Source organism: Pempheris klunzingeri, chromosome 16 (assembly GCF_042242105.1).
Source record: "Pempheris klunzingeri isolate RE-2024b chromosome 16, fPemKlu1.hap1, whole genome shotgun sequence".
Classification (NCBI taxonomy): Eukaryota; Metazoa; Chordata; class Actinopteri; order Acropomatiformes; family Pempheridae; genus Pempheris; species Pempheris klunzingeri.
This window is the reverse complement of record NC_092027.1, coordinates 22298913-22443091: the sequence shown is the minus strand read 5'-3', so window position 1 is coordinate 22443091 and position 144179 is coordinate 22298913. Positions and strand designations below refer to the sequence as shown.

The following is a 144179-nucleotide window of genomic DNA, read 5'->3' as shown; positions in this document are numbered from 1 at the left end:
TCTCTACAGAAACACAGAGATTTATAGCCTTGGGAACAATGTCCACAGACTGTGTCACTTATTAACCAGCCTTACAGGTTTTACAATGTATGAATGAACAAAATGATGTTTCAAATTTTCCATGTTCCAATGATACTTGGTAATGAGTTCATTAATGTTTCTTCCAACAGTTTTGCAAATGCAAACACCAGAGCTAACAAGGATTTGGTGAGTATTTTAAATGATTTGGCATGATATACTGATATATATACGCTCACCGGCCATTTCATTAGATACACCTTGCTAGTACCGGGTTGGACCCCCTTTTGCCTTCAGAACTGCCTTAATTCTTCGTGGCATAGATTCAACAAGGTGCTGGAAACATTCCTCACAGATTTTGGTCCATATTGACATGATGGCATCACTCAGTTGCTGCAGATTTGTTGGCTGCACATCCATGATGTGAATCTCCTGTTAGCTGACAGGAGTGGTCTTCTGCTGCTGTAGCCCATCTGCTTCAAGGTTCGACGTGTTGTGTGTTCAGAGAAGCTCTTCTGCATACTTTGGTTGTAACGAGTGGTTATTTGAGTTACTGTTGCCTTCCTATCAGCTCGAACCAGTCTGGCCGTTCTCCTCTGACCTCTGGCATCAACAAGGCATTTTTGCCCAGAGAACTGCCGCTCACTGGATATTTTCTCTTTTTAGAACCATCCTCTGTAAACCCTAGAGATGGTTGTTTGGGAAAATCCCAGTAGATCAGCAGTTTCTGAAATACTCAGACCAGCCCGTCTGGCACCAACAACCATGCCACGTTCAAAGTCACTTAAACCACCTTTCTTACCCATTCTGATGCTCAGGTTCAACTTCAGCAGGTCGTCTTGACCACGTCTACATGTCTAAGTGAATTTCCCCACTGTGGGATAAATAAAGGCTTCTCTAATCTTATCTAATCTAAATACATTGAGTTGCTGCCATGTGATTGGCTGATTAGATATTTGCATTAATGAGCAGTTGAACAGGTGTACCCAATAAAGTGGCCGGTGAGTGTATATATATATATATATGTGTGTGTGTACAGGAGCACTCAAAATGATTCAACCAACCCCCACTGCAAACTAGGTGTATTTGCAAAATGTACAAACTTCCAGCTGTGATCAATGAACAGCTCAAACAAGAACAACTGAAATAGCTCAACACAACTAATATTGCAGGTGGTTTCTCCAAATGTATCACAATATGACACTTTTAATGACTACTGCAGTCTCAAACTGATTCAACCCCTCCTTGACGAGCATCTTTAGTTCTTAGTAGAGCACCCTTTAGCTGTTATGACCTGCTGCAAACATGATGCACGGCCAGACAGCAGGTTCTGACAGTGTTCCTCAGGAATCTAACTATGAGACTGCAGTAGTCATTAAAAGTGGCATTTTGTATGCATGAATTTGGAGAAACCACCTGCAACATTAGATGTGCTGAGCTATCTATATTGTTCTTGTCTGAGTCGGTCGTCGAACACAGCTGAAAGTTTGTAGGTTTTGCCAGTACAGCTAATTTGCACTTGGGGTTGAATAATTTTCAGTGTAACTAAAGATATCTGACAAGCCATCCAGTAATACATTGTATTGTATCATGCATTCACTGCAGAAAGAAATAGTTTATGAATATAACTCTGATTCATGACAGGTTATGATCCTCAATCCAGCTTTCATGAAATATGTTCATGAAATCTGGCTGGGAAAGAACGGAAGGTATCCATCCACTGGCTTTCTGACTTTTGCTCTCAGCTTGCAGATTTGTGATGAGGTAGGTGTATGTTGCACATTCTGCCGACACTTTCATGCTATTCCTCTGACTGTTGGCGGCATTAAAGGTGCTATCGATAACATTCAGCTATTAGATGTCAAAGCATCAAGCAGTACAAAGGTAGGAAGTGAGACACAGGCAATTTTCAAAATAAAACATCCTGTGCAGACGTCAACCGATCAAACGTGTTTTTTTTAAAACCTTGGTCACACACAGATAAACCGAACATTCATGTTGGACCTGTCAAAATATTCAAAATGATTCATTTACATTCTTAATATTAGTTCATTTAGAAAAAGGGATTATTCTGCACCTTCCTAAAAGCTCTGTGGATGTATTTGTTTTTAGTTATTCGTCCACATAAAATTGCTCTCAATGAGATCTTTACGCACCAAGACATGATGATGCACCAGCAAAGGCAAAGTTTGGTTAAGTTTATGGAATTAAAACTACTGGGTTAAGGTAGGGAGAAGATTGTTCTCATGTACAGGATGGCATGGCACAGTCCAGAGTGTTACAATCAGACATTAAGTACATCCAAACATCCAACAGGTGCCTTTTCCCATAATCTAACACCTTTGCTGTTTCTGCTGTTGCTTCTGAGACAGAACAGTCATTGTTCACATGCTGGCAGGAGGCTGCCTGTCAGATAAAATGTAAACAGATCATTGTAAAAATAGGAGTATACACACACATCCGAACTGTATCAGGTATATATTTATATATACATCTATGGCATCCTGCATTATCACTTTAGCACGTATGTAATTAAAGCTTTATTTATGTAGGACTTTTTAAAATTCATTTACAAAGTGCTTTCACACAAATGAATAAGTGCAATAAGGTTTTTAGAAGCGGATGCAACCGTTCTGATAGACTGAGGAAGATGACTGCAGAGGTTTGGGGCTTAAACAGCAAAGATGCGATCACCTTTTGTTTTGCAGTTGGAGCGAGGAATGAATGAAAAGGTGAGATTTGAGGATCGGAGTGGTCGAGAGGTAGAATGAGGAGATCAGAAATGTAACTGGGGACAGGGTCAGGCAGAGGCTTATACGTAACCAACAGGATCTTGAAGTTTCTGAATTTTACAGGGAGTCAGTGGAGGGATGTAAGAACGGGAGCACTGTGGGACCAGCCGCTAGTAAGTAGTCCAACAGCTGGCTATGAACAGTCTAGACCTGAGACACATGTGGAGAGAATTACAATAATTTAGATGGGAGAAAATGAGAGTCGGCTAATAGTTCAAAATCAGTGGAAGATGAGATACATCTGATTTTTGTGAGAATTTTCAGCTGAAGAAAGCAGGAGTGGACGAGCTCCGTAACATCACGATCAAAAGTCCACTCCTAGAAATGATGATGACAGGTGTACAAAGTGCAGGCCTGTCCAGAGTCCACGTCCACACTCAGGCCTGTGGTTGAGTTTTGACCTTTGTTACGGTGGCCGGGAGGTGCAAAACAAATTTACAATACAGGAAACACTTTTACAAAGCTGGAGACAAATTTACATTTTAGAAAACATTTTTACAAATCAGAAAACAAAATTACATTGCCATAACACATTTACAAGTCCTGAGACAAATTTACATTTGAGAAAACAAATTTACAAGACGTGAAACACTTTTACAAACGCCGAGACAAATTTACAAGTGACGAAACACTTTTACAAGTGGCCGAAACAAATTTACAAGTAACTTTTTCAACCGGAAAGGGAATGTACCGAGTTAATCGGCTTATATGTTCGCCACAAAACGGGCAAAAGACCGCTTGACTGCCGTCCATCGTGGGTACATTCCCTTTCCGGTTGAAAAAGTTACTTGCGGCCGAAACAAATTTACAAGTAACTTTTTCAACCGGAAAGAGAATGTACCAACTGTCGAGTAGAACCGGAAGTGATAAGGAGTTCATGGCGACCCACGATGGACGGCAGTCAAGCGGTCTTTTGCCCGTTTTGTGGCGAACATATGAGCCGATTAACACGGTACATTCCCTTTCCGGTTGAAAAAGTTACTTGTAAATTTGTTTCGGCCGCTTGTAAAAGTGTTTCACGTCTTGTAAATTTGTTTTCTCAAATGTAAATTTGTCTCAGGACTTGTAAATGTGTTATGGCAATGTAATTTTGTTTTCTGATTTGTAAAAATGTTTTCTAAAATGTAAATTTGTCTCCAGCTTTGTAAAAGTGTTTCTCGTATTGTAAAATTGTTTTGCACCTCCCGGCCACCGTACTTTGTTTAAGGTTAGGCAAAGTACAGGGAACCAGTGAAATATGTTGTTAGCAAACATTTTACTACTAAGTTAAGTATCAAAATAGGTTAATTACCAACATCTCCACATTATGTTATTAGAAAACATAACTGGCATTACATTTCCTTCAGTACGTATTTGCTGTTGTAAATCAGCTGTATATAAACATAACTTCTAGGAAACAGGACTGCAAAAGCCATATACCAGTTATCAAGATTCTCAGCTGTAGATTTGATATTTGTGTGAAATAGAACAATAAACTGATCGCCAACACACGCCCAGCCAGACTGGTGTGCAGTACAGAACGGCAGCCTCATGAATAATCGATGTTTTTTGTGTCATGTTTGACGGCCAATCACAGAGAGAATTTTTTTGTGGGAGCGCTATTACAAGATCTGGTGGAGGGACGTTTGTGAGAACCTAACTATCTAGTGGAAGTAAAAGTCGCAACAAGGTTTCCTTAGGTGACGCTTCAGAAAGATCATTACCCTACACAGTCGTTAATATTAGTGAAGTAAGGAGGGCAGTTTGCCAGATCAGAGGAGTAGCTGGTAGCTGCTCATTAAAGATGCCAGAGTAGATTGGTCATTATAGTGGGGAGTAAGGATGCATCAAAGGTAATACATCTTATTAATACAATCTTATTAAGGGAATGAAGAGACATGTCCAGAGTAAAAACTAAGCCGATGCCTGCGGGTATGTGTGGGGCCAGAGACGCTCTGCACGAGGTGGAAAGATTTGGAAATATATAAAAAAAAAAAAAATCATCTGTAGTAAAAATTACAAATGTTGTCAATATGAATGTTGAAGCCACCAACTATAATGGTCCTATCAAATGCAAGCAGAACATTGACTGAAAGTCAGAGAATTCAATGAGAAAATCCATATTCGAAGTCGGTGGATAAATTATTATACAGCTAAACTTTAGTCTGATGAGGAGCAGTGGAGCTCGAAACGTCACCTCGGTGCAGTTAGTAAGCGGACAGTGGAGCTCTGCTGTGCCCCAGCTGTTCATTGTTTACCACAGATAATTTGAACACCACCCAGCCTTCACTGGAACGTGTCCAGACAATTGCTCACTAGAAATAAAAAATTCTGTCCTGACAACAAAAAGTTCAAAAGGCAAATCATGCTATACGGCGCAGAAATATAACACTAAACGACACAAAGAAATGTAACTTAGAATATGCAGAAGTATATGTAGAAATTAGGAAAAAAACTGAAAAATGTTATGGTGCATTTATTCAATACAGATGAGATTAATGACGTGAAGTTTTGCTTTCCCAGGTCAATGTTTTTGGGTTTGGAGCAGACAGAGATGGAAACTGGAACCATTACTTTGAAGTCCTCAAAAACAAAAACCTGAGAACTGGAGTTCACGCTGGAACGCATGAATACGACCTTATTGTGAAGCTGCACGAGAACCAGAAAATCACGTTTTTCAAAGGATTGTAATCTTTGCTTCTCTGTTTTTGTTCTCTTTGAGTCTTATGCGGGCAATGGGAAAAAAAAAAAAGCGGATTTGGCCTGTTATTAGTCATTTTTATAGTTATTTATTGAGGATTGTTACTTTTGTGGGGGGTGAGGTTGTACTCCTGTCACTGGTGTGGAAGCGGTGTGCCTGCGTCTGTGTGTGCGTGCGTGCGTCAGCCACGGGGGGTGTGTTTCATTAATCAATATCACCTGTTGTTGCTTGTAGTCCAGGGTCTTTTGTGTTTGCGACGGAGAGGGGTGAGTAGGGTGGCGCTATTCTCCGTTGACCGCAACAAGTGTCTCATTTTCAATCACCTCAAGTAAGTCAATCTGTGCATGTGTGTGTGTCAATAAACCGCACAAAGAAGTTATGGAGTGATGATTCTTTTGACGAAGCGTGTCGGACGGACCATCCTATCTTAGCCCTCAGCAGCTAATCATTGTTTGGTTTGCTGCGCCACAACTTTTTAGTGAGTCATGTTGTGAACTTCAGATTTGGACCGCAGAGAATAAACTCCTGCTGTAGCAGAAAAAACGCCCAGGTTTGGCTCTGAGATGCTTCTGACATGACCGGTTTGGTCACCACCTGTTATAGAAAACACAAGTGCTGGCAAACTAAAGTTGTGACTCCTCAGTTTGTATGTAAAGTGTTTTATAAAAACGATGTTTATTTATTTGTGCATGTAGTTGGTCGGGGTGAAAGTTGGAAATATAAGGAGAGTGCTGGTCACATTATTAATAACAGTAGCACTGTAGACTCTCAGCAGCAAGTAAGAAGATGAAACAAAAATCACTTCATCATTTGAGACTGAAAAATTAGAGAATTATAACAACATGTCTGCATGTAATAGTCTCCCTCTATTTAATAATGGCCAAGAGGGTAGTAGATGCAGCTAAGTGAAATAAAGCTCGACAAAGAGGTCCTTAAAATTCCCTTCATGGTGAAACTGTGATATTGTCTCTGCCAAACCTGCTCTCAACGTGGCATTAATCAACCTGGAACTAAATGTTTAATCAAACCCATCCTTAAATCGTCAAAAGCCGACCGACTAGTTCCGTTAAAATCCACAGTTAAAAGCTTTTTTATATCTTCAGTCTGGAAGAAATTAAAGAATGTTTAAATATAGAACCATTTTACTTTCTGCTGTGAATATTACCAGAGGATGTTGAAGATAACAGTCAGATAGGACTATTAAAAATCCTCCTTCTCATGGCTAAGAAGATGATCACAATCTCCTCACAGGCTGTAGCCCCCCCCCCACTGTAACACAATGAGGGTTAACAATGTTTATTACATGGAAAAGTGTTCACAACTTAGTGTGTGTGTATGTAAATATTACTATATATTACTACTTAATCCCTGTTCATAGGAACTATATATTGAGACATTGAGAGCATACTAAAATTCTTGGACTGCCCCCAAAGACATTCCTGCCTGTGTTGTGTCTCTGAACATGTGACTGCACTCGACATTAGCATTGTTAAGAGGAGGAAGTTCAGAAGACATAGAGTCTCTAATTCTATTTTTTTTTGGCTTGGTTGCTGTTATTAGTGGTCATAATAAAGGTTGAATGTTCAGTGCACTGGTTCAGTAGATGACTGATTGAACCTGGGATACAGTGATCCTCACAATGAAAATGAATGTGTGTCTGGGGTGTAATACCTAACCCAACCTGCCTTCATGCTTATCTCCCCTACACACCTGTTAAGTTTTGTGATTGCGTGTTGTAAATCTGTGAAGGTGTAGCGCAGACAAAGTCTGTCCACAGACAGTCGTATAAACATGTGGCAAAGGACCACAACCGCACATCACCATGAGAACACACACACACACACACAAACTCACATGGTGACGCCATCGTGACTGGTAATAAATGTTCCTTAAACTTTGATCACCTTCACCGGCTTCATCTCCTGCTAAATGTGCCTCCTCCTCTCATGAGTGCACCAGCCCGTCAGATGGAGCGCTGCTGATGGCCTCAGCGGTTATGCACGGCTGGTTTTAGTGATTTGGAGGCTGCGTGCAGAGACCAGTGTGAGGCCATTCTCCATTTTGCTAAAAGTCATATTTAGTAAATAAAAGCTATTTGCACTCAACACAGCCACAGAACTGTAGTTCTTTCAAGATACAAGTCAAGAACTGCTATTCTCTAGGGGTAAAAGACCACAACTGTGTGTGTGTGTGAGAGAGAGAGAGAGAGAGAGAGAGAGAGAGACCTTCTGATTGCTTGACTGGTGATCTGTGTCAGCCTGAGTCAGAAGAGATCTGGAGCTTAGTAACAGGAGGAATTTTCCCCGTACTTACAATAATCAAACCCACACACACACACACACACACTGCTCTTATCTCTGCTAGAACTATTGCACTCATCAGTGTTCACTGACTTTGGTCCTCAGAGGCGGAAAATGAAGGGGGTGGTGAGGATTTAAAGACAGGGTGGAGGGATGCTACAGTGAGTACTCACCAGGTCACAGCGGGTCAGCGGGGAGGCTGGGGGGTCACGGAGGTCTGGATGCCGACTGGAAGGGGGAGACAAAGAGAAAAAGTGGGGGTGGGAGAGGGGCATCAAGTGGGAAATATCTCAATGAATAATTACAAACATTTGAAGCCCTGTTCTGTGGCTCTAGTCCTACTATTCTCTGCTTCGCTTTTCTGTGGTTCTGCTTTTCTGCTCTGTTCTGTTCCTCTTTACTGCCCACAGTCACCCGTTGGGGTTGATGTGTGGTCTGCACTACTCTCCTCCTCTGCTCTGTTTTGTTCTGATCTACAACGCTCATGAGAACTGCTCTGAGAAGGAAGAACGTTACTCTTAAACTAAAAAAAAAGTAAAAAGAAACACAAATTCATGAGGCCCTTTGGCGGAATGAAGTCTCAAGTAATGACGTATGTCTGGTAAAACTGACGATGTAGCTATGCTTCGCTCGTGAACGACACTGTGCTCTATGGCCCTGACACTAATATTAAAACATATCTCTCTTTCTGTGTGAGACTGTGGCCATATAATTTGAGTTGCATGCACCGTGTCTTATTTGTTTTCGTCCACATGGGTATGATTTACAGCTAAAGCATGTTTCTTTTGCTCTTGCATGCGTTTTGTTTTGTGCATGCAGCAAGTTTGTTTGGCTGTCTCAGCCACAGCATCAAACAAGATGAGCCACACCTGTGGCTATGAAGGGAAGCTGGCAAAAAGACAGCCCATACAAGGAGAGCAGGAACAGCTGCTGAAAACATGAGGTGGTTTGCTCTGGGAGTTTGGAGGGGAACTATAGAGACTTTGGATTGGACAGTGGTTTTAGCTCCCAGGCTATTTTAAGACATTTTATTAAATCTTTTATTTTCTCATTTTGATTTTATTCTACATTTCAGAAAATTTATCAGGATTTTTGAATTGTATTTAGTCCATGTGTCTCAATTATTGGGTAATGTCTACTCAGTTTATACATCCTGACAATACTTTACAGCATTTCCCTTCGTGCTACATATAATACAGATAATGAAATTTACAACAGAACAAGATCAAATAGAAAAAGTTCTTCACACACACACACACACACACACGTACACAGGCTCTGCTGCTTGTGGCCCCCGTCAGAGGGGCCACCACTGTTTGCATTACAAACTACCAAGAAGAAACAGGATCTGCTGTTTATATTGGCAACTGTGACATGTGACAGCAGAGGTTAGTCACTGAGGTGTCTCTGAGATCAGACCGCCACTATCCGGGAGAAAAGTGTCTGTTTGCTCAGCTCATAAGCCTGCAGCTGTTTGGCCACGTTGACATGACTCTATTGAGGCTTTGTGAGAGTGTATGATATACAATAGGAGCTTTAGGAGCAATAGGATGATTGTGTTCACATTACCCTGCAATAATCTTTGAATGAGTTGTGGTTTTAACCCGTTTTCGCCTCGGGAATAACTTCTTAGGTCAAACAGAAGTACAAGTCTGACATCTAGTGGAGAAAACACGGTAGTTGCAGCAGTTAGACTGAGCGTGTTAAATATCAAGTCTGAAGCTTGTTATATCTTGTTATATATATATATAAAGTGAGCAAAAACCAATGATAATTTCATGATACAAGAAACTTATCATGAAATTAGGAATCATGTGTAGGAATGTGTCAACCATTAGATCTCTTGTGGGGATGCTGTATCTTGAGGTTTTGGTGTATACAGTTTTATAGAAACTTTATGAATTCACTTTTATTAATTGCTTATTGGTACATTAAAAGTCTGAGATCTTTGAGGGAAAAAAAATGAACCATAGAATCAAACAGTTGTGATATTACATGTCTGTTTTATTTCAGCATTGTCCAAGTTACATACATATGTGCAGAACGTGATACCTTAAATCTGCTTTCACAGTTAAAAGTGTACAAACCTTCAGGGAATCAAATCAGTGAACACCCCATCAATAATTAACATTCAGACATTCCCAAGGCTATAGGTATGGCTACTTGGCTGCTGCGGCACGAGTTGCCACAACACTGACTAAAGCTTAACCCAGTCAACAATTAAAGGAGTGCACTGGAGTAACACACACACACACACACACACACACACACACACACACACACTGTTCTAAAAAATAAACTCTTTTACTAACCTACCTACTGTTGCTGATTAATGGATGAATCCAGAAATTAGACTGCTCCGTTAGGCCCTAGCACGGTCTCTATTTATAGAACTCTATTTAAGAGGTCAACATGAAAGCAGGAAGAGGAAATCTGTTGGAGCTGAACAGCAGCTCATCCACTGGAACAAACCTTGTAAAGACCTTTTTCAGCTTTGTAGTGTAGTAACATGGGCCGTCACGTTTTAAAAACTCTTTCCATGCCTTCCACACATTTACATCTTATTTTAGGTTACTCCATGCCCAACCATTTGTGCTGCATTGGCAGGAATGCTGTGTTCATACAAGACATCGTCTATCAGACAAATAAAAGGCATCCCAGTGTTTACGTCACAGCCTAATTTTTATGCTAGCGCACAAATTCAGTGCATTGCACAATGGGACAACTCACCTTAACATAACAGCCTGTCAAACGCCAAGAAAACAAGGTAATTAGCATACTTGTCATATTTATATTCATTTTTTCATTATCATTAAAGTGTTAGCTAATGATTATTTTCAGTATTAATTACGTAATTAAAACCATTCATCTTTCAGCATTGAATGTCAAACAAAGACAAGTTCTCAAAGCTCAAGATAAATGATGAGAATAACAGTGCAAAGAGCCAAACTCTCACTAAACAGTGGTATGCAATGAAGGAAAGTACACAAAGTCTCAGGTTGACAGGAACAAATCTTTGGTATTTTAATTAAATCACATCTCAAAGGTTTTTTTTTAATTGTTAGAGTAGTTGACCTGATATATCTGTGATGAATGACCTTGGCCTGAATGCCGTTCTCTCAGCTCACAGCGTGTCACTTCCAGCCAGTTCAAGTAAACAACCTTCTCTCAGCCTCTGCTGCCACTGATTACAGCTGAGTGTAGGATGTTTACATGAACTGTGTCTGAACCACTCGTATGAGGATATACGCCACCAAAACACAGTGTTGTGCCTCCAATGGGACCCACAGAGCCTCATTGCTAAGATTTTGGTATTACAACCTTCCCGGGTAATTGTGAAGATCCAAAGTTTGGATTTGAAAGAAGCGGGTCGGATAAACGGACACAGCACGGTTACCTGGCTCTCCTGTTTCCGTGGAGCTGGAGGTAGTCGGCGGCAGCAAACATCAGACTGAAAGCTCCGCAGACAGACAGCTTCCAGTCGGGGATGTTTACAGCCCCAAACTACCTTGAGCATGTGTAACCTCAGTTGTAATGTGCACAGCCGAAGACGAGGGACAACAAAGTTGAAGACCTTCCCTCATCTTTGATTTTTTTTTTTTTCTTCAAGCATGCCAAGAACTGAGCGGGTGTCTGCCTGCAGGTGTAACTCTGTCAGGGCAGGAAACAGTATGGAAAATGGCCATCTGACCAGGATAAGGCACTGACTGCCACTGCATGATGCCTTTAGTGAATCCAGAATCCATTGTCGAGGGTATTATTAAAAGTGGTCTCATATTTTCCTACAAAAAAAAAAAAAAAAAACTGCAGGAGAAGAAAAGTTAGCCTGACCTCATTTCCATTACACTGTGTAAGTGTAACTGGGTGATCACACTGATGCTGAGGACGACTTTCAATGACAACGCACAAAGACATTCAACTGCAATCTCACTGCACGGCACCTGTTAAGTGCAACGATTTAGGAGCAAATGTGGTGTGTTTCTATGAATTATGAGCCAGTTTAAACAAAGACTTTCTTTATCTGGACTCAGTGCACTGCTCTGTAAAGATTACCAGGCTAACTTAGCCTGCTATGCCACACTAACTCGCAGCACAGGTTAATGACATTAGCTAGAACGCCACGGTTACATACACAGTTATTAGACAGTGTTGCAGTATAACGGCACTGTAATGTCAGTGAAGTTAGTTTCACTGCTGGAGACATTCAGTGCTGCAAGGCCAGCTACTGTGTCCTACCCTGACTGACTGCAACACTGAAAAAGCTAACTTAAATAGCGAGGTGGCCTTTATTAACAAGCGTCAACTGCGGTGAGTAAATTACTATCGCTAGCGAACCGCCTAAAGAAACTTTCCTGTCCGGCAGCCGGCCAAAGCAAACAATGTAATGTGGTGACTGTTAGCACCAGCTAACTGTTAGCCAACGACCTAGGCTAGCACGGCTAGCTCGCTGACATAGCTAGCTTCTGTTAGCTTGTCTGTGACCCTAACCTTCTGCTGTCTGACGTTTCCTTACCGGCGAATAAAACGACGGTTCCCTGACAACGTTGGGTCGACACCCGCTGCGGTGAATTAGTGTGTGTTTGAGTCGATTTGGTCTTGTTCTGCCCCATTCTGGGCAGCCTGGTAAGTTTCCTTCCGTTTTCATTCACTTGTCTTTATTTTGACCTTTGGTTACTCGACACCAACATTGACGTCATTGTCATGGCAACAGAGTCCCGCCTACCGCGAGCCCGGACACACAGAATAATCACATTTCCATTTTCCACCTGACATTTAGCCTGCACAGCCCCGGACTGTGCGACTTAGATGCTTAACACGAAGCTGCTCTGCCTCTCTGCGTTTAGCACGTAGGATCAACATGAACTTAGTAAGTAGGAGAAGAGTAAAAGTAGGAGTGCAACCATGCAAAAGAGCCTGATGATGATCCCACTGAGGGTGTTGTCTGAAGTATTGTCAGCACACAATGAGGATCAACAATAAGATAGTATCAATATATTGTACTGTTGTAATACTGGATCAGTATTTCTGATGCATTAACACAACCGGCAAGTTCATTTAATGAATTCATTAGTCGGCTGATTTAAAGTTAGTCAGTTGAGGTGGAGCTAATTTTACACCGTTCATCTGTTTAGTCCATATCACTGCATCCTGTGTAATATTTACTTTATTATTTTGGTTATTATCCATGACAGCATATGGGGAATACAATCTTTAGAAATGTAGCTCTCTTGAATATCTTGTAGAATTCATTATGTTAGATTAGATTAGATTAAATTAGATTATGGCACGTTAAGGTTGATTCCATTTTTGGTTTATGGGTCTCTTTGCAATTATTTGTGCTGTTTTCCTTGTCTTAATGTTTATGTCATTGGTCTTTTTGGCACTTAAAGGTCTATTTTTTTGTCTATTTTATTTATAACTTTTTCGTATCGTCAGTATTCATTGAATTTTGTGTAATTAGATGATTCAGTATTTATATTGTAATCTACATGTTGATTTGATTCTGTACTGCACTAAAGGCTCACCAAGACAAATTCAAATGAACTCCAAGCTAAAATATTTACTATGTACTAACTGAATCTCTTTTGGCTTTTCTGACCGTCATACCAAAGACGCAATTTGAAGACATCACTTTGGGGCCCGGCCAGCTGGCTCTTGTTGTGATGTTTTACATCATTAAACAGACCATTCAATTATAGAAGAGCCTTAATTCAGATCTCATCATTATGTGAGAAACAGCGCCAGCAGAATCATAGTCTATTAACAGGCACACATGATGTGAATTTGTCCAGATTGCTGGCGTCTTACTGCTGTATCTTACTTAACTAACACTAAGTCCACTAATCACGTCTTGAGGGAGACGTCCAGTCCAAATGAGTTACGGGGTCTGTCAATAACTAGCTGGCAATCACTAGAAATTAACATCACTGAAGTGTCACCTGGGTTAGGTTTGGAAAATACCTCACGTTCAGCAGCTGATGTGTCTGCGCTTACGGCTGTCTCCTTCGTGTTTTAACGTATGGAATCGTGTTAGACGATGACAGGTGGGATGACATGTTTGATAAGTAGTGCATTCATTAGCCTAATTAATGACTCCTAACACTGGTTGATGCATCAGATAGATCACTCCAGACAGTTTGACTCTCCGCTTCACCTTTGCCTGTGTCCATACGCATAATGCACATGTCCTCACAGTAGGGGGCAATGATCTTGAGTTTCTCAGAGGTTAACATCCATGGAGGGGTTGGGTGCCTTGCTCAAGGACACACTGACAAAAGGGTAGAGACTGAGGGCTGTGGGGAAATGTAACCGTCTGACATTATCAGAGAAATAAGCAATCTACCAAACCCTTCCATGGACTGTGTTGTGGTCTCTATCAAGTGCTCTGTACAGTATCCGCCACATGAGGTCAGACTTGATCCATCTACACCCCAGCTCCTCATTATACGGCGGAATCAGGTTAACTGTGAACCCCCGTAATGGATCACAGGATATTTATTCACTATTTAATATTCAGTGCACACAAATGTGTTGCAAGATATCTCTAAGTACCCAATTTTTGGTCTGAAATGTAAAGCAAGATCAGCAAATGCAAATTTCTAAAATTCCCCCTGACTGTATAATAATAACAATATTCATTAGCTTTCAGGAAAGTGGTGTAGCCCTCAGTATGTAACACTGCTGAGGATTTCTTAATAATTTATATAACATATCTCAGTTATTTCTTATGAAAAGACCAGGCGAAGAAAATCCATCTATAACCTAACCAGGAAAATTGATTCCCTTGTCATTCTGTGTGGTCTGAAATTGCCCAGAGCTATTATGAGAGAGACTGATTTTCTCTGTGCAGTGGAGTGGAACGTTTTCTCCTTGTAGAGCTTTTTGTGAGATGTGAACAGATTCATAAGCAACAGCGCTGCTAAAGAGGTATGTTGTCATGTGCGCTCAGCCAGTTATCCTAAACACCTTAAACTCTACAGAGTAATTTGAGCAGTCGTTGTCTCCGATCAATTATTTTATTTATTTTCATTTGCGATTTGGATTCCAAATGGTTCACAGAGCTCTGCCCAAATGATGCACGATTTGTTTCAGATTTCCTCTAAAATGATAGAAATCAATACAATGGAATTAACTCTTTTTGGTTTATGTGGAAAGTATTTCTTAGTTAACATTTCCATAATATTTTTGATCTTAAAGGACACTAAAATGAGCAGTTTTCACTGAAAAACCCTATGGAACACTCGTGTAAGTTGAATAAAAGGTTGATTGACCTTTTTAAGGAAATGTACTTATACAAAGAGTTTTTATCCAAAGCAAGTGATCTAGAAAAAAAAAACAGAAAAAAGGAAAACAGTACTAAAGAAATGTGTACATTCGGGAATATATAAATTAACCATCACAGTATAAGATTAAGATATTATATCAAAATTAAGTATTTGCTCTCTACTGCTTATAGTTCTATTTTCATAAAAGATGATAATCTATCTATCTATCTATCTATCTATCTATCACTACTGTGAAAAAGTGTATTAGGAAACTCCACCCAGGTCCCTGATATTATGTGTTTTGTTAAGCAAAGTATGTGGTGATTTCACCAACAAATGTTCCTGCAGTATGTGGTCAAAGAGTCAGTGTTTGTGATGAATACAACGATCAATACAGGCTCGGAGTGATTTCAAGGTTCCTGCGAAATGTGCGTCTGGATGGTTTCACTGTGGAGGCTGGAAATGACTGAGGCTATCAGGGCTTAAAAACATGTTGTTGTTCTTTTTTTTGGGTGGGGGGAGGGTGCTTGACGGACAACGGCTCTCCAGCTTGGTTTGCAAGGCCGTTACTCGCTCGCTTTACCTCCCGTTGACCACGCTGCAATCAAACTGTGCATCCATATACTCGTAACTGAAACTAATGGGGTCATCGAAGGGTTGCAAACGTTTGGTTTCGGAGAGTGTATCACAAATGTTGTGATGGGTGGGCAAGTCATCAGATCTGTGCTGCTAAATGGAATATCACATTTTCATTTGAAGATAAAAGCTTTTATTGTATGTAAATGCTTCACACCGGTTATTCTCAGCCCGATCTGTGCGACACAACAAAGACATTTCACTTTGGAACAAGTCAGAAATTAGACACGATATGCATAATACAACAGTTGGTTGTTCTAAGTTATTCTAGCATATTAGTCTTACTTTCCTGTCAGAATGAAAAGTTGGTGCCATAAATTTGTCTTTAGAATAAACCAGCCCATTAGCCCCGGGGGGCTTTCCTGTTTTTCACTTACTCCTTAACAAAATGACCAAAACACCAGGTGAAGCAAACAGAGCAGTGCAGAGCGAACAGAGATATTCTACAGGAACAGGAAGTGTTAGCACGGCCACCATTAGCCGTTAGCTTGCCAGCTACAGCAGTCCACGTATTAGCACTGCAAGTGTTAAAGTGTTAAAGTTAAATTAGAATATTAAGAAACAAAATCAGAATTTATTGCTGAAGTGGAGGTTTTCACATTGCAAGGAATTTGCCTTGGTAAATTAGTGCATTACCAAGGACCATACATATGAAAAATATGTATTTATAGTACAGAATATTAAAAAAAATGACTTGATTAACCCTAGAACACTAACGCTGAGTGATTTTCACCCACACAATTGTGGTCACGTGATTTTCATTGTGTGTCTTTTTTCTAATTTTTCACTAATTTTAGAGCCTTTTCATAGCGTCCCCCCCCCATGATACCCTTTTTCCATTTTATGAGACGTATAGGGGAAAATAAAAGAAGAGGACTTCAATTTGCCATGTATTGTTGTACTTTAATATATTTAGATGAGAAGTATTTTTTTATCGGGTAAAATATACCCGGCGTTAGCGATGGTGTTACTGACTGTTAGGTTAGTGTTCTAGGGTTAAAAATGCCTCTACTGAAAGAGCTCGGCACTTCATCATTATTAGTCTTCACCTTCAAAGGCAGAGACTTTGCTCCTGTAAAGGCAGAAGGGTTTACTTGGAGGAAACTGTGGACACTTATAAATAGTCTTAATCAGCATTTACACATCCTGATTAAATAGATGGTTGTGAGAGGTTTTGGTGTTTTGCACTCGTTGATTGTCTCTTGTCTTGTCCTCCAAAAGACAGCCAATAATTATAAATCTCCAGAAACTCTACCAGTTTTGTCTTAAGTGCTCCAACTCCTCCAGTGTTTTCCGTGTATTCATAGTTAGAATGCTATTCAACGATGTCTGAAAATTGAATAAACTGTTCAACCACCCACCATATCCTGTTCAGTGTGTCAGGGGTCGGAGCCTATTGCAGCATGCACTGGGCACAAAGCTAATGGGCAAAGCACCAGTTTATCAGGTACATGAAGAGTCAGCCATGATGGACTGTTAAAAGTCAGGTGACGTGCATGTCTATGGACTTTTAGAGGAAACTAGAGCACTCATGCATGTGCAGAGCCCAAACCCAAAATCAACAGTAGCACAGTGCTAAATGGTCATGTTTTTAGATACTCCATGGAGTTCTACAATCACACCCAAAGGATTATGGGAGCTTTTTATACAATGGGTTGTTCCAGCCTTTAAATTTGATTGGCTACCATACATACCAGGCGTGATGTTCATTCCCTTAGCTTTGTGTCCTCTTCACTCTCCTTCAAAGAAAGTGGGTTACTCGGGGGCTGGGTGTGGGGGGGGGGGTGTGGGGGTGGGATGGGGTAGGCGACATTCAGGGAACAGAGAGCTACAGTTGATATTCACTCCCTATATAAGCAGAGAAAATCTCTTGCAGACCCAGCAGATGCAGGCCTCACGTAGCTGTTCAGTGAAGCGCTGTGGGCTGCCGGTCGTTCTGGCAAAAAAAATTTTTCTCTTCTGCATGTTTTTTAAGTTTGGTGCGGACTGTTTCCAGGAAACGGCACAGCCTCGCACCAGAAGCACAATTTGGCCTCACATGCTGGTGATGTCAGCTCCTGTACTTATGTGCTTGCAATTTGTCCCTGAACGCAGAAGTATACAGAGGATACCTCTTGGGGGGCTTTTTGGTTTGTTCATGCACTGGTGTCAGACAGTGGACTGATGTCATGTTGGCCTGTGAATATTATTCCTGGCTGACTCCACTGCTGCTGCTTGGTAGGTAGTTAAACAAAGGGTGGTGCATGTTAGTGCTAGTAATTAGCCTGCTAATTTAAATACAGTATTATATAGTAGAAAGTTTGGGTAGAAAAATAAAAGTAAAGTAAAAATCAACATAATTATCAGTTTATAAAATGCTTCTATAGTTTAATTAGTCTGATAAAGCACAGATTACTTCTGCATAGGCTGTCAGTGAGCCTGCCATCTGGACACCCAACACTGGAAAACTCAAAACCTCCATACATTTAAATGTGCGGACATCGCGTCAGCACCTACCAAAGCAACATAAGAAGGTTTATTTAGCATTAAGCGTAGGTGTAGGCGTCCTTAACTAAAATGGTGCCTGACAGCCATGATTAACATGATGGTGGTGGTGATGAACACAATGAAACTCTACAGCCCAATCAGACAGCTACTGCTGGGATAGCAGGCTGGGACTTGGCTGTGCTGTAAAGCTGCAACGATTAACTGATTAGTTATCAACTATTAAATTGATTGCCAAATATTTTGATATTTGATTTATCGGTTTGAGGGATTCTTTCAGAAAAAACAGTAAAAATTCTCTGATTCCAGCCTCTTAAATGTGAATATTTCCTGGTATCTTTGCTCCTCTATGACAGTAAACTGAAAAACTTGGACATTTTATAGGCCAAACAACTGATTACATGAGATATATCGACAGTGAAAATAATTGTTAGTTGCAGCCCTATTGTCCTGTATGATGGCATGAAGTCAGTATCCATGTACGTATACACCTCATCTGTGTCTGCAGCCAGTGATGGGCAATATTTCAGTTACACGTATTTAACTGGAAAATACGTATTTTGTCATTTGTATTTTGCTTTAAGAGCTTTTATTTGTGTATTTAAGATACTGTAATTATTTAATATGTAATTTCTGTGTCAAGTAATGGCCAGGTTTAAACTGTAGGAAGCAACGATTAGTCTAATTAGTCACACAGATTAGTCACAGCCTAAATGCAATTGAATCACGTGAGCTGTCCTGCGGCTACATTTTCACGTTTTATAGTGGTCATTCGTAAAAGTTGTCAGGCACAAGGCCCCAAATTACCGTCCACCATTCGCTAAAGTTACAAAAAAAAAAAAAAGATAAGATAAATAAGGTCAGCTGTCATTAGCAGGCTGCTGAAACTGCTTCATTACAAACCTTGGTCACTACAACACATAGTGCCTCTGCTGGTAGCACTTTGCCATCCGAAATCACGTGATGCTAAAGAAAGAAAGCATCCACTGCTGCTGCTGCTGCTGCTGCGTGTTTGTTACTCTGATCTTAAAGCACAATTACAGATCTGGAGACTTCTGCTTTTAGGTTATTTTATTTCATTTTCATCTCACCTCTGTGGCAGCGTGCACAAAGCACAGCCTTTAAGTGACTGTGAGAAACTTTTATGGCTGAATTAAGTCACTTAAAGTAGCAGTCTGAAGGATCTCGGTTTTCTTCTCTTAAGCTGCAGCTATGGCTAAAAGCGGTAACAGCAGGTGTGTGTTTGCTGACAGTTGTCATATCAAATTTGTCTTTTTCTTTTCTGTGTCATCGTTTGTAGTCATCATGTTCTTTGTAAAATGTCACAATACTGGTTTGTGTAGAAGGTAATTTTGTCAAATTACTTTTATTTCAATTAAATAAATTTTTTTCACAGCAGTATTTTGTTTTGAAGTATCCGTAATTTGTAACAAGGTACGTTTTAATGCATTTGTGCTTATCTCTGGCTGCAGCCAGCTGTGGAGAGAGAGAAAGTGAAAGTGATAGATCAACAAGGAGGTCTGTCTTTCTTTCCTCTGAAAGCAAAGTTTAAAGTAGATCCGTCTTATAAGTCGTGTTACAGCGCACCAAAGCCTGTCAAATCCCAAAGTTCAAAGAGAGCCTAGACGTTGTGTATGTAGCTCTGCGACAGCTCTTACGAAGGATCAAGTAGATTATGCCCCGACGTAAAGTGAAGTCTTTGTGGAGTGAATGACTGGGCGATGCTTCTACCTGCGCTATGAAAATGTGTGTGGGAGGTGTCAGGTGGTCTTGCGCTCAGGTCTCATAAAGGGGCCTTCCCTAAGTGTCATGTGGACACAGAGTAAAGCACCCAGCTATATAATGTGCCATTTCCATTTTCCTTTTTCTCTATCCATTTTTTCCTTTTTCCTATCTATCCATTTGGTAAAATAGAAGATTGATGATTTTTACAAGGTCTGGTGGGTTATTCTCACAGCTCTCTGCGCTCCCTGCCCTCTCCCTTCCACACTTCGCTAAAAGTGGTTTCCCACTTTCGATTGTTAAGAAAGCAAAAGTCCAAATTGAAATCTCCTAAAAAAAAAACAGTACTGTATTTATTCAACACTTGACTTTATTTATTATGGTGAAAATCAAGAAGTTAAAAAACGAAAAAAAGTTAAAACGCTGCTCGCGGCATCAGAGCATGAATTAGATGAATCCGCTGCACTGTACTTCACTAAAAAGCCACCGCCCACACCGCTCCTCCTCAGTGGCCTTGGAGGATTTATGTTTTGTGTTAAGTAAGGCTGAAGCTACTCATGTTATCTCACTCCATCAATAGCAAATACATTAACAATATCTAGTCGCTGCAAGCACACTATTAATTTACCACGACCTGTCCCTACAGGGGCAGAATGATTGTTGAAGGCAACGAGGTGTATCTGCTTTCCCTTCCCTGGGACACGGTGTCGCTGCAGGGGGATCAATGCCCATCGAGTTCGGAGGAAGAGGGGCAGGCAGGCAGCCAAGCAGCCGGCTGGAGGAAGCCCTCGACCTCAGCTCGAGTGACGCTGTCACCCAAGAGGTCCCAGCAGGCCCTGCAGAGACAGAGAGGGATGTGCCTCTTGATGCTGGAGCCATGTCCTTTCACACAGGAACATGGGCCATCATTCCTCTAAGGTTGAAGAGGACAGAGGTAATGGATATCGTGAGCTCCGGTTCATGACAGGAACAATCCAGACTGCCACCGACAGTTAATTGTCATGACATTATGACATTCAGCACTTGGACAAGTGCAGTAACTCTCAATTAAAGCAAGACTGAGTAGCATTTGAAAGAAGAAATATCACATTCATCCTACTACAAATAAAAAGTTGAATTCATAAGTAATAAAAATGCACTGTGCACAGTTCACAGATTTTAGTGTGGGGCAGTAACACTTTACTAGTGACGCTTCCTCAGTTTTGATGAAGTGGGATGATAACATGTTGGCTTGAGAGGCTAAAGGGTAATGTAGTCTGTAATCAGAGTTGGGTTATGTGGGAGCCAGTGAGGTCTGAGCTCCTATGAAAGCAGTAAAATCATAAATCTGTTCGGTTTGCTAACACATTACCAACCACTGTTATTTTGATCACAAATAATGGATTTTAGTGGTGGGCTGCTGCTCTCATGGAAGCACACCTGCTGCTAATATTAGATGTCTTAGAGATGCCCACAAAGCTCAGATTATTGCTAAAACCTGATCTACAACAGCAATATAACTCTGCATATGGAGGAGAAGGGGTGGGTGGTTGTCTGCTTTGGCTTTGGTCCAGGAGGTTTGTGCCCTGTAGCTACGTGACTAACGTTCTTATCTTAACCCAGACGCATCTTTTTCTCTTTTCTTTTTTTCTTAAGCTATGAGAAAAGACCATCCTCTCTCGTTTTATCCTGCTCCATCTTTCAATAAATGTGTGTGAAAATGCTCGTGCCGCTGTCAGTCAAAATCAATCAATACCAGCTGTCTGTGACCCCATTTCAGGCTTCGAAGCTGTACATTTTGCCTTGTTTTGTGATGTTTTGCATTGTCTTTGGCAGCTTAGTGTGAACTAGGCGTTAGCATGTCGCTCGGCTAAAGTGGCTCCCCTTCGGAGTCAGCAGAGGAGGATGTGGAGGAGGACGGGGGGGTCTTAGAGAGGCAGGAGCTGACACTGAGCGTTCAGAGAGAGGCTGAAATGAGCACTATGGACAGTATAAGAAAAATAAAACCAAAATGATTTTCAAAACGTTACAGCATGTACACATATTCCAGCTTGAACCCACGTAAAAGGATTAACCTGAAAATGAGCTTGATGAGCATGAGCAACAAGTTCCCACTGACAAAGTAATAACATGAAATAAAAAGCCACGGTTCAGTTTGAAAGAGGAAAGTCAGACTTACAAAGAGTAAACTCATAAGCCTCAGCTATAACCTCTCCTATTCAAAAAATAGCCCAGTGCAAGTTTTCCACCCTGCTGCTCTATAAAAAGAGAGCTGATAGCCCTCGGAGAAAAGCTACTGCATCAGCGTGTTCCTCACTCTCTTGACTGTTGCCCTCAGTGGGGGTTAAAGGTCAATGATAGAGCAATCGCAAGCAGAACATGTAACACTAGGGTTTGAGGTGGTGCCTGGGTTGGAATTCACTCTGTGGAAGTGTGTAAATACAGGATGGAGTGTGATACAAAGCCCGGAAACGAAGACACCAGGATTGACAGAGCCCGGTCCTCCGCAGCAAACATCAGCGTGGGCACATAGTTATTCCAGTGGGTGGTCAGCCTGCAAGAGCGTTGAAACAAACCATCCCAGCAAATAGTTTTGACATTGAAACATCAGACAAGCAGAAAATTGAGTCTTTGATCTGATCCATCATGTGGGATCACTTGGTCATATGAAAATCATGGCTCAAAGGATGTGCTATGGATGCGAGAGCACATCATGAATCAAAGGAGTGGTGCTTGCGCTGTGCTGATAGGAGCAGTCAAATTCAATGTGATTTTACGGTAATAAATCCTGATTCTTTCATCTTTTTCCCATTTAGCTGTTTCACAGCAAAACAGTCTCGCACGTTCTCTCCGAAAAGTACAATTCCCTGCGTGTGACGCTCTCAGCTGCCAGTTCTGCAAATGCTCTTGCGAGGCCTCACTTGATGTGCCTTTGTCTTCTCGGTTGCTCTGGAGGGGATTGAAATTCCTTGTGTGAAATGATATTTGAAGTGATTAAAGAGAGTCATTCAGTGGAGCTGACAGTTCTAATGGAGAGCAGAAACCGCTCGTCCAGCCCTAATAGCCAGACAGGCCTCCTGACAGCCGCTGGAGGAGCTCAGAAGCACTCTGCTGTGGGACAAAGTGCCAGACGGATATTTTCTCTGATTTAATTTACAAAGACGTTGTTTGTTACATCGGTTATGCTCCAAGAGACGGACTGATAGAGACAGAATACTGGAAACACAGTAAATAAGGAGCTTTTAAGTCTTATTTGGCTCCACGAGCTTTAGAAATCTTGACGGTCTACCAACAAACTACTGGTGGTCGCGCACTTCAGAGTTACTTTGGACTGAAACTTAACTCAGAAATGAAATGCAGTCTTCCTTCCTGCACTTTTCAAAGATCCAATCATCTAGTTTTTATCTGTGGCGCTTGATCGATCACCATTTACCCAAAAAACCAACACCTGTGGGATTTATTAACATAAAGACATCCTAAACAACCAAGACACTAAATCAAGAGCACTCGACAGAATCCCAGGGTAAGGCTATGTGCTATGACGCATACCCGGGGTACCTTGTCATTACCTGACATCACTAAGCCCCACATGATGGTGGCTATCCACTCATTAACCCTTCAGAGTCTGGGGTAAAACGGCGTTTTTTACTACTTTTCATTTTACCTTTGTGTTTCCCATTAAAACTGCTTAGCTTGCCTTTCTTTGTGTCTTTCTTTTCAGCACAACCTCACCTATGTGATTCTACAAGTATTTATTTATTTTGACATAATATATGGACACACTGTATGTAAAAGTGCAAAAGAAACACAAAATCCGAGCAGGAACTAGTTGGATCTTTGGAGGAGCGGGGGTCTGCGCGGACACCTCCTCTCGTTCGTCTTCACGTGCAGCATCCACTTCATCCTCTGAAAGGAGTCTTCCTCAGAATCAGAACGTTCTTCTCCAGATTCAGCATCTTCTAACTCCTAGAAGAGCTGTAGTGCGCGACTTCGGCTCTTCAGAAATTTAGTCTTGATAGGCCGATCGACAAAATTCACACACTTGTAAAAAGTTTGAAGTGTCCGCTTTCCAACAGTCTTTGAACTGAGCACCTGCGTGCGACATGTGACTTTGACGCCGTGTGGCGGTCCTAGACTCCGAAGGGTTAAGTCAGCTAAGGGTTTCCCAAACAAGTTATGAGCGTGTTCACATGGAGGGGGCCGTCTTTACAGCATATACCCATAATTGTACTGACGGGAATGTGGTATATTGTACAAACAAAGAGCAAACTATTATATTAGACAAAGTTAAACACATAATCCAGGCTGAAAGCAATACAGGCTGCCAAAGGCTGCAAGGACAGCTGGCTTTAAAAAAAAAAATGGTGTGTGAGTGAGTGTGAGTTAATAGGCTTATAATATCACCACCCCATCATTACGGCACCGCTACATCTGACTGTGTAATTATTTTTGTGTATTCCATTACATCAGTGTGGTGTTTAGATGTATTCTTATGGCGTGTATGATCATTTTAACCTTATTCTTTTGGCTGCAACGTCAGCGGAGTCAAACAGATTTGGGAGTGGATAAAAGATAGATAGAAAAACTTCATTCAAAGCAGCAAGTGGGCTCACTTTCAAGTCCTAGGCTCTTCAATCAGTCTCCTTTGTAGGATGGTGTCGGTTTACAAAAGCACAATGACACTGCATCTCTCCATTAAGAGAGACGCTGCGCATGTAGACGTGATTATTATTAAAATCTCGGGATTTAATGAAATCAATGAGAAGACTGTCGATTAATTGAACTGATCAATTCTTAGAGGACTGATAGGTCACCAGGCAGTGCTTCTATAGCACCGATCTCTTATCTGCTGCAGAGCAGGCTAGGTGTGCAGCATAAGTTAGCATGGTGATGTGCCCCAGTAAGAAGTGAACCGTTGTCGTAGCCCTAAAACCCCCGAGGTTAAACCTGAGGTTAAACCTGAGGTTACCTCGCTAACCCCAAATCCTGCGTCGAGATACAGCCCTCAGCAGTCCACAAGCCTGCAGCCTCTCCCAGGAACAGGAGCCTGGAGCGTTTAACCAGTCCCTTCCCCAGGCCCGGTGCACCTCACGGGGGACTGATGAGGTGTGAAAGGCCTGGGCGGAGCTGGAGAGACAGGAAAGGAAAAGGGACAAACAGCATCAGGAACACACACTGACGTCACTTTTACTTCACTTATTATCTCATCCTTTGCTTCTTCTTCTTCTCTGAGGTCGCAGTGCAAACGAAACAAAGAGGGAGTGTATCTCTACAGTCAGCATCTACATTACAAAAAGGAAGTGTTTTTTTAAAATATATACTTAACTGCTCTTTTTTTTTTTTGTCATGCCAGTACTCCATATAAAGGACTAAAGGGTTTATATTGTACTTTTGAAAGGGATGATGAGCAACGCAGTTTCTGAAGGCACAACAGACAGCCGTGCAAAAATGTGGAATTTTATTTCTTTTTTTTTTTAACTTTCTTCACCTACTCTCCAACTAAGAACCTACAACTGGCATTTGGACCATCACAGCCTCACCCAAACTGGAGCCCAGTTAGCAATGAGAAACATCCAACTTTCAGAATATCCTCTTTGTTATCTCCTTCAATCACTTGACAGTGGGTCAGTAGTCAGGTTTCCATCCAGATAGCACACATTTGGTTGGAATTTACAAAAAAAAATTGGCAATATGGCTGCAAATGCAACATGTCTTACAAGTTACACCCGAATAACTAATATATCCAATATTAACACAATGATTTTATAGAGCTTTGCACTGTTTGTATCTGGTTTCATTTGGCAACAAACTGCTATCAAATGTGTAACTTCCTACAAACATGCCATTATGTATGAACACTCCCACTTTGGAATAATAATAATGTTTTTCCTGTGCTTCCCATTCTGCAGCAGAAATGTTGGGCTTCAATTATGATCACACAGTTAATGGTTTTGTGGTTCAGGGCCCGGCTCTTTGTTTACTGCTGTTTAGATTTAAAACCCAAGATGACTGATTCTTAGTTTACTGTGGAGATTCCAGATGTTTCCTCAAGCCAAGGCTCTGAAAAAAAAAACAAAAACTAATTAGAATCGCTAAAAGAAGAATTTGTTCTCTGTTTATAACAAATGATGAAAATAAATGTTCCTACGCTGAAGATGTAGAGAGCACACGCCTGGAAACATGCACAGCATGACACTGAATTGCACGCTGCGCGTGGTGGAAAGAAGGGGACATATTACCAATTATAATTTCGTACAATTTGTACTATCTACCAGTGGTCAGAGTACTTAACCTCTCTGTATTAGAGGAAATTAAACAACATTACTATTTGTAGCTGTGAATAGCTCTTCTCTTCTTCTTTGAGCAATGCATTGTGGTAATCAGAAGTTTTCAGTAAATAATGACCAGCTTGGAATAACATCTGCTGTTAGAAAGGCCTAAAGCCTGTACGAACTTTGTGTGCTTATTGGAATATTTTCAACACTTGTTAAACACACACTTTATGCATTTTTTGATACTGTCTTTTTTTTTTATCATTCTCCACAGTTTCGTATCATTTTCTGTTGCATTCGACTCATTTCTACGCTGCTGACAAAGGTATCGCCACAAGGATGTGGGTTTGAGAGCTCTTTAAGAACTTGTTGTCCACATTGACTTAAAGATTGAATGTTAAATGTTCAATTTTTTTTTTTTTTTAAATCAACCTGTTTCATTCCTATGTTTTATTTTTATTTTGTTTTTGTGGCACCTTCCTGTAAAGCACCTGATAATCTGGCTTTCACAGTAGTCCGTAAACAATCTTATCTTTATGGTAATAATGGAGATTCTTGTTGAAATGTGATGAGTAATTTAACCCTAGAACACTAAGCTGACAGTCAGTAACACCATCACTAACGTTGGGTATATTTTACCATATATATAATATAATATATAATATACCCCATAAAAAAAATACTTCTCATCAAAATATATTAAAGTACAACAATACATGCAAATTGAAGTACTCTTCTTTTATTTTCCCCCATACAACGTCTCATAAAACGAAAAAAAATGAGGGCTAAAATTAGTGAAAAATTAGGGAATCGTTAACAAAAAATTCCTTAAAAAAAGTCTGAACAAATATACAGTACACTGGTTTCTTAGCAAAACTGAATTTTGATTTCACTTTAGCTTTACTCGCCCTATGAGAATCAGCATTTGTCCGTTCTGATTGTTACTGAATATCACAGTTCTTATGTATAAAATCTATATCCACCTTCCCAGCGTGCGTCTTCCACACTGACTGAACGCTGTGTCTAAACTGTCGAGCAGCACCGCCATCAGCCCGGGGCCTCGGCGCCCGTTTCCACTGTTCCCACTGTAAGAGATTATTATCATCGCTCACAATCTCTACCTTTGTACCTGCCACTCACCGCTGCTCTCTGTGTAATAAGCTGCTCTCATCCTCGTGCTGACAAGGATGTTTCCCAGCACCAGCAGACCGCTTCGTAATAACATACTGGCTGCTGGCTGAGTTGGGGGGAAAGTCGGAGCCAATTACCCCCCTAACACTTCCACTTCCTTTCCCTCGCTAGTTAACAAGAGCTAATGGAGGTTTCCTGTGGTGGAGACGGCTGAGACCTTTGCACATGTTACTGTGCTGCTTTTTTTTTTTCTTCTCCAATTCCTCAACAGATTTGGTTAAATCAGTGTCTGTAATGTATGGATCATCATAGCTACAGTATCCAGCTCAGTCTAGAATCTGTGCTATCTATGTTACGTTTTACTATTTTTGCTAATTAATTTCCCATCAGAAATTGCTCCTCTTTCCAGATATCGAACAGCTACATGTCCTTTCTCACTTCATGGACTGTATCCTCGCAGCTTTTCCACATGAAAGCTCTTCTCTGCCATCTGTAAGTGCCCCTGGACATGAAACATATTCATTCCTTGAGAAAAGACATTGAACTATGAAAAAGAGAAGCCTTCTGTGCTCTGTGTGATATTCCCTCCTATTAACGGCGCTCGGGGATATTTCATTTTCAATGGTTATTCTACAAATTGTTCTCCTTTCTTTTCACAGTCTAGGACTGTAAAACTGTTTGATCTCATGTTCAGAAACACCCCCCACCCCATCCCTTTGTGTTTGACATTATAATTCCTGAGGCCCAATGGATGGAGCCGCTCTGCGTATGTAGCATGTATTGTCCAACATGTACAGATGCTTGTTTACACCACATATACTCGACGATCATTCAAGTCACGCTTGTACAGTAAATATCAGCTGTTCCTTATTCACCTCACATTCACGTTCTCAATCAACTCAATCATCCAGGATGTGGAGGTAGTGAGGACAATAAAAGTCGAGCTGCAGTTGTTAAGTCGATGATTACATTGTGGCTGAGAATAACTCCTGGATGATTAAAAAAAAACACAACCACATTTGGAGGCACTAGTGTTGGCAATGCTAAGAAAAGACAATATCCCAAATTCTAAGTTAGTTTTAAAGACTTAAAGGTGTGAAAACATCATAACGTAACTCTGATTGATGTCTCTTTTCTTTGGCATTGTTTGACGAAGAATAATCAACCAAGCATCGATCACTATGCACGAGCCTCGAGCGAGAATAACATCAGTATCAGTGTAACTGTCAGAAGTGCACTACCCCCTTTCAAACATCTGTTACTGACAGATATACTCACAAACAGAGATAAAACTAACACGTGCACACAGTAATAATGTATATCTGATACCAGAACATCAGTTCAGTCCAATTTAGTCGTGTAGAATTGAGGCACTGTTTAAACTTTCAACCTTTCAAAGATACCAGATGTGAATAAATATGTGTGATATGTTGATGTGATTGTTCAGCCATAACAAACTTCTCACTGTGTCTTCACTTGTCATGCAAATAGCTTCCCCGTGATGGAGCGAGCAGCATGGACTTAACACGATTTTGGAATATTCTTTTAAACATGTAATTATCATCTCATAATGCCGCTGTTTTAGTTCGGCCTCGTCACTGTCATCAGCCCTCCCAGTAGCAGGCAGCTGTTTTCAGCAGAAAAGTTAAATGTAGCCTACACGACCCTCACGACACCGTACAACAAACTAAATGTTAGCAACTATAGCTGGTGAAAATAGGACTTTACTAATAGGCAAGGCGGGGGCCCTTATGTTTATGAAGCCTATTTATTACGATGATGTAGATCTTTAACTCACAAAATGACCTCAAAGTGTTCCTTTCTATAATTTCAACGTGCCACCTCCCCTCCTCACGACAGATTATTGGATTATTCCATCGCCGGGCAGGAGCCCCCCCCCCCGCGGCTGAGCAGCACTCACTTGTTGTTTCAGATGCTGAAACCTCGAGGTAACGCTCGTTCTGCACAGCATGAAAGGGTAAACAGAGTTAGAACGGTGGATATTCTAAAAGAACAAACAAGAGAGAAAGTAAAGCTTTTGTTGCTGAGGTCCCAAGGTAAAACTAACCTCCTTTTTTGTGTTGCCCCCCCGAAGCCACTAACGGGGCCGGAGTTTTCAACTCACTTTTTTTTTTTCCCCGCCTTAACCCGCATGAAAACTGATGACTATAATAACAATAACAGAGAAAACTGCGTTTAAAGAGAGAGGAACAAAGAGGTAAATGCAAATCCAATGAGAAAAGAAAACCCGCTTTGCAGCTACGGCTGGTGAAAAGTCATCAAATACATTTACTCATGTATTATTCTGCAGTTAAGAGTTGCATGTGTTTTAATTTCCACTACACATTATTCATTTTGTGTCGGTTCCACTTCTAACATATGATGCTTTATAATCACTATCCAGCAGTGAATAAAGCAGATAAAATGAAATCCACCTTGAAAAGTATTCATGTAAATTTAAATACATGATAATAATGATAATACATCTTTTATCTCAGCAATGTTTGCTTTAATAAAATATCACAGTGTGTCTCGTACAGCTGCCAGTACCAGCAGTCTCACGTAGACAAAAGGATAAAGATAAAGCCTGATGGAGGCCCCCCCCCCCCTCCCATGCCTGAGTTTGCCTGGGGCCCCCAAACCACCGAATCTTCACCTGAATGCATCAAATGACTTTGTGTAATGTGAGACTCGTCCTGCTCGTGGTGACTTTGCAGGGATCCTCAGCTCTGTGGAGCGATGGAGTGGTTTTCGGCTCACTGTTTGGGTTGCTTGGACTTAACTGCTTTTTTCGTTCACTCTCGCCGCGCTCTTTATCAGTTATCGCTCCTTCTCTCGGTGTGTAAATGTTTAAAAAAAAAAAAATCAGAAATTACAAGCGGCCGGTTTTGCTTCGACGTGCGATGCATACACGTGGATTCTCCCCATTTGGGAAAGCTGAAACCCGGTGATAAAAAAAACCGACTGAATGCAAGACATTGTGCGTATTTTTAGTGGATGCTCTGTAACCGGAGACACTTAAACATATGAATTCCTCTTACTTTAGTGCTGCTGAATAATGAATTATGTGTAATGATTTTCCTTCCCCTGAAATGAATATATTGCATTACAGATAAAGCTCTTCAAGTGTTATCGTCTTTACCTTTGCAGGACATTTCAACTGTAACTGACTCTCCTGTCCAGACGTGCTTACAGTGAGCGAACAGCTGGGCATTTGATGGATATTGACATTCATGGAGATCGAACTTGCGACCTTCCTGTCACCTCTCTGTTACAGGACGAACTCTTGAACCACTAGGTTGCCCTGCCACTTAGAGAAACCTTAGTGGCGAATAACGCAATCCATATTTTGTCCCCAGTGATGCTTCTTCTGCCTTTTCAGTTTGTGTTTTTTTTTTTCCATATAACTTATTTCCCAGGGGATTTTCCCCCAGAGAAGAGGGGGTGCAGAGATCTCTCTGCTGCAGCAATCTTTGTTTTTCAATTTCCTCTTCAGAATTCAAAAGTGGGCAAACTTGTATTGTTTGTAAAATCTCGTCCTCGGAATGAAAATATGCCCCTTTCTTGCTTATCCGAGGTTGATGAGGCAGCGCTGGGGCGGCGTACAGGATTTGGCTAACAGCAGTCCTCTTCATCCCCACAGATCAGTTGTCTAGACGGGGTGGGCAAATCTCTTCTCAGCCCCTTCCTCTCGCTGCTTTCAGCACCATCTTTCATCCGCTGTCACTGGTTCAAACCACCAGGAATGTGACTAGTTCAGCTTTGGACTTTTCCACCTTCCTTTAAGTTGTTTTGGACAATCCTTTGTTCCATTAAACACAAAAAACAATGCTGGTTTCATTCTGCAACTCTCACACTTGTTGCTTGTACTATAAATGATCAACATCTGGATTTTCTCTCCATCTTGCCTGTAAAAGTGGAGTTCACTATTTAAATCTGCTCCTCGGATCCTCTTAGGCAGGTCATCCCTCAATTTAGGATGTCACAGGCCCGCACTTCTCCATTAACAGCCGACTTGATTTCTGAAGATATGGCGGCCTTTCAGATAAATAAATCTCAATTAAAGTCAAAGTGTGAGATCCTCTTTCTTTATTTTGTCTCTGTCTTTGGTGCAAAGCGTTGTCACGGCCCATGGATTAACAATCAATCTATCAAACAATGGGTCAAAAGGAATTTTATTTAAAGTGGAAGCCTCTATTCATGTGTCAAAATGAGCAATATGTTTCAAATGAGAGCATTCATGTTGCAAATTTGGTGAAAAAAACAAGACTGTGTGCTGAGACTTGGTTGTCAGGCTGCTATTTCCAAGGTCGATAATGAACCTTAAGGCTGAGTCTCTCTGCCGTCTATTTTCTCTTTTGCCTTTCCTCGGCAGACACCCTTCACTTTTGAATGTGCCAGACAACTTTAGAGGAAAAAAAGCAGAAATTCATCAATTTCAGTGTATTCACTATGTTGAATTCAAAGGTTAATGATCACACTCAGCTGTGGACAAAAGATATCAAACATAATTGTGTAGGAAAACAATGAAAGAAATTAGAATCAGAAACCAAAGCCAGACTTCACCTGTTTTTAATGAGCTGTTTTTTTTTATTAGTAACATATCAATCAATAACAAATTGAAAACCAACACTGCACCACAACAAAACAAATAACGTGACCAAATAGATTATACAAAGCCAGTAGCCTGCAGTAAATGTCTCATAAATAAATATGGAAAATATCATATTTAAAGCTGCTGGAAACAATAGTTTGAATTAGCAATAGAAAAATTGTATTATATAACTGGTGAAGAGTTTTAGCGCCTTTCAGCCGACTGTTTTGCTTTTATGGCCTGTTATTTCCATCAGGAAACACTTCTGGAGACCAAAACAGAGCCTGAAGAAGCCTGAACATTGGACGTCCATTCATCAGGTGGTCAGAGATTTGAGTGTATATAAATGGAAATGCTACCCTTTGACTAATGGATGTGTGAATTGGTACCTTTTTGCGAACACGTCAGCCATGAAAGGTGCTTAAAGGTGCTGCATCGTGTCGTGTATATCATGCTGTGGCTAAATCAATTCATAGAGAACTAAAGATTTGTGTCTGTGACTCAGTTATAGTGAGGCAACAGAATCTGTCTTTTTTTCTTCTTCCTCTTATTTTTTAACTTTGGTCCTAATTTTTCAACATCGTACTGTTTTCAGCCTCATTTTTCACCGCTGCGTCACAATAACTATAATTGATGAGATTTCATCTAACCACGATGATCTTTTGCTAATTAAGGCTAGCACACAAAGGCTTAAAGATTCAGGCTACCTGAGGACAACAGGAGGGTTAACTCATGCAAAGCGACATTTGGAGAATATTGAAGAATGTTGAGAAGAGCCCGGGGGCCGTGTGGTGGTTGCTGATGCTATCGCAGCATCATTGTTCTTGGGCTTAATCGCTGTAGCTAATGACAGGAAATGAAATCATCCACTGAAGAGCAACGCTCTTCCCGCAGAATAATTACCGCTGTTGACCTTGTGCTTCTCTGTGGTGTCTAAGTGCACTATATGATAACGCTCACCACGCACTACGTATCACGGCGCTTCAGGCTGCTCTATGGAGCTCTAACTTTGGCATCTTGTGCAAAGAAAAAAATATACAAACGGAGCTGACTTCTATGTGTGTTTGTAGCATCAGAGAGAAATGAAAGCATGCGTCTGATAAAATCCTGCCGACGTCAGGCACATCAGGTTTGTTACACTGATTACCATTATCTGTTACCATGGTCTGTTCTGTGATGTTCACATACTTTTATAGATTAAAACCACAATATCTGTGCAGACAGTGCGAGTCTGCCACTAAACAAAGCCTAATGGAACATGTCACCACATGTGTATTAACATTTCTGAACTCATTACTCACTTATTGATTGTGCATTCATATTACTTGTCATCATTTTCATTGTTACTGTGTTTAGGCTACACTGCAACTTACAACTTTTTTTCTTTTATCTTTAAATGTAATTGCCTCTTTTATTTTGTTTGTTTATTTGTTCCATTAGCTGTGCCCTAAAGCACAGCCAGTCTTCCAGGGGTTCACATTTAAAAACATGCATACATCATAACCTATAATAAAAAGTACAATCCACACAAATGGCAAATATACATATATATATATATATATATATATATATATACCGTTTTAGAGAACAATATTAATATGTATGAATACAACCTACACTGTATGTGCATGTGTATATGTGTGAGTATACGTGTGTGTATGTGTATGTATGAATAAAAAGCCACAATGATGACTCACCCGACAGAGTTAAAAGTGAAAAATATCAAGAGAAAAGTCCTTTTGACTGAAATGTTGACTCTCTTTCAAACAAATCAATGCAGAGGTGAAAAGTGTCTCTGCGGAAATTGACTTTTTCCTGTGAAATGTTTTTTTGGGGGGAATTTTGATTCCCTGCGAAAAAGCAATGGTAAGCAAATGCTATGCATATTGTCTTCTTCTTAACTCACCCAACAGAGTCTCCTGCAAAAACCAAAAAAATCCCCCCTATGCTTTTCATCCCACAAATATGATGTTCCGAGGTGTTTCCTTATTTGCTTTGTAAACACTGATTTCTGTGTTAACGGTGGTAAGGAGCTCCGTGTTTTCATTTGTCTTTAAACTACTGTGTATTTCAGGAAATTGGTGTCTGCCTTCTGTTGCCTGTCTGATGGCACACAGAATACATCTACACTGTGTTTTAATTGACTGCACTAATACCATGGGGTTTTGGATTGTAAAGGTTGAAAGCAGAAGCGCAGCGATCGTCGAGTCTTCAACTTTTAGCCAGTTAAAACAGAAGTGCATTATTTTGTTGTTACTTCCTTGTGGACACTGTAGAGCAAGGTGTGCCATCTGGTTTTGTTCTAGCTGGAGCTGTGGCATTTGCCCATATTATGTGGCTCATCATGTGGTCATCAAGCTGCCAAAGAATAAGAGTGCTGAGTACAAGTTAAGTTAAATTAGGTGAAAAGTAGTTTCTGCATCACCTCAAAACCACTAATGCCATGGCCGCTCTATGGACGATATTGTCGATATGTTTTGAGCAGGAGTTTTTGTTGTCAAGGTTGATGCCCAGCAGCTTAGTTTCCTTTGACTGCTGCATGAGTGTTTTAGAATTTAAGCTCTGGCTCTCACCTTAGTGAATGCTTTGAGCCGCATACCATGCTTTTTGTTTGGGCATTAAGAATCATGTTTTCAAGGATGCATTTTCCGATAATATCTAGCAACCTGTTGAAAACGGCTGTCCGATCAGCAGGTGCTGTTGATGATGCATTTACTGTAAAGTCATCTGTGTGCATGGTGTGTGGTATTTTTTAGCACAAGAGGTAAATGGGATACATAAGTGGGCCTAGGCAGCTCCCTTGAGGAATTCCACTTTCCGCAGACACCACGCTGTCTAAGTAACCTCCTTTATAGAAGACTCTCTGCAATCTTTTTCATGAGTTTACAACTAACCTATTGTAACCCATTAGCCATGCACTGAAACTAACAGCCATTAGTTTTTGTTTGAATGTGCTGTATAATTTTTTTCTGTTATCGAATAATAACCATACCATACCAGGGGTGTCCAAACTACGGCCCGGAAATTCTAAAAATGTATTGTAATACGGCCCACACAGGGAACCTGTGCTGGAGTGTGTTGTACTTCTTAGTCTCACCGCTAGGGGGAGTAACGGTCTTGAACAAGGCAGCTTCTCTATAAAATGAGTAATAGAAGAAGAAATGTGCTACAGGTGACCCAAAATGGCAGAATTAAGGAAATGTAAGAGAGGAAGTGAGTGTAGAAAGTTTCAGACGTGGTGTGCGATGAGAGCACAGCTAATAACTAATGAAGATCATGGAGGAGCTGCTTGATGTTAGCAGTCTAAAGAGCACCACGACGGGGGAGGATGTTTTTGAAGCAGTAGCAGATGCAGTTGGCATGATGTGGAAGTACGGCGGATGGGGCTCCAGCTGGGACAGGCGAGCGCAAAGGAATGGCCTCTGCGGTGTCCGCCGAGGGGCAATAAAGTGAAGGTAAGGCTGTTGATTCGAGCACCAGGGCTCTAGCACAGACTATTTCAAGCTTCCCTCTCTGATGCTGATGCTGATGCTGGGGGGGTGGCTAAGTCGTGGCTCTGTGCTGCAGCGGTTTTATTCCCTGAGATCAGAAATCGACTAGCTTTGAAGAGAGAAGGACCTCTTCATGAGCTCAGTGACCCTCTCTGGTTGGCATGTTTAGTGGATCTCACTGATCACCTGAACACACTGAACAAGAGCCTACAAGGCAAAGACCAGCTTGTACCACAACTAATAAGTGAAAGCCCACTAATGGAAAGGCTGTTTTTTTTTCTTGAATCATATTCAGTTATCAAGCAGAATTGACCTACATTTGATTGATTCACCTCTAGTGGATTAAAGTTAGCAATATAGCTCACTTCTAGTGAGTGGCCCAGCACTTTGTATGTTTTTCTGTATGTGGCCCTCAGTGAAAAAGGTTTGGACACCCCTGATTTATACAGTCAACAATAAACGATACATTTTTTTCATTCTTTTCTGTGAATCTTCAACCTTTTTCCTTGCTGATGACCCAGGACAATTTAAACAAATAGACATGAATGCCATTCAAATAAGTGACGACAGTCTTAGTCGGCTGTATGCCTACCATGAATTATTGAATTTGAACAACTGAATTTAAGGCATTTCCAAATACAGCATTATTCCTTCACTACCATATATTATTGGCCCAGGAAAAAAACACAGAACAACTATCTTGGAGCCGAACAGTCTATGATTCAAAAACAACAGTTTTTGCAGACCAATTAGTTCCTCTCAGAGGTAGGAAATGAACACAGACAAACCAGTGTAAGCAGCATGCTCGTTATCATTCTATCAGTCTTTAGACTGTCTTCTCCTTCTAAGATATTCTTCCTGCTCGACAATCTTGCCGTGTGATGCTTTTGCTCTTGTCTCTCTGAGTGACGGAAAAAGGGGAAAAAACGCTTTACATGCCAAGTGCTTCTACTGCATACAAGAATCAACCACATACAGATAGACTGCATGTTGTGGCATTTAAACAAAAGGTTTGACATTTTGGGAAAAAGGCTTGCTAGCTTTCCTTACCGGAGTTTGATGTGAAGATTGATACCGCTCCCACCTCTTTAAGTATCAAGCTGCCGCCTGCTGCTGGTTAGCTTAGCTTAGCACAAAGACTGAGTCAAAGGTCACACAATTGGCCTACCAGCTCCTCCAGAGCTCACTAATGAATATGTTTTATCTTAGTTTTTTTGTATACATTAAGGAAACAAAAAATAAAGTGCAAAAATGTCCTGGCCAAACCTAGACAAGAAATAGTCCCCTGCTATTTCCTGAGCTGTAGAGGAGCTGGTAGATGGCCTTTCTTTTGGCTGTAGACAGAACCAGGCCTGTTTCACAGATTTAGCTAAGCTAAGCAAAGCTCCTGGCTGTAGCTTTATATACAACACACAGACATGAATGTGGTATCAATCTTGCTATCTAAATCCCTGCAAGAAACAGAATGAGCGTATTTCCCAAAATGTAAAAAGGTCAAGGTAAAACAATGATCACCAGTGTAAAATATTCCCTTTTGAACCCTCTTTATCTGCTAAAAGACAGATCGTGACAGCGCCCTTTACTCTGTAGGAGCTTTGGTGGCGGCTTCAGCTCCAGGTTTGTTAAGTTGTGTGTGTGTGTGTGTGTGTGTCTGAGGCTCGACCTTGGGAGCACTGCTGGGTGCCATTGATTTGTTTACCTGTGCGCTGCTGACAGTTTCAAATTAGGTTTCTTTTGCACAACACATCCAGGAGAGGAGACGAGGGTCTGCACTTCACAGCTGACGATGCATGATCAATGCACCTGATAGATTGGCACTGGCAACATAATTCTGTTGAATGGCCGTTTAATGGGTGTGAGCGCTCCATTTAGTAGCCACAATAAGGTGCTTTTTGTGACTGAAGCGGCATTGTGGGGCCGCATGAGGAAGAAAACAATATCCTGGGAAAAAAAAAAGACTTTACTCTGGAAGACGCTGCGGGGAAAAATACGTTTTATTCTCCCGTTATTGGAGAGTATTGAAAGTATTAGAGAATATGCAATGTAGCATCGTAAAGACTTTTTGGCATTATTCTTTCGGATAGCGCGCGTGCAGTGTGCTGAAAGTACTAGTAAACAGAGGATAAATAAAGAAAAAAGGGCAACACAGTGACATAAAAACAATTTCCTCTCTACTTATGGACCTCCTATGACTCTGTTCTCATTTTCTTGTGACCCATTAAAACCATTTTCTCCAAATGCCTCCAATTTCAGATTGAAGCACATGAGTGTTGGATCTCTGTAATGTCGCTTTTACTAACGGAGCCGCACAGCACACTGTACATCGGGGCGGCAGATTAATTAAACAGACTGCACCATTTACAGCAAAGCTTTATGACAGTTTGCTTGCCTCTAACGCTCAGGCTGCTACAGTGCTATATTTCCAACCCCCCCTCTTTTCCAATAGGATTCCACATGTGGAAAACCCTTTTTCTCACTCCTCATGTCTTCTTAAATAATTTGACATGGTCACAAGGAGGCAGTGTTGCCACTCTCCTAGCACTCCCTCTGCCACCACCAACATGTGGCGATGGAGGGAATCCACTTATTTAAGGTGTTAACAGTGCTCCTGCTCTGCCACTGTAATCCTGTCCATTTCACAGGGTCAAAACACAGCGGAAGTGTGGCGTGGCCTCCTCGCTTTAAGTTTCCAGATCCCAGAGGCCTCTCTGTCACACAAAGTGACACGGCAATCAGCTTGCAGGCGCATTAAGGTCTAATTACTCCTCAGGTGACAAAACCCCAATGACACCCTCTCGCAGAAATGGGATTTTATGAAGATTGAAAGCCGACAAGACAAGTGTTTCCATTTAAATCAGTTTGGATTTACATCAAGTCACTAGGAGGAGGAAGACCACGGCGTCAGTTAGATCCCTGCCTGTTGTTAAGAGTCTGAATGCAGAAGCGCACAGACATAATAGCATGGGTGTATATAGCACATACAGTATGACGCCCGGGGGGTGCTGCACAGGCTGTCTACTTCTAGGTGCAGTCTACATCATATTTAGTGGGCAGGGACAGGCTGAGGGCGAAAAAGGGGGCAGCTGTTCTCTAATGATCAAAATAACACTCTGTCAATGTAATAGCACTGTTCTCCATTCTTTACTCTCACCTGACAGAACATTTCTCATAGCTGTGTTTACACCGTCGCCGTTGCCCTCATGGTCAGCTGTGACACATATAAAAATGCCGCCCCGTAAACCGTCGTTATTTTCATTGCAATTGATGTATTGCGATCACTTAGCGAGCTCCCTTTCGGCAGCGGGCGTCTTGAGGAAGACGTATAGGCCTGCAGTTTTGATTCAAACATCAGGGACAATGTGAGGCTTTGTTTATGAAGATGGGGAGCAACAGATGGCAAGCATATCTATAAATAAGTCGCTCTTCTGAATAGGAGATTAGTGCATTTGAGCCGGTTTTTAATGGTCTCTGGGAGAGATTAAAAAGTAAGCTGATTCATAATGCGAGAATTCTCTTTGCGGTGAATCACTCATAAGCAAGAGTCTTGAAAGCACAAAAAAATAAATAAAATAAATAAAATCCCCCAACATGCTTGAGATGGGAAGTTATTTGAATAAGCGGAAGTCAAACATGACACATGTCTAACTCTGCATGGCTGAGAGTTCATGATTTCTCACAATGCAACCAGGCACCGTCTCCGACTCGCATCTAGCTGACTGAGGACCTTTCAACCCTGCTGACCTCACCGAGCAACATGTGCATATTTCCCTGCATATATTTTCCATGTGCACTATCTATAAATATATATAAAACAAATAAGTCTTCATTAAAGCCCACAGCGGTTATTCCGGAGCACAAATCAAGCCACAAAAGTAAAATAACCTATAGCACATTCCAAAGTTCACGGAGGACATAATGTTGATAAATATACATAAACCCATCTTGGTTTTCGCCTCTGGGTCATATTTTCCACAAGTTATTGAAATAGAATGGAGAGAAAAACAAATCTCAATTATATAACCAGTGCTGATCAGCCTACAGATAGCCGCCCACCTGAGGCTACCTCGACATCCTCCACAAATATTGACAGAATTCTTATCTTTTTTCCACATTTTCAAACAAATATGAAACGTGTATACAAAACCTGTTCTCCCCGAGCCGTTAGACACCCCAAATTCCTTACAAAGGCACTTTTGCATTTATTGTACGCTTCCGGGAACTGTAATGCTCAGATAAAGTGGATTTGTAGCTGTATCTTTGGATATCTGCTGTCTGGATAAACTCTTTTAGTGCCACCAGTGCCACAGCGTGTTCTCTGTCACAAAACCGGAGACTCGCCAGGTTTTGGCTCTAATAGTGACCGGGGCTTTATGTGGCTGTGGTTTCTAAACAAGAGGGTTACTCTTATTTAATGAATTCATAAGCACGGCCAGGAGAAAAGCATGCTTGACCTATGAGAAGGTGAATGGATTTCCTGAGAACTATTGACAGGTTGTCCTAACAAGTAAAGGCAACCTATGGTGTCATGCAGCCCTAATCAATTGCTTAAATGAGTAACGAGGACAATTATGTGGCCTCCTGAGATGTTCCTGCAACTGTAGAGACCCACGTGAAATACGACGGCGGTTCATCTGCACCGACATTAACATACATCATCTGAACATGTAAGCCCTTCAAACTCACCGCATATAAAGCTGTAGTTGTATGCTGAAGGTCAGTCACCCAGGTCACCCCAACACACACACACACACACACACACACTGCATGTCACAGTCACCTGCATCAAGATAAGCAGTATGGATCTTCTGTTTGGACGGAGCAGCCATTCTCAGAGGCCTTTTTCGTGCCGTCACCATGTAGTTCTACATCCAATGTAATTATATGTGAGAAAAAAAAAAGAAAGAATACATGTAGGATTGGTGTCACACAGCCAGACCTACCTCTGTCACAGTGTGTCTCTGGATAAAGGTCAGGCTGAGCCCATTATCATTCTGGTCTAGAGGGAAAATGCTCTGGCATGTTTGTATTTCTGTGAACCAATCACAATCGTCTGAAGTGGTATTAAACCCAGGATGCAGCGACGGCGTCCTTGCAACTTGCTCTGGTGGAGGCAAGCCGTAACATTACAAAAGGCTAAATCCTCGCCAGAGAAAACGCCACCTAAGACGATAAAAAGACGTTTGGCAACTATGTGATGTGATTTTTTACGATTTTAATATAAATACTTGTAGCTCGGAAGTTGCTGTTATTTCATGTAGCGACAGGGACTTTGAAAACAGTCCGGGGTAAATGGTGGAAGGGGAGGAGAATTTTGACTGAAGCGGCTCATACCCACTGCCTCCCTCCTGTGATTCAGACTGATGTGGAATAGGGTTTCCCTGAAACAATCTGTCCAGTGACTCATTGTCTGTCTGCTTTGCTCGTCAAGAAGTTTACAGACACCACAGTTAATAGTATTTTTCATCTCCTATGGTTGTGCATATAAAAGCCCATAGTATTCCTGAAGCTTTCCCATCATAGTGGTGTCTGCATTATGTCTTTTTTTAAATTCTATCTGTAAGGAATGTTAATTTAAATCTGTTCTTATTGTTGCCAGTGTATGAGTATGGTTGGTCACTGGGCTGCCAGTGTTGGAAGGAGTATTCAGATCCTTTACTTTGGTAAAAGTACCACACAAATCCTCACGTTTGACTGGAAACATAATTTCTTGACATGAAAAATGGGTGATATGATCAAAATAGTTGCCTAGTAATAAACCAATTGATTAATGCTAATGATTCAAGCTGTTCTTGTAAATATTGTTGGGTAGTTTCATTCATTCACTCACAGTACAACGCACAAGTATCTCCCTCTGAGATGTAGCAGAGTAGAAGTAGAAACCGGCATGAAAAGGAAAGACAAGTACCTGAAAACTGTACCAACGTACCAAAGCCTATTTGAGGAGATGTACTTAATTACATGGCACCATTTTTTTACCCCGGCTCAAATCTGTGTTGGAATTGGCAGTTGGGTCAGTTTGTCCTCAGATCTGCTCTAACGATCAGCTGTGGAGGTCTCGGTGAATAACATTATAAGTGAAATCCTTCCAAATGGGCTCCAGCTTTTTATCCACTCCACTCTTATTGCAGTGTGCATTTTCAAAAAGACACGATTTTGTGCAGTGAAGGAATGTAACTTGCTCAAGTACTGCATTCAAGTGCAAATCTGAGGTACTTGCCCCTTACTTCAGTATTTGCCTTTTCTGTTACTTTACTGTATACCTCTGCTCCACAAGGCAAAGCACTTACTTTCTACTCCACCGCATTTATCTGTCAGCTGTAGTTGTTTGCTGCTTTGCAGAATAACAACACAAAATATAATCAAGAAACAAATTAGCATATTATCACAACAATAAGGCATTACTGGTCCTAAGGGGGGGGGGGAATTCACAAGATGCCCAGCACCATGTAAAGCAACGTGTTAAATTATGCAGAAATAAATTAAAACTTGAAACATTAAAGCAATGAATGCATCAATGATTATAATCCAGTAATATGCATTGTTTCACCACTCTGCATAATTTGCACTCTTTCTGTATATTCTGACAACTTTTACTCAACAGTGGCACAGAGTATTCCTACAGCGTGGTACTACTTCTTCTTCATGTGTGAAAGAGCTGAGAACTTCCCCCACCACTGATTAATTAACATTAAATAGGATCGAGCAGGCCTGGTGGTTTGACTGGTGTGTGCTGAGGGGTGCAGGCCCTGAGCCCTGAGGCCTGAGCCCTCCGCCCTGGCACCTCTACGATAATGATATGGTAACGGCGGCCTCAGCACCGCGGACAGCTCCGCCGTATCGCTCCGCCCCCTTCCACCGGCTGGGTGTCGCGCGCGGCGGCGGACCAATCGGCGGCGCCGCGTCAGTCCGGCTGTGGATACAACAGAGAGAGGCTCCGACAGCCTCAGAGGACGGAAGCTCAGTCCGGCTGTGGTGGTAGCGGGGCTCTGCTGGCTGAACAGCACTTGGATGGGATAAAAGCTCCCGGTGACACTGTGTGTGTTTGTGTGTGTTGTGTGTGCGCCGCGAGGACTGAGACATGCTCTTGTAGCGCGAGCGCGAACGACGTTATCGCCCGCGTTTCCCCCCCGCACACAGGTATCTGGAGCTAACTTGGAGCCGCTTGGACCTTGAGCAAGTTTTGTTTTTTGTTATATATATTTATATATATATATTTACTTGAATTGCGTGGAGCCCAGTAAAGCCCCAGGACGAGATGGAGAGCGAAAAGTACTTGCCGGAGCTTATGGCAGAGAAGGACACGCTGGATCCGTCTTTTCAGCACTCCCTGCGGCTACTGGATCAAGGTAAATGTCCGTGGTTAAATACTGGAGTAAACACTTTAACTGCGTGAAAACACTTTGAGTCGGCACCACACTGTTGAGGTTTAACGCTTGGTGATGGGCTGCAGGCTACATGACTCCACCAGCCCGCCTACTTCGAGTTATAAATAAGAGGTTTTGTGGGTCTACTTACAATTTCCTGTTTGGTCACACTGAAATAGCGAGGTCCTTTTAGCATCCTGGCTGTTTTGCCAAGTTGTTACGCAGCTAAGGCGGCACAGCCAGGCTTCTGTAGTGTACAAATGAGCAAACTGGGGCTGAGGACTGCGCCTGCTTCATTACTCAGCCCAGGGGTTTGCAAACTTTTCATTGGAATTGGACAAGCACTGACACATAAGGCCACACACGGTGAATTTCTTACCTTTGCCACCTCCGAATGAGGCTTTTGGTGCAGGTTTTGATCTGACACAAAGCTTGGGGAAATGTCCATGAAGGTAACTGATGCCAAAGTGAGTGTTCTTTAGATGGGATAACATGAATTCTTAACCAGCAGTTTGTGGATGGAGGCAGCAGTGAAACACTAAAACCCCTTGACATCCCACTTTGCAGGCTGCAGTCATCTCTATCCCATGCAGACATGTGTAAGCTGCGGTGCAAGTGGTGGAATAATCGCACACTTATTCAAATGTACATGTGTTTGCTCCTTTGAAGAAGTGGACGTGACTGAAATTGAATTTTGAACGGATGGAGCAGCAGCGCCAGCGCTCGCAGACGCTTTAATTAATCCGTTGCACAGCCTTCTGCTTTGAAGCTGTCGGAATTTTTGCAAACACTTCTTCAGACGCAGCCCCGTGGAGCTCCTCATGTGGGCAGTGCACTGTTACAGCATCCAAGTGCCTCCTTCAAGTACCACTCATGGGCTTTGTCTGGAGTCTAGCAGACTGGTGTTGGCTTTAGAGGCAACAGAGTCCTGCTTTGCCATAACTAAATCGTTTTTATTACATGTCCCTTCTAGCTCCTGCTCCCACATTGTGGCACCTCAAGGGGTCCTTAAAAGGGGCCCCAAAGGTGCCCCTGCAAAGAGAGCCATGATTTCGGTGCTGTTTATGTGCTGGAGTTTACCAAAATGACACAGTGCCTTTTCTAGATACACTCCTTCTCCTTCTGAACCAGTTTTATGAATACACAGTTACTTTAGGGCTGCAATTAATTAGCAGTCGTTTTCACTATTGATTAATCTGCTTATTTTCTCACCTACTTGACTGAAGTCTTGTCAGAAAATATCCCCGACAGCTTCCTGACGCCCAATGTGACGTCTCCAGAGGGCTTGTTCTGTCCGACCAACAGAGTTATTCCGTTTACAGGCGGGTAAAAGACAGAAAAGCAGCAAATCCCCAAGATTTTTAAACTCACACTGGGAAATATTTGGCATTCCTGCTTTAAAAATGATGCACATTGACTCAGCATAACTGAGTTATGAAAATAGTGGCTGATGAACTGACTCAGACAAACTGAGTCTCCAAGTTATCACAAATGCTCCCATCTGATCAGATTTATTCCTATTAAATTTGATGGTGAACTGAATTGCACTTTCATACGGATCAATATATATATATATATAAATATAAATAAATGTACTGTGCTGGGGTAAAGCAATGTGGCACATGTAGTGTAAAGACTGGAATTTGTAAGGGCCAGTGCTTCCAGTGTTAACCTGTAATATACACACAGTATATGATGGCCTTTTATTGTGGTGATGTGTAATTTGAAATACCTCGATACTTAAAGAATCACTGTCGTTCAGTGTATGTAGGAGCTGCGGATGTCGCGGCTTCACTTTATCAGTTGCAGATGTAAGAATTGTTTGAGAGAACAGACTTGGGTAAATGCGTCTTTGTGCGAGCTGATTCATGTACAGTAAGGTAAATTCATTCCAGTCGGAGAGGAAGATAAGGCTGCGTTGTACTCAGCACTTTTAGTTATCAGCTGCTTTCGTTACTCAGATCTGGGTTAGCCTTTTTTTCCATTCCCTTCCTGAATAAGGGGCACTGAATACTTAATGCCAGTTGAAAGACATTTGCTTGACAGAGTCTCCCTTAAAGTCCTTTATCCACACTGCATGTCGTAGGCAGGGTTCTAGCAAATATTGGCCATTACCCAGAATCACATGAGAATGATAGAATACGTAGACTGTGAGGCAGGACAAGCCAAAAAAGAAAATTATTTCAGAGTTCATGTTCCCCCCTCTGTGTTTCACATTTAAATAGTTTTAGCTAACACAAGTTCTTGATGTAAGAGTTCCAATCAAGTTAGTTTGTGATATTTCTGGTGGGGGCAAAGATTGCAGTTGGACACCATCGCATGCGGCAGAATTAATCCGTGACATTTCATGAAGTAAGCAGAACTCTGCGGTGCACAAAATTTGGCCGAAACAGTCTGCCACAACTCCAAAACTGTAAATACTGTTATCTCTCTCTTACACAACAGATGGAACACGATGCAGCTTAATAGAGCACTTCTTCTGCCATCTTGCTGATGAGTTCTGGACTTGATTATGCAATTGGCAGGGGATGCAGGGAACAGAGCTAAAGTAACTAGAGTTACTGCGTGCAAAACGCGAATATGAGATTACTCCAGGTCTGGGGAGACTTCCATTCAGGAGAAATTAGGGGAGTATTGTGTTCTAAGCTCGGGGGCAGGACGGGCTGCTTTGATAAGTTTGGGCCATTCGCAGAGCTCTTCTCCCAAAAGGACCATATCTCTCCCCCAGTGACAAGCCTCATACAGTCAGCGGCAGACACTTGGAGCTGGAGAAATATCTTAAGCCAAAATAAGAGACAAGCAGGACCAGCAGCCTACACGGAGTGAAAAATCCTCAGCAGCATACTAACGACAAGCTTCTAGGTATGGAAACACCTCGGGTGGCATGGAGTGCACCTTTTATTTACATCCAATCTAGTACTTCCCTCCAGTACATGGGTGCACAAGGGCTAGAAGCAACACTTATTTCCAATTGTTATTTATCTGTTATTTTCTTTGACTGACCTTGGAAACAGTAGTTTGGAAAAAAAATATCTTAACTCTAGGGCTACCATGCTGTTTTTTGTCAGTCTAATTACCATTCTGAAATGGGAGAAAAATGAAATATTCAATCTGACCTATTGCCTGTCCTGCTGTCCTCAGTAAACTGGGATATTGTTGTTTTTGATGAATGAATTTCAAAATGGAGAAAAAGAAAGTCACCAAAGAATCAGAGATGTAAAATGTGTGGGAAAAGGCTTTTTGCTCAGTTTGTAAAATGCCTCACAGTAACGTTAGCTTGTTGTTGAAGTTAAGTGAAGAACGTTAGTTCTACAGCATATTAGAATAAATATTGTATTTGTTTGAATTCCTCTGAACTTTGCCTCAAAATGTGACGGCCCCTGTCCACTTGCTATCTTTATTTCATTCATGATGGTTTGGAGATGTGGGTGAAAATTTCAGAGGAATCTGCAGGAATACTGACAGCAAACCCTGAATTATATTCATTTTGTTTTGTCAAACCGTTTTTTGTGATTCATTGATTTATTTCATAAAATATCCAAAGGCATTGGTGACATCTTTAAATAGTCAGAACTGGTAACGATTAGAGTTGCTCTGAAAAGAGTAATGCACACTGACTCCAAACCACAAACGTATTTAAATATGGACGTTTTGATCCCAGGCGGGTCTTTGTCACGGTCACCATATACTGTAGATGGCAATAAGCTAATCCAGCCCAGGGTCATAAACGTCTCCAAGCTATTAAAAAACTAAAGAAATACAGAATGAAAAATATAGAAATTCCAATGAGACAATTGGACAATAATGCACCCAATATATGTATGTATATATATATAATATATAAAGTACATCAACAACACCTCACAGACATCAAAAACATAGTTACATAAAAGGAACATTAAAATATATGTAGATATTGTAAACCAATCATTATCGTGCTTATTGTGATTATCACAGCTGTTGAGGCTTTTATCATTTCAATTACATTCACATTGCTCAACAATATAAATTGTGTGAATTTCCTATAGAAGTTGTGTAAACAATAACATGTTTAAAATGTGAAGTCACTCGCTGCACCAGATGGATGCTGTTTGTTCAGCGTGCGGATGCAGAACAGCGTGCAGCCCACTCTCAATGTTTCAGGACCTCTGGCCCAGTTTGGACGTCGTAACCTCAGTGCTGCACATAAGCTCCGTATCCAGTGCTTTTTAATTGGATATTCCACAGCAGGGCCCCGGCACAATGTTTGCATTACATTAAAAGCCTAAGCTACCTAACCCACAAAGAAGAACAACAAGAAACCCACAAAGACATACCTTATGAACACTGACTGAGCAGGTGTGGGAAAGTATCCTCGTCCCTATGATGCCCCATCATTAATTCATACATTTCCATCTTATCAACACAACAGAGGGGTATTTTTAGCTGTGCTTGAGTTTTGCCCCGAGTGAGAGCACTTCCTGGGTTAGAATGCCCAGAAGTGAACGAAAATAAGCTCTGGCATAGGATCAAAGGCAGAGATATCGTTTTGTTGGGAAAACAGTGCTTGATAGCGATAATGATCTGTGGATCTGCGGCTGGCCGACATGCTGAGCCTCACAGTGAGGCGGAGGCGCAGCCACAGCCCTGAACCTGTCTGAAGCCGAGAGCTGACTGGTGATTTGATGTAGTGAACTTGCAAGGGAACTGTAAGAGGGCAGACGGGGGAGCTCCAGCAACCCGCTTTGCATTCAGACAAGCACTGGAAGGCTGCTGCTGCTGAGCGGTGCTGTGGCTAAGAGGTGTTTGTAGATCTCTGTCTGCACTTTGCTACTGCTCCCACTGGAATAAATGTAGGCCAGGACTAGCACAGGTAGACCCCAGCTATGAAACATAAGAGCACCTCGTTCACAGATGCGACGGGTCACGTGGCTGCATTGATTTCAACGCTAACGTGGGATGCTTCTTCTCACTTCTTATGGCTGTAATGATGCTGTGATGTAGCTCTCCTCTCACCAAGATGCAGCGCTCGAAAAGGCTTCAATACAGTTAAAATGCCAAACTGGAATATTAACATCCGTGTTGTAAGGAATCTCGACATGTAAGGAAACAGACACAATAGTTCTTCAATAGTTCAATCAAATATATCAACAGTGCTGAGAGAAACCATGTGCAGTCATTTGTAGCTTCACTTGCATGAGCCAAATTACAACAACTGGAGAGCAGCTAGAAAGAAAAAGTGGCTGAAATACAATAAATAATTAAACACCTGTCATGTACTGTGTATACACTTAAAGCTGCGCAAATCAATAATTGTACATGAGCTATGTATCAGTGGCTGTGTGTAATATTAAAGGGGTCACCTGTAGTAACAGCCCACAGAGAATTAGCGACCAACCGGTGAATGTAGCAAGAAAACTAGAAAGGTAAAAAGACATTTCTCTCAGAGCACAACTAGAAGGAGAGTGAGTGGGTCCACGTTCACTGACGTTGTGCCCATAAATGTTAAAATCACCTAATGAACGCTAAATCAGCCTTACAGAGCTGCAGTATGTCAAATGTGTGTGTGATTTTCTTTCTCCTTTATGAGACAAAACCTCAATATGTTTTGAGTAGCATACAAAAATGTGCCAGGTAAAGTTGGTATTGAAAGCATGGTCAGATTGTTCTTCACAGCTGTACTGGTATTGAAAAAGTATTGTTAAAGAATTGGTGCCATGAGTCAGATATTACATTGGTCTATGGCCTACAGGGGATATCTGAATCATTTTAGGCCAGTTGTATTGGTGTCCACTAACGCTGTCCCTGTATGACCTTTTCTGGACCTGTTTGTGCTTTAAGTCGTGCCACAAAACAGAACTTATTTACAGAATTTGCTCCTCTCCAGCTGTGGGCGCACTGGTCTTTAAAGCGATTCCATCATCGTTCGTGCAATCCCATCACCATATTGCACTGGATGCTGTCTCCACCTGGCACTAAGCTCGCCTAGGGCTCACCCTGTTGATTTAATGTTGAAACTGTCAAATTTCCATGTTGAACATGCTGCTCTGGTATAAATCCTGCCTTCATATTTCAAATGCCACAAAGATGTGCATTTTCCTCCTCTACCTGCATGCATACATTGCTGAGGGCCTGCCTTGAGCTGTCTGCTAGGATGGCTATCCAAATGGAGACTCTCAATTAAAGCGGCCAGCCTGGGGAGCTTAAATAATGCAGAATGCGCTTGTTTAGGCAGCAGTATGCTGAAAGCTGATATTCCACGTCTCTAGTAAGGAGATCATTTAAAGGTGTGTGTTGCTAAGTCTTTGATAGGCTGGTTATACTTTGAAATATGTTGTGTTAAATGCTGACTTTCAAAAATTGACATTTTTTGATACTTTAATTCAGTATAAAAAAGATTTAGTGCTCAACTAGACCAGGCAGTTCAGACCTTTTATTACAGGATGGATATCGAGAGGAGCCAATGTCATCACGTCGTCAATATAGCCTCTGCTTTAGCCCTCTCTGCATCACTTATAGATCCATTAATAATCTTTCTTTTGGAAGATAAAGCGCTCCACAGGGCTGCCCAAGACAGGACGCAGACAGACTAGGATTACACTGGATTAGTTTGAAAAGCAGAAGAAACCCTGAAACTGTATCAATCCGTTTACTGTGCCTGAGGCTGAGAGACAAAGGGAGACTGGGATGGAGGAGAAAGAGAGGGTAGGAGTGGGTTGGCAGGGCTGTACAGAAAGTAAGAGTGTCTTTCCCCAGGGAAAGGTTATTTGTAAGGGGATTGTACCAAAGTCAGTTACAAAAGGGAAAATGCAATCTGAGTTGGGAGTGGGGGCAAAAAATGGAGGAGCAGAATAGAAGTTGAAATCGAAAGAAAAATGGCGGTTACGGGAGTGCTGTCGAAGATGTTTTAGTGATAAATAAAAAAATTCTATCTTAAAAGAAAATATAGAAATTCCCAGGCCACGCTTGACCCCTGCTTTCATACCGTATACCTCAATCTCATCTTCTACGGTAAAACGCATTTTCGGTGAGCGTGTAATGTTCACATAGGTGAAAAAGAAGTGGTGCATCTCATCCATGACTATATCACTGTCATTACTGCTGTGATGACAGACAAGTGTGATTTCCCACTTCTGCAAAGGCAGAGGACTGGTGTAAATTCATTTCTTATTCATTTTTGACACTATGGAAGCTTTCCAAACTCGTGTGCTGCTCCACACATGTACACTAACATCCTTTTGTGACGAAAGTGTTTCATTTTTGTTTCAAATTCAGTAGAGGGTGCAAAATATTTTCAGCCCAGTTTCTTCTTTTCTGCACTAAACTGCTCTTGGAGTCAATATTTGACTTTGGAGCTGGTTTTTACTTGAAGGGGTCCTTTCTGTGCCCCTGCCTTGATCTGCCAGCGACAGCCACTGCTTCCCTCTCCCTCTTCTTTATTTATGTCGTTTTGTGTGGTTGGCACCTCTATAGAGTGGATTGCACTGGATTAGCTTCTCCGCCTTCCCAACTGATCCGATCCATTTTGTGTAATCCAACTCAATTTAATTATGTTTATCGTTCCACCTCGCTGGTGCCGAAGAGCAGCAGCACACCTCTACCAAGATAAGCCCGGGGACCTTGTGCCTTTTTGCTGGCAGAGCTGTTGCTTTATAAACAGATGGTGTAAGTCACCTACACTCTCAGTAAATACTGTGTTAGGTACAATATTATGATTCAGAGCTCCCCTCAAACATCACTGTGACATGGAAAAAATAGCCAAGGTTGAAGATCATAACCTCAATTTTTGTTGTTGTTGTGGGAATTTGTACAGTTTAGCAGACTTTCCATCCCTCGCTGCCTATGATGTAGGGAGAATTAATGTGCTCACCATGTATACTGCCTCCTTTATTACTTCTGTGAATCTAATCCTTGAGATCCTTTAGATTTCAAAAGCTCACAATAAAAGCCAAAACTGTTTTTTAAGCACTCTCTAGTCAGTGGGCACAGTTCAAGGGCTCACAGCCCAACCATGTTGAAAATCTTCCATCTGAATGTGGCAATTGTGCAGCAAACAGCGTAAAATTTTGTTGCTGGTTAAATGTATTCATGCTCTTTGGGTACTGATGTCAGAATTTCTACATGCCCGAGAAATGCCTCCAATCCAATCTCAGACACTTGCACTGTTGGTTTAGTCGACTGCACCGAGCAGCAGATGTTACAGCCCAACAGGTAGTGAGGATAAAAGGAAAGAATAGACCCTGCTCTGTTTTGTGTCCTGAATGCTCCTCAGTCATCTGCACGTCTGTAAAATCTCTGGTTTATTACCCTGGGACTAATCTATTATTTTAGAGTTGTTCCCTTGACAGAAAAAGGCTGTTTTGCATTATTCTTTCTTTATATTCAGTATTTTAATTGGGGAGATGTGCTGCGATATATATACAGCACTCCTTTCCAAAGGAGTCTTGTTAAAGCTCAGCATACAAAGAACACTAAGAGAGCAGAACAACCAAATACTGTGTCATGTAGAACATGTATATTGCAAATCCCATTATAAGAACCAGAAGACATACTTCTGTCACCTTAAATAATTGTTAAGTGTTATTTTGTTGTAGTAGAAAGAAACATTATTCTTTCAGAGGCAACCATTAACACCATTAATCATCTTTGGTGTCTAACTGAATCACTGTCATCCCTTTTTGTAGTCAGTAATATTGTCATTGTGTTAAATGTATTATTATTATTATGTTTTTTTACTATTAAAAGGAAGAAAAAATGGTAAACATCAGAAATATGCCTTTTCATCTCAGCCAGCAGTAGGTCCAAGTTAGTGTTGATTGACAGCTGCTGGCAGGCTGGGCCCCGGTAGGGGAACAAGTAAACAAGTTGCGCTGCAGCCTACATGTCATAGGCAGACAGCGTGTTGTTAGCGGTATTGAAGAGTATGGACCACATCAGCATCTAATTAGACCCACGTGACATTTGCAGATACATTGACATGCTGTTTAATATGCTGCAGCTGAGTAGCTAATTAGCTATATAGCCCGCAGACTAATATTAGCAGTGAACTTTCTCCCTGTGAATGTTTGTTTAATGGCTTGTTCAAAAACCTAAGGTGCAGGACACGACGTATTCATGTTTGTAAGTTAGGTGAGGAGACTTCAGCAGGAAAGTCAAGTCAATTTTATTTGTACAGCCCAAAATCTCAAATCACAATTTGCTTCAGAGGGAATGTGAGATGTTCTTCGGAGTCTGTGGCTCTTGTGTTATATGACAGTCTGCTCTTCCTATGATGGAACTGCTTTATGCAAAATTTAACTGGCTGTATCAAAAAGGTCGCCATCTATGACAGTTACAAGAGTGGTACTCCACTGAAATAATGGAAAACCAGGGTGTGCCATCATGTACTCAAAAAATATAGAATAGAAACTTCTCCCTTTTAGTCTCATATTTTTTTGTCAAAAGAGACCATAGAGCAAGTGATTTGCAGATCAGATATGGATGCTGTAGCAGACAAAAATCATGCAATTAAATTTCTGTTGGACTTGAAGTATTAAATGTCTTGCTCACCTTTTGAAAACAGAAAAAGAAGCGCAGGCTCTGGTGGTGGTGGGCATGAATCTTTAATGAGTGAAGGCGGTGGAATATCAGTAAATGAAAGTTAAGTGCGTTTTCTGGGTTTTTGGAGCACGAAAAGTTATCTTGTAATGTACTGAGAGAGGAGGAGAGATGGATGCTCATTTACCACCAGTGCCAAGAGACCTTTCCTCGTGTCCTGCTGGGCTGCATGCTCCGCTGTGTCCCCCGTCTCTATTTTAAGAACCTGATATTAAAGCCTAATTGTGTTCTGAGTTTTTAGGGACATCTCCCTCTGTTTCTTGTGCCCTTTTTGTCCATCATATGGCCTGATGACAAAATCATTAAAAATAGAATACAACACACGTGTGTTTCGCGATTTTCAACAGACCTCCTGAACGATCTCACGGCTTCATTTCCATGAATACAGCACAGCGAGCAGATGCAGCATGTATATATATCTTTTGTCTGCCTGTGAACATGTCGCTGCTGTTGCAATTGGTTGTAAAACATTCATTAAGTGTTATAGGCTAGCCATAAACAAGGGGTCAAATGAGAGTATACGACCCTCATAACAACCACAGTTATCCACTTGCTCCTCAGTAATAAAATCACACTGATGCTGCTGTCTGTTTGACACTCCAACTAATGGCTCATATGTGCTCCTTCACAGTGCCATTTGGCAGCACTTCTTGTTAAAGTTTGACCTAGGATTTGCCCAATAAGGGGCTTGTTAAAGTTTGACCTGGAAGTGCATCTCTGTCTGTCTGCTTGTTAAATCTCTGTCTTTCTGTGGCCATCATTAGCCTGCTGAAAATGTTTGAAACTTCTATGGTGTTTATATTTTTTTGTACATCCTCCACAATTCAAAGGCATACTGTGAGGACTGCATGGCTTTCATAAAGGCAACAGATTGGATATTATACAAACCTTTATTTTAAAGCGGCAGATGTTCTGCAAGCAGAAATTATCCGGTCGGAACCACAGGGCCATCGTTTCTTTTTATTTGTATGTTGCTTGATACTGGAGGAAAAAATAAAATGGAGAAACTTAACAATGCTTGAGGAAATATGTTTATTACAAAATAATTATTCCAATTCCCAGTGTAGTTTTCCTTGTTTCTGGGCTTTCCTGGGAATAATATCAGTATTCAACAATGCCGGATGAGGCAGCTGCTTCATTTGAATCCATTAAATCCATTAATAACACTTAATTCTAGAAACATTTTTAAATGCTTGACTGGCTTGTTGTTTTGGTCACATTTGAATAATTTAAAATCCTACAAAATTAATGAATGGGAATCAATTTGGTCAAATTGCATTAAACAGTATTTGCTGTAATTTCAACTTGATTTCAAAGTGAACCATCTTTTGGACAAACACAAGGATGAAAGCAGAAGGGCTGAATGATGCTGGCGTTATTTTGTACTTTCCTTATTGTCAGTAAATCCTTTTAAAATGTCTGTGGCACTCAGCTTCTAGCTCACTGACGATGCAAATCTATAGAAACAGTATAGTTCCATCTTTAAGAAAGAAAACCTTACTATAAGAGGAGTAAGGTGCATTTGTTGGGAGCTCATTTTAGCTGCGGATTAATCCACATTTGGCGCACTTGTATTTTTTGAATTTACAGCAGCAGGATGGTGTATGTGGCACTGACTTAAAATAAATTACAGCGTGTGTCTGTCCACGGTAATTAAGAAACATGTCACCCAGCACAAAGGTATGACTCATTGATGTGCTTGTAATAGGTTTCGGACAACAATGGCGCTCTACGGCACAGAGGAGTGAGATACCTGTTTGTAGGATCAGTTCATTGATGGCTTTTGTCTTTTCCTCGAATAAATGACTCCAGATTCTGAAGATTTTAAGTACTTCATAATGGATAAAACAACATGTCAAGGTGCTGATTTTCTTGCCGTGCACAGCAGCTCTATCACTGAAATATATTTATACTAAACTAAAGCTCCAGTCGCTGCATACAATACGTAGCTATTTGTTACACAGCTCATTCATTAGTGACGGTGTCATGTGCGGGTATCATGGCTCAATTCATATGTGTCATATATAATACATCTCTGACAAAGATGACTGTAATTACAGTGAGCATGCAGTCCACACAGTCAACGCCTCCTGAGCTGGCGTGTCGATGGAAGGCTGCAAGAGGTGAATGGATAAAAATCAAGTTTATAGATCTGTGGTTTGCACATGCCCACCCCTCCATCGGAGGGCTGGGGTTTTAATTGCTGTCTGACCAGGGTTGGTTCTGTGTAAAGATGGGCCTCGTTGATACGAGAAGTAGGGGGAAGGAAAGCTTTTCTTTCTCTGTGGTTGTTGTATTGACAGCTTCTCATCCTGGAGGAGCTGATAAGAACACAGGATCCAGGGAGACACCCAGAGGAGTGGATTGAATTTCAGGGCTGGGAATCAGAGCTGCTTTTTTGGGGTCTAGTGAGCCTTAGCGCTCCTGCGTCAAATCCAGCGTCTGAGGGCACACAGAAGCAGGTTGAGCTGAAGTCACAGCTCGTGGAGAAAATGCCAGAGCAGGTGGCATTCATGAGCAATGAGCTTGTAACACAAATGAAGCAGCTGCATGCGCGAGGAGCATCGTATTCAGAATCAATGAGGGAAAGTGCATTGATTTACAAAACAAAACACAAACACAGGGGACCTTGCTGCATGCTTTATGTTAGGTCACTGTTTCAGCGCTGCTTTATTTACTGGAGCATCTGCTCAGACACATTTAGACAGAAGCAAAAGAATAATAATGTTGGCACCCCTCTTTTTGTATTTAATTGTATACTACTGTTAGCTTTTCAAATTACTGAACTTAATTAAGCGTTTGTTAATATAACAATTTTAACAGTAGGAGGAAGGAAGCACTGCAAGAAATTATTGAATCATTTGTGACTGGTAAAATATAGACTGTATAGTCATTTTGTAATTATATAACAGTGTAACTCTTAATTATTCATAAGCTATAACTGATGAGGGTGTTGAAGGCTGATCTCAATCATTTTGCATTGTTGTCGCTGACCATTTTTGCCATTGTTATATATATATATATTTTTTTGTCAGTTTTTCATCTTTGGCTTTGACCTTGTTAATGCAAAAAAATACACAGACTGCATTCTTTTCAGGGTGGAAAAGTCTCTCAAACAGCCTTTAGGACACCATAAGACACAAGACTCTTCTGTTACTAACAGAAGATTTCATTTACTGGAATAATTTTGATTAAAAATTTGTGATGTGAAGAAAATTTAATTCCACTGCAGACTTTTCAGACTGGTTCATCTGCACTCTGGTCAGGGAGGAACCTCCATGTATCAGTGCAGGATCACATTCCTGATCAATATATGATGTGTAACAAAAGCCAAATGTAGAGGCACACTGATATACGTGTCTAACCCTCTTGTAAAGTGACATCACTCCCAACACTTGACTTATCGCTACCTTTGCTCACCAACACAGTGCCTTTTAGGCAGGAGAATGTACAGCTCTCCAGGACAAATTGCACTATATGTGTCATAGATCTCACTGTCAGAAGCGCATTACCCCGACTGAGCTCCTCATGTCACCCAGTGAGAGATAATTGTGACCCCTGCTGAGAGGGAAGAGCCCAACTTACAGGAGCCACCTTCCGTTCATCACAAGGCACTCGTTTGAAGACTCCTCCTTTGGAGTTAAAGCAGTAATCCGGGGCTCATTCCTGTGATGTTTTCCTTATATGTAATGTAATTATATCCTCTCCACTTCTGAAGGCTGTACCAGCTAGCAGCGAGGGCTCTCGGCAGATTTCCCATTCAGGTTTCACACAGAAATAAAGATCTGCAATTCACTCATAAACTGTCAAAGTTGGAGCTGAATGGGTTTTCTATTTAGATTTAATCCAGTGTTTCAAATGGTTATGGTAAATGGCCAATTTGCGAACATGATCCCTTTAACTAAAATGTGTCTCTCAAAATTCTATGTGTGCAACTTGGCACACTTGCTTTATTTGGTATATTTGTCAAAAACACAATCCAAAAGGTCAGCTGGAAATGTGTTCTTTTTAGTCCAATTGTATTCATAATGCACATCACTCCCTGACAAACAGAAAATTACCGGAGTAAGAGAAGTGTGCTAAAATGTTTCAGTGTATTACCCCCCATATTACACTTAACCACCCATTTATGTGTGTGGAATTGGATTTTGTCTGCCTAGAGCTTATTCATGGATGTAGGCATGTTCTTCTAAACGGAGAAAAAAAGTTGAACGCTAAAGCATACATTTCAGCCTTGCCCAACTCGATACACATAGAAGCTTTGCTAATACAAACTTTCTTGGTCTGTTATGACCAGTAGCTGATGGTGACTAATGTTAACAAACTAATTAACTGACATTACTGAGTCACTGTTGACTGCTGATGTTATGACTCATCTCTGCTCAGGCTGCTGTTTCACTATGTTTTGGCATTTACCATTGTCCCCATCATATACAAGCTCACACTTTAAAGAAGATTACATAGGCTTGCTTTAGAAGTCTTATTTTTCCCACTGCTTCTCCACTGTAGCAGTTTTATTCAGTTCCAGTCTACCTACTGTTCTCTCCACATAACACAAATAACCCCCCTGGCAATCGGTAGTGTCTGCCTCATTATCATATTTATTTAAAGTATCGTATGACCCATTTCATTCCAACATGGGTTCCTCTCGTCATGATTGAGTAGTCCCATATTTAAGAGTAGTCTCCAGAGATGCCGCTGCGCATAATGGGAACATTACTATTAAGCATAGTCACAGGGCTGTCCTTGTCATTAAAATGAAAAGTGAAACACTTCTTCTGTTCCTAACTAAGCATTGTTTTACGTTACAATGGCTGCATTATTAACAGATAACATTCAAAAACTGCAGGCTGTAAAAGAGGAGCCCTTCATTTTTCTATGGAGGGAATGCTGGAAATCCAACTCACACGATCAATGATCTGTCATGTAAGCAATACGAGATGAAATACTGAATGTGTTTGCCCAGTGGCCAGTGATATAGTATATAGAGTCATGTTAGTGAAAGGAAAGGGCTGCGGTGCCGCCCTTTGTAACGTGACCAGTCTAATGGACCACATCTGATGAATGCTCTTGATTGCAGCAATAATTCGAGGAGAAATCTGTCCAATTTCCAGGTATACACATCAGCGCAAGCTTTTATGGCCAAATCTGTCACTAAACGTCCCGAGCTCGTTCACAATGGCCACTGTCCTGTGGCTGGTAATGGAAGATTAATAGCAGGCTACCAGTCCATCTCTGATCGGAGTTATCGAATGGTTTCCCTTGGATACCTTTCTCAGGACTTGGCCACGTCTGGGCTGTATTGATCCACCCCTTGCAAATTTATGGTTATGTTTCTTCAATTTGCACAAAGGCAAAAACATTGTTGTCTCTGCTGGCATCAGTCATTGGCTTCCTGCAGATGTGGCTGCGGCTCTAGGTCTCAACTCTATCTGTCCCTTGGCCCCAGAGGCCCGGATCCTCTCCTTTTGTGACAACGTGAATGTCATCGCTGTTATTTTATCCATCTAATTGACCGTGACCTTCTCAGTGCTTTACATTTAGAAAATGTTTATTGACAAAGGTTGCTCTCTGGTGCTTTAAATACTGTACATGCTGATATGATGATATGGCCGTCTGCATGGGGGGCAGGTCACTGGTTTGTTGTGTTGAACTATTCAGCTGAAATCAAGCACATAATGCCCAGAATGCCAAGCTCTACTTGAGTTGGGGTGAAGACTTTCCTATGGGAGTTGTCTCAGAGGATTTTGGATGTGAAAGCTGTGGTGTTTTGCTTTGAAGACTCAGCCTAACCCACCTTTAGCCTCAAATTGATTTAACCTCAACTCCGACGTTAGTTTCAGATTTAGCTCCCTCCCAACCTGGCAAGCCCCGCCCCGCCCTCCGTCCCCATGCTATCTCGTTTAGCTCCAGTGCACGGGGTTTCATTACCTCTGCCTTCGTCAAATCGCTGGGAGCTCTGGACTGATATTTCAACTGAGACATAATTAATGAGATGTGCATGTCTGGTTCTCTGTCCTCTGAGCAAAGTACCGTAAGATGTCTGCTGGGAGTAAGTGTAGGAGCTAAGAGCAGCAGGAAGGGGAGCGAAGTGGAGACTTACTGCAGCTACAGAGGTGCTGCTATGCCAGAACCACAATAACGAGCAATTTCATGTTTGTTCTGCAAGAGAAATTGGCTGCACTCTGACTCTTTCTATAGCTTAACACAGTGCATAAACAGCAGGTCTGCTTGTTTAGATCACGACTTACAAACACATCTATCCGTCCAGGTCTCTGGAATCACAGTAAACTGTGCTTTAACCAACACTGCCTAAAGCACACGGATTTCTAAGCAGAAACTACACTGCATGTACTGCTGACCTGTTTATAGATGTAGGATTCAAATAAGAGAACATTCTGCAGGCACTCATACGCAGCACAAGAAGAAAATATATATGAAAAGCTTTAATTTAGTCAGACGTAATGATCTAAAACGCCAGTCTGTGTTGACCTCACAGGGTCTTCATTAGGGAGGAAATAACATTTTATACAGACAATACACTGGAAGTAAATGTTGTTCAGTCACAAAAGGAAAGGAAAGAAACGCAAAGAAAAAAACAACTAACACTCTTCCTTTTTCTTAATTTTGACAGCGAGACATTAAGGCAAAAATATATACTATATAAAACATACTGTATTCCATCACTGCATGCAAGACGTTCAGCAAACTGTGAATTTATGGCTGTGATGGTGTTAACTCGCAGTCTATTGTCCTTATGGAGAACACGTTTTAATTAATATTTTTATTACTTCCGCCCTGATGAAGACTCCGTGAGGTCAGACATGCTTGGCAGTTTTTTTATATACCACTTCTCCATTTTCTGCATGCCTGAGTGCCTGAAGATCCTTTTCCTGTCTTTTATTTCATCCGTTCCCTGTATGTTAAACTCAGCTCATAGCTTCTGCATCTTTTTAGTAACCGGCATAACTTCTTTCATCACATGTTAAATGTTTTGCAGCCGCCGGTCGGAATGTGTAAAAGTTGAATTTTGTCCAAATTGCTCTCAGATATTCGGAGCCAGAAATGGAAGTGGTGAGAGTTGGCATTTTAGTTCCTGAATTTAAAGCCAGCTGCAGTGCTTAAAGGTGTAGAGGGAGAGCACCAACAGTCAAATACACGATTAGAAAATGATTTCTCATTTAATGTGGGCTGCCTGACACTACTGCATAGTGTTCTTAGGTGTTTTGCTCACGCAATCAAAAGAGAGTTCTGGAATGAAAGCAGGATAGAAATCCTAACAATTACCGCAAAGCTTCGTTAACACAATGAATGCAACCCCGTAGCAATGCTAAAATCACCACAAACAGGATATGCTGTTTCTGCATAACAATGTGTAATGACGACTTTGGAACTGAATAACAACACAATTGTATTTTGAAGCAGTTTTCTGGCACTTGATGAATCGAGTACAGAGACTTCTTGTTTGTTGACTCAGAGGTAACCTCAAACTAGCTTTCACTCTTGTTTTTTCCTCCTGCTATTAAGGTGAGAGAGTTAGAGGATTTAAATGTTAGGTAGGGGGTTTGATCTTCTTACAGAGTATTATAGAGAGTGTCCGCCTGAGATCTTTTTTTCCCCCATCAATTTAGAATGAACAAGTCTGAAAGACCCTCTCTACCAGCAGAACCGTTAACAACACGTAACACGTGTGTGACCTTAAGCTGCTGAGACTCTATCCCATTAACACCTGCCCACAGTTGGCATGTATGTGCTTCAAAGGCGTGTTTTGCACCCAGACTTTCACAGCTATCATTTAATGGAGAGTTTTCACTGCCAAGTCCCATGCAAACACACGTTCTATTATCAGCCATTGTCACAGTACAACAACAGTCCAGATGTGTTTGTGCAGATTGAAATAACCCATTAACCCTGTAAGGTGCAATTTAATCCTGACTGGCTTTGACTGGGTGCACTCTACACACACAGCAGTGGTCAGCAGCCTCCTATATATTTCAACTCGGAGCCGCCATGCTAATGATGTGCAGTGGGTGGTGATGCGCTGAGGCATTAAGCATTCCTCTGCCATGGTGTGAGAACAGATTCTGTCTTTCAATGACATGAAGACATGTCTTCAACGTGTAACACTGTGACCTGTCATCCCGAAGAGTATGCATACCCTTCACAGTTTTTTTTTTTTTTTTTCATTTTCACAGCCTTACTTGATCACACGTGTCAGGTCATTGGTCTGACATTGAGAACACTGTCAAAGATTACTGTCAGACAATATACCCAGAGCTAGAGTGCTTGCCTGAAACGTCTTACCTAGCAATTAGGATGCTCAATAATTGGGCAACAATCCCAGTTATTTCAGCTTTCCCTCTCCTTGAATTTTTACTCCTGTTGTTGTTTTCCTTGCTCTGGTTGCTCGAGTGAAGCGACGTGCCAGTGGGTGACAACACGCAGCAAAATATGGTTAACATGTTTCATGTGACACTTCAATTTCCTCTCTGTCAATCAGTGCAGCTGCTGTATCTCTCTTATTGCCCCGCTAGACTGACAGCTCATGATAGATCTAGTTCTCGCTTAGCGGCAGAAATATGTGATTACACAGACTAGCATGCAAATACATGCACGTATGCAAGTGAGACCTACATACGGTACACCTGCTCACACTGCGTATGCGCACACTTGCAATGCATAAGCTACAAAACAAGTCGGAAACAAACACCTTTTTTGAGACAAAACCATGTCTTGAAATAAAAAATAAATAAAAGTGCTGCATTGGTACAAAAAACCTTTAAATTCAAGCAGTGGGTGTATTTTAATCCCGAACTAAATGACTTGTTACTTTTTGCAGTGTACAAAAGAGCAGCCCCCATGATTTATGTCAACACGGCTGGTTCTAAAATAATCTGAAATTCCCTGAAAATTGATTTTGTTTACAGTAAATCCTGCACAATCTGCGCACAGAGGTGATGGCTCGTGGGCCCTGCTGCGGCCTCAGAGAGATTGTCATAAAAATGGTGCGTCCTGAAGAGACAGCCGGCGGCGTTGCTGAGTCGACAGCCCCACTGTGTCCTAGAGTAGTCCATTAGCTCTACCTGCCCCTTTTCTCCACAGGATCCCCACAGCACTAAATGAAGCCAGGCATATTTTCATCTTCCTGACAGCCTGGCTGCGGCTGGAACCATGGGAGATGGAGGTCTGTGTCAGCCTGCACATTCTGCCGCATTTCTGTTTGCAGGATTGGCCCAGATGTACAGACCACTACATCATTCATACAGGACTTGCCTTTTTTGTTGACTTTTTAGAACAAATTTCATTACAGTGAATGGAAAGGGGACACTTTGGCCACCGTACATATAAAATCTGAGTTGTCCAAGTTAGCTAGTTAACCTCCAAGTTCAAATGAGCCGTATCAGCCTGCAGCTACAGTATCTAGGCAACATCAGAGGTGCAGTGGCGTAGAAGCAGCACGCTTCCCAGGAATTGTATAACTCCAGAATAGGGCAATACGGGCGCCTGGTGAGAAAATGGAAACACCAGTTTTTCATAAAATACAAAGCAGCAGCAAAACAAGTCCATCCTCTGCTCCAGAGCTGCTGCTTTGAAGTTGTTTGTGTGACTCATGATCATTAACTCTCAATATGTATGACTTAAATCAATAATTGAGTCAAGTATTGACAAAACAATTTTAACTCATGGTCCATTTACTGGCTTTTTCCGGAAATTTTGAGGCAAATTCTTCAAAGTAAATGAATAGATTTTGTTTTGGCTACTTGTGAGGGAGCTCAACAAGCCATAAACACAACATTGACATATTATCACAGAAGCATGCTATGGCTGACATGTTAGCAAACAGTTGCTTATTTACATGTCCATCAGACACAGAACAGCAGTGGCACTCACTTTTATTCACTGTGTAACCAGCGACACGACTCCAACTAATATTTACTCTCCTTTTCGCTCTGTTTTTCTGGGAAATATCGGGCTCTTCAGCTACTGAATGCTACACTATGTTCACCGGCTCATTGCCAATTTTTGTCTGTCTCCGTTTGGAGTTAGGCAGGTAGCGTGCAATGTGCAAAAAAAAGATGAGAGTGGCGAGACTGAACCAAGCCAAAGTTGAGCGCCATAAAGCCAAAACAATGAGCTAGAACTCCCCGTAGGGTTGGTCAGTGTGAGCAATCCCTTTTTGCTTTCAATATAATCACTTAATCTGTTGTTAGTACACAAGTATTGATTAGTGCAGCTATAACCTCTCCAACTGCTTGATTTTAACTTTAATTTCATTAAATGTCCAAAAACCTTTTTCCACACTGTATGACATATTTAACAAAAATCTAATTCGAGTCATTCCAGTAAACGTGTACTGATTTGATCCACAGCTTTTAACCTTACACCCAAAGTCTGAAACCTCTCTGAATGCTGCCTTTTCAAGTTTGCTCATGTGCAGCGAGGAAGAATGTTCCAGCCTTTGGCCATCACAGCACACAGGTTGTAAAAACTCGAGGCTGGCTTTGTGCACAGTTTCTTCATAAACGACAAGGGGTTGTATCAGGTAAACAAATTAGTGGCATTTGAGGAGAAAAAATAAGTCTTTGTATTTTTATTTGCATTCTAACGAAGGTTCTTTCACTGCCATTTAAGTTTGCAGCACACATAAGTCCTGAAAAGCTTTTTTTTTTTTCAGGTAGAGCTAACCAAACCATCTGCCTCCAGAGTAGCTCTGCTTCTGAAAAATGTTTGTAGAACAAAAACTCCAATCTGTAGAATGAATCCTGCCCCATAACACCGGCTATACCTGGAGTATTTATGTGCATTTTGAAGCTGCAGATGCAAGGGGAGAAAGCTTTCAGAGGTGTGGAGGAGTTGGTGCAGCAGCTCAGTCTTAAACCATGGTGGCCTATACAAAGCTAACCACCCACTCAAGTTAGAGATACATTTAAATGTGTCTGTTTGCCAAAATGACTAAGTGAGACAGTGAAAAGAAAAGAATGTGCACAGTCAAGAGCCATACATTCACTCTTTTGTGCAGTGTGTAAACCAGCGGAGACGGCACACACCGGCGCTTTTGCTAATAATTTACCTTTTACCTTTCCAATAATGCATCTTAATCCACTCAGAAAAGTAACTTTAAAAGGGATACAGCTCACATACAATCACAGCCACTGTGGGTTCCCACACAAGCATTTAAGCTGTCAGTCAACAGGGCAAAAGCGTCGAACTGAATATAGCTTTCCCCCTCCTTCCACGGCTCCCCTGCCTCGTTCAGTTTCAGCTTTAATTTTCTCCACCATGATATTGTTTGGAGTCATGGCAAAGTTAGTGCGGCTGTGAGGACGCAGGTGCTGAGAGACCGAGTGTCATCCCCTCTGGTGTGTGGTCGATAATGAGACTGGGAGAGCGGCATGAATAACTCCATGAACTCTTTTTCATTTCCTTAATCTCTGCCCACAGGCCAGTCCAGCAACACTGAGTCATTATTTTCCATCGGTTTTCTCGCTACTTGATCACACATATCGCCTCCTATGGGGTAGGATAAAGAAGGAAAGAAAAATCCACACCACAAATGAAAAATGCTCCGTAATTCAATATATTTAATAAAGATGGTGAACAAATCTCCTTGTTAAGCTCTGTGTAAGATGATTAATTGCAGACTTCCTTGCAACTTCCAGCCTGTGAGTGACTTGTGGCTACCAGACCATAGAGGTATAAGTGGCCGCAGGACGAGCACTCCTTCCGCTTTGGGCTCTGACCAAGCACAATGAGCCTCACAAAGGCGCATATTCTTTTTATCGCTTTTTCCCCCATTTTCTTCCCCTTGATCTTGTCACCAAGCCGGCTCCCCATCGTGGTTCTCTACACTATCCCCTTTCATAAAATCCCAGGTTTGATGTGCTTCCCGGGGATCTGGTAAGTGCTTGGCAGTGCACACCGGGTGACTCAGCGAACACGGATTCAGCAGACCGACACTATCGCTCTTACAGCAAGGGCCTGAAGCGAGGCTAAGCACTCACAATTGATTTAATCACTGAAAATAGGAGCAGAATATAGGAAGGCTCTTTTCATGTCTCCCCCTGCTTTTAAAAGCTTGGCCACGCACAAAAGGTTAATCAGATATGGTGACCTACTGGAGACTGCGCTATCAAAGTAGCAAGGGTTATTTTCAAAAAAGGACTGCAGATTATTCAATCAATAGTGCCATCCACAGGGCCACTCCAACACAGCAACATACTGCTTTTGCTTTGAAATCCATGTCAAAATTTATTCAGAGATATAAAGGAGGTGAGTGATGATCAAATGGATGATGGGGTGAAGAATATAATAGGCAAGACATGAAATGGAAGCTAAGAACACCATGATGCACGACAACTGACCTCTAATATTTACTATTCTGGAAGATATTGCTAAAATCAATTGTTAGATTAGGAAACCGAAAAGTCATCAGCAACAACTTGATAATCGATTTATCATTAAATCAGATATAATCAATAAAATCCTCACTCTTGCTGCTCTCTCAGTGTTGTTTTTGGGCTGCAGCAGGTTGCTTTTTCAGTAAAAAAAAAAGCTCCAAACACCCGCTGCACTCAACAGCAAAGAAGCACAGTTAGAGACCAGCTGGTGAACACAGTGCAACATTTAGCTACTAAAGATATTTCCCCCACCAACTGGTGAAGACCAAAAACAGAGCTAAAAGAATGCATATAGGACTTACATTCGCCAGGTGACCAGAGACATGACTGCAGTTTAATGATAACGTTGCTTTCTGTCTGGATGTGTAAATAAGCAGTTGTTTGTTTACAAGCTTGTCGTATTAACTTAAAAGGTGAAGTCCCCAAGTGGCCAAAAGATCAGTTATTATTAAAGTCATTTATCACACGAAAATGCTATCACTGTTTCCAGGTTGTCATATGTGAGGATTTGCACCTTTGCTCGTTGGCTTTGTACTGCTGGTCTGAGAAAGTAACTTCACGATCCGGGAACATCGGACATTTTCACTGTTTTCTGACACCCAATGGGAGACAGTTCTCCTAAGACAAAAGTCAGTGAATGGAAGAATTTGTGAAAATGCCTAAAAAAAAGATCAATGCTTTTCCAAGAAAGACCTTCGGGAGCTGCGTGAGTTATGACTCTCATTTGTCAGAAGCAAAGGAGGATGTAGCCTGGTGTTCTTATAGAGCCTCTGAGTCTGCACAGGGAAAGGCTTGAGTGGATGCATGGGTCACAAGAACTACAGACTTTAACACAGGAGACCACTGTTCATTTCCTTTTTCTTCCCAGAGTGTCACAAAGTCATTATTTTAACTGAAACCATGAACCCTAACCAAGTCGATTTTTTTGCCTAAGCCTAACCAAACTTTAACCTTTGTCATATGAATGATTTAGGATGCATTATTAGAAACTGAAGCTGTATTGAAGTGCACACACATTTAAAGCATGCCAACTTAACAAAGACAGAATAAACAGGAATGTATGTTGTATATTATAATGTATAATACATGAATTCATTTGGTTTAACTGTCACTTTTACCAGTGTTGAGTTTAATCATGTGACATTAGTATTGTTATTAAGGTTACTTACAGTCCTGGTCTTTAAATCATTTATAATTAGGGATGATAATTAAACTGTTGACTTTCTGAAATACATACAGTGTTAATGGACACTTGCCAGCAACTTAGAGTATTTTTCATGAAAATGGTCTATTAGAATTACCCAGCTGTTGTGCGAATTATGTTTGCAATTATTTACAGCCATAATTGTTTCATCTAGAATTCTACAGCCCTTTTGCCTCAAGACACAGTTTAAGGGAATCTAAGGAATTAACAAGCTTTTTTCAACTTTATTTTATGTTTTAATATCTGGTTTCAGTAATTTTCTGAACAAATCTTGCTGTAATGCAGGTGTTTCAATTTAAGAGTAAAAAGATTACAGTTCTTGTGACTGAATTACTGTTACTGTAATTTGTTACTCTGTAATCCAGTACTGTAGAGCATTCAAACGGGAACCATGGCTTTTGGATTTCCTTGCTTCAAAGCTCGATGAAGTAGTTGAGAAAATGTCAAGGGGCTTCACTGAGGATTCAGTTTGTAGCTGCGAAACATGAGGACAGGCCCTTGACATAGACACTATGAGAGGAAATGTGAAAGTGCTTGTGTGTGTTTAGTGGGGCTGTGGGGAGGGGGGGTTAATTTGCACTGCCTTGCTCTCGCACATTCCCATTTCTCATTATTTATTTAACCAGAGTACACTCTTAAGCAGCGTGACCTTTAGCGCAGACCTGATTGTGGCTTGTGTAGCTATCAGCAGGCCCTAAAATGCTTCATTCATACTAGGAGAGGCAATGATGATCCCTGGTGTCATAACCTGTAAAACCACATGCCAAGTTATGGCCGTGGAGTCGCTCCACTCATAGCTGCACGGCAAATGACAACGAGATAGGATATATGTATGAAAACAATATGGGCCTCTTTCCCGGCAATTAGTCTTGACTGAATCGATGAGCAGCTGGATTGTCTTGTTTTTCAGCATTGCTCTTGGCTTGCATATAATATTGGTATTGGTAGACAAGTCAGTTCTGCGAAAATGATATCAGATTTGTTTAGAAAAGATCTTTACAAGGGGTCTCTTAAATCCACTGCTTGTGGTAGAAATGTACCCTCTCAGATTAAGTGGCTCAGCTGCATGTTCACCTCCATCTTTGGAGACATTTCAATGACGATACAGGCTGAGACATTGTTAAAAGGGGAGGGGTGGCGGTGTCCGTTTACCCAGGAGAGAGCTGGTGTAATCCATCAGCCTGGCTGCTGCCCGTTCAGCACAGCCAGCCCCAGCTGCCTACTGCTAACCACCCCTCCACCTCGCGCTCTGGCTTCCCTCCTACCCCTCCTCTATCAACATCTCTCTTTCTGTCATTCCCTGCCCCTCCAGACTCACTGTGTAGCAATACTGTACACTAAAAGCTTCCCTAGATTTTATAATTCATCATACCCGATCACCTGCAGCTGACCTGACCACTAACAACAGCAAATGGAGAATCTGTACAAATATTTAATGTTCTGTGAGGCTTTGTATACCACACACTGGCTTGCAGTAAGCCTACAGTAACAAGACAGCGTGAGGACATTACCAGTATGTTTTCCGAAAACAGAGATCTTGCATTTTTCTTCCTGTCAACAAATCTCATATAAAGACCAAAACTAAAAAACCATTAGACCATCTCTCAATATGTCTCAGCTTCCTGTGGCACTCAGAGCTAAGCCCATGTGTTCCTACTGAAGATGTGTTTTCTATGGTCACAAATAGTAGTTTCATTTTTAGAAAAGTCTAAAACAGCTGGGCGATGTAATTTTAACAGTTTGATTCGTGGGTTAATATACATTTTATAACACCTTGACAGTTTGAGGGAATAAAAATATGAAATATAAGATCGATATGAGATTGTCTTATGTTGGCTAAGAAGATCAATAACACCTCAAACAGCTAGCTTGTTTCCCTCTGTTTCCACCATAGGCTGTTCCGCCTACCAGTACCTCTTGTTTATTTTTTTTTTAATCTACAAAAAATACATGGAAAATCAGCAGTTTACAGTTGTACCCAGCACAGCTGCTTTCAGCACTCTTTTCATAACCACAGGGTTGCCAATTTTGAGGAGCAAAATAGTTTTCACTGTTGGACTAAGTCAGGCCAACTTTCACTAGCTCTCTGCTGAAAGGTCAATAAGCACATGTCCCAAAATGTCAAACCTCTCCTTAACTGTACATAACAGTTAAGTTTCTGTTGCACAAAAAAATGTTCTTAAAGAGAAAATACTGACACTACTGTTAGAAACTTTTCGTCCGGTTCTTATATTGGCAGCTCAAGAACTCAACGGAGGGTTTCAGTCTGGTCTCACAAGCAGTTTATTCTGGTCACAGGTCACAGGTAAAGTACTCGCAGCGCTGGGCTCATGACCGGACCCAGAGGGGCCGGTCAGAGGAGCCCCCTCTGGTGTATGTGTCCCTCTGGTGTGTCCTGTCGTGCGTCACAGATAGCACGTTCCTGTAGTGATGTTATGGTAATCTAACAGTTGGATGTTGGTTGCAAGGCGTGTATCTATAATCAAACTTCAGAATATATTTTGCACAACAAAAGCACTACAATCAAGGTCTGTCTGTACATTCTGTCTATCTGTCTGCACAAAACAATACAGGAGAAGCCACGCCTGTGGAGGTCAGATTGACATATTCTGTTCACTCTCATGAGGAGAGAGTAACTTTATTTGAGAAGGCCTGAAACATTCTATGGTCATATTAAATTCTAACTCAACACTACTACTACTACAAAAATGTTTGTTTGTGTGACCCTTCCTATAGATGCTAAAAGACATGTCAACTCAAATTCACAATGTTATACATGAGTGATAGAACACAAGGATCTAAAGTGAACTCTGACCCGCTGGTCTACGTCAGCAGTTCTTTTATTGTCTGATCAACAGTTTCTTTTGCTGTTAGCTGCGTTAGCTAGTTACCTGCTCGACTACAATGCTGACATATCGTAAAAATAATAATGCAGGTGGTTTTTCTGGTTTTTGATGAAAAACCTACGGAGGACCTGAAGATATTTCTCCATAAAACAAGCTCAAGTAAAATAGATTAAGCTACTGAACTATAGTAATTAGCACAAATGTAATTCCACTCTGGAATTAATGATTCATGGGCGAATATTTAACATCCTAATTTGCTACTGCAGATTAAACCCGTGTTCCCCCACCTTGGATGTAATCTCCTTGGTTTCCTGTACCGGTGATGGCCTACCACCACGGCTCTCTCTGCTAAATTTAGCGCCTGCGTGCCTTTCTTAGTGGCCTCAGTTTCAAAGCGAAAGGTGCACAGAAAAGTAAGAGTGAACAATGCTTTCAGTGTGTGCGCCTGGAAATAAGAGAGCAGCGTGTATCAATTTCTTGCCCATTCAAGGATATCACTTACTGTAAAACTATATCCCGTCATGGGACACTGATTAGGCGCTGAAGTACTTTTCACTGTTGTCCAAACTGTGTCCAAAGCTGTGAGGAGTGCATACAAGGAGTAATGTAATGCTCTATATAAAATATCTGTCTGAGGAAAAATCGTGTAAGGAAGAAAATCAGACGGCTGCCAGTTGAGAGGAGATCACACACACACACACACACACACACACACGATTAACTGTACTTAGATTATTCCAAACTTCAGACAAAAGCTCCATCTTCAGTAATTTCTGTCTGCTTTTTCACTGAGGTCAAATCTCCCACAGATATGATGAGAAAAAATATTCCGTACAACTCAAGTTATTATTAAGAAATATGAGGGCCAAGAGAAATGATCACACTAGCTGTATTAATATTTGATCATTGTGAAATCATTTTAATCTCCCTTTGTAATTAAACTTTTGACAGTCATGTAATGGAGATTTGGCAAAAGAAATGTGGAAAATAACACATAACTATTTAATTAGTTCCCGAACTCATTAGAGAATTTCTGCATATACATTGCTTATAAATGTGATGGTTCATATCAGAATGATATGGTGGGTCATTCCAAACAGAACAAAGAAACATATTCTGTTTTGATCTCCTTTATTTGACAACCTCGAATAGTCAAGCTAAATGATAACAATCAATTAATAGTAAAAAAAAAAAGAAAAGAGACGACAATAGACGAATGCATATGCAGTAACCAGCTTAATGATCTCTTTTTCCTCCTCCTCAGCTTAGAGTCTTGTTGCAGTTTCCGTGGGGACAACCTGTCACAGGGCAACAGGAAAAGAAATGGAGTGTATTCAACAAACACAAAATAGAGCTGTTAGTTTTCCCTCCCCTGCGGAGTCGAGTTCATGGTCAAACCATTTTCTTTCGGTAAGCATTTAGAAACTGCAGGCCTGAGAGTTGTCCCGCTGTGTATCTATGAGCTCAGATCACGGCATTTTCCACATACCAGTTATGACATTTTACATTTTCAGCCGATGCCTTCATCCTGAGCGACTCAACTTAGAGTGCAACAGTAGAATAAGCTTCCGCTCCCCAGATCACAAGCATCCAAAAATAAGGAGCGCAAAGGTTTTGGAATCTTAGTGGCCTTGAAATATTCATGTGAGCATAGAAGGATCATGCAAGCGCAAAGTGGAAGAAAGAGGAAGGAAAAGAAATAAAAGAAGAGCTAAGGAGGGATAGAAGGGATTTTTCCCCTCATAGGCGGCATATCATCCGTGCAGCTGGCCTAAGCAGCTCTGTTAAGGCAGTACAGAGTCACTCTTTCCTCTTCAGGGCCATCTGAGACTCATTAGGACCTCCCTCGTAACTGCAAAACTCGTCATGGTCCGCTCCCTGAGCAGCAAGACTGGAGTCTTTTTTGGCATCGGGTTGGTATCAAGATGTCTGACCTCTGCTTAATCAAGACATTTTCTTTTTAGATGTTAAGTCTTGTTTTACTTTGCTTTTCATGTCACTCACTCCCCGGCAGCTATTCTCTGCAGTGGGTCAAAGTCAAGCACACAAGCAGGGTTAACTTGTATTTTGTTTGGAGCAATTATGGATTCTTTACAATGCATTACACAGACGATGCTCTTATCTATAATGGGACTCCTGTGTTTATGTAGCAAGGTGCACTGAGAGTGTGAGCAGGCAAATTAAACTTAACAGTAGCTAGTGTCATTGGGACTAAGTGGCCATTATTTTAAGGGTTAGTTTGTCAGCAATTTCTGACAGTCATTTGAAAACCCTGACGAATAGAGTCATCTGCAGTTTATTAGCCCAAACGAGCCTGCTCCATGACATTAGATGTCCTTTTTCTTTTTTTCTAAACGGCTGAAACATTTTCTACTGCATTTTAGTAGGAAGTAAAGAAACGAGACACGCCAAGCCACTTTGGATTCATTCAGATGATATTTAAAACAAGATTTGGTGATTTCGTAATTCAAATCTAAAAATGCCAGTTTATTCTTTCATCCATAACAAAACATTTTTTTACCTACATCTTGACTACAATGAAAAACAATGTTATTGTCTGTCATACATGTTATACTACACTGATGGGTGAAACTGTATCTTCTGATACAGCGCTCCTAACCACTATAAGCCTAACTACCTTATTGAACTTTTTATATCTTAACAGCAACTCATCATTGCCTGCTAACTAAAGGTTAAAGTGAATAATCAATCTCTGATGATCAGCTGTCACTGCTGTAGATTGAAAAATAAGTTGGTTTACACTGTCGGCACAATGCCATGCTAATTTGCAGTTGTGTTTCTCAGTCTGTGGATAGCAGGATGTTGGGCTCAGCCCACTGGCACTGAGCTGAAATGTTTGCAACCTCTTGTTTTACCAGTGAATGATGCTGTGAATCATATGTTTGTCTCTGAGGACTTAACGTAGTTCCACATTCATGTTTTGTTAAGAAATACAAAAAACAACTTGGAATGGATTCGATTGAATTGGATACATGGGCAGATTCAGGCGCACACATCTACTGTGTGATCATGTACTCAGCTGCTGCGCCTATTAATCCCAGATACAAAACTGTCAGATAATCTGTGGTAATAAAACAACAGAGGATGTATTTGTAAAGCTGATCCAGAGTGTCTTTGCCAGCCCCTCGCAGCTGATGCCAAACAATGTCTCTGCATCTCTGCGATGAGTGTACCTCTGCTGGAGAACATCAAGTGCTTTATTTCATTTGCAATATTGATCTTTTTCCTTCTTGAGTTGCTTGATGCTCACAACCATGAAAAGATGACAAACTACAATCTAATTGATTTGGCTCAGTTAGGAACAGAGGTTGACTGAGCTTATTATGATCAGAGGACAAGCGACGCTGAGAGGCAACGTATTTGCTCAACACCATGTTGGAAAATGTTAGAAAATACTATGTATGAGTTAGTATAATAACCACTTGTGCACCCTTTAATGCTTCCCTAATGCTCTCTGACTTACTGTGGAAATTAATTTCTGTATTTACCAGAATGTGCGACGCGGTGTGTGTAGATCCAAAGCAGCTGCGAATGCTTTTAAGAGCCACTTATACACTTTCAAGCATTTGTCTGCAGTTTTAATTGACAGACGAGGAGTAATTGAAATAAAAAATGAAAGTGGTCTGGTCATTATCAGTTATGATGATTCAGTGTATTTTGATAATGCAGCCTGAGATGAGTCCCAGATAACGACGTACATTAAGCTGCACAGTTTTCATTTTCGTCCCCAAATCCCCGCCCCTCAACGCCACCAGCCCCCCCCCCCCCCCCTTCACTGCATAATGACAGTTTTATGGCAAACTTCATTAGGCAAAGGGATGTCGAACCGATAAACATCAGCTCATGTCAATTGTGGGATAAAGTGGTCTGGCGGTGGTCTTTTCATGCTGAGATCCACGAGGAAAAAGGTTCAGCGTCGAGGCTGTTGTGTGACCAGATAGATCATTTATTGCTAATTGATAAATGACTCATCTTTTCAGCTCTATCCTTTTCTTTCCCTCCCTATTCAATCAGACATACATCCACTGGGACCTGGTGTTTTGTTGAACACAGTGGTGTGCAGATGGCCTAATGAAGAGAAAACTGAAGAAGTATATCCAATGGGCAGCAGATCAAGGCCGAGTCCTCCCAGGCCATCAGTAGAATATATTCTTAATATGATGCATTCAGTACGTGCATTTCCATGTGCCGTGTGTTTTGATGCACATTTTCAATTTCGGCAGAGGTGGAACAGTCGATGTATCGATAACAGCCAAATGCTACAAAGTGCAATGGAAGCAGATGTTGTGCTCTTTTAATTATTTGATCTGATCTGTGCATCTGAGAACATGATATTCACATAGTAGTAGAGGATGAAAACGTATATTAATTTGCATGTTCTTTTGCTGATTTTTGCACAATATTTAGATGAAAACATTTGCCAGTGAAGTGTCCATCCAATTGAAGCTGTATTGCTGAAAGAATTCTGATTATTTAACAAGATGGACTTTTTAGTCACACCCACCAGTGCAGCATGACATCACCACCCTAGGTTTTCATCCTTTAGGTCTGACGAACATGGTGAATGCATTTCCTCCAATTAAGGCTGTGCAAGGCCGGCATTTTTAATTAATTTTAATTCGAAAGGTGCATTGTTTACATCTATGCTTACTGTGCCACCAGTGTTCTTCTTCACTGCCTTTGCTGCATTTCTTGACATATTACTGCAACCGGTGGTTCACTGGCGTAGTGTGACTCCACCGTAAAATGCATCGGGTCGCAAAGCAAATAGAAGCATTGCCTGATAGTGCTACCAGTGGTCACAAAAGAACACAGGGAATCTTCATAGCAAATACCTCAATAGTAACACAACACTTGTTCCAGTGCAAAGTTTGGCTTCATCCTGCTGTTTCAGGAAACTTCAGTGCGGTTTGATGTTTTCTAATGTATTGTGTTAAATATGAATATTTGATGATGAGAAATATTTTGAATTATGAATGGAGGAATAGTATTAACCTATAAAGGATGTTTGAGGATCAAACCCATTCCATATTCAGCAATTTTTTAGGCCACGGTTTTCAATGTTATATAGATTTGCTCTGCAACTGTATATAGCATAGTCAGCAAGTTATACAATGTGTCTAATATCATATTCATAAGTACACTCAACGGTTCTGTCGTGAATTGATGTGATGGCAAGGTCACTAAGACAGCTCAATCACAAGATCAAAGTTTTCTTCATGATCACCAGCAGTTGTGTTCTCTGGGAAATTTGCATTAATGGACATTGTGTTATATTTGTTTGTTGACAGCTCAGCAGTAGCCAAAAAGTCTACTTCATCAAAGAGTAACACTGAGATGCCTGCTGCGTCTGCCTCTGTGGCCAGTGAAAATATACATGCTAATGCATTTAAAGGAGTATGATGACAGAACACAGTCAGATTGTCAAGCAAGCAACCAAATTATGGATTTAATGAATGGATTACACGTGGATTAAATGTGTTGTCTGCTCGCCAACTTTTCTTTTCTTGGTCCTTCACCTAGTTTTTTTTTTTTTTTTAAATCCCTGTTAAACCACATGTGACCTCAAGTAATGCCACAGACACCAAGTAAAACTCCGGAAACTTGCAAGATGCTTGCCGTTGATGTCTTAAACTTTTAAACCTCCATCTATTACACTTTTGCTATTTAATGCAGCTGCTCATGATTTCATGGATGAGGGCAAATTTGTAAAGCAAAATCCTCTGGCAGGTTGAGAACTCTTTGATAATCTCCTTGCAAGCAAGTCTTTAAATGAACAGGTGCCAAGATAAGAGTGCCCTGCAACTATCTTAATGATAAGCAAACAACACGGGCCTCAAGTACGCTGAATGCTGTCACACGAGGTAGAAGCCTGTAGCGATTCTGGCATCCGTGAGGCGAGTTGAACCTTGCAAAACAAGCTTTTGCACTTTGCAAAACCCCACCACCCAAGGGGATCTTCAGGGATCTTTAATGTTCTTACAAAACCATTTTAAATTTGTCACTCGCCCCGAGGGTGACTGGAGCATTCCTTAAGATCCCATGATTTCTGCAGTGAAAATGTTCCTTTGTATTTGTCTAGTGCTCTAGCCATTACCTCTGAGTTTGGCAGATTAAGATCATATGGGTTTGACTTCCACAGAGATCCACAGAATGGAGTCCCTGACTGGCTGGATATATTTATGATGCTTCACAGGCCGGATACTGAAATGAAAGAGGCACCACTCGAGGGGCTCTCTGTCTTAATCCGTGGACATTATCTCTACACTGTAAGCGGGTCTTGGCTCGTTACCTCGCAGTAGAGAGCCAGGCTGGCAGGGTTGCAGGAAGAGAGGCAGAAAAGGAAGGGGAAGGAGGGAGGGCCTTGCCCGGCCGCCGAGAATGTAATCTCCAGATTAGGGGGCGAGACGAATTCCTGCTGCCAGCCTGACCTTGTCAAGGCAATGGAGGAGCCAGAGTGAAATTGAGATTTCAGGACAGGAGCGGGTCGAGGCATTTTTTTTTTTCTTTTCTTTTTTTTTTTTTTTTTTTTGAGCGTTAGTGTTTCTCTTTCAAGGGTCACAGCCTTGACACCATGATTCACGCTAAATGTGTGTGGTCACACTGGTAGAAGACATGAAATGTGTGTGGGGCAAACTGTTTCTGGCACTGACCATACTGCCTGCAACCCTCGGTAGTCAGTCTGCTGAGCTGTCTTAATGGGATGGAGCAACGACATAAAGCATGTCCAAAGCAGCATACTTTGTCCTAATTTACTGAGACTGAGAGATTGAAATGGCAATTCTTTCCTGTCAAGACCGTATGGGTGTAAATATTTAGAAATCAGTGAAGACTTTGTTGCACTCTTTATACCTAGATTTACAAAGGATTTGGATGCTGCCATTGTTATCAATACAACAGTAAAGGAGTCATTAATTACCTGAATCAAAAATTTGGGCTTTGTCACAGAAAATGCTCCTGTGCTAAAATACAGATTAACTGAATCTGTGTATCTGAGATGCCTTTAGCGCCCCTGAAGACTTGGTTGGAATTCTTGGGTTTTTACAAGAAAAAACACAATCTTCCCTTCATAAATTAAACTTAAGTTAATGTACAATCAAACACACTCTCGCTCAATCCAATATTTTTAGGGATTTTGCTATCTACAACAGTCTTAACTGCTTGGTCTGGTATGACCAGTTGATTATTGTGGCTAGTTTTAGCCACTGAACTACACAAGTCCACTGAATTGTTACACTTTGTTTTAATAGTAGACATTATACCATAATGTCACTTGTAATCTGAAAAAAATTAAAAGTTAAAGAAAAAAAATCTGCTTCAAATGTTGCTGAGCATATACATTTGTATGATGTGACATGTATATGATGGGGAAATATCAACACCTTTTTACAACAGAGCCCCGCTTAAAAAAAGCAAGTAGAAAAAAGCAAGTAGAAACTGGCTGAGAAAAAAGGTTTTCCGGGCCCTTAAATGTGCACAGGAAATTTAAATTTGTTGATAAGCTTGCATCTTCAATTTTCTTACATTTTAGTTTGAATATTTCACCTTTCTGAGTGACCTCACTGTCCTTTGATTATGCATGCATATGCATGTTCCAGTGAATAGAAACTCTAAAATGAGAATAATGATGCGACATTCCTGTTTGAGCATTTCATTCATTTGACCCGTAATTGCAAAACAACAAAATAATGAGTTTGTCTGGCGCAGACAGCAGCATACAACATCAGTTGCATAAAGGAAGTGGAGGAAAGCTGCCGATAAACTACCATTGTGCTATTTAGAGATTTATTTTTATTGCCTTGCTGGAGCAGAAGAGAAACTCACTGTCTTCCAATTTTCAGTTCAATTATTTACGCAAGGAAACAAACTGAGTGCTAAGCTTTCCTATGCAGGTGCATCCTGTCTGTGCTGTGTTGAAATGAAGAGCAGTCCAAACACTAATAACCTTCATAAAATACAAATGAAAATGGAGAAATATGTTTTGCTGCTATTTCATGATTAGAAATATGAACAGCAGCTAGAGATGATAAATGTAACTCAACACAACACAATTATACACCATACCATGTAACTTAATTGAAATGTCAACTGTTTCTCCTATTGTTTTACACCAAAGGAATGTCTATGAATAGTGCATAAAGGCGACTTTAAGTCCTGACAGTCCGCAGCTAAAAGGTTTCTGTGAGAATTGTACACTGCCTGGAGCCACCATAGTTAGATAAATACCACAGTTAGATAAGTGCCTGTAGGTTGAGCCACTAACATGAAAAAATGTGGCATGGCATGCTTTTTATGTACAATTAATTCCAAAGCACCAGTTGGTCGCACTAAATTGAAGATATGGGGTCAGGTGGCTGGCCTCGCTCTGAGAGAAAACACTGGGTGAGTTCTCTCTCATTTCCATGCTGTCTTACTCTCATCCACACCTTTTGCTCATAGAATAAAAAGGTGCCATAAATCTACAAGTCTGTACTGAGTTAATTCAAAGTTTGAGACACAAGCTGGTGTCGGAATAGCCTTGGACATCCAAAGCCACTGAGGTCTTGGATAATTAGTGTTTGAGTTATCATATACAGTAAGGAGAATGCACTTCTCATTATACTTGTTAGCTGTGAACTTTTGCTTTCCCAAAGTGGCACCCAGACTGCCTTATTAGAGAACTATTGACCTAATGCTATTTTTCACATTTAAATAAAAGCAGCAGTGGCTCCTCTACTTGGATAATGATGGCAATCAGTTATTGAAAATGAAACAAAGATAATCCAAAGTAAACATTCACTTACACTGCAACATAAAGCAATTCTTCCCTGTAGTGTTGTCCACTAGTAGAGTGGTGTGCATGTGGAATATTTTCTGGCATCCATCGAGCACATGAACATGAACGCCCCTCTTCTAGAACTCTGTTATTGTCATTAAAAGGAATATTTCACATTGTGGGAAGCACGCTCATTACATTTCTTGCCAAGATGTAGAAACCAGCCTCATGGGCGGTATGTATGGAGCTGGAACAAGGAGGCGATTAGCCTAGTTTAGCATAAAGACTGGAAGCTGGGGCAAACGATTTGCACGGAAGCACTGGACTGAGGAATAAACTTTTGATTGCCAAGTAATAGTTACAGTGACATCGTAGTAAGTAGTACTGTATTGGAGGTGTATTTTTGAACTGTGAAGAGAGCCTTGATACTTATTTCCCTTAGTGTCCAGTCTTAATGCTAAGATATGTTAGCTGGCACTTGCTCTGGGTTCATATAAATTGGTTGCGTGTCAGTTATTTGTCTCATTCACAGCTAAACAAGTAGCCACTATTTGCATCCTCTGCCATCAGCTGTAGTTTAGCCTCGGGAAACAGTTATTGTTCATAACCATTATGATATATAATACAATTGAAATCCAAAGCATAGCGGAAAGGGTTTACACAGCTGGGGTTTTCACTTTGAAGATGCTCAGTGTAAATTAGCAGTACATTTTACGCAATAGTATATAGTACGAGAATAGTAATAGCACGACTAATATTGAATATACAGATACAGTTATAGATACAGTTTATGTTTCAGTTTTAGAGTGAAAAGGATTCTCTGCCTCACTCTCTTGAAACACAGACAAAATATCAGTTATATAAAAACAAACACACAAAAATATTTCAATAAGAATCCTGTGTACCTTTTAAAAAAAGTACATGATGAGAATTATTAGAGGTATGCTGCAGAAATACAATAAAATTGTTTTATTGTGCTTGCACTCAGATCAGAATGAGTTATAATACATTCACCACATGTAAAAACACAGTGACACATAAACCTGTTACTGTAGCAGAGTCTGGTAACAGTGCACACCAGACGAGCAGGTACTGTATTTACGACGCATCTCACCCCTCAACATGAAACCAGTGGACTTAATGACCCAATTGCCTCTGTTATCAACTTGATTCTGCAGCACGCAGCTGAAGTCATGCATAATCCCACAAAATCTACCCAGCTTATGAATTTTAAATGGGGAGGCCTAAATCACAGAGCTGCTTTTAAGTGAATCCATTTCTAATAGAAAAGCAGGCAGCTGGGCTGGTGTCCCGCTGTCGAGTGTTGTCACTGAGGCGGACACGTTTTCTGGACTGTAAATATATTTTTAACGTGTGCGAGTTGATATGTATGATTCATGATGAACCCTAAACTCAACCAAAAAGACTCCAGACCCTGGTTAAAAGGGGGACACTGCTAGTGCTCTCTGCTCTCTTTATTACAACTCTGGTATCATTCTGGCACTTTTGTACTCACCAAGCTGATTTCTCTGATGTGGGAATACAAGCCAGCAGCAGTGTTGACTTTTGAAGCTGTGCAAAAAAGCTAAAGGAATTCAGATTTATGAGCCAATATATCTCAACTCAAACCCAAATAGAATGAAGCAATGAAACGTAGAATTTTGAAGATTTTCTTCATTTGAGTTGGTCTCTCTGATCTGTGTGCTCTAGAGGAGCTACTAGCAGTGTATATTGTTGAATATGTATGTACATCCATTTCCCCTTGAAACATGCATTGCATTCCTCCAGTCTGATTGGAATCACGTATGCCATAGAGGAGCCGCAAAGGTGCAACGCATTCAGTGTAATATTTTATTCTTTTGATTTTCCGAGGCTCTAAACTGGTTTGATATAAAGAGGAGCAAAATGTTGCCTGAGCACGTCTCAGTGTTTATAACGGTATATATAACTGCTCTAAATGGCAACACTGGAAGGCCGGGTGAAAAACCTGCTGTTATAGAGCAGGTCCAGATGCGATTTATCGTACAAATGGGGTTAATAGCACACACGCTAAACTGTGTCTCCTCAAAAGCAGTCATGGCGTTGCACTCGGTTGTGTGTGCATGAAAAGCTGTGGAGGCAGGGGGGGGTGAAGGATGAAGGAGAGAATATAAGGGCATTGTTTGCTCACCCTCACACACCCTGCCAATCGCTGCATAGAGCGGGCATGATTGCTGAACTGCTGGTTTTGTACAAAAAAGTAAATACATATCAATAGCTAATATATTGCAAGTAAAAATATAGAGCAAAATAAATAAAATTACAAAAGTTCTGTGTTTGGTGTTTCCAGGCTGTCCAGTTGTCCGACAGCTCATGTATCCTTTAGTCTTCAAGCACTCTCCAGTCTTAGTTATATCGAAACCATTGGAGCCTCAGAAACCAAAGGCACTAAACAGTGTGTGAGATGTGTCGCAAGTATGCAGCTCCTCCAGGACTCAAATGGAAGAAGAATCCAGCTGCCCCTCAAAAAAGAAAACCCAACATGTTTCAGTGCCACCATTATATAGGCCAAGTGGCTCCTCCAGAGCCCAAAGAGTCAAACATAATATTCCTTAAGGAAATCTTCAAAATTTAATGTTGCATTCATTTGGGTCTCAGAGCAGCTGAGACACACTGGCTTTAAAAGCTTTATCAATGCGCTGACTGTCTTTCTTTCTCAACACTGAAGCTGAATGCAAGATCCACATAAAGAAGCCGTTACAAAGGAGACTGAGACTTCTAGTGATATTTTTCAAAGAGTTCCAGGGTTCTAAGGCGCTGATTCACTAAAGATTTGTGTTGTGCCACTCAAACGGCCAAATTAGAGTATCAGGCTTTTCTCGATCTATTTGCAGCCAGAAGAGAGAGGTAACGTGGAACTGGAAGGGAAAACAACAGGCCCATTGTCCTCGTGTCAGTGATGCGTGTTTAAATCTCTTTCTTTTGAACACTTGGTAATGACTCGGAGGTGGAGGTAGTTCTCAGTTCACGTCGGCACATTTTCTCCCTCATAAACAAGTTCTTTTGAGAGAACTGAGGCTAGTTAATTCACACTAGCTGATTCTGTGTTCACAGGGCGAGCTCATTTGAAGCTGCACTTCGGCTGCTTATTACACCTGCCGATTGATTGCTGTGCCCTGTTGGGGTTTATTTGGACATGAAATGCAAAATTTTCTTTTTGGGCAAATCAGAAAAAAACTGAAAAAATGAAAAGAAGCAGAAATGAGATGATTTGCAGTTGAAAGACAATCTCAGTCACAATCTCCCAACACATCAGAGCCTGGATGTTTTGAGGACAACGCCTGGTGGAAGGAGGAAACTCCGTCTTGGCATGTTGCTAGGCGATGCATTAATATTAATGTTGTCTTTTCTCAGAACGTGTGCACTCTCTGCCCCCCTTGGGATAAACCGAAGCTTAAAGATATCTCCATCTCACTGATACTTCTTTTATCCTCGATAAAACTCATATCAAGGGTTTTAATTACATTCTGCAAATGTAATGCTGCGGAGTTTTGTTGAGAAGCCACAACTGCCTTTTTTTGTTTCTAGTTAGCAGGGCTGATATGCTCGGCTCATTTCTGACATATTGTAATTGAAAAATGGGTGTGCGGTATATCTGGTTGTGCGGTGTTTGAACATGTTAGCTTGTTTGATTTGATCGTTTTTCAAATCGAAACAGGGCTTATTTTGCCTGAATGTTATCACCGTCACATCTGATTCTGAACCAGCCCTCAAAAAATCGATATTAAAAAAACGCGAGATGTAAAGCTAAATCATCACAACTGCTTCATTTTAATCTTGTTTTTTTTCCCATTCAAATATCATTTTGAGCTTGAAAAATAAATCTGTGATGGAGTTCGCCCTCTGCCTCACCCTCTCCCCTGCCGGGCTTTTAGCCTGGAGTCTTTGTCATAGCCTCCCCGCACCTCTCAGCTGCCCTCTCTGCAAAACCATTTTGCTGGCACTGAAACACAGATGTTATCCATCTGATTAAACGTTCAAGGTTACATCTCCAAATACATCAAAGTCTGCCTCTGCCATAAGAGGAGACCTGACAGCCAATATTTTTGGTAGCCTGGAGGTGCAAGCTTCAGTGTCCTCCCCATCATTTATTTCGGTGCAAATAAATTTGTATCTTTGCTCCAATTACTAAGTATTATGGTGACTCGGCCAGTAGGTGTGATGAATGGTGCTAAAGGGACGTAGCTAAAAACACTATTGACAGGGTTTGTTTACATGGTCTTACAGGGTTGAGCAAACTACCTGCAGACTACTGCCCCGCAAGATAATAAGTCAAATGAGAGAAAATTGATTAAAACAACCATTAAGGTTAATTGTGTAAGTCAGCTACCATCTACTATCATCATACTATCTTTTTTTAATATAATTACAGATTGGATATATTTGAAAAAGAATGTGATTTTAGGAATTTGTTTCTGTTATTTTATAGACTAGCAGATTAGACTGGATAAAGGAACAGTTCACCATTTTGCTTTCTTTCTGGAGGTGAGATGAAATGATCGATAGCAGCCTCATTCTTGCGTGTCAAAAATAGGCCTGCAGCAAATGCTTGTATTCTTCATTGATAAATCTGTTAGTTAATAAGAAATAAACACAATGTTAGAAAAAGAGATGAGCTGCAAATTCTCACAACTGAGAAATTGGAACTGAAAATGTTTGGCATTTTTACTTGAAAAATGTCTCAATATCAATTTCAGCAACTAATCAAACAATCAGCTGTTTCAGCTCTAGCTAATCCAAAGCTTAAGAAGCACATGGCTTGCCGATCTCAGCAGGGATGATAAGTCAATTGAGAAGCAGGGAGAATTAGCTGGCCTAGCTCTGTCCAATATTTACAATTCTGCCTATTAGTGCCTCTTATGGTCACTAATTAACATAATAGATCTTGTTTAAAGTGTGTAAGAATAAACATGGGAAAATGTTACAAAACGATTTGTAGCTTAAAATGCTGAAATATTCCACTAACCGGAAATGAAGATATTCTTAAACTGCATTCCCACTTTGTCATTTAACATTTCTATGTATATCTGCTGCTTATCAACACCGACTGATTACTTTTCTTCTTCTGTCTTTCTAGAGATCGAAAAAATTCAGAAAGATGAAGGGAAGGAGGAGGAGAAGTTCATCGACGTCGTCATCAACAAGAACATGAAACTGGGCCAGAAAGTTTTAATACCAGTCAAGCAGTTTCCTAAAGTAAGTGGTATAGTCCCACCACCAGAGACTTCTCCAAGAATGTGATGTGCACAGATAGAGAATTTTAGATTGTGTTATTTATAGATAATGAAGCCAACTACAGTAGCTCTGGCTTTGATTTAAATTCCTTACAACAGTCACTTGACACTTTTTGTTGATGCTTTATGTTATTAGATGTAGCATATCTGGAAGACGGCGTGCAGGCAGGGTGTTGGCTGACAGAACTGGGGTAGAACTATATTAGGGATGTTACCTTCTGTCTCAAGGATTGTTTCAGATTTTGGAATGTTACAAATGTGATTCTCACACTCGTCCCTCAAACACACACACCTCTCTATTACACCGACCTTGGTCAATGACGTTTTGATGTCTCAGTATATTAATTTGTCAATGAATATTTATGAATATATGATTCAAAAGAATTATCTCACAGTGGATCTCATTTCCTTGAGTGTGCTGTGGATTTCTTATGATATTTGGCAGATACACCCGATTTTGGGTCTTTTTCCGGTTCTAGAAGTGTTTTTATTTTTATTTTTCATGAAAAGTAATAGCTCGTAGAGTGAGAGTGCGACTGTAAAGCGGCACATATGTCACAAGTACAGAGTCCTAGTCAGTCGGCTTCAGGATGACCTCCACATGAAGCTGTTTTGAGCGATAACACTGTTGCCACATTTGAAAGCTCTTCGGCCTCGCCCGCTTTGAGGAGCCTTCACTGGCAGCAGCATTTATTGGAGCCACAGGGCCGGTGCATGACAGGGACTTCCCGCTGGGAGCTCGATGGGGAGGCTGGTGTAAAAGTGAGAGGGCCGCTCTTAGACGGGGACATCACTCAAGTTTTCACCTCAGCCCTCCGGGGGAAAGGACAGCGGTAACCTGCAGTATGTGGATGGAGAGGACGGCATGAGGAAGCACAGCAGTGGAGTGAGACTCTGAACCAACAAAGCTTCAGGGCTGCGTTTGGGTTCAGCTTCCCCTTTTCAGCTCAGATCCTCTGGAATTGTAATAACGTGCAAAAATGATGCCAACAGTCAGTTTAACAGTCAGCAGTGCACACCAGGTTTTGTATTAGCTCACACCCAGGATTTAATTTAACACTTTGTAGTAGCTTTTGAAGACCAGAGTGCTGTGTCAGCTCTGTGACAAACACATCCTCAGTCAACACTCTGGATTTTGAAATAATTGTCACTGAAAAATCAAAACTTGTGAGTGTGGAGAATTTGTCGGGATGAGAAAAGAGGGAACAGGCACATACATTACGAAGTAGAGACTTTTGAAAATACAGTAATACAACTATGCCCTTAAAGATCCTGTCACACAAGACAAAAAGCGTACAGTCGTGCTAGCCGCCTCGGTGAGGCTGTATGTAGACGCAGTGAAGTGAGTCAGGCCTAATGTCGGCATTCAAACAAGTTTACTTTCCAGCTTTAAAACCAAATATAGCGTACTATATCTTTGCGCATGCTTGTTGCCAAAATCAAAGCTTTCTGGGTGGTTTTGCATTAACTCTGAGAAATAGAGTCCTTATTTCATTACGTTTTTATTGTACCACTCATGATAATGCACAACTCGCACAAAAACATAAAAGCAATTCTCAATAAAAGCACAAGTCTTTTTACACATTCCATGACTGCAAAGGAGCAGGGAGGAGAAAGATCTGAGTTTGTGTCTTACTCGAAACCTGAATAACCAGTAGAAATAGCTGGTCTGTCATTGACAGTTACTAAACCATACATACAGCGCCATGAGAAAAAGAACACATTACCTCACAACTTCATATAGTCTAATTATTCTTTCTTAAACTGAAATATATTTGTACAACCCCCTAAACCACTGCCACAGTTTGATACCAACCAGTGAACACATCTGCTTTGAAGTAGTCCGTTCACACTGATGCTTAGAAATTAAACTTCCTTCTGAGATACTCGTCCTATGAAATAAAATCAAGTTTTGTAAACTCTCTGGTAATACTCCGTACATAACCAATATAATATTCTCACCATGTATTGACTTGCGCTCGGATGTAGAGCTCACTTACATTTTTGGTGAGCGCTGAGGGCTCAGTGTGTACGAATGTTTTGTCGTGTCATCTGGAGGCTGATCAGAGTCTCCTAGGTTCACAGCTAAACAGATTTGCTTTGACAGCTTTGATAAGTAGAGCCACTAATACGCTGTTTAGAGCTCCAACAAGCCACCGAAGGAAGACAAATTCAATTTGTTCCATCTGACAGGTAGCAATGGCAAGAGTGATCGGTCTGACTTGAATGGGTTTTCTCAGGGGCTGTGAGCATCACCTTTTGGCTTCTGGCATTGAAGTGGCACAGACATTTTCCAAATAGTCATTTAGGAGCATGTGCGGAGAGGTTAAATCCATCCTCTGCAAACATAGCTTTTTATCAAAATGAAGCAGCCAAGGACGCCACGCAGCAAGTTCCAGGCTGCTGACTCTCCGTGAGAAAATGGAGCTGGTCTTCAGTGGTGATTTTTAATACCCAACACTGATGAATCTTTACACTTTCTAAGATGCTGGCGAGAGCGATGATGTTATGGTGTTGTATTGTGGAGCTGGTTGTGTAATGGACGGCGTAGCAAATGTCTTTTACAATAATCACCCAAGAGCGCTTCTAGAAAAAGACCCAGATTTAATTGAAACCGTTTCTACAGAAATGGAGAGAGTCTAAGATTTTAGATCATGATTTAAGCAGTGTGACACATAAAGTCACTCCTACTCAGGAACTAAAAATATCCCACCTTTTGAACAAGGATGCACTATCAGCGCTCATCTGTACATTTGCTGGATCTGTGGGCCCTCTCTCAGAAAGCATCTTTTGGCAGAAAGCACCGCAGGCCATTAGCGAGGCGTAAGGAGTCCCACTGGTTTGTTTCCAGTTCAGGCTGTGGCTTTTCTCTGCGCTGGGAGCGGTGATTTATCCTTCTGCTGTCGTTCCTGTCCTGCTGTCCTCAGCACAATCACTGTGCGCTGGCTCTCTGTGAGCACACCTTTTGCCAGGCTCGCCGTATTACACTCAGCAAATGATGAAAAGATCTCAGATGTGCGCGCCCCCCCTCCCACCCCCTCCCTCGGTTACCCTTCCCCCTGCTTCCCCTTCAAGTTAAGTGTGATTAATCATACATCCTTTCTCTACTTGTGTCCGCTGTCTTTCTAATCACCCACATGGCACTTTCTCTTTTTGTTCCAGCTGAATGGTCCACCCATTCAAATTTTTGTTTTTGTATATTTTCACTCAATACCTCTATTTTATATTTAATCTCTATTTTTTTTATATTTTTTTTCATTCAACTAACACCATAACAGAGCAGCAGGCGACAACCTGTGGTTAAACACATCAGCTTTTATTCTGGTGATTACAGATAGCAGCAGCACAATCCTCTCACAGTCTAATGACATGAACCAGTACAGGAGCCCAGGCAGGTTTTTGTAAGTCACATAATCCCCTGTGATAACTAAGGCATTAGCAAAACCCCAAAGCATCAATCACAGTGGGAGTCAGATGGATTTTGATTTGTGATAAACAGCAGGGATTACAGTTATGTGTTCAGTAAGACTCATATACTTGGATGATGGCCCATATGAGGGACGTGTGTGCCTCTGCAAACGTATCGACTGGGTGGTGATGTGGTAAAACGTCTAGATTAAGACTCTGATATTTACAGGCATTAGTCAAACCAATATAAAGCAAGTCTGCATGATCTCTTTTTAAATAGTCAGGAACTTAAAATAGCGCCAAACAAATATCATTACATCGTGTCAATATATTATCTAGACTACTGTGTGGAGTTGCTCAGAACAGTGTCTGCCTGGTATGAGGATAAGATAGAAAAAAGTGATACCCATGGCTGCATTAACCTGCTGCACAGCCCTGTGGGGCCCCTATTAACTCTGGTTTTTCTCCCAACTTGATTAAATGAATACTTTTAGGAATATACACCATTTAAGCACAATCAGTTGCAATAAAGCATAAACTAGATTTAAAAGTAGACTAGACACAGTCTCAAGGGTCAACCAGGTCTCCTGTTAATTAGGTTTATATACTACTAGCCTGGATCAGTAAATTCATTCTGAGAGAAACATAATGTCGCCTTCAATACGGTTTATTAACATAATGGGGAATATTTCTAATGAATATATATATATATATATATATATATATATATATATATATATATATATATACACACGATTGCAAAATGTTTATACATTTGTTTTACCCTCAATAGCTGCTTTTGCAATACAATATCAGCCAGTAGCAGCAGAGATATAATTCAAATGTGTATGGCTATGTGTAGACACTTACAGCACTCAGTGATGGCTGGAGAAAAACCATGGTTTAGTACTGAAAAAATAAAAAAAGCATTGACTTGAAGCATTTGACAGGATTTGTTTACTTTATTAAAAGTCAGCCAAAACCACAATCTTTTCCCCAACCTTAAGCAAAGTGTTTTTGTAGCCTAAACCTATCCACAGTGGGGATTTACGGTGCTAATGCTGCTCTCCGGTGTCCTGCACTTTGCACACCCAGCATCCACCTCTCAAATTACATAAAAAAAAACCAAAGCAGTTTACTGAAAAAAAACACACAATTGAGGAAGTAATTATGCTTCCCATCAAAACTTCATTTGCAAAATAAATCCGTACTGTAGCCTATATAAACATACTGTGTTGGAAACAGAGTTGCAAGATCAGGTAATACAGTAAGGCCCTCATCATGTTAGCATGGAGCCTTTTGCCTTAGTCCCAGACAAAATCACAATCAATCAAATTGCCACACAAACCAGTTGGGGCTGACGGGGGCCCTTCGGAGATCTGAGGACCTGCAGCGGTTTTCTATTTTGCCAAGATGGAAATGCAGACCTTCACCTTTTCAGCAGTATGTATTAATATCTTTGCACGATACCCACGCTCCTTCAAATTAAAACCAATAAAGACAATTTAAGATCAATAATGAATTAATAGAAGAGAAGCATTCAGCTAATGAACATTCCATCTTTGATGTTTTGTGTGCCTTTTAATTCATTCTTGTTTTGAACGATAAAATGATTAGATGGGACATTGATTGGATTAATACACATTGTTTACTAATTCTGACATTCACTCAAACTCTGAAGTGAATAAAATGATCTTTAATTAAAAGTAGGTTTTCAGAGGATGTCAGGATGAATTTCTTCAGGGGTTCTGGTAGATCGGTTGGTTGGTTGGTTGGTTAGCGCAGAGCGGTGTAACCTTGCAGTTTACTGGATTTGAATTCGGACCAGAAACAAATGTAACCCCTTTCTCTTTGAGCAGATTTGTTGGGTGTTTCTATTTGAAACTGCCCACCAGAGACAACATTGTATCACACATATGAAAAACAGCATCCGTTCTCTCCTCAGCTCACCCCCAAGCCTCCGTTTAATTGTGTCCCTGCTCTCACTGAAACTCAAACAAGCCGCAGAGTAAATTCATGTCTCCATCTATCTCTGTTTCACAGCCGGTCTAATTTTTCCATTCTTGTAAATTTGCTCTATTATGCTCTGTCTGATGTCCTTGTATGCACAGTCATATGGCTTCTACACCATGATACTGAAAGCAACACAGTAGTGCTTTGTTCTTGATTCAGAAAAAAAACTGCTTTTCTTTTTATTCAAGTATTTTTATCCATCGGCGTGTAGAACACTGCTGGTAGGCCAAGGCCTGAGATATTCATACAAACATCCCAGACATAGTTTCTGATACACAAGCTGTCAGAAAGGTGGGACGGGCGCACAAAAGCTGTAGTAACACGTAGAGAAGTCGGCTGTGTGATATGGCTCCGAAAATCATTGTTCAGGAGATGGCACAGCTCAGTGATCAAGGCTCTATCCAGGTGGAAATGATGGATGCGCAGGACATCGGTTAAACTCAGCACATTTAAAACATTTCCTGACATCCTCTGTTCGCCCCGGTAGCGCTGTCTCCTTTGATGATCCTTTTGTAAACTCGAATACATTACAGGCAGGGCCCTTTCTTGTTTGCGCAGATAACTTTAAATGTAATTTTCCTGACCAGACAATTTGTGTCCTACTCAATATATTTGGAGTTGATTAGTGTGCAGATTTCACTAGAGGTGTTGCAGTGTTTCAGGTAATGTACAAAGCGTACAAATGGACCATCAAGTTACCATCAAAGTCCGCACAATTTAATGTGAAGGTGGACGTGACTTACATAATCATCAATCCAAGGTCATAACTTTGCAGGAGGGCACTTATTCCCATTTGAAAGTGCAGGGCTGGTATTAGCAGAGTGGGGCATGCTATTTAAGTGGAGGCAATAGGCTGAACAGAGCCATGTATGATCACATCCAGTAACAGGACTTGGGGTAATTACAAAAGTTGAAAGAACGATGCAGTAGCTGAGAGCTGCTGGAATTCATCCCTGCCAGGATAAAAACCAAACAGTCAGTTACTGCATTACAGCGAATCACTAAAACTGGCCTCTCAAATCCCTCACCCAGGAATTGGCAGCGGTCTCCTAATAAGCACTTACTTTCTGAACAAAAGGCAGGAGAGATATAGGTGAGGTGTGGAACCAAACTGGCTGTTTTTTTACCTCCTGCTAGCTAATTGATGACCTGGATAGTCGAGGGAGACAGCTGTATAACTCACTGTTAACGGAAAGCATGGCGAGGGCGAGAAAAGCATCACTCTCCTTTTGTCTCCCTGACCATCTCCAGCTGCTGGTGGAATTGTGTTGAGCCTGTGTAGAGGTTGCATGACGTAGATGGGTGTCTGCACACGGCGAAGCTCGTAGACATAGCAATGCATAACATTTGGGGGTTTTTTTACGGCTAAAAAGCGGATGACTTTGTAAAGTAATCAATCTGTCACACCAGAAGTGATCAAGTACAATTTTAGCTCAAACCAGCACATTATGATAATGTTGCACATTGAAAATTTGCGTTTACACTTTCAGACATATGCAGTTCAATAGATTCAGGAAAGTGATGCCGGGAGGGTTGTGATTTCACAAAACAATATGATGGGCGATATGACCAACCAAAATGTCCCTATTTCATGATAAATTGGGACATTTACAATACACGATGATAAATGTTTTTATGATTTATGCTTTTTCATCACATTAGTGCCTGCTATGTCCTTCTTCATGGAGACTAACCTCCAGTTTGTTTTTCCTAATCAGTTAGCAGTCACAGTTTAACTGGGCACTCTACTTTTCAAACTCCATTTACTGGTCATGGGGAGTACTCAGCCTGTGAAAACAGTCGTATAAGCTTTTCTTTATGTCTGCAAGAAGCTTTGCCAAGTCTGACAAAATTACTCATGAGACTTACTGACACTCGGGTAACTGTTGCATTGTGGGAGTCGTATAGGGGTTATGGGATTGTGTCCGTGCATTGAAAATTTGATACAAGTTAAGGTTAGTTGGGGCACCCTGGTGGCCAAGGGGTTATGGAGTCTGTGAACTGCAACAGTCCTGGTTCGTGTCTATCCAGGAACCTTAGCTACATGTTGTTCCCTGTTTCTCTCTCCTTGTTTCCCATCATGCCTCTGCGGTCATCTGTCTAATGAAGGCATACAACACCCAAAAACACCTTTTAAAAATGGGGTTTAGTTTCTGATTTCAAAGGCATTTTGATGATTTAGGCGTATTGCACATGCATAAGTCTATTATTGATCACTAGCGTACATGGGTATGATTTCCACTGCTGATCATCTCACGCTAGTTTGATTTAACTACTAAAATGACATGTGTCCTGAAGCGTCCTGCCGCTGAACATGTGGCAGTAAAAGCCTAAAGGATATTGTCCCTTGCTGAAAAGACGCTGAACAGCATTATTAATCATATAAACAATAAATAGCCTAATATTGTCAGGTTGCTATGAAGGACACTAGCTGGAGATTGTATTGTTACAATTACATTACATTACAATTACAATTTCATTTCAATTGAAATAGACTGAAATAAATCTAATGCAGGAAATAGTGTTTTACATTTCTTTTGTCTGGAACCAAACTTACATGCTTGCTACTGTACACGCATATTAAAAGACACATTTTTTGCTAAGCTTTTTCGGACTGGAAGTCAATCGCAAAGCGTCTTCATGCAATATAAAACCATAACCCATAAGAGGGTGACACGGTGACCCTGGGATAAGAAATCTCAGAGATGCTTTCACAAAGATCCTATCAAGACACAGACTGGGAAAAACTGCTGATAAGTTTTCATTAGCTTCAGTCGCTGGTTGAGCCACGTGTGAGTGACATAAGGAACGTCTTTGCTCTTTATCTCAAACACACAGATTCTGATTGATCTGCGCTCTCGCTCTCTGTTGCAGTTTAACTTTGTCGGCAAACTCCTCGGGCCACGTGGGAACTCGTTAAAGCGACTACAGGAGGACACTCTCACAAAGATGTCAATTCTCGGAAAAGGATCCATGAGAGACAAAGAAAAGGTAACGCTCCACTCTGTTATTTCATGTTTTTTTTTCTGCTCTCCTCGCTCCTTTCACCTCCACATCATTTTATCTTGGTCTGCGGCAGTATGACAGTTTGAAGTGAAGGTGGGCTGGACCTACCTTTATTTCCTAATTTTCACACAGGAAGGGCAGTGAAACAACTAAAATTAGGTTGTTGTTCTTAAGTTGTTTTTCTTCAAGAAACAGAATTGTGCAAACCCACATTTTAGTACATGACAAACAGAGAACCCTCATCAAATCTGAGCCTCTTTACTTTTGTTAAGTTTAAGTAATTTAAAATGAATTACAATTAGATTTTTCTCAGAATTTTTTGGTGTATGAAAAGTCTGCAAATAGTGAGAAATGCCCATCACACATTCCTTTAGTCTAAGTTAACATCTTCAAATGTCTTGCTTAGTCTGACCAACAGTCTGAAACATTTTTACAATCTTTGCTGGAAAATTGCTCATATAATTAAACCTAATTACTAATTACTAACCCTAACCAAATTGTTGCAGATTAATTTTCTTCCAATCAACCAATTAATTAATCACGTTGTTTTTCAGCTCTAACTTGTATATTTTCATGATAAAAAACCTTAATAGTTGACATTTGTGTGAAGCTGCGTCTAGTTTGTAACGTATTTGATATGTTTACCTTGAAATTCTCACTTTGATCTTCAAAATGCGAGGAGCAAGTGACATTTAATTTTTTATTTTTTTTTGTCTTCACCAAAACTTTAGCTCTATGTTTATATTTTTGTCTCATTCTAATTCAGATGCGAGCCGATCCACCCAGTAACGCAGCCTAAATTTGAGTGACAGCTCATGGGTCACATGGACTGCATACAGTTTTGAAAAGCAGCCCCATCTTGAAAACACATTTCAAAAGTTTATGGAAATGTAAATGATCTCGGGGATCAGCAAACACGTCTGACATCTTTCAAAGCCCGCTCTCATCGTAAACAAAGCACACATAGTCAAATGAAGTGCAGACTGTACACAAGGCAACAGTAAGAAAAATGATCTTCACAATGATTTTAGTGTAAATGGCAAAAAAAAGGATGGATTTAGATTTTCAAACACAATCCAGTTTAACTACTTCTATCATCCATGATCATGGCGGTCCATAAAGGGAGGATATAAATGACTCAGTCATCAACAGTGGCTCTTTAGCAGCAGAATTGATTGCAGACTGGACTGGTTAACAGGGAATAAATCGTCTTCACTTGGCTCGTCTCTCCTCTCCCTGTGTTTGTCAGGGGTGATTTGTTGGCAGCGATGATCCCCGCCATCATACAGTGCATTCTTTTTGATTACCGTGATCAATAGTCTCTGATAGTCGACTCCTCTTGAGCACCAGCAGAACAGATCTGTCATGGAGATGTGCTGACCTCAGCAGCCCTTACCTGTCCGCACAAACCCACCGCTGGATTTATGACTGACAGCTTTTTGTCTGGGGCACGTGCTGAGTTTAGGAGGGGTACACCCTCACTACAGAACTACTACTGTATCTTCGATTGGTAGCTAACTTTCTGTTTTCAGCTGCACGGCATGTGTCATCGTAGTTTTAACACAGAAACTCCGTGTGCTGGGTCAGGGAGCTGAGCCGCCGTACGGCAAAAACAAGGGTCTACTTTCACAGCTTGTTCAAGTCAAGTAAAAACAAAGTTGCATTGTTACTAGGGAAGCACTGAGTGAGGCACTGTCACCTTTAAGGACATGTTTCTATTTATAATGTTTCTATTTATAGAGAGAGATAGGTACAACCCAGACACACAGTAGCGTACATATGACTGACAGGAACGTAGATAATGTACAGTTTTCAAGACATTAAAAGACAGCACATGGAAATGTAATTGCAGTGTTGCCACTCAGAAAATACAGTGTAATACATGCGTCGGGGGATGAAACCACACAATGATCAGTACATTCCATTTTAAGCTCTCACATATTGCAGGGACACAGCAAAGAGCCGGGATAATTGCTCAGATATTTGCTGTAGCAGAACCTTGATCTTGTGTTGACAAGAGTGCGTGTGCAAAGAGGTTGAAAGGCACCGAGCTGTCGGAGTCACAGTCTCCCCGCCCGGCTGTGGCACCTCCGTTGTCCTGCTGCTGTCAGAGAAGGATGATGTAAAGGCATCCGTGCTCCACGCCCCCTTCTCGTTAGTGCAGTGATTAACTCATCCATTTTCCTCCATGGGCCTTGTACTCCCCGTTCAATTTTTTTTTAGACAAAACAATCACATTGTCTTTGTTTCACTTCTGCTAAGTCCTGCGTTGAGTTTATTGTGAGCTGCTGTGGGGAAATACTTTCATTGCCTGCGAGCACTGGTCTGTATGAGAGAGCTGTCCGACACCACAACAACTAACAGCTGTGTGTGCTCGCAAAAAAAACCCTCCATAATCCTTCAAAGATCGAGGGATGATATTATTGAAATCACATTAACAAGCCTATGAATTATGGGTGATAAAGGTCAGTGACAGTGTTTTGCAACAGAATACACATTTTATTGTATTTAAAGGCTTACTAAGCTAATCTTTTGTCATATGAATTGATGCTGGTCCTACAGATTGTACAGCAGCTGATCAATTTAAAACTGTTGGCTGTTGTATTTTGCCTCATTGTGTTGTTCTACTGTCATTGTCATAATCCCTCTCATTGCTCTGTCCCTTCACCTTTTGCAAACTCAACTCAACTTTTCCTTTGGATTTAGTTCTTGCCTACCCTGAACCTATTAGTGATGCTGGGTGGTCTTATTTTGTACAGTAGGCCATGTAAGCTGTTATGACTTTGTGTGCTAGGCCTGGAATTGAGTCATTTTTAGGGCAAGGCCTTTAATAAATCCACATGTATTGGGGCTTTGTGGACAAAATGTGGGGCACCAAGGCCAAAGCCAACAGCACAGTAACAAAAAGCGATATTACGCTGTATGAGGACAGAAAAGCATACTGTCAACATTTAGGAATTTGCGTATTTAAAAACATCGAACAGTATGAATAAAGATATCACACATTAAGCTGCACATGGAAGACATTTGGAATTATTTGTGATTACGATGTGTAAAAAAGAAATAATAAAATGTGAAATATGGAAAGTAAATAAGTTAAATTACCAAAAAAATAGTCTAAACATAAGAACTAACATCAATACAATTCAATACATCTACAGAAAATAATTCTCTAAAATATAGCCCAGTCTGCCCTGATGAAGTTGTGATCTGATGTTCTGCGTTAATCGTATTGTCTCTTTCCTGTCTGCCAGTGTGTCCGTCACTGGTACATTTTTGCTCCTCTCAACCCAGTTTTTTTTCCTATATTCTTCATTACTGTGGCAAATTACCCGCAGTATATTACTAAATGTAGTTTATTTGTCTTATTTTTTGTCGTGTTGGAGGTGAATCTCCTTGGATCGGCCAGCAATAAGCATCATCCTGGTAAACTTTAAAACACACGTGTAATAATACATACACTGTGCAGTGTTTGAGTGCTTGTGCTTATCGCGTAATGCTAATTGTCAGCTAGCTGTTAAAACTGTAATTATTTGAACCTAAACATTACTCATGAATTGCTATTTGAAATGTTGTGCTCCTGTTTATGTCCAGTGTGATAACAGAAACGCTGGGAAGCGTAAGGTGGTTTATTTGCTAAGTCGCATGAAGTCATGGAGTCCCACGAAACTTTCTGTTGAGGGCACAGATAGCTGTGGGAGTTCTTTTTTGGTAAATGTGTTCTTCTTCATCGGAGGAAGTAATGAATGTGCAATTTATTTGGAGAAGATGTAACAACCAAGTAAGTGGTGTGACCAGAAGGAGCCAAAATTTCAGAACATACAAAGAAAGAACATGCCATGCAGTGCCATCCACCACACTAACCAAAGTCCATGCAATCGGCCTCATGTCAGTGAATAAACACCCCAGAGCTTTAAGTGTACACCGGCAAAGATGGAGGCAAAATAAAGGAAATGAAATATGAGCATGAGTGGAGACAGGTGAAAAAAATAATCCCTGTAATGGCAAGTGTATAAACATACAGAGTAGTATTTCACCTAATTCATCTGAGGCTGATGGGTTTTTTGTGAATATTGCAATGTGTGAAATGTTGCAATACACACACACACACACACACACACACATCTGCTAGTTTTATGGGTCTGATATGATGCTTTGGATGAAGGTGTTTACCAAATGGCAAAAGAGGTGAATTTATTTATGACACATTTGAAAACAAATGCTGACCCAAAATGCTTTTGCTGCTAATTGAAAATACAAGCAGATCAAGGCAAGACAATGATAAAATGAATAAATGGAAACGATTATTGATTTATATCAAAAAGAATACATGCATGAAGAGGATATTCATGCTGCATAGAAGATTTAAGAAAATCTAGACAAATAATGTCATCATATCAGACAGCTAGAGAAAGAATGGGTCTTACTTTCACTTCAGCTGGGTGTAGAACAGAGAGCAGTGATTGGTCAGTAGATCCGAAGGGTGTGGAGATGGAGGAGGTTGTAGGGATTGCAGATAAAGCCAGTCTATGCAGTGTGTTATTACTTGGTGTTCAAGTGGTTACGTAGGGAGAGCACTGTTGCTAGGTAACGCTGCCATGCAACATGGATGCCAAAAGACTCCTACCTGTAACATGTGGCTTTTACAGTTTGCCATCATCACTTATAGCTAATAAGGACATTACTGTCAGTGGCTTGGCTAACAATTCAGCTAGCTGGGGAGCAGGCTCCTGTTAATGCAGGAAATGTGAGTCCATTGGGAATATCGTCATTTTCCTGGGACCAGAAATGACCAAGAAAAACTCCCTATGACTGAAATAACAATGTATCAACTATCCATCCACCTAATAATTAACTTTCATGAATTCTGCCATTTCTGAAAACAACATGTCACAACTCGTGCCCTCCAAGCTTTCGGAAAAATTCCACCTCCAAAGTGGTAAGCACCATGAAAACACTGTAAGAGAGGCAAATGGATTACTATTGTGAACATGACCCCATTTGAAAGCACAATTTAGGTAATAATTCAGAATAATGCTGGCATGATTCTATATTTGCTGTGTTATGTAGACTTAAAGCAACACTGTTTGCTTGTCTCAGTATCTCCTGAGTTCCCTGCCTCGTCTGAGGCACTCTGCCCCAAGCCCATTTGCTCTTACTATATTTAAGACAAATATGCAGCTCATAAAAAAGGAAGGTGTACGCCGGACTGTGAATAAACTGCTTTGCCCATTTTCATAATTAACATGTCACCATTTAAAACGTGGCTCACTGAGGTGTTTTAATAGTTTTTGAACAACAAGCCCAGGTGGAATCCTGGTACATGGCTGGACCCTGCACATTTCACTAAAGTACAACAAAACTTTCCACTCATATCTAAAGATGTTTGATTTGAAGGAGAACTTGGGATTAAGCAAATGGCACGCAGTAACAGCAAATGGTAGATTTTATTAAGCACTCAGTATATTATAAAGTAAAAAAAAAACATGAAGGAAATAGTCACAGTGAGGTGATTTTCCATTTAATTTGTTCTTCCAAATAGTAAAGTAACATTAACATGGTTGTTGTCATTCTGAACAGACCGTCAGCAAACCTCTTGAGGAAAAGCTTTCAGTTTATTTTTATTATAATTATGTTTTTTAATATGGAGAAATTGTGTGTTACAGCGTCCTTTCAGGTGACTGTCCCCCTTACACTAATTTACAGTGAAACTACGTGACATAGTATCCAGTCACTGTCGGGATCATCATAAGCAGAAATACAGTGCCCTTCTCAGCAAGCCTGTTACGGAAACGGTTTTATCCAGCAAAGGGAGGCCAGTAGAGGTCAAATAATTAACTCTTAATACTGGCAAAGACTGTTGTTGCTGCATACTGGTACATTTCTTGAGAACATTAAGTAAATGTTTGCACTACTTTATTGAAGAGAGAGAATGTGGCCTTTATGTTTTGAGGTCGCTTTGAATGTTACAAGCGTTGACAAACAAGGGTGAAGGAGCTGTGCAGGTCATCACCGCAGTTCATGGCTTTATATTTTCTGTCACCTGTCATTCAGACACCACTACAATAGAATTTGCCCTCATTTCCTAGTGTACGTCACCTGAATGCTCGGAGCTTGACATCATTCGTCACCTCCAAGCTCTGTCTGCAGAAGCTCCTGCGTTCAGAGCGCTGTGGCCTTCTGTTTCAAGGGTGAATGGCTTTTCATAGGCAGATTTACAGGGGAAAAAGTGTAAACAGGAGGAAGATGCTGCCAATAGATATGAGAAACAGACAGCTGTAATCTCCTGCCGTGGGCTGCTTAGCTGCTATAGGACTCTGCTGGATCACAGATGCTTCTTATCAGTGCTGGGAGAGGGGCCCCCATGTATGAAAACTGCTATTATATCTACACCATCACATGCAAATGATGTGGTCACACTTACAGATTGGTTTCATGCCAAATGAGCTATCCACTAGGTCTGACATCGACACTTTGCACATGTTAAATACGCAGTATAGATGGGAAGATGGAGTAAGAGAAGTGGTGTAGATGCAGATTCAGAAAGTTCTCAGATGACACACGACGACGTCTGACTGGATGGCTTTTTTTTTTTTGGCTGATGATCGTTAAGGCACATGATAATGATTGTTTTCCCTGACTTTTCTCATGCAAATATACCAAGAAACACATGAAAGGCGAGAGGAGAGGCAGATCTGCGAGCAATCTTCTCTTTCTAACACCCTGCTTACGCTCCATGCTCGACAGCAGCAGCTCCGTCAGCGCTGGTGCTATGCGCAAAGGAGCCCTCTGCTCGTAAAGCACAGATTTATGGGGGAAATTAACATATCATTAACATACCACAGGCACTCTTAAAAGAAGGTTATTTATAATTAGGTGACATCAGAGACTCTGGCTTGCATGGTGCTGGAGAGGGAGAAGGAGAAGAGGAAGTTGCCACCATTGGAAAGGCCCTGGAGAAGATTTTTTTCTTTTTTTTTTTTTTGAAAAGAAGAAACTGGGACGCCAAACCTGTTGTTTCCTTTGTGTAATGTGGTGGGTGACGTTTGGGGTTTTTGCTGTCCTATTTCTCACCATCAATAACGTTAGACTGGCCTGCTTCTGTCGGGCCTAAATGGTCTGTGCAGACCCTCGCTGTTTATACAGTATATTTTGTCTGCTGAAGTTGAAATGAACTGTGCTTGTACAGGCAAGAGGTGGAGAGGAGCGAGTTACATCTGCTCTACTTTCAGGGTTTGGAGTAGGCAGTAACTAAACAACAAATAAATGCTCTTTTAGGCGTCCACATTTATCCACACCTGTTTACAGCTAAAAATCTGTATCTTTCTACATCCTCTGAGGTAGCAACAGGTGATTGGATTGATGTTGGAACTCCAGCAAAGACAGCGGAGTTGTTGTAGCAGCCTGCTGTTTGTTTGAATCAGCCACCGAAAAACACAAAGGTTTGTGCTGCTGAGCGCAATTCACAGAAATAAAGATGCCACGTGAAATGTTATTCTGGTGCAGCAGTTGCTTTGAGCAGACTTTATTGGCAGGGTCAGCCACCTGACAAGCTGATCGACATCTTGCAATCGACGTCACATGGTTTGTGAAACTCAGCCCTACTGTGTGTAATTGTAAATGTAAGTGTAATGCCATTAGTCCATTAACATGTTAACCATGCTAGTCAGTCAGTTCACCATTACGGTCCAGACTGAAATCACACAGCCCTTATTGGATGGGTTGTCATAAAACTTTTTACAGACATTTGTAGTTCCCAGAGGATGTGCCCTAACAACTCTGATGATCCCCCAGTTTTTGTAAGCATCCCAACTATTCAGAATCAGAGTCAGAATTACTTTAATAATCCCCAGGGAGAAATTGCTTTTTGTTACACACAGCTCCAAAAGAATAAGATTTATTGGGTGGATTGCTGTTCAAATCAATCAATCAATCAAGTCTACAGCCACGTCTGTGGCTCTGTGAGACTGTGATGTTCATAGTAATGCCTTCATGGTAATCCATCCACATAGTCCATCTACAGGAAAAGCCAGAGGATCCCCAAAGTCATTGTATCACCTGTACGACTCACCCCCTGGGGAACATGAACAGCTGTTGTTGTGTAGGTGTAGAGCTTTTTCACTGCTTAAATTAACTTTTTGCCATGCTGGTAATGCAAAAGGAAATTTCAAGGAATCACCAAAATCAGTACCAAATTCCATCTGAATACTTTACCAGAGTATAGCATAATAAAGATATTTCAGTCTTCCATATCAGGGGACTGATTGACTGACCGTCAGCTCCGGAGTGAAACTGCTAGTGTGGCTAAAAAACAGGTTGTTTCTGAATATAAGCTAAGCTAAGAAATACAATTTTTATTCCAAAATGCACTCAGTAAAGCCAACTAGTACATGTTGTATATAAACATGTTTTGTAAGCGATGGGGTCGTACGGATACCATCTATAACTGCTTGTTTTAAGGTAGTAATCCATTAAATCCTTACTTTTAATTAGTCTCTTTGGTGCAGCGTGTTCATTGATGTGGTTTTTCGGCAGGGATCAGCTGCCAGTCTACTTTGATGTCTTTTTCTTTAGACTTTCTGTTGATGAACATGACTGTTATTCAAAAATCTTGTACTGTCGTGGGCAATTAAATAAGATTTGTCATTTGCTGCAAAGAGTATCTGGACTAGGAGGCACCAGAAGGCACCATGTGGTTAGTATTAGTATTCGTGTTGAATCTTATAAAGTGTATTCTTGCCTCCCAGAGTTGCTGAATTTATTTGAACAAAGTCGTGGTGATCACATAGATGAGACAAAATGCAACAAGCAGAGCAGAAATAATGATGAAGTGTATGAGTGCACATACTTTCTCTGTACATTTGTTATGAGGACAGGCAGCTGTGTGAGGACAAAGGCAATCGGTTAGACGTGACAGTTGCAGCTGAAAGAATTGTAAGGATTGCCTGTTCGCAGCCATAAGTTTACAAGAACCCACATAAATATTTTCTGTAGCTCTACCGCACCGGAGCATCAAACCTCATTATGTAACATTTATGGAAAACTTCCCCGCTGTAAATCCTTCCTGAAAATACAAAAAAAATAAGATAAATGTCCCTGGCTGTGACAGCTAACCCACACTCATTCCCTAGACAGAGGATATATGATACCAAACTGTTTTTTTTTTTTTTGCACCATCAGGAAGAAGAACTACGGCAGAGCGGCGAGGCCAAATATCACCACCTGAACGAAGACCTGCACGTCCTCATCGAGGTGTTCGCCCCACCGGCTGAGGCCTACGCCAGGATGGGTCACGCCCTGGAGGAGATCAAGAAGTTTCTCATACCGGTACGTTTCCTCCTTTCCACAGATATACACCCGCTTTCTCTGGATCTCCTTTTTTTTCTCCTCCTGAATCCCTTTTCAGCTGCTCTTTGGCCCCGGCCAACTCATTTTCAGCCTGTCCACAGTGAAACGAGTGAGTAACAGCAGACACGAACAGCTCTTTCGCTCACACTCTTTGTCCGTTACTTGCACTGTAATTCTGTCACGGCCGTCAGAGTGTGATCCAGGCTGGGAAGTTGTGAGTGTAACGGGAATAAAAGAGCACAGGAGGGAATCTCTGCACGGGCCAAACCCTTCTTGGCAGCAGCATGCAGCATAGAGCTTATTTACTCTTCCTCCATTCATTATGAATGATCTCTCCGATGCTCAGAGCTATGATGATTTACATCTCACCATTAATTATCCCTTGCCTCTCCCCCACCCTCCTCCCTGTTACCTTTGCCCACTGTTGCAATAAAACATATTTGGTTATAGAGTGGACACATAACAATCATACCAATAATTCTGACTAAAGACCTATTTCCATGTTAATTATGTGTTTTAATTTAGCAGCAAAAAACAACTGAGTGAAAAGATAAAGGCAAATGGGGTCCTGAGGATTTATCAGCGGGAGATCTGAAATGTTTTGCTGCCTCAGGAACAGCGGTCACGGCAGTACTGTAAAGTACATTAATTAGATATTCCCGGGGCTGTAGCCCTGGAGATAAAGGACGAAATTTAATACAGTGTAATTGAAAGCGAGTCTATTGCTGTCTGTGTCTGTGTGTGTGTGTGCGTGTGTGTGAACACGATGCCTCTCTGTGTGCAGGATTATAATGATGAGATCAGACAGGCCCAGCTGCAGGAGCTCACATACCTGAACGGCGGCTCGGAGGATGCCAAGGTGCCATCGGTGAGGGGCAAGTCAGCCGCCCGTGGAAGAGGGACACCTGTTCCAGGGCCTCCCAGGTAAGCTGCTTCCAAGTGTGTGTGTGTGTGTTGTTGTGTATGCATGCACTTTGGTTCAGCCAGGGACTGGGTGTTATTTACAGTTAAGGAGCTACTGGCAAGGCATTTTTTTTGTAATGGATGTCTATGATATCCTGTTGCATTTTCAGAGTTAATGGTGTCATTTAGAGTTAGAGTACATTTAGGACTGCCTCTGTCTGGCACAATAACACAACAGAAGTACTCTTTCAGGTACAAGACATGGATGTCACCTCGAAGTTTGCTATGTTTTTTTAGGCCTTATTTCTCCTTACTTATTGTATGTTTAATTGCCCAAAGCGAGCCAGATTTACTAAATCTACCAAATGTGTCAGTACAAATGTTGGCTGCTCTTCTTAATGAATTTGATGTTGCAACATGCATGTATTAGCTTTTGATTTACTAAGGCAGATGAATTAACCAATCATCTTTTGGACTGATCCTGAGACTGCCCCCCTGATGCACGATGCAAGTGAAGAACTTGTGATTATACAGTGGTGAGATGTCTGGGGATGGCAAGTTAAAAAAAAAACAAAAAGGAAAAGAAAACAAAGTGATCTTGATTCCACAATGATTACTTTGACAGTAGTAAAACTTTATTTTAATGCAACAAATGGGACAAATAACTTTGTGGGAAATGACATAAGAAAGGGAGGTGGGGAGGTGGTGTTGATACAGAAGGTGTTAGCTGAGGTAAATGCAGGCAAATGTATTAAATAAATGTCTAATAAAAAAAACTGAACAGTGCAGTTACATTCTGTAGTGATTTGGAACACAATCAGTGTCATGTGTAGGTATATTATATTGGTTTTCTTTTTAGATAACTGATTTACAGTGTATTTTACAGATATTTTTCCTTATCTGAGGTCCGTGAATTGTCTGTATAATAAATGTACAGTCTTTTTTCCCATCACTACTGCGATCTCGTCATCATCACTTTGGTGCCTCTGAATTTTCTCTGTCTGGCTCAAGCGAACAGCAGCTCCCACCCTGCGTATCTGTTTGTGAAGTACACCCCATGTTTTTTTGGGCACAATGTGTCAGATCTGTGGCTGAAAAATAGGTGTAGAAATCTCATAAAGCTTTGCTCTATATGTTCACGTAATGTTACCTTCCTAACTTCACGCTATAGCACGGCAAAACCTCTGAGGAGGTTGTGTGTTTTCTTCCTAAACTGACAAACAGCTTATTTTTGTCATTTAAGACAGGAAGCAGGAAGCAATAAATCATAATCATAATAATTCTAATAGGACATACTGAAATAAAAGTGAAGCCAAACAAAGGCTTCCTGTTTAATGCTACGGGTTGTCCGTCTCTGTGGAAGTTGTTTCTCATATTCTACAAGAATGAATGGCAGCAGAAAGCTTCTTCTGAAGGCAGAAAAATGAGCCCTGATATTTCTAACAATGCTGACTGTGTGCAGACCTCAGCAGGAACTACAAAGAAGAGGAAGAAACCATAGATGATTGGCATAAAACTACAAACCAAAGCACTGCAGTTATCATTTAAAGTTGCACTGTGTTACTCCGCACACAGCTGCTTATTTACTGAATTTGCCAGGCTGTTTTCTGTGCACCAAAGAAAAACCAACTGGACGGGAGAGGCAAAACATCTAATGCTGGTGAGTCCAGCTTTCTCTGGCTGGAGCTGTCAATAAAGCTTAGAGAAAGTTCAGTGAGAAGGACTATTTCACTCTCTCATTGATCCCTCCTTTCCAGCTACACTTCCATCCATATATTTTACTCCTCCCCTATTATCTTATAATATTTCCTCTAAGAGGTAATGTCTCCCCTTGTTCACTTCATCCAATAAAGTGAGCCTGAAGTTAACTTGTCTGCTCGATTATCTACATGCAGCACAATACGAATGATGCTGCGGTATTTTTATGGTGGCCTTTGTTAAGCTACATATAAACAAACTGTGTAGACCACGGCTCTTAAACCAGGTTGTTCTGTTTTTCAGCTGGAAAAAAAATCCTCCAGTATTCATACATTGCAATATTCAGCAACAAATTAGAACCATAATCACTCTGCACCTGCACCACATGTAGTAATGTTGTTTAATGTGTCTTTTTAAACTCTATGAATGAACCAGTTGTCCTCTTTTGTTGAAACTGAATCTGTCCTCTGTTAGCTGTTTGCAGTTAAAGTGAAATAAAACATACTACAAAGGGTACTAAAAGAGTGAAAAATGAATAAGTGCATCAGTTTGAGCCCCCCAGGAGCTGACCATTTATGTTCTCCTTTTAGATTTCCCTTCTGGTTGATTAGGTGATACCTATCTACTCGTAGTAAGGAAATGGTTCCAGAGATCTGAATTATTAACTGAGCAGCCAGAAATACAGAAGATCAGCTGGTGTGTAGTTTATAGTGTAGTGTAGTGTAATAATTTGTCTTTTTCATCATGCCACAAGCAACAGCAGTCTGATTTCATGCTGCACATAGCACCAGTAGTTTTCCACAAAAAAAACCCTAACCCTAAAAAAAAAATGCAGAAAAAAATATGTTTTGTCTTGTGGAGGAATTTTTGATTGCTGAACCTCCATGACAAACACATTATGTTTCCTATAATCGCGTCACCATAAAAGCTGCCCCATGTTTTGCCAGTTGAATGGTTTCAATGTGACTGTTGGTAATATCAAACAAAATAAAAAAAGAATAATAATAATAATTGCATTGAATGGCTCTTGCAAAAAATACGGACCATAAATAGTATCAAAAACAGGCTTTGATGTCATGAAAATTGTATGGGTTCTTAACTTTGTAAATAGCTACACTGATTTTATTGGCACTGAGAACCAAACGGGTGGTTTGCAGCCAATCTGGCATCAGTCAACATTTTTTTAGAAATTTCCCATACCTACCTCCCACTTCTAATCATGACCAGGGGGGTCACGGGAAGGCATCCAACCAGTACCCTGCCCTCCATCACGAGCATCAAGGCATCGATGACAGGTGGAGCTCTGAGACAGAAAAAATGTTATCTGTTTCTTATCATCAGCGCTTGATGTAATTAAACCGGTGGCTCCTGATTAAACTGCTTTTAGGTGACATCATTTCATTTGGAGCATCTGAGGCAGTGTGTCTCCTCTGTTCGTGTCAGCCACACGTCATGATTTCGGCTGATATGGCATACATTTGGTGAATATAGGTGTATGTTTCTTACACCAGTATTCGTGCGTGCTGTAATAGGTCAGACTTGTCATTAAATGGGCAAGTACCTTTAATAGAGAATAGAGAACTGGCAGTAAAAAGAGTCTAATAGTACACAGTGATGCAATGTCTGGTGTCCATAAACATTAGCAAAGTAAAGCCACATTTGCATAAAAGCCTTTATATGCAAATGATCTCCAGTAGATGCTTGCCTCTCCCTTTCCCTATGAACCCACGCTAATTCCAGCCCCACTGAGACCTCACAAGACTACAAATAAAAAATCTTCATGGCCATTAGAAGACTTTAGCTCTCTTTGCGTCAGTGCTGTGCTTTAAAAGAAACGCAAAGAGCGGTGTTTGTTCTTTGTGTTTATAAAAAAAAACACTCTTCTTTCATCAGATTTTGAGATAAACAAGGTCACAGAGACGGGGCGCTTGTATTGCTCTGAGTCAGAATATAATTGGCTGTGTTTAAAATCACACCATAATTAGAATTTACCATGCCTAATTCAGCTGTGATAAGATAGAAGTCCCACAGGCTCCTGGACAGGAAGTTGCATGCAGTTTTTTTTTTTTTTTTTACATATTCCCACTCACACGTGCTTTACTTTTAGTCGATAGCACTGCTCTGGTTTGAGACCTTGTTGTTTTCAAATATGAGCTGTTGCTGGAAGAGAGGTCCTGCTGTGAAAGGGAACCGACTCTCAGTGCTCAAGAGTCTTCATCTCCGCTTGAGGGCGGTCTCATTTCTATCAAGTAAACATCCTCTGCTGTCCCCGTTAGACAGAAAATTAAGAGAGCCTTTTTTTTTTTTTTTTCTTCCTCTCCCGTGCCCCAAATCTGTAATGTTTCACCAATAGTCTGTGCAGCTACAATGGAAGACATTTCACCTGTATCTGTAATGTGTCCACATCCCTGCATAGAAAAAAGAAAGAAATTGAATGCGTTGAAAAATACTTTTAAAGCACCCTTAGGTCCCTTTAAATTAACTTTAGAAATTATAATTATTATTACTAAAAGTAAAGCTCAGACAACATGTCACTAAACCACATGCTCAGACTGCCTTTTGACCTCCAACAGAACAGCTTGACTCTTTGTTGGTGCAGGTTGGACCTCTGTTTTCATTCATCGAGATGACTGTACAGGTCAGATCAGATCAGCAGAGCTTTGTGAGAGTCATGATTGTTTATTGTAAAATCAACCCTCAAACCTTTCACCACGGTATCTTATGTAGCAATCAGAAAACTCTGCAGGATTTTATTTCAAGCCATTTAAAAATCAACAATTGCAAAAGGAAACATTCATCACTGAGCAGGCAGAAAGATCTTTTTTTTTTTTTTTTTCTGCATTGTCCTTAATAGACAGGAAAGCAATTCAGCCACAAGACATGCTGTGTTTTTCAGTAATGGACGTGACTCACTTTTTCTCGACGGGAGGAACTTGCCCTCCACCCTCGCTTTTCCTCTGTCTCCACCTACACATCTAACCTGCAGCTGAATGTATCAGATTCATCGCTTCGGTTGTACCAAGTCATTCAGGCGCATGTAGGAAATCATTAACTGGAGTGGAAGTGGACGAGGCAGCTTGACTCAAAACACAATAAATTACAGCGCCTCATCATAAAGACCTGGGATGCTGCAGACATCTCATATTGATGATATATAACCGTCTTTGTAATAGTGTCTTTTAGTGCTTTAAGATCATATGAGCATGTTGTGTGGAGAGAGGACGTACTGTATGTTACCTGATCAGTCCCAACTATGCACACACATATCCACTTGTCCCTCCAACAATTCACAGATGCTCCTCAAAGACGGCTAATAAGATCTAAAGCATGTTTCCGCTCTTCCATCTAAACCTCGGCGGATGTTTGTGTGTCGTGTCAGGAGTCGAGGAGGAGTTCCTCCCCTGCATGCAGCGGTGCCCCGAGGAGCAGCACCCAGAGGAGCCCCGCCCAGCCGGGCTCCATCCTCCAGAGGGAGGGGGGTTCAGAGAGCCAGAGGCGCCCCCCCAGCCGCCGGATACCGGCCGGCTCCGCCCATAGTTCAGGACACATATGGAGAATATGTAAGTACATTAACATTCTTTTTCTCTGTTTTATGTTATTGTTAAGTGGATGTGCTGGTGTGTGGACTAATTTGAGCACGGCATTTCACACTGGCAGTGTTGCAGACTGAGCCTTCTATTGATTCATTGGAAAAATAATTGGCAGATTGAACAGTAATGACAATAATTGTTAACTGTTTGTCAGGTAACAAATTACTGCTCAATAAAACGAAAACCTATTTGATGCTTCCATGTGTGAGACGTCCTGCTCTTTGTTTTTTTACTTGGAAAGATGGTAGATCTCTTCAAAATAATGGATAGACTCTGAACTTAAAGCACATGGTCATGATCGTGTCATGAAAAGAGTACATTTAGGTGCTCTGTATCATTCCAGACACTGTTTTACATTTAGTGTCAGAGACTTGTTTCATAATTTATAATCCCAATAATGGACTACGCTGACATTGTTCACTAAAATGCTTCTAAAAATGATCTCTGTCCCCTCAGTGTTCTATATAACAGACTGGGCACATTCATACCAGACTGTTCTTTTGTTTACACGCCATTCCACTGCCTCTTGATGTGAGACATCAATTTCACTGGTATTTATGAGCTGAAAATATGAGCCGTATGTGATGTTTATGTATTTATGTATTTGTCATGATTTCTCATATTTAATTTTCTATTCTCATCTTAAAACAAAATGTCTATGTTTTCAGTAATACTATGGCTTTTCCTCTGTTTATTTATCTATTAATACAGTACTGTGCAAAAGGTAGGTGTGAAGAAATGCTGCAGAGTAAGAAATCTTTCAAAAATATGACATTCAATTGTTTATTCTTATCAATTTACAAAATGCAAAGTGAGTGAACAGAAAAAAATCTAAATCAAATCAGTATTTGGTGTGACCACCCTTCAAAACAGCATCAGTTCTTCCAGGTAGACTTTCACTGTTTTTGAAGGAACTCAGCAGGAAGGTTGTTTCAAACATGTTGGAGAACTTAACCACAGATCTTCTGTGGATGTCGGCTGCCTCAGATCTTCTGTCTGTTCATGTGATCCCACACAGACTGGATGATGTTGAGATCAGGGGGCCACACCATCACTTCCAGGACTCCTCGTTCACCTCCCTGATGGTGTTGTACGATGGATGATCTGTGATTCTCAGCATTAACCCTAGAACACTAGCATCGGGTGATTTTCACCGACGCAATTGTGGTCACGTGATTTTCATTGTGTTTCATGGTCATTTTTTTTTTTTTAAGGAATTTTTTGTGAACAATTCCCTAATTTTTCACTAATTTTAGAGCCTTTTTATAGGGTTAGGGTTACCTTTTTATCGTTTTATGAGACGTTGTATGGGGGAAAAGAGTACTTCAATTTGCCATGTATTGTTGTACTTTAATATATTTTGATGAGAAGTATTTTTTTATCGGGTAAAATATACCTGACATTAGTGACGGTGTTACTGACTGTTAGGTTAGTGTTCTAGGGTTAAGGACACCATTAATCACGACCAAATCCTCAACTCCATTTACAGAAATGCAGCCCCAAACTTATGAAGAACCTCCACCAGCTTCACTGTTGCCTGCAGACACTCATTATTGTTCCTCTCTGCAGCCCTTTGGTGAACAAACTGCCTCTGCTACAGCCAAATATTTCAAATTTTTACTCATCAGTCCAGAGCTCCTGCTGCATAGTTGAGTAACTTGGCCACTTCTGGCCAGACTTCTCCGGACAGTAGATGGTGTACCTGGTCCCACTGGTTTTGAAGGGAAGTAAACATATCATGTCATCACAAACATTTGTCTTTTATCTGCTGCACCAAGTTTCCTTGGCCGACCACTGCGTCTGCTGTCCTCAGCCCGTTTCTTTGTGCTTCTTCAAAAGACCTTGAACAGCACATCTTGAAACCCCAGTCTGCTCTGAAATCTTTGCCTTGGAGAGACCTCACTGATGCAGTATAACTATCTGGTGTCTTGTTGCTGTGCTCAGTCTGAACATGATGACCTGTGACATGAAACTGTCTTCCATGACCTCACCTTGGTAGCAGAGTTTGGCTGCTCCTCCCCCAGTTTTAAGCCTCCTACAGCTGTTTCTGTTCCAGTTAATGGCTACATGACTACAACCTACATATGAAACTGATGATTATTAGCACCTGTTTGGTATAATTGGTTAATCATACACCTAAATATGATCCTACAAAATCCCTGACTGTGTGCAAGTGTACCTGGAAGAACTGATGCTGTTTTGAAGGCAAAGGGTGGTCACACCAGATATTGATTTGATTTAGATTTTTCTTCTGTTTGCTCACTTTGCATTTTGTAAATCGATGAAAATAGAAAATTAAATCTTAAATATTTGAAAGCATTCTTACTTTATAGCATTTCTTCAGACCTTTGCACAGTGAAGTACATTAATTATTTTTCTTTTGTCTCTAAACTAAAGTTGTAACTCTTTGTTCATATAGTTAAGTTTAGTTAGACTTTTTGTTTGTTTTGTCACTTTTATTTTGTGAATGTTTGTTTGGGACTTCCTTGAAATCCAGATACAGGGTTTATCCTGATATAATAAAACTTCAGACACAATTTTTGTCAACAGCATTTTAGACAAATGGTTTAGTGTTGCACTTCCATAGAGTAGTAGTAGAAACTAGTTTAAAGGAATGATCAAAATCGAAGCAGTATAGACTTAAGACTTTTAGCTCTTATTAAGGATCATTTCCCATAAAGACAGAAGAGGATTTTCTATATTTGTTTTCACAGGCTGAGCAGCACTCATCGTAATGGTGGAGTGCCCCTTTAATATCCACAGTGATTATGAGTGAATAATGCATATTAATGTAATAGAACTCAATTCTGAAATCACAGACATGATGCACATATTTTAAGACTGGGTGTGACTTACACTTCCAGAGCATGTTATTAATACTTGGATGGCCATCACGACGAAATCCAGTATATATATATACAGTATATATATATATACAGTATATGTATATGAAAATAGATATAAGGATATAGGAAATAGATCCAGATATAAGATGAGGAGTTTTACATTTTTCTTCAGTATCAAAGTAATCCAGTGATAGTTGTCTTTACGTCCCCGGTGACATTGCACACAGGAACTGCTAATAGCTAATTCAGCATACTTTTAATGGTGCCAGTTTGACAAAACAAAAACAAATGTGAGATATCAGGGCGCTCAAGTTGTAGCGAGCTGCTTATTCCATCACACCAATTTACTTCTCGTTTACAAGCCCCAAAGCATTATTGGATCGGCGTATCACCATGTGTGTTGTTTTATAATTTGGGTGAACTGGCATTTTAAAGAGCCCATTTCAGCACAACGTATGCGTAGCTGCGTAAACATCAGTGTTCGCATGCAGCGCGGCAGTCCTCCATGTTCAGTTTTCTTTGTCTTGCTACATGCGGTGTCAGCATAAAATGAGTGAATTTGTTATTGTAGCCGTTATTGTGATTCGGGCTTGTAGCTTACCTGCACTGTCTTATGGGAACCTGGCTGTAATATCACCAGCTACCAGAGATGAATATATTAGGCTTATAGTCAGAGCCTTTATGCATCCGCCAAGAGAGTCTCCTGCTGCACTGTCAAGGCAAGTTCCCCAGGGACTCCGGCATCAACATCGCATATTTAGCAGATAGCAGGGGAGAGGAGGTGGCCCACGTTGGAAAATTGCCCCAGCAGCCCATACCTAACCACATCTGACAGGTTTATTCAGAGGTTGTGATTCAAATGTGTGGAGGTCGTAGAGAATGACTCCTGGACCAGCTGTTTCCCATCATTGTCACAGTTGTAAACTGCGTCCCACAACACCTGCACCCGTGTTTCTGGGTGGAGAAAAAAGACCCCCAACATCTGCCAGATGATAAATCTAACCACATTGCTGGAAATTAGAGACTGAATGAGTTCGACTGTATCATCTGAATACATCACCATACTGGGACAAGTGCTCTCCATCGGGCGCTGACAAATAAGCTCTTGTATTCATCAATGAAATGACAAAGAGATGTTTCTTGTTCGCATTTCTTGCTTCCATTTATCACTGCTTAACATTCGCTCGTGCATGTTCCCATCATTCTCTTTTTCGCTGTGCAGCATTGCCACAGGCCAAAACATTTGTTCAGCTGGAGGCGATTTCTTCCTCTCTCTTGTTCAGACAAACAGCAGCAGACTTGGGTTAGATCTTGTTGGTTTTGTCATGATGACGCATTGGCTGTACAGTATCTTTGTCTGGATGCTTTTTGCTTTATATAATCCATCCTCTCTCAAAGCATGCATTTGTATCAGTATTAAATTACTCTGAATCCAATTGTTAAGAAACAAAATCACAGAAATGTTATTATCCCATGATCCAGTCTTGGCAGCCCCAGCAGTCTTAAATGGTAACTGTGATTGCAGCCAAATCTCATTTCATGTAATTCATTAGGTGCATTTAGATCTCTTTCTTACCTGCTGCCAATCCCATTGGAGAAGAATTAAACATGATGTAATTCTCATAGCAGAAACGAGGCTGCATGTCATCTTTTTTTGTACAGTTTCAACGCTGCCAATATGAAATCCTAGGAGGCGAATCGAAGTAGCAGAACTTCACTTTCATGCTAAATCTAGACCTACTGTATATGCAAGCGTAACGGTGTCTTTTTGTTCACACAGAAGCTTAAATCCTTTGGGTGAGAAGACCAAGAAATGTGCAATGCACGTGGGATGGTATTGTTTATGTTAAATCCTCTAGATACAGTGATCTGTTCTGAGCATTGTGGGTCCTTGCTGACTGAAAAAAACTCATCCCCCTCCAGCTCTTCTCCTCATGTCCAGCCCTGTTGAAAGCCAAGCATTGTTAATTGAATCGTGTTCTCTATGGTGCTGTCCCCGTAGCCGTCATAATCTAAATTGGGTGTAATGGTTAGGAAAATATTTCAGATACAGTCATAAAGAAGCTGCATCCAACTGGTGTGGCAGGCGAGACCAGTCATGAAGATAAGATTGAAACCCATTCACGTGGGACAAAACCTGTGATTTGTAATAATTGCAGAGAAAATTAATTCATCTTTATCTCTTTCAAATGTGAATCATCTGTAATTTCTACTTCAAGTCAGTAATCATTTCAGTGATTCCCTGTAAATGCAGCTGTAATTTGTTTTTGTAGGACAAATGGCTTTTTTTCTACCATTTTTATAGGCCATGTCAGTGGCAAGGCTTTACAGGCGGAAATTTTGGTGGATGGATTGGCCTTAAAATTTGGCACAGACATTCATGGTGCCCAGAGGATGAATCTTTGGTCATCCCCTGACTTTTCCCCCAGCGCTTCAACCATGCCATATTTGTACTTGTTCCTCCTGATAGTACGGTTTCTTCCCACAGTCCAAAAGCATGCAGGTTGGGTAAATTGGCGACTCTAAATGGCCTACAGGTGTGAATGAGGGTGTGAATGGTTGTCTATGTGTTAGCCCCGTGATAGACAGGTGAACCATGTCCAGGCTGTGCCCTGCCTCGAGTCCGAGGAGAGCTTGGAAAGGTTCCAGCCCCCCATGACTCTGCACAGGAGAAGCAAGTACAGTGGAGTATAGTTGCAACAGAGGTAGTGATATTGAATTTCATTTTTCAGTGCAGATGTGTTTCTGCAGGGCTAATTCATTAATGACATGAATGCCCTGCATAATACTTGACAGACGTGAATAAGCTTTATTTAAAATATGGCCAAGATCATAACCAAAGGTGTTAAATAACACTAAGGAAAGCAAAGACATTTGTCAAGTGTAACACAGGGTAGTGATACTTCAACTTGATGCATGGGCCACTGTTTTGGCATCCTCAATCTGATAGGTTGAGCTGTATTTTTACCCCTACAGCGGAAAAGTTTCAGCAATTCCAGCCTCTTCAGCTTTCCTGAGTATGCTGGCAGTAAAAGCCGAATAAATGACACACGGCTTTAAGAAGTTTGGAGACCAAGACAGATGACCGGGGGTTACAAATACTGGATTATTTGTTTTCTTTGAGATGTTGTCTTACCTTTTTATGGTTAAGAAGTTAAAATCAGTGTGTGCCACAGCTGTGCAGAGGTGCAACAGATGGGATTGTACTGCAGTCGTCTGGGAAGAACATGGGATCTCCTTGTCTTTTAATTTGCTCAATATTCTCACTTTGATGTTTGCATTTGTGACACCTTTTGCATTTTAACACAGGCCAGGCAGCATGTGCTTCTCTCTACAAAGTTCATTATGTGAGGACAGTGTGTTGTTGAGTTCATTTGGATTTAGTACAGTGTGCAGGGAACCAATCCAGCGCCTGAAAAGCCTGCTCTGGGTGTCAGTGGCGTCCTATCTGTTACAGTGGCATTGTAGAGCATAGTGGAGCGGCTGCGATACTGCTGTTGTAACATGCAGTGCCAGGCCCTCTGTTAGTCTTCAGTGGCCTCAGAGGCCAGTCCTTATCTTTTAACAACACGCCTCTCAGCCATCCACTGGCATACAAATGAAAGACTCACTTAGGGGCTGCACTCTCTCCCCTCTCTGTCTCTACTCCCCCCCTCTAACCTCTCACTGTCACACTAATCCCATTTAGTGTTGGAAACGCGGCACTGTTGCAGCACTGTCGCACTATTGTGCTCTCCAAGATATTTTCAGTAAATGGTATATCAATACAAAAACATCAGACATTAGAACGGCTTCTATCACACCATCACCACAGTCTGCCTTCTACTTTAACTCGGTTTTTCACCAAAGACACCAACGAGAAGAATCATTTTAAATCTGTCAATGTGATTTATAAACCAAGCGTGTTTCTCTCCTCAGCTCGCTTGTAACTCAATTATAGAGTAGCCACTCTAATAAATGGCAATAACATGCCATTGTTAAAGTTTAATGTGGTCCTTAATACCAGGCAGTGTTGTCCAATGTGAGTGGACAGCACCTAGATAGTCTCCATTGAGATGAGAAGAGGACTCAGTTAACAATAATGGAACGTGGCTTGTGTTGAAAACTAATCAGGGTGCCCAGTGCCTGCTCAACTGACACTGTGTAAGGTCTGCATCAGGTACAATGCTTTATGTATAATGAGACAACGCCGTACTATATACAGCAAGAAACTAGAGGCTGTATTTGGAGTTTAGCGAGGACTTTAGGCGGGATCACTCATTACAATGGTGATGTCAGCTTGGCAGCTACTGAAAATCAAATTTGTTCTAAACATTTTGGGGCGGCTGTGGCTCAGAGGTAGAGTGGGTCGTCGCAGAGTGGGTTCCTCCAAGTGTCCTTAGTGGGTGAATGAGGATGTGATGTAAAAGCACTTTGAGTGGTTGAAATGACTAGAAAGGCTCAATACAAATACAGACCATTTACCATTTACCTCAAAACTTTAATGACCTTTTCCAAATGTGACCGCTGGCTGGAACTCTAATTTAAGGATCTCTGTGAAATTAGCAGTGGATATTCATGGTCTCCAGAAGATGACCTACATTTACGTTTAACCTACCCCCCCACCCAGAATGTCCGCTTGTTTACTAGCAATATCAGATTGCTGTGGTTTATACTGGGCATAGTAATGCTCCCCAGATGTTGAACCTCCTGATTTCAGTCATCCTCAGGCCAAATTGTCAACAAATATTTGCATGCAAGATTTCCTATAAATGATATGGCTGACCATTGCTATGAAATTCATGCTCCGGAGGGGATGAACATTTTTCATTTCAGTGACAGTGTGGTGGTTCTCCTGGCAACACCATCATATTGTGGCATGATATTATAACACTTTATTACTGACACATGCACTGAGTCATAACTGCAGCCTCTAGGGTTCGCTAGCAGGCCTTTTCAATATGAGGCTGGTTATGACGGCGGTAAATCAGATATCAGATATCAGCCTTGTGGTCAGTGTGGCAATCCTGGTGTGGGTTAGAAATGTCAGCTGATATTTCTTATGTTTTCTACTAGCTAATGCCAAACAAACTTTGACAAAAACTGTCTTACCATTTTCTTTGGACAGCCTCTGGACAGGATGCAGAGGATGATGCCTGGAGGCTTGATCCCCGAATCTGTCCACAGTGTCCTTGAGCAAGATGGTGAACAGCTATTGCTCCTGATGGTTAGCCCAGTGCCTTGCTCAGTAGCTTTTATTCACTATTGGTGTGAGACAAAATATTAAAGCCCTTTTGAATATTGTATTATTCCATGACAATAGCAGAAAAGAAAAATATTATAAAAACATATGGACAATGTAAATTACATTAAATAATTAAATCATGTCAAGACTTTTCTATATGTATTATAGAGCTATACTGCATAAAGTTTGACATGGGCAGCTAAGATAGCAGGGTCATTTTTTTCCACCCTGCATAATGATTGAAGCAGGAATGTTTATGTATCAGGTTTAGTCTATTTATTTTGTTACAAGACCTTTTTCTTTACATCACTGGATGGATAATGCAACTTGAATAATCTACAGAAAAATACCAAAGCTGCAGGTTACAACTGCATTTTGCGTTCCAACGTGGTGTCTTATAGAACACACCCCCTGCTGCCCTCATAGCGCAGGAATACAATGAAGGAATATAACAGGAATATAGTAAAGTATGGTGAAAGAAGTAAAAAAAGGAAATGTTAAAAACAATTTGAAGCTGCGGGTGGGACATGTGGGTCTCAGCGGTGAACTGAAATGTGCACAGCTGATCTGAAATAATGGCGTATTCATCTAAAAGTTCATGATATCAGTGGCTGATATGACTGGTAGAGCCCACGCAGCTCATTATTTTTAATTAGCCGCACCTTTTCAGTACCTTACTGGCAGCATTTCATGATACTGCTGCTCTGTCTTTAACCACTGAATACTCAGCCCTAAAGGCAATCAGATGTCTGATCTGAGTGGTTTTCATATCAAATGATGTAACTCTGAAGTCTAGACTTTGTCAATTTCTGAAGTTAACTTTCCATTTACAGTCCAGCAGGACTACAGGCTTCATGTCTGTGTTGATTCATTTTAAGATGGTGAACAGCGGAGTTGGCATATAGCAGTACTTGACGTATACATCATTTTAAAACCTGCTTCGTTTTTTTAATCAACAAGACAGTTTCCTGTGTCAGACGTCATGTTTCGTGGACGAGCTTTTCTAAAACCATTACCCACATGCCATGTGTGTACGCCATATACCTGAAGAACATTGTGTTATTATTTGATTCTGTGGAATTACCTGCTGGAGTAGCTCTTTCCCTTTTGTTACCTTATTTAGGATCGTCTGTACCCTTTTTTGTCCTCCTGCCGAGATACCTATCATTCCGTATTCATAACCATGCTTGTTAATTCCAGCCTGCAATAGGTACCGTATGATGGAGACAACCTCTACAGTAATAGCTTGAAATAGAATGATCTCTAGAGTTCTGTGACAAAAACAGGTGTATCTCCGACAGAAACAGAGACATCATTTCAATTTCAAATGTGATGACATTTCTAGCAATGCACAAACTTGGCTTTTAATTAACGCTGCTTCAGCTTCAAAGACATAAGTCGCTGATCAAATACTGCATGCTGCTTTTTTCAGCTCTTTGAAATATTGTTAACAATATTATTATTAACAATTCATAGACAAAATACAGCTGATTTTTACCTGGCACCTAAATATATGGAAGGGAAATGTCAGTTGTTTTAAAGAAAAGTGTGCGCCTTTAGTAAAAAAAAAAAAAAAAAAAACTACCAGCTAAGAGCTCCTTCTATAATAACTTCATATTGTATCTCCAAAGGCCAAGATGAGAAGATGAGGTTGATTGACGTTGAGTTCAAGTCCTCCGAGTAAAACTGATTTATAATAGATCCATCAAACATATCCTAAATATTATTTCATCAATACACACTGGGCTCACTTTGCCTTTGATGGATTCATGTAAATACAGCAGCTCTGCTCAGAAAATCTAAAACACTTCAAACATATGAAATGATGTGATACCCCCGGACCAAAAACCATCCGTTATACACCTCTCGCCGTCTTTTCTTTGGCTTTACTACAGTTGGCCCACTCTTCAGAGCATTTCAACCAGACTGCTATATAATCCACAGCATGTAAACACGCCCACACACATAAGTCGTCACTTGTAAGCATTAACATTATGCTTGCTATTGTCAGTGTTGACGATTCTTTGACAAAAAATATTCACAGGGTAATTATTTTCTCTTTTGTCAGGCGGAAAAGGTCATGCTGGAAAATTGAAAATTAAAGTCGACCGTTTCAACTGCCTGTTGAAAAGTGCTTTTAATAATATCCCTTCAGACAGAATGGCACTGCTTTTTGAGAACTGCTGCTCCTATTGTTTCCAAAGGGGTTTAATGTTGCCAAAAGTACAGTTATTGACTAAACCTGGTCCTTGCATTAGCATGGGGAACTGTTGACTTTGCAAAAGCTGGTGTAACTGCAGCATTACAAACACCAGGAGGGACTTAAATTCCCTACAAGCTACCTCTAGACAAATAGAGTGGAACTGACAAAGACTTCAATAAAAACCAACAGACCTCACAAAATACAAAGGAAGCGCATACAAGTCTTGAAAGCCACCCAATGGGATGACCAAGGAGAGGTTTGAGCTTATAAAAATCATTCCTAAAACACAGCTGCCAGGTCTCCTCCACAGTGTAACAACACATATACCTTAGTAACTGTTGCACCAAATATTTTACCCAGAAACAAGCATTACTACATTGGGGTCTCTGTTGAGTATCATACTTTACGTAGTTCCTTAACACGGACTTCGTTTCTGGAGGATTAAAGATAAAAGAGTCAATTCAAATACTGTCATTTGGCAAATGCATGTTTCTAATCAGGAATTAGGGCCTTAATAATAATATGGATATGATGAGCATTTTCTTCTGGTGCTAAATCTTACAGACATTCATTTTAAGCATGCAAATCAGGGGCAGATGGAATTAGCCAAGAAGTGTGTGGGGGATGAGAGATGTGTCGCTAGGGGTCGACGCCTTTTGTGGAACATAAGTCCCATTTATCCCAAATTAGGACGGGTGCGGCACTGGTTCGCTTTGATGTTCCTCTTGGCGGGGGCCTGGGTGGAGTGCAAGGGGGGGACGGGACAGATTGCTGGAGCACAAACAGATGTTCAAGGCTCATCCTTTGAGGTGGTGATGAAGCGTTGCCACAGCGAGAGTCTTTACATCCCACTGTCAGTCAGTTGACACAGAGACAGGACTGCTGTTGCCACTCTAATGGTGCTGCATACGGGCTGCTATACCAACAGCAGCAGACTAAGCAGTCTGACCTATAAATAAGCTGTGCTAAAGGCTTCGCTGCATTGCTAAGTCTCATTTTAAAAAGTTAAAAAGAGTTGTTTATGTCACAAATTAACCAAACCATGCAGCACACAGCAGCTCTTATCCTGAATATGTCTTTTCAGGGTCTTCACATTACATTGCAACAGGTTTATGATGATGCACAGGCTGTCAGATCAACATCCCTTCAAGGTCAAAACGTTCGCTGGAAACCTTCCTTATCTGCACCTCCGCTAACTGGTCGCATTTTTGTCTCTGTTACTCCAGGAATATGACGATGGCTACGGAACAGCTTATGATGACCAAGGATATGAATCGTATGACAACAACTACAGTAATCAAGGACAAAAGTAAGTTCTGCAGTTGTTGTTTTCAAAATAACCTTTGATATGAGGCATTTGCCAGCTCAGTATTTTGGTCATATTGGACGTGTTTGCAGGATGGTATTCACACCCAACCCCAAGGTTGACTGCCAGTACAGGAAGCAGCCGCTCTAATACAGAGAGATGGAAAGTTTCATGGTCAGGCATGTAGCACATTTTTAGGCTAGAAATTGTAAGTCAGTGACTCACTGATCAAACTACTAATCAATAGTTTAACCATGTTTAATGCAAAAGGAGTCGCTTATAGTAAACCTGCAGTATAGTATATACCATCAGCTATACAGAGCGTTTTAGCATCTTCCAGCACAATGTTTTGATTTTACAGCGTACTGGCTTACTGCTACTATCATCAACCTCTTTGCTGGAGGCAGGAGGCAAAGCGGAAAACACTCTGATAAACCCACTGTGTAATACCAGCCTCAATACAAGCTCCAAACAAAGTTAGTTACTAGCAGGTGCAATAAGTGGAGCATTTAGCAGCTAAAGGGCCAGATATTTTTCTCAGTAGTACGTGGAGACCAAAACAAAGCGAGGAGGAGAGTGATGATTCGCCAGAGGGATAGAAACTCCTAAAACACAACCAGTAGTGTGTGTCAGTGTTGTGTTCATAACTTGTTGGTCAAACAGTTGTTGCAGCTTTAATGTGACTACAACATCCACAACATTTCTATATATGATACTGTAGTTGCCCCATACTGTGTCTTGTAGAAGTAAATATTCTGAATAATGTAGGTGACAGGGCTTTTGCAGTCATAGACTTTTAGCTCTGGAAATCCCTGGTTGAGGATCTTATGCTGCAGAATCAGTGACCTCTCCTAAATCACTTCTTGAAATTTGACTTTTTAAAAAAAGCATTTTGTTATTGTAGCACATCATTTTATTGCTGATACTTCTTTTCTGTCTTAACTGTTTCTGTCATCTTACCTGCTTTATCTATTTTATTAGTAAGATTACTGTTGACTGCATTGCGATGGATTTTATTCCATTTTATTTCTGTATTATTGTAATTTCCTGATTTTATTTACTCAGTCCTGAAATGTTTTAATCCAACTGTTCAACCATGTAAAGCACTTTGTAACTTTGTACTGAAAACTAAAAATTGTAGTCTATGAATCCAAAATAGTTGTTAACACATTGATAACACAAAATGTCATCACATTTGACATTCTGTGTGGTAGCAGAATTTTCTACCCTGTTTGTATCAGCGGGGGTAAGCTAAATAACAGAAACACCTCTGTATAATGCAATACAGTTCAACAGCACGGCAAACTGCATCCTTGTTAACACCTCTCTAAAACTGTTTCAACAAAAATGGAACATTACAACCGTCATGAATAGATGATTTACTGCTGAACTTCTGTATTGAACTGCATTAGTTTTGACTCAGTGCACCTAACAAACAACTGGCAACTGAGTTCATTAACAAGGAATAAATAACTCAAAAATTCAAACGGGCTCCTCATGTTGTCGTACTCTTCACATCAGGACAGAAACACGACAATGCCAGGACTCCAAACAGCTTGAGTGCACTGAATCAAAAAGCACTTGAATATGTGACGAGTTGTGTTCTGCCTCTCCAAGTCTAAAATACAAGTTAATGAGCGGCGGCTGAGGGCAGCAGATTAGCTGCAGTCTGGCTCTTTGGTCTTGAGTAAATGTAAGACAATATGAGGTAAATCTGAGATTTTCAGGTCTTTTGGGGCTCAGAACGGCTGGATTACAGCGCATGAGATGTTACTGGATGAAACTGGAAAGCGTTGTGACTGACCTTTAAGTCGTCCTTAAAGACTAACACCAAAATAATGAAATTCAACATTGAATTCTATTTCTTCAATTAAATTAATTTAGATTTACTGAAATTAATTTCTTAATCAGTCAGACTTAAAGGATTAGAAAAGTTGGATACCAATATCTTGAATTCAAGTGTTTTGTTTTTGAATCTAGGTCTTAAAACAAATCTCAGCAGACTCAATGATGCATCACATTTTCCCTCCAGGGAATTAATTGCAGCTCATTAAGCTGTTAACGGAGTGTCTATTTGCACCCGGGTGAGAATAGCCAGAAGGCAGCCGTGTGGCTATTTACACCCGACCCAGTGAGGTAGCATATAGAGGGTCCACGTTGGGAGGAGGCCGTGGTGGATGAAAAGGTCACAGGACTTTCACACAGGAGACCGACGCTCAAGTCCCATGTGAAACCCTGTGTCAATATAATTAATGTGTTATTGTCTGACTTACAATGTTCTGTTTTTTTTAGTCTAAATTAGGTTTAGACAACAAAACTACTTGTTTAGGTTTAGGAAGAGGTCTTGGTTTGGTTTAAAGTGATAAGTCAAGACTGATTAATAGGTAGGGTACATTAAACACAAAATATATCCTTTCCAACAAGGGTGTAAACAAGGACACTAGCTATTCCAACACAGGTGCAAATAGCATCCGCCTTAAGTTAAATGTATTATCTTTGTTTCTTTGTTTTGTGTATCAGGCCCAAAGTTGCATTTTGCTCAGTGTGTTTATCATGTCGGCACAGAATAAACAGTCTTAGTGGAGTGTTGCTCCATTTAACAGAGAGTCCTGCACAGCTAAATGCAGAATATTGATTTTCTTATATCTAGGGAGCTATCACACCCTCCAAACCACAAGGTCAAAGGCTTTCGCTTTGGTTTGCCGTCGTCGTACTGTATTTTATCGCACACAGTGTGCTACATTTATGTATGCCTGCCTCCACCACTTCAAAGAAAGAATGATTGTTGCCACATTTAGTGTGTCAAAAATTGGATTGTATTGGCAGCAGCTGCAAAAAAGGAGAGCAGACAGAGGGGGAAACGCATTATTCTGTACCTTGGCTTTGTCAGCAGGGTGGTCGATGTTTTCTTTTGTAAAGGTGTCAGGATGTATGTCACCCAGGTTTCATCCATCTTTTGTGCTATCTATTTTTTAGGCCAGATCGCACACACACACACACACTCCTCTACCTCTCTAGCACACCAAGGCATAGATCTTGAAGTGTTGGTGGTCAGGTGTAAAGATGCTTGCCGGGGGGAATGCAGGTCCGCCTCAGGAATATGCAACTATTTGTTTTAAAAGCAGCCTCCTGAATAATGGTGGGGGTGTTTTGGTGATGGTGGAAGCATGGGAGGGGGTTGTGGCGGCACAGAAGAAAAATGGAGTCCATCATGTGAAGGCTGGAGGCTGCCTCGACTCAAAGAGTTTGTTATCTGGCGGGGGACAAAGCAACTAATAGGGCCCAGACATTGAAGCCTGTGCCTCCAGAGACAACTGATTCACTTACTTCTTCTCTTATTTGTGTGGTCTGTGTCCTGGTTTTGGTTTAAAGTTATTGTTACTGCAGGCTAACATTGTGCATGGACACTACAGAAAGTTTATGCACTATTTCTGTGGTACGACTGGCGTCGGGCTGATCAGATTTTGAACTTTTGTCCATAAATGTAAAATAGATTGGGCGGCATGCGGTCTTTGTGTATCCTTTGTTCTCTCCTGCAGATAGTAAAGAACTATGTCAATGATTATTAGTGCTGCCAAAAGAACATTTTATAATTAAATCAAAATATTTGATACATTGAAAAATATTATAATAGTAACATAATTAACGCAGCTGTGTTTTGTTTGCTTTCTGTTTCGTGGGCAACGATTGTTTCAGGCTCCTCTGCTACTAATCCAAACCCCACGCTTCATTTTCCAGTGCAGACTATTTCTGCCGAAAAATAACAGATTACATCCGCTGCAGCTGCCGCTGTCACACCACCACACCATGCCACATCCAGATGTAGTGACTTCGGTAAAGTTTAAAATGATGCTGCGGCTGTAGCTCCTTCATATTTGGAACTTTGTTTTTCTTTTGGCTTTATTGCTGACACACGTGAAACTCCCATGCATTGTTTCTGTTTGGACGTCTGTGAAGGGGACGTGGTTCTCCGTTCATTCAGTCTACATGGGAAACAGAAGACCCTGGAATAAGAGATAGTAGACGGAACTGCAGCCCTACAGATCTTACTCTAGTTTGTCTCAATCTGTCTTTGCACATCAGATTCCATATGCTATGGAGGGGTTGTATTTTTTAGTACATAAAATGAATGATGCCTTCTAAGGCTGATATCTAATTGTAATGACCTTGATAGCTTTCAAATTCAACTGGCATTAAGCCTGGGTTTTGTTATTGTTTCTGTTAGTACATATAGGAAATCTGCCTCTCAGTTTAAATGGCCTTGATGGTTTTATTGGAAATCTGTAGTTCACAAGAGTTCAGAAGTCAAAAAAGATGCCATTAAACAGCAGTATCTGCATTTAAATATACTTCCTTTGTGTTGATTCTACAGTAAGTCTGTACATTTTACATTTAAATATCCATTATTACAAGCATCAGTCTTAGAAAGATGTGATTAATCACAATTTATTACGCAAATTGTTTAATTTTCTTAACAACCCTAATAATTATTAATAAAAGACGCTCTAATTCTAACATAACGTCACAGGTCCATGGTGCATATTTCAATACAAGTCCACAGCAATTCATGTATTACCTTTCATCACTGCATTTTAACAACTGCAGTGCAACATAATACTCTCCATCCACTGCTTCCTCCTCACAGTCACAATTCTATTTAGCTTTGTGATGGACAAAGGTGCATTATTTTCACCCTGAGCCAGAGGAAAGTCACAGCAGGTCCCAGCTGCAGCAGGGCCTCGAGGAGAGAGTGTGTGTGTGTGTGTGTGTGTGTGTGTGTGTGTGGTGTGTGTGGTGTGGTGTGTGCGCGCTTGTGCGTGCGTGTGTGTGTGCCTATGTGTGTGTTTGTGGACAAGAAGTCTCCTAACAATGTATCTCAAAGCCTAAGGAGCTCCCAGTCACCAATCTGTGCTCCGACTGCGTGGCAGGATTTCAGTAGCCGGAGGATAACAAGCAGAACAATTTACAGTCTCTCTGTCATGGTATTACCCCAATGGCTTATGCTAGAAACGGGCCTGCCGTTTGTGAACACGAAGAGAAAGGAAGAGGATGGTTTTAAAAGGCTTCTGCTCTTAAAAAGATCAGTGGATTTACCGATACCTTAATTATGTTGAAATATGAACACACGAAATGCCTTTAGCTGTAGGTGGTATCAGAGTGTGGCTCGTCAGTCAGATGTGAATCGATCTGAATTGATTGGACAGCCATCAGGAAATGATGATAATTGATCCCTTTACCTCTTTCATGAAGCCATATTCCAGCATTTCAAATGTTATGATTCGTCGCTTTTCTCAGTTTTATGCCATTCAACTTGAACATGCTTGGGTTTTGGACTGTTGGTTAGACCAACAACTTAGCACTCAATAGTCATGAAATTTTCAATACTAAATATGTTAAACGTGATTAATCGGTAACGAGAACTAATTGTCAGCTGCTGACTTATACTGTACATGTCCACAATCCTAAATTGTTGATATTGGTGGAATAGCACGAACCCATTGGTACATACAAGATACAAACAGAACACTATGGTTACTGCTATGATTACATAAGAAATCTACCCATACTGGCTTTAACATTTCGTCTTATCCTGCAGTTCTTGAGTGCGTGTACTTAGGTAGTATCACTGTTGGGAGTGACTGGGTTTAGCTGGTTCAGGATGTTATACTGAGCATTACTGTCCACAAAGGTAAAAAAACAGGAAGAACTGACAAATGAGACGGGACAGCCTGTGTAGCTGTACAGTGTGCATCCCGTCACACAGGACAGCCAGGATTGAGCAATTTAGACAGAATCAAATTTGAAAGGCAAACAAGGCGCTCACAAACTTAAGACATGAGAGTTGAGCTAAAAAGCTGTTTTTAGACGCCCTGAAGACATTCGGCGACATTTTCATGTTTCAGAAGAGAGCTGACGCCCGGGGGAACCTAATGGAACGCCACCTCAGCATGACAGCCGCGGCAGTCAGTTCGCCAGCTCCTAGATCACAGCCTCCTCTTACTGTGTTTATACAACACAGAGCACTGAGACATCATCTTTTTTGGAGAGGCAGCAGAGTGCTCCATCTCAAGAGAGATATCGGAAGGTACCAGTCAAGTGCTAAGGTCAAGGAGGCTGGCGAGGGCTGCTTGTGCAGAGAGCGTCTTTAATTTTATTAGCAGAGAGAAGGGGACGTGTCTGTAGGGAAATGAGAAGGATGACAGCTGTGGTACAGCCCGGGCTGGACACTTGGAGAGGTCACAGAGAGGTCGTCTCTCGCAGCCCATGTGTGATCAAAGCATTATTTCATACTTGACACCGGAGAGACTGCCGGCTGCTGACACCTCACACCTTCCCTTGCATCTTGCTTTGGTCCTCCACATCGTAGTCTGGATCCTGGAGGCACACGGATAGCTGTGTGACAGTGTTTTAAAGGGCAGACGTGTCCCTAAGGAGCAACTGTAAATCTTAGTACAAGAGACGGGCACAGAGGAGAACAGACGACGAGGGTGGCTGGATTTCTGCGTTTCATGCATGGTGTAGCAGTTTAGAGACGATTGCTTTGAAGAGCCCCCAAAACTACTGCAATAGGTCTCATCACACAGCACACTCACAAACCTCCTCTCTTAGTGTTATTCAATGAACAACTCAGTGGCAAGTAAGTGTTTTTATTCTACCAAATACTACAAAAAGGCTGTAATATATTTGCAGCGAATGATGTATGAATATTTCATCCCAACTCTGTATCAAACGCAAGATATCAAGAGCAAGATATCAAACCAGGGCGACATCCTTGATAGCAGTGAGATTCTTAGGGGCTAACGCTAGTTAAACTACATTCACCAAATACGCTCGGAACTGCCTCTTGTAACATAAAGAAATGCCACAAAAAAAAAAGATACCAGCATCCAGCTCACTGCTATAAAACGTGATGGGCAGAGCAGTGAATCATTGGGTTTCCAGCAAAGTAGCGGGCCGTAAATGTGGAAATAGCAACAGGGGTTTATGATCTACCCATGCTGCTTCATATCTATGTTGTGTTGCAAATGGTGAGCTGTGTTGTGTCGGCTGTACACAGGCACGGCCAAGCATTGAGCTAAACGCTAATGTCAGCATGCTTACGTGCTCATATCTATATGTGATATATGATATATTATATATTATATGTTGGTGCTGCTGATGTTGCAGCCCCCTCAAACTTCACCACATTTTTGTTTCAATGTTATGTTATTACTGAAACATGTGACATGTGTTCAGGGTTACAGCAGTGCATGTGTGTGTGTTCATTTTAGGTGCATATAGGTGGATATGTAGGTGCATTTAATGGTCTTTATGGTTTTGAAATTCAACTGTCACTTTGATGTATAGGCCTGGGGTTTCTTTCTTTTTTTTTTTTTATTATATCTGTAAGTGCATATAAGATCTGCCTTTCAAGCTGACAGTCAGTTTTAATTGCCTTCATGGTTTTATTGGACAGCTGTAGTTCACAGGAGAGAATCTGAGTTCAGAAGTTATAAAAGATGCCATAAAGCCACAGTATTTGCATTTAAAATATTCTTCCATTGTGCTCATTCTACATTAGTTCTGTGATTTTACATTTAAATACCCATTATCACAAGTGTCAGTCTTTTAAAATGTGATTAATCTTCATTAATTATATCAAAATGTGAGATTAATTACTTATTTTTTTAGTTGATTGATGGTCCTTCTAAAATGTTCTCCGGGGCCATGAATTCACAGATACGACCCTGCGGGGGGCCTGAATCAAAGGGCCCTGGAACATCAGCTGGCCATCTGCTGTCAGTGCATCTGTTTAGTTAGTTTTAGTCTTTCCCAAATTGTTGGCATTCGTTTGACCAAATGATTGGTTTCACCCATTCATTGTGGGCTCTACCAAATCTTCACCTCTTTTCTTTTCCTTGCACACAAGAGGACCAGAGGCTGACAACACCAGAGCAGAGCAAAACAACAAGGGTATACTCTGAGCATACAGTACACGGACACCATCTAAAGTAGATTCACAGTGGGGGGAAATGGTAAGCCAGTCTTTTTGGTTTTGTTTTGGGTTTTGTTTCAAATTACCGATACAGGGTATTGACTTGTTCCAGAACATCTATAGTACTCAGTAGTCGGCTCGCTGTCGGCTACAGTCTTTGTGTTGTGCTCAGTTGCAGGTGACGCAGTGTGATCAGCCTGCTTTTGTCAATGCTAAGTCTTTGAGCTCTGTTTGTTGTGTCAGGGCCTTAAGGCAGACAACACCCATTTAGTATGATGGGAATATCAGCATTGTGTGTTTTTTTTAATCTTAGCACAGATTGACAGTGTTAGCTGTCTGTTTCTGAAATGCCTGCAGTGCTTCACAGATGCTGGGTACCGAGTTGCTGTTTTCAAGGTAGACAGCTTGTCAGGATGAGTGACGGGCGCTGTGGCGGGAATTAGACCATCTGAGGGGAAGGAGGGCGGGATTTACACCACTCTCTCTGTCTCAAGACACAAAGCTGCATATCGTAAACGTGATGCCTCTTCAATAAGACATAACGATGTCTTTCACAGATTCCAGATGCACCATTTAACAACCCAAACATGTTTCCAAATGATCGGACTTAAAAGAACACTTGCAAACTGACTTGACCTGAAGAGACAGTATTTTTCCTGAAGGAAGATTACATGCACTTTCCAAAAAAAGAAGTAGAGTCACATAAATGGTCCGTTCAACACCAGAAAGAAGACTCATTTGTAAAGTCAAATCTTTGCCGTAGGCCATTTTGTCCCTCTTTGTGGCTCTTCAGCAGGGGGTCAGCATTGGAGATAGCTTTGCAATCAGCCACCACACCAGGCAATCACCAGTGTATCCATAAGGAGGGATTCCATTTGAAACGATGTGAGCTTCATTTCATGCTAAATGGTGAAAAAAAAAAAAAGAAAAGTAGCACTGCTTTTTTTTTTTTTCATCCATTTTCATTGGATTGTTGTCTGTGGAAATCAGCACTGAGGCTGTATAATCAGAACATTCAGTGTGGGGCATTTTTTCAGCATTTCGCTTTTTCAACCTTGTGCCAAGAGTGAATGAAAAAGATTATTTCACAGGTAGCATCAAGGAAGTATTCTGAGGACTGGCAGTCATGATCAGTTCAAGAGCGCGATATGCGAGAAATAGGCTAAAAGAAGACAAGCAGCGTGTTCTATCTGCAGCCCTGCGCAATGTCCTGCTAGATTTCTATAAATTTATCACAGAGGACTGGAAGAGTAATGGCGATGTAAGAAAACAAAGTCCACTAGGGACGTGTACTACATCATTCAGATTTAACACCGCCATCTGTTTTGTGGTGCCCAGGAACAGCAACATCAGTGCTTTAGACAAAGCATTTACACAGATGACAGATGCTCTGGAGAGGCAGGGTCTTTACCTGTGGAGAAGTAGGCCTGATGAAAGACACACACATATCTAATAGGTGTTGTTTTTGCCTTTGGTGGTGTACCCTGTTCACAGATGCAGTTTTTTTTTTGGATGCCTTCTTCTGATAAATGTCAAATCAAAAGCTGACCTATTTAGAAAGTCAGAGCGCTTTCACACCTATGACAGACTAATATCCCGAGTGAGATCTAACCACCCACGGCACCCCCTCGCATGCTTGTGTTTGTGCTGCCAGCTGTTCACCTCTGGACGAGGCGAAGCTCAGATTTGGGATCAGTAATGATAAATGTGAAACGTACGAGCCGTGGACAGGGTTTTGAGGTTCTTCTTTTTTCACCTCATACAGCCTTTAATGACCTCCACTTAGCAACATTTCCTTTTTTACTTAAAGGTACCAGTAATTTGACTCATACGCACCAACAAAAGCAACTGCTTCTTTATTAGCATGGGTCTTTACACTAAAAATCTAATCTAATTATAACAATCTAATAAAAACAGGTTCTTTTCATGTAGCATACTTATGGTAAATACCAGATATCACTACAGAGTGCTGATTGATGTTAGTTGCTTTGCAGACGTTCTCAACCGTTTGGCTACACCAAGCAGAATTTTACCAGAATCTTTGACCTTCAGGAGGCGTCTCGAGACGTGCAGGAATCTGTAATGGAGAAGAGAAAGACACTATGGAGCGAAGTTGTGTGGCAATATTGATAAAATGTCACCTCAGAAATGAGAGGCTCCTAACAGCTTTTGTTGCACTCTTTTGTCTGTGCAAACAGCAGGTCTGCACTGGCAGCTTTCAGCCCAGCTGACTACTGTTATTGGCCCTTTCTGCCTTCAGCGACAGCGAAACTTCAAGTGGTAAAAAAGGCTCCTTTTTTTTTTTTTTTTAACAGTTTTTGTGAGATAAACAGTGAAAATAAATTAAGGGAAAAATGCTGACACCATGTAAGTAAGGCTCAGCTTGCAATGCTGTGCAGCAGCGCTGTGCATTGTGTTTGGATGTTTTTTTGTTGCTGAATATGATAGAGAGCTTTACTGTGCGGGAAAGCCTGTACAGGATTACCTAATAGTTCGCATACTGCCCAATATGTCCGCAAGCACCTGTGAAAAGTGGCAAATTGATTTTCTGACATTCAGAAAAACTGATGTTTATTTTGAAGGCGACCTCTCTGGAATACACCCCAGCGTTTTAGCATAATGCAAAATCTAATTATTTAGCATCCTGTCAGGTCGTGTCTCGGGGTACACAACTTGACGAGCCAAAACACGCATTCAGTTGTCTCATGTCTCTCTGTCTCCCTCCCTCTGTCTCTGTCGGCCAATGAGCGGTGTCAAGGATGTTGCAGTGACTTGACATCTGTGGCAGATGCACGGTGGCACCTCAGCCGCGAGGGCTGACTGGAAACCTCACTCTCGGAGCTACAGCAGCTGGCCTGGCTTCTTGGAGGGAGACTACTTTAGCACAGGGGAAAAGCCTTGTTTGTTTCCTACTGGCTTGGCATTGTTAGTAGCTGAGTTATTAACTGTGTAAAATTTATGCTAAGCCTGACTTAAGGCACAAGCCTCTTTAGGGAGCTGTCTCATGTCTCATTGAGCCGCCATAGTGCTCTTAAAACGAATCCTCCCACCGGCCTCAATTGGTAATGTTGTCTTGTTCATCATTACTAAGAAACTGCTGCAGAAAACAATACAGCAGCCAATCAGTTTGTCATGTCGCTACCATTGTGAGGTATCATCAGTTGCGGGCAGGCTGCCAGAGCGAGGATCACTTCACCTAAAATGCAAGAAAGCATATTTTTCCCTTTGCTTTGTCAGTATTTGATGATGATAATTTTACGGTTACAGTGCCTGGCTTTCTGATCTCTGCCTCCACTCCTAATAATATGGAGGACAATTACATTTTTAAAGTTTTGATCAAGACACAATGTCCCCATTTCTCTGGATAATCCACAGAGCACACTGGTTTGAAACTACTGCATGTATCTACTGAAGAAAGTTCTGATGAAAACTGTCAACATGAACACAGTTTCTGCAAAAATGTTTCACGGTATTTTAAATGTCATTTTTTAGTCCCAGACATGGACATGTGCAAATTACACCCAAACTATCTATCCTATCCCTCTGTGCAGTAGAAAGTTCAAAAGTAGGCTACATGATATTGGACATTTTCATGAAGCTCTGCAGCGTGTTAGCTAAGACAGCTAAGGAAGTGTTTTATTTGACAGCAACCCGCACTTCACACAGCCACGTCAAATCTGTCATACAGTCGTGCTTTTTTCAACTTCAGAACATTTCTAAAAAATTAAGCCGTTTCTGTACCAAAAACCTTGAAGCCGTCATTCATGCTGTTATTTCATCGTGGTCACGTTACTGCAGTTCCCTTTTCTCCCTCTGCAGCAAAAAGTCTACAATTAAACCAGAATGCAGCTGCCAGGATTTTAAGAGGTACCAAAAAGGAGAGCACATTATACCTTTATATCTTTTCATCTCTGCACTGGCTGCCTGTAGTTTTAGAGAGTATTTTAAAACTTTAATAATCACTTTTAAAGTGTAGAAAGTGTGGGCCCCAAGCTATAATTCTGACCTTTTAACACCCCATTTACCGCCCTGGACGCGGAGGTCCTCAAATGCTGCACTCCTGGTGGCCCCAAATTCCAAACTAAAAAACAAAAGTGACAGAACACCTGCCATCAGGGCAGTCTAACCTTCCTGGGGTCCTCTGTCTTACCTCCCACAGCAGTACTTTTTATTGTTTTATTCTATTTCTTTTTTTATTGTTATTTTTTATTACTGTTTTATGTTTTATTTCTTAATCTATGTAGTGTTCTATTGGTGGCATTGCTTTTTCTGACCATATTATTATGTGTATTATTATTATTAGTAGTAGTGTTATTATTAATAGTATATAATGATAACAATATTATTATTATTCTAAGTCAGAAAACTAGCTAATATAGCTGAGAACAGAGAGTATAAAAGATGTAATGCAGTATGCTTATCACTAAATCTTTGACAGCTCTCTGTAAGTTCACTCAAACCTGTTTGTTTCAGGTAATAACAGCTCTATACAGCAGCACTATTGGGACTACCGCCTCTCTGTGTAATAGAGGAAACACCTTGGGAGACCTTGGGTTTTTTCTCTTAATTTCAGGGAATACACAAAGAGGAAAGATGGACAAAGACTACTGTGAAGATTAATAATGAGTTAAAAATATCTGTGGTTGCACAGCTCCACTTAATTGGTCACACGGATGAAAGTTTGTAGAAATTGATTTCCTGGAGTGCTGCAAAGTGTGGTGTAATGTGATAGAGGAGCGGAGCCTCTCAGCCTCTCAGACCTCACTCTTTAAGATCACTCCATGAAAAAGCTCCTCCGTTACAGTAACGGGAGTGAAATGCTACCCGTTACTTGCGCCGCGGCGTGTCATTGCTGTCACCTCTTTGCCCTCAGCAGTCGGGCGGTGTTGATGTGGTGTGTTGGGGTTTTGGACGGCGCCTTCAGCTCTCTAATCCGGAGAGCAGAGAGGTGCTGTCGCTGACAGGCTGACTGACAGGCAGGCAGAGAGGACCCAGCTGTGATGGCTGGTGTCGGCTCAGTGGCAGCCTTATGATGAATTGCCTCTCTTGAATGATAGCGCTGTTACTGAATGATACTGACGCGGGATTGTTCTGTCAGCATCTCACCGGCGACCGCAAATAAAGAAATAAATAAATAAGCGAGAAATGAACCGCTATGCAACTTGCCTCCCCATCTTTTTATTTTTCATTAAAGTTGCCACCTCTCATAGATCTCCATATGCAGTGATATGGAACTGGAAGTTTGTGCAGAATACGAAGAAGGAAATTGCCTTGTAGAACCACGAATGTGGCCAAACTTTTGAGAGATTGAAAGCTGCCTCTTGTTTGTTTTTTTACTCTTATACCCAGCAGAGTATATCTGAAGTAACACGTCCTGTGTTTTCTTCTTTATTGCCACTGCATAGATTATGTGTGATTGCATCATGATAAATGGGACTTCCACAGTAATGCTGAAAACAAGTTGAGTTCCAGTTGTCTGCCGATAAATGCAATTTTTTTTTTATGCAGAATGGATTATTTTTCTCTCATTTCATGATCATTCACCTCACCTCTCTTCTTTGTGTCTACAGCTCAGATGACTACTATGAATACGGACACAGTGGGGAATCATATGATTCGTACGGTAAGTTGCAGACATCTGCCTTCCTTCTGTATATCCCGTGTCAATTGTCAGAATATCAGCTTCTGGTTCCTGACTGTGCACCGCTGGCCTCCTCTCAGTTGCCATAGCGCCTGGATAATCGTGTGACGCCTTTGACATGTTCGTTTGGACACGTTGAAAGTGATTTATTCACATTTCAGGGCTTTTACTCCGTCAGTTCATTTGGCTCATTGGGAAATAACAATGCCACTGAAAAAAACATGGTTGTACATAGAAAAGAGTTTACATATTACATATTAATAAAAAAATAGTATTATATTAGATTCTTTAATATTGTTTTAAACCTATATTAAAAAACAACAACATTAATTACATCTTGGGAACCTTGCACACTGACTTCACAGATTTTTTTAAATGTAGGTTTTGACCATACCAAACCAAATGCTGCGCTCAAGCACTGAAGCATAGAAAAGTCCAAAGGCCAAGAGACTGCAGAATCACTTTAACATCTCCTCGGCTTTACTTTTTGTTCACTAAAGTGACTGAAACCACACGTGAAGCAGAACTTCAGTCAATGCAAAGCAGCTACTTTGAGTGCTCGTACGTTACATGTAATACAACTAAGGTCTTTTGGTAAATGCACAAATGTCCCGTAATAACAGACGCCTGTGGATCCTTAACATTTCCAGCGTTTGCAAAGGCTTGCAAAGATAGATGTTGGCCGACAGTGTGGTTTTCAGACCAAACAATAGGTGCTCGGGCTGCAGTCGTACAGCAGCTCTGCAATCAGCTAAACAAAACAGCTTTATGTATAAGAAGACTTTGAATGAAAAGTCTCCGGCTCAGAGGCAGCTCGCCACGCCTAACAAGAGCTGTGAATAGCGCCAGGTGAGCTTTTCACACTGTTCAGACAAAGTTAGCAGCACTGAGACGCTCTCCAACAATACTGTGTCAGCTCTTGACAAGATACGGGAGAAGTGGGCCAAGGTCATGTTTGCTGCAGAGTGTACTTGACTGATAGTGGAGCTGATACACAGCACAGTACAGTACAGTAGACCTCGCTGCTGCACAGCTCACCTCTAATCGTGTATTAGCGTGGAGTGGAGAAAACATGCAGAAACTCTTCACAGCAGTTATTTAGACTCTGCTTCTGGTGTGTAAGACAAAGTGTGTTCTGATAATGTGTGAGACTACAGTTTGGGTTTGTGCGTTTCTGTCTGCTCCCATTTATTACGTTTTATTTGTAAATGCTTTTTTTGAGCTTTCTATCTGGCGACGGACTGCAAACAGATCCCAAAATAACGACTTACTTTTTAATTACCTCAATGCATAACTTAGAAAGTTTATAGAGATTTATGTGTCTTAAAGTACAATGAGAGTGACTGATTTTCATTTCATGCTTTAAAGATTTTAATGTGTTTTTGGAAGTCAAAGCTAATAAAAACTTTCCCCAACTTTCTCTGGCTGCACAAGTAGAAGAACTGAGCACCTTCCAGCTCTTTGGAGCGCCGCGTGGCTCCACATGAAATAAAAATCCGCTGCCGCATGGGTCACACAGGAAAAAAGGGTGACATTTCAAAGGAAACAGATAAACAGCGTTGATGTGCACCCTTGTTCTGGAAAACACAAGGTTACCTTGGTCTGTTTCTTCAAAGTGACTGTCAGTGAAAGGGTGACAGGTTTAATTAAGGGGTATTGGCTATGTGCTGCCAACAGAGAGCCTGTACACAGAAAAAAACAACCCTTTGTGAGCCTCAGCTCTAGGGAAGTCTCAGCGCTGGCTGAAGATCAGACAAAGGGTGCCATCGATACTGGCACTTTCACATTGACAGTACCAGGGGGTGAACGGGGGCTGATTTGGACTAATGGTAATTGTGACCTTTTCGCTGGGAGCCACTAAACGGGTCCTTTTCAAGTAGCTATTTGATCCTCTCATTCAATTATCTGAGATGCATCCTTCCAGGTGAAAGTCAAGCTTCTTGGTGTGAGTCACTGTTTGTATTCCCGGCGCTTTTGTAATAAGACGGGCGGCATCGATACCAGACGTTCAGTGCTCGCAACTCTGCCGCATTATTATCTCAAAGGGAACTTTGTTTTTTTTTCATAGAGCTTGAAAAACGTACACAGGTTGTTGTGAATGAATGATTTAAGCATAAAGCCTCCGTAATCACTCCGCATCTGCTTCTCCTCTTTTCATCCCAAACAGGTCTGGAAGAGTGGGCAAACAATCGCGGCAAGGCACCGTCAGCACGAGCAACCAAGGGAGTGTACAGAGAGCAGCCATACTCCAGATATTGAACTGTTTATACAAGCCGCACCTGAGTCCTCATGGCTGTTTCAACCCAAGTAATGGATTTTTTATGGACGCTCCCACCTTTTTAGAATTGAAAACTAAACCACAAAATAACACAAATGAAACAGTGACAGTGAGACGCTGAATGAGTAAAAAACTGGTCCCCCCCCCCCCGATTCTAAAAACATACTGGGTAAAATGTGTAAGCAATTGAGGTAATCTGCCCTTTGCTCCAGGAGAAATCGACTGGACTTTGAGATTAAGAGACTCCATAGAACATTAAGTTTCTCTCTCAGCTATGTGATTGTGAAGAACGACATTGTATCAAGCTCTTTTACTTGGTAATGATTAGTGACTGGCTATAAGCTGTCGATACAATGTCTCTGCACAGCTGCCAGTGCAACTTAATTTATCACCCTCTCTTTCTTCAAACCTTGACCGGCGTGGTTGATCACTTTAAAATGTAGTAGCTTAGTTCTAGGAAAGTGCAGTACTGTAGATATTTTTTCTGAGGGTTAATTGGTGAAATTGTGTCCCTTGTAAATGAAACATTTACAAACTGAAAAAGAGAAAAAGTCATACTGTATACATATTGTTTTGCTGTTTCCTCCTTTTTGTAAAAGAATAGTTCTTTAGTGTTAAAGGGCTTATAAAAGCATGGTGTGCAACTGTGGATATTGTCAGCTGTTTTATTCTAACAAGCTTATGTAGTTGTGTTCATGAGTCTGGCCCCAAAACATCCACTTTAACACATCTATAAATAACTGCTCATACTTCCTGTACACTGAACAACCAGAGCTGCAAAACAGTCCAGGAGCTTTTAGATTTTTGTGATTTTTTTAGGTGCTCTAAAAAAGAAAAAAGTAATTTTGATGTCATTCTTTGATTTAATACAAGATCCTTTTCTGACTTTGTAGGCGTAATAATCAATTTTAAGATTCTAAATCACAGGCTGGTGAACTGCTAATCATTTCCATCTAGAGGATTTGTTCAACTATATTGATTTTGAGCTTATGTAAGCCCTTTAATATTTTCTTCTTTGTTGATGCTGAATAAACATTTTGAAAGAAAACACTTGTGTTGGAGAGAATAATTATGGACCCCGTAAAAAAAAAAAAAAAAAAAGCTCTCTAATTTAAACTAACATCCCCAAATGAAAAAAAGCTAGCAAAGTCTGGAATATCTATCGGCTAGACAGAAGCTGTAATGAATTAAGAGACAGTGTATATCCTCATAACTAAGTGAAAAACTAAATAAAACAACATATGTTCAAGCATAAAATCCAAAGTGGTAAGTCGGCATTACCAAAAATACTTCTAAACAGTGTGAGCAGCAAATGGCTGTTTGCGACCTTGTAAATGACCTTGGTAATCTGATAAGGATGCTTCCCTATTTGTATTTGACCGCCATGTGATGCATTTTGTGGGAAACCTCTCTCTCTCTCCGACTGACATTTGGAGGATTTAGCGATAACGACATCACCACTCTTGAAACTCTGTTTGTTCGTATAATTCGATGTGAAGCCAACGCTGATCACGTCAAGCATCGTCAGTAAACACACATTAACTTCCCCGGAGTGTTTACCCTGAAAGAACCGGGCTCGTAGCGGTGCATGAAAGCCTCCGTGACCTCTAGGCCATGTTCGGTTCAGTACAAGGGGAGGGTTGGGTGGGGGGGCGGGGGGTGGACGGGGAGGGGATTGCTCTCTCTTCTTGTTTTGCTCTTTCTGTTCTACTCCGGTCATGTGACCCTCTCCTAGTCGTTTAAAGATCCTGCCTTTGCCCCGTCCATTAAAGAGACTCTAAATGACCCCCAGCTGACCTCCGCAGAGAGAGGATGGCAGTAGCTGTTTAAAAAGACCTCCGTCCCACAAGGTAAACAACCTGACCCAGTTTAACCTCTCCCCTAACGTAATTGAACATAAAAACTCTCTAAACTTAAATGTAATATGTTTTCCTGTCTCTGTTAAGTCCATAATTTAGCCACAAAGCTGGGAATAATTAGATATCTGTAACAAAAACACTGTAAAAGAGTTTGATAAATAGCAGTAACTGTGTAGTGAAATAACTCTATCCTAAGACTTTGATAAAAAATATATCCTCTGTTACAATAATTCAGCCATAAACTTTTGTGTCCTGGCATTTGTTTTCCTGTTAATAGTAAAGTATGTTCATGTTGTGAACTTGCGTGGTCACAGTGTTGTTTATATTCCTCTCCAGGTCGATGTCCCGGCTTTACCAGGCCACCCGTCCAATTATCTCATTGGTGCTCAAGGTACGCCGTTTTCTGCATTGTGCGGTGGAAGTGTGTGATGATGTTTGTCAAATATAGTGGAAGTACGGGGTCAGAGAAGGGTCAAAAATACTGAAAGCTTTAGGGTTTTATCTGGTGCGAGATTCTTCAAACAGGAGTCTGCAGAAAAATGAGCAGAGGCTTAATTTCACACTTTGTTTTTCATCAAATGCGTGTGTGTGTGTGTTCTGCCTCTAATGTCTGTGAGGATCTCTAGCCTGTAAACATCATGATATAGGAAGCACACACGGTCAAAGAAGGGTCAAAGAGCTGGAAATCGTTGAAATGTTCCAAGAAGTGTGCGGAAAAATGGGAAATAGATGTTTTTTAATTATTAGAAGATGCATAATCATACATATTGATCCAACCAATATAGAGCAAGCAGCTACACAGGGACACATCTTAGTATTGTGATGTTAGAAGTAAGAGGGTTAGCTCTGGATATTTAATGGTGCAGATTTTATCTCTGGTGTCTATGTTCACGCGGTAATATACTGAAACTCAACTAAGGGTTGAAATATTCCGATCTTCAGCGTTGGATCATTGGAAAAAAGGTTTCAAGATGAAAATGCTCCTCCAGTTGTTGACAGATGTAGAATCATATGCATCGATCGAAGCCACGTTGCATCAGCACTCCAATGATGTCTGGGATGGTTTTGCGTGCAAAAATAAAAATCGACAATGATTGTGGGCTTTGAGGTCGGATCAGACGACCCCTTTCGAAATTCTTAACAAGGCTCCGTGATGTCCACTATATTTAACTATTCTTTCATTTATCAAGAAGCCGTGTGCTACTATGTGTTGATCTGAAGCATGCAGTGTGAGCAGTGATAGAAGGGCTACAGACAGTCAAACTACAGAAATCCTCCCTACATGAAAGACTGACCCTCAGGAAAAATCTGGAAAGACGCTCCAACCTGTTTGGATATCGATTTGAAAAACCTTTAGGAAGTCAAAAATGAAATATTCTACAGAGGACACAGTGTTATCATGACATATCAAATATTAATGTGCCTTTGAGGCAGCTTGATGTTCTCTTGACGGATGTTTAATGTTAAAAATATTTTCCTGGAGCTTTGAAATCCTTCAGAATTGCCCGTAGCCTGGAAGCTTGACCCTCTGGTCACCTGCTGTACCCTCCTAACCCTCAAGGGGATTCCTGTCCCGCTGGACTCTCTGCCTCACTTTGTACCTATGCAACCTACCTAGTGCATAAGAGAACCACTTCCAGGGTCCCTTCAGCTGCAGTTTGAAAATGACACCCAATCAGAGAAACATAATGCCTGACTGAGGCAGATTACAGAATGTCCTCTTTGGCTTTGCTTTTTCTTTTTTCTAAAGCTGATATTGTTCATCTTTCTCTTCTTTCTTCTCTTAATAGACTTGACAAACGACCCGCAAGCTTCGCTCCAAACATTCAAGCCCACACAATGTCAGAACCAGCCCTGAAGAGGCCGTCCAGCTCCGCTCAGGATCCGCCCTTGGCCAAAACGGTGGACTTTCTAAATTTTCACAGTCTGGGCTGTGGTGAATCCTGCGGGGGGGTGGGTGGGGGGACAAGATGGAGTGACTTGTTGAGCTGCAGGAAAGGAGGAAAAAGATAATACATGTATCACACGTCGTCATTCGTCGGAGAAAGGGCGGTAGGGAGGAAACCCGTGAGGCAAATGGAGTTCCTCCTCCTCCGGGACGATCTGTCGAAGAATATTTCCCTCAGAGCTTCACTCTGTATACATTTTACATACACGCAGGAGTGAACTGACTGTGAACCTGACCTGCGTACTTCTTCATTCAGGCTGCCGTCAGAGGGGATGTGCCTACCACTCACACTAGACATTAACTGTCGCCTACCAGGGAGGTTGAGTAAATACATAATGCAGTATGCTAAGAAAACAGCATATTTCTAGCAGACTCCTAATCTCATGTTGTTGTGCTCGTTAACCTATATCCAGCCCACTCCGATGAATAAATAATTCACCAAGTGCCTTATTGTTGCAGTTTTAGATGTTTAGTCCCATTGCCAGAGTTAAAATATGGGGCAGTACTCTCCAAACCATTCAGTCATTTTCCCCACTTTTATGCCGTTTTCTCTTTTTCTTTTTTCTTTTCTGTGCATACCATAATGCAGGAAAACACCACCCAGCCACACACACACACAAGAGTACAGTCTACTCCACATGTACAGCTTAATCACAATCGACTTCAGTGGATATTACAATTCCAAAATAGCTTTCTATTGGATGGGGCGCTTCGCTCTGTCTTGTGCATAAGTCCTGATAGGCTGATCCGTATTCCGCACAGTTGTATGTCCTCGGTGGCAGACAATAGTTTTCCATTAGAGGAAGTGATTCTCTCTGGAGCCTCGGGCCAAGCCTCACACAATAACACGGCGACCTAAAGCTTGCATCTCGGGCTCTCTGAGTCAACTCTCATCACCTCCGGGGGGCTGATTCCCCCTCTGAGGTGGCTTAGTACGACAGGCTTATCTGGAGTAAAGCTTGTCCAAGTTAATAAAGTAAGAGCAGCTTATTTGATTAAGAATGCATTCAAAGGAGGATGTAGTGATCTGTCACTGGGAGACAAGTCCATTTTAACACTAGAATACAGATCGATGGGTCCTGAACTTTGGGCACAAGAACCCGTGGAGGTTGTTTTTAAAATGGCTTCAGGGGATCCGGAGCTAAATTAAAAGCCACAAAAACCTGTTTTCTCCACCAGCTGCTTACTATGATCGCTGAGGCCCGACATGAAGACACAGTGTTTGAACTCGTTCCTTCCTTTCTCCCTGACTTTAAGTGGGATCTGTTAGGAAAATGTGATATCATGTATTTTCACGCACCAATCACAGTTTAGGAACATTTGACTGTGAATGTGGGGTTGTTTGCTCATGGATCAGACCACGGACCCACACAGTCCTGAAAGAGCAGAGCCGCTTTTTAGTGTTTGAGTGGGAAACTCCTCGAGGGAACGGTTTGAAATTTTGAGAAACACACACATATAAATGCACCTATTTGCTTTCTTGCCAAGGTTTTAATGACAGGATTGTCACGTGTGTGTGTACGGTAAGTATGTTAGCTTAGCTTAGCATACAGACTGGAAACAGGGGGGAACAGATTCTGTCCAATCCAACAAAATGCACACTCTGAAACACTAAAGCGCTCAATAATTTGTTCAATCTAAACTCCTACTTTGGTTTTTTTAACAAACAAAGTACATTGCATTAAATTCTGACCCTGCTGAGCTGCTGGTTGGCAGATTTAGTTACCTAGAGACAGAAACAGCCCTGTTTTCAGTCTTTATGCTACGCTCAGATATACTGTATACGGAATAGTATCATCTCATCTACCTCTCAGCGAAAAAAGTGAATAAGTGTTTTTCCCAAAATGTCAAACTATTCCTTAAATAGCTCGGTAGATTTTTATCTGAAGTTTCGCTTGTATTTATTTTTTGACTTTGTCAGCTTATTTAGCTGGGGACATAAAAGAAACACTGAATATATTATGACATATTTTCAGGGGCTTTAAAGCTACTATGTGTATGACTAAGGTGTGATTCTCGTAGCCTTCGAAATATATATATGTAAAGTTTTGGAATGAAAATGAGAGGATGCAGGTGAAGACTGGTGCAGCCTGTGTGTTGTTTTCAGCTCACGCGTCCTGACTGTCCCGGGGTCAGGTTGTCGAGGTAAGTATCGTGGTGCATTGCCGTCTGCCACAGTGTCTTTTTGTTAACTGCCACGTGGGGGTACAAAACGCCCCCCCCCACCTCACCAATGTTTAAATTCCATAAAGTGGCTTTCATTTCATTCCCTTTAAAACAATCACAGGAGGCAGCAAGCAACTTTCAATATGCTCACACACACCTGAGTAATGGTCTTTTTATCTTTCCTTTTTTTCTTTGGCCTAGAAAAGTCTTTTAAAAAAAGCAAATGGTTTTTTGATTTTGTGAAGTGTGCTTATCCACCTGTATTCCTCTTAATCATGTTCAGGATCTAAAGCGGCCACCTCCTGCCTTTTGTTCTGTAATTAACTGGAGGGCTCTTAATCTTCCTGAGATTAAAGCGCCCTGATCAATGCTGAAGTGTCCGTCTGTCTCCTTTAGAAGGGAGCGCTAATGTGACCGTGGGTCAGTGTGTGTCGCCTGCTAAGTGGAAACTCAGATTGAGAAGGATTGATTATTACAAACCTTTGAGTAAACGGGGTAAACAATAGCAATAATGCGGAGAATGTAACACAATCGTGTTGACCAATGGAAACGGCAGACCCATCAAATCTGTCTTTATCTGGGAAATATGATTACTTTTGTGCTCTTGTTTTTTCTGATTAGTATTTCTGTCACGTTTAGAGCTGATTTTTTTAAAAAAATATAACAGAGGCTTTAAAAACAAGGAAAATACGACACAGACAAAGACAGATGATGGAGACAAAACAGAAGGGCAAACAAAAGGGGAACGCAAGGTGAGAGGAGGTGCACGTGGATACTAACAATGGAGAAAAATCTGCCATTAAAGGCACAAATGCTTAGTAGAGAGAAGCAGATATCAGCCAGGAACAAGACTGAAAACTCTTTTCATTCATGTGTAAGCAAAGTCAGTGTATGTACTTGTCAACCATATGCTGTATAGAACCTGTGCTTATTGTCTGCCATGTTTCTGTATGATTTCCATCAACGCGTTAAACTGGCCGAGTTGAAAAGTGACCACATGTTAATAGATATCCTCAGTGGTAATAAAGTTTCTCTCTTATTGATAAAAAAAAGCAGTAGAAATATTCATTTGTCAGATGTGTTGTGATTGTGCTGCACTGCACTTTGATTACCCCCCCCCCCCCATGCAAAGCCAATAAACCATGACGGCAGCGTGACATGTAGGGAAGCAGATCCTAAAGCAGTCCCACTGTCCCGACTGTTGAGGACTGACACACTGAAATGAAGTCTGAACTAAATATCGTGTCATGAACTCCGAGGAGGAAGCTCATTATGGGTTTTGGCAGTTGGCATGTTTTTCTAACTTCAAAAACCCACCACTGTACGGGTATTATTTACCTTGATACGCCCTTGAAATAATAGTTTCACATCAAATAAGTTTGTGTTGCAAAGGCTGCCTCAGCCTCCAACCTTTTAAATATTGTATGTTCCCTCCGCCGCTGCCTTGGATACATCTCTCTCCTCATGTAAATGCTGCTGTTCTTTATTCTTTCAGCTTTTTTGTTTTTTTTCCCCTCCCTGCCTCCATCCTTCAGGCTGATCCACTTTGAAGTTGTTTCTCAGCTGTGTGAAATTTGAGATTAAAGTCCATCTGTTCATTCCCCTCCATCAATACATCCACAGATATAAACAAAAACAAAACCAGACAAAAAGTGGTTGTTGTTTTTAAATGGGTCAAAGGCAGCCGTAATATGACTGAGCCAGGAATCGTAACAGGCCGGTTGAGCGAGCGCTTTCAGCCTCGCTGGATCAATTACACCTGACACAGGCCACTGCAGACAATGAATTTCTCATCTAATTTTTATTTATTCATCAGCGCAGGAAGAAAAAGGGCCCAGAGGCCAGGATCTTTTAAGGGACTGTGCGCTGCATCGGGCCCATAAAGGTGTGCCTGGGCTAGTGTGTGTGTGTGTGTGTGTGTGTGTGTGTATTGCAAACACATTTCCTTCCTTTTTTTTATTTTTCTACAGGTGAGAAAACATTCTATATTTCCCCCAATAAACCCAGTGTGAGGCTGAGGCTGCAGCGGTTGTGCTTTCTGCCGGTCAGTCCGATTAATAAACTGATGCGTCCTGATGATATCCAGTCCCTCCGCCGTATTGTTCGCTTTTCATTCCAGCCGCAGCAGCGAGGGAGAGCCCTCAGCGTAAATATTCCCTGCAAACCAGCAGCGCAGGCCGAGCCGCGAGATTAAAACAATGGTTTTATGCTCTCAGTGCACAGAGATATAAGCAATATAGGCAGAGAGTGCTCAGAGTGAAATAAGCGAAATTATACGATCATACTGCAAGCTCGATATAAATAGACTCTTAGGTTAAGAGGATAATGCAAAGACACCATCGCCAGGAAAGTTAAAAGCCCATCGCCTATACTGTTTACCTTAACACCTATTTCCTCTCATGGAACGCTGACCTTCTAAATGACATTTGCCTCCCGTTAAGCTGAGCGTGTTTGGCATTTCAAATGCCCGTATTCACCTTAACTCTGTCCAGGAACATGCTAAATAATGGAGGGAAGAATCAATGTGCCACCCTCTTAGTCTAGAGGAGGAGTCACACCTCACACTGCTTTAATTGTAGTGCGTTAGCTTGTTCTGTATGTTAGCCGTGGTAAAATGTTGTAAATGTTAATCATAGACCGTGCATCCCTGCTAATGCAGAGTGGACTTCCAGAGGTGCAGCCACGTCAGTGTAATGACAAATGTAATGTACTAAATGGTTACTTACAATTTTATCAGCATTAGTATCAACCATCATGTCATTAAGCGCCAACGCCACGCCCCCTTTTGGTGGAAAGAGTCGAGATTAGCCTTTATGATTACAGTCTTTCACAGTGTGATTTGGGGTTAATAAGATGCATGAATATTCACTGTCAGCTGGTACATGGCTAAATGATGCCAGTAACAATTACTACTGATGGACAGTTAGCTCGAGTGGGAGGCTGTCAGAGTACAGTCACACAGTACAGCAGCATCAGACCAAATCCATCCCAGGCTACAGCCGAGATCAAACGGTTGGCAGCTACCTGCTGATTCTATCTTATACGTGCGATAAGATGGAATCAGCCAATGTGCCGGATCACTGATCCACCTGGGCAGGAAGGAGTCCTGATGGCTCCAATCGACCTTACTTTATCATGGTGTTCAAATCCAGACGAGATCACTAAATCATTATTAGACATGTCTGTGAAACAATGGTTTGTTTAGCAGGAAAGGAATTTATACATGTGGTTTCTCCAAATTCAACACAAAATGTCTACTGCAGTCTCAAAAACACCCCGAATAGAACCCTGAATAGAATCCCTCATAAGAGCGCTCATTTGCAAATCAGGTGTTTTATAGATAGATATAGTTTATTGATCCCTCAGTGGGGAAAGTTGCTGTTATCTCAAGCCCACCTGATACAACTAATGAGGCCCTGGATTAGTTGCGTCACAGAACCCATCAAATACCCGTACTAGCCAGGGGTTTGTTCACAGTGACGTCTGGTTGCATTTTAGAAATATGGGTGAGTCAAGAGAACTTAAGAGAGGAGATCATTGCCTTGGACAAACAAGGAAAGGATACAAAAAGACAGTTAAGGCGCTGAATGTTCCTACAGATACTGAACACTGGCTGCACTACCTGGACGTGGCAGAAAGAGGAAGCTGTCAACGGCTGCCACCACATTTCTGAGGAGGCAGGAGGCCAAAAACCCTCGAGTGACTGCAAAAGACCTGCAGCAAGTCTTGGTGGCAGCAGACACTGAGGTTTCAGTTTCTACAGTTCTACAGTAAGGAGCATACTAAACACTGAGCCTGCATGTCTGACCCAAGAGCACAAGACAAATCGACTCCAATATGTTCGAAACCTTATAAATAAGCCACAGAAGTTCTGGGATTCTGTTATTTGGGGAAATGAAACAAAACTGGAACTTTTCAGGTCCATGGATGAGCAGTGTGTCTGGAGGAAGAAGAACGAGGCACACG

The 144179-nt window shown here is 41.1% G+C and overlaps 2 protein-coding genes across 2 annotated transcripts in view; both read left to right on the top strand.

Annotated features, from left to right (window-relative positions):
• Positions 1-6004, top strand: part of LOC139215871 (CMP-N-acetylneuraminate-beta-galactosamide-alpha-2,3-sialyltransferase 1-like) — a gene marked incomplete at its 5' end in the record, with an annotated part of 8107 nt that extends 2103 nt beyond the window's left edge. Inside the window, 4 exons of the mRNA XM_070846906.1 lie at positions 171-207; positions 1663-1782; positions 5313-5606; positions 5974-6004. Of these exons, the coding sequence (XP_070703007.1) occupies positions 171-207; positions 1663-1782; positions 5313-5480 (325 nt within the window). The remainder of the gene's footprint in view (positions 1-170; positions 208-1662; positions 1783-5312; positions 5607-5973) is intronic.
• Positions 6005-42619: 36615 nt separating this feature from the next.
• khdrbs3 (KH domain containing, RNA binding, signal transduction associated 3) lies at positions 42620-134240 on the top strand. The gene is made up of 9 exons (XM_070846952.1): positions 42620-42710; positions 82645-82763; positions 91097-91213; positions 100409-100555; positions 101361-101500; positions 106557-106737; positions 118267-118349; positions 131892-131944; positions 134130-134240. The coding sequence occupies exons 1-9, from the start codon at positions 42620-42622 to the stop codon at positions 134219-134221; spliced, it is 1023 nt and encodes a 340-aa protein (XP_070703053.1). The 3' UTR covers positions 134222-134240.
• The last annotated feature ends 9939 nt before the right edge of the window (positions 134241-144179 follow it).

Excerpts from the sequence above, each read along its gene's own strand:
- khdrbs3 (XM_070846952.1), top strand. The coding sequence starts at position 42,620 with ATGGAGAGCGAAAAGTACTTGCCGGAGCTTATGGCAGAGAAGGACACG. Across the intron at positions 42,711-82,644 it reads CCTGCGGCTACTGGATCAAG|AGATCGAAAAAATTCAGAAA; the intron begins GTAAATGTCCGT and ends CTGTCTTTCTAG. Across the intron at positions 131,945-134,129 it reads GGAATCATATGATTCGTACG|GTCTGGAAGAGTGGGCAAAC; the intron begins GTAAGTTGCAGA and ends CATCCCAAACAG.